Raw genomic sequence first — 125843 nt, 5'->3', positions numbered from 1 at the left:
CAAATCAGATGCTCTTCCTCCAGTTCCTCTCACCTCATTTCCCTCATCTGTTTTACTACCTTTGGTTATCATGATTTACATACCTACTCTGTTATGCCAGGCCCTTTAAAATGTACTTTACACCCATTATCTCATTTAATCTGACAGCAACTTTGACAACGTAAGCTCCCAGGGGAACAGCCTCTTCAGGACAGCAGGGATTTTCATGTTTTGTTTGCCTCGTGGACACTGTGGTGCAGAGCTTAGGGCCCCCTTTAAGAAAGGCTTGTCCTAGCTGTCAGAGCGCAGATGCCTTAGGCTGTCGGCCTCTCCAGGGAGAGGAAGGCTCTTCACTCAAGGTCACACTCCTTTCCTCAGAGGCCCCAGCCAAACAATGACTGATGCATGTGGGACTCCAAAGGGCCATTCCAGCTTCCAAGCTCTCCGTAGGGCCAGTGAGGTTAGGGTTAGGGTTTCCATGGCAGTTCACTTCTCCCCCTTCTCAGTCCTACTTCCCCTTCAGGTGTTAGTCCCAGAGGCATTCCTCAATAAACATCCTGCACGCTAAGCTGTCAGCGTCCTGGGGAAACCAACCTGCAGGACCAGGGTACATCAGTGCCCAGATAGCAGAGAGCACATAGTAGGCTCTCTATCAATACTGGTCTGGAAGAACTGGAGCAGACATTGCTGATCCCGACTCTACACAAATAGCAGTATAATAATAGCAGCTAATATTTACTCAGGTAAAACTATTTGACATATTTCCTATCTCAATCCTTAGAACCAGCTTCTGAGATGGACATTTCTATTCTCTCCATTTTCAATGAGGACTTGAAATATAGGGGAACCAAGGCTACCAGGTAGTAGGATTTGGACCCAGATAATTTGATACTCAAGCCCACCCTCTGATGGTCAGCATCCTCTGCCACTTTTCTGAAGGAAACTGAGGCTTGGAAAGGCAAAGGCACTTACTCTTTGCCAGCCAGGGAGTGGCCTCCGAACCCTGCAGTCCTCGCTGCTTCTCTTAAACTGAGTGCTGCTGCCTAAGTGCTTCTAGGGGAGCTTGGATGTAGAAATCACCAAGCCACCTAGAGATCCTGGGGACACACACTGTTTCCTAGATCTGTCCTTACCCTCCTGTGGCTCTTCTCACGAGGTCTACACAGTATCCAAAACCCAGCTTAAAAGTGACTCCTTTATGAAGCCTTCCTCAGGCTCTGCTCCCCTCTCCTCCTTCCCTACCAAGGTCCCCCAAGGGAAGGCTGGAGGTTCATATCTTAAGTCATCAGAGTATGGGTGTGCCAGACCAGAAGTGGCCGCACGGAGGGGAGGTGGCAGCAAGTTTGCAGGGTGAATGAATATAAACAAAAATGATGGCAAAGCACGAAATTAGCAGGCACCATTCCAGGGCTGGAGCTAAATATTTACTCTTGTCCACGGAGCAATCCTGAACAATCCTGGTTTTCTGAGTTCTATTTATGCTGACCTTTCTTCAGCGACTGACATAGTCAATCTGGTTTTGTTACAGTTTGAACAGATGTTTCCATATGTGGGCCTGGGTATACAAGGTGCTTGATCCTTGGCTTCCGCTGTTCCCAGCATCATGTGTCCTCATTAGAGAGTCTGCTTCCCAATCCTTGGGTCTGGTCTGGCAACAATATCCATGAGGCTACAGTTCAAACTGGGATCTCACTCTAGTTTAAGTCATGGGTTCATGTCCAGCCATGGGCTTGAGCCATATCAGGAACTGCTTGGAGCACAGGACAGACTTGCCTGGGTCTACCGCCTCAGGAGCCTCCTGGGAGACACCTTTCTTAAGGGAAAGAGGTCAGGTATGACATGCTAGGTCCAAGGGAAGCTTCAGAGTCACAGGGGAAGAGGGACTTGGAGTTCAGTGTGGTGTCTATCAGTCAGCCACTGGGATTCACAAGTGGGATCAGAGGGAAATGTAATGACATATAAAAATGGAAAGAACAATTTCACCAAAACACTAACACTCCTTTGGGAACACTCTAGTGGCGTATGAGGGACCAGTGAGCAATTCTGACCCTGGTGCCCAGTCTGTGAGGGGATGCCTGGGAGGCAGTGGTGCTGTTGCATGAGGGGTACCCAGAAAATTGGGTGGTCTTGCCCGCAGACACCACCTGGTAGCTGAAAGGACTCATTTAAAACACATCTGAGTGCGCGGCTGGGCGTGGCTCAGTGGTTGAGCATCGACCTAGGAGCCAGGAGATCGGGGTTCGATTCCCGGTCAGGGCACATGCCCGGGTTGCAGGCTAGGCAGCCGATCAATGACTCTCTCATCATTGATGTTTCTATCTCTCTCCCCCTCCTTTCCTCTCTCTGAAAGCAATAAAGATATGTTTTAAAATAAAGAAAATAAATAATAAAACACATCTGAGATACCCTCCAGAGGCTACCATCAATATGTGGAGGGAGATATGTAGTAAGATCAAATGCCCTGGCCAGTGTGGCTTAGTTGGTTGAGCATTGTCCAGTGCACCGAAACGTCACAGGTTCGATCCCCGGTTGGGTTATGCCCATGAGGCAACCAATCAATGTTTCTCTCTCTCCCTTCCCCTCTCTCTAAAATCAATAAGAACATATTTTTAGAAAGATCCAAGGAAAACTGCATCATCACAATGAGTGACCTTTACTGAGCCTGTGGCCAGACCAGCACAGCCAGCAGGAAGCTGACTCCACACTGCTATGTGGAATTTGGTGATAGTTTAAGTTCAGGAAGAGGGGAGAGGCTGGCCTGTGCTCCAAGATGAAGAAAGGGTTTCCTAGTAAACTATCAATGCAAACAGGATTACAGATGGAGTGTTCCATGCAAGTCTTTGCCAGGTATATTTCTCATGTCACCACCTCCGAAAGGGTGTTGCCTGGACAGTGCAGCAGGCCCTTGATTTCAGCGTTTCTTTTTAAATCAGTTATGGAGTTTAGATTTTCCTCCAAATGTATACTGGTTATGTCCCCAGAATCCAAATTAGACAACTTTTCTCTCCTCTCTATTTCCCTTGTTCGTTCTTTCTCTCTCTCTCTCTCTCTGACATATATCAGCTTTGGATTGAGGCCTAGCATTTCCATTATCATCAAAAGGGAGAGATGAGAAAACCAAAGCTGGTTTCATAAAGCCTGGGGGAAGACAATGGCTGCCTCTTTGGGTCTCAGCACAGCCAGGAATGAATGGAAGGTAACTGAGGAGTCTGCCTGTTGTGTGATGGGCCTCTCATGATGGCCGGATGGACATGTGGTATTTGGTTTAGAGCCCGGGTTTATGGGAGCAAACACCTGGGTATAAACAGTCAAACTCAATTGTTATCCCTCCCTTCCCAGGGAAGGCCAGGAAGGAAAAGGCCTCGGCTTAAGGGAGGAGGTATTGTCCTCAGTGGGTTAAACAACAGCAGGTAGCCCAGTCTGGCAGGGGGCCAGCAGGGAGCAAGGGAATCTCATGGCTGCTGTGACTAGTGGCGGCCTTCCCAAGAACAGCTCATTAAATCCTTTCCCATCCTACGTCTGGAACTACCATATCACAGTTAAATCCCTGATAAGATACTATTTTTAAAAAATGGAAGAGAGAAAAAAATGATACTATCAGACACTTCAAAGGCCAGTTTGGAGCTAGAGGTCTTGACCTGACCCAAAGCCCTTTCTGTCACCCTTCTTAGTCCCACCTCCCCACCTCTGTTCAGCTCCTAAGGTCCCTGGGCCACCAGAAGTGAAAAGAACAAACCTAGGATGTTAGGAGTCATGGCTTGGCTATTTGCTCCCAAGAGTTTTTCATCTTCCAAGGATGGCAAGGAGGCTGCTATCTGGACACTCACTTCCTCTCCTTAGTAGCAATATTTTGCATTTGTTATCAGTTATAAGTGTAATCAGTTGTAAAAGGATTTCACAATCACTTTTTCATTCAGTGCTTTTAACGATATAGAGTAGTCAGGGTCATCAGGACTCCCATTCCTTGTCAAAGACAGGTCACCGAGGCTCACAGTGATATGTGATAGACCATCTGGACAGGAGTTGCTAAGTTGTGGATTAAAGACTATAATTCAGGGGGACATGGAGCGGTAAAGCAGCAGCCAAATAAACCTTGGTTTGAATCCAACCTGTACCTGGTGTGATACTTTGGGCAAGAGACTGAATCTTACTGAGTCTGTTTCCACATCTATAAAAAGGGATGCTAATGCACTCTCATAGAGTTCAGGTGAGCACTACACAATCAATGAAAAATGCATAGTGTGGGTCTGGCAAATAGAGAAATCCATTCAATGTCTAAGTGCCCTCTCCAACTTTTCTTTCAGTTCCAAGCACAGGACCAACCCTTATTTCACATAGCAAGTACTGTGGATAAAAAAGGGGTGCTGTAATAAATCTGAAAGTAACCTCAGGGGGTGATCTGATCATAAATTCCTAACTGGGCAGGGTAGCCCACTCAAGAAACCACAGAATTTTAACTATCCTGTAATCCAGAGATTTTCAGCCGGTGTGCCGCAAGAATTTTTAAAACGTGCAACACCTGACTAGTCAGTGGCACTGGCCTCTTTCCCTGAGATTGTCAAATAAAATGACAACAGCCAACACAACAACAGCCATCCAGTGTGAATGAATCAAAATTATATTTTTTTTTGTCAGATCAGCAAAACTATTTATTTTTTTTTGGTGCTGCAGAATTTTAGTAACTAGTTTATGTGCCATGAGATGAAAAGGGTTGAAAGTTGCTGCTGTAACTCAATCCCTGCCTTGCTTTCTCCCACCTTCATGTAATCTTCCTTACATTCCCTCCTTAATTCCAAGTACATAAAAGAAATTGCAAACCTCCATTGTCTGAAGCATTTTTTTCAGTCTGTTGAGATCTTGCATCCTGGCACATCCTCTGTTCGGCTCAAATAAACTCTAACAAACTCATGAAACTTTTCTATAGGTTTGACTGCTCTTACGTGGACAGTGCTCGACAAACGTTTGATGTTAGTGATAAACTCTGCCTCTCCGTTTCCCGTATCTCCCAAAGTGAGAGGATGTTGATCATAGCTCCAAGCTCAAGGAAGCTCTGCAAACAAGGAGTGGCAGCAGTAACTTTCTCCCGCTGGCACAATGAAAGGCCACAGGTCCTGGGCTGGCTCCCAATAGATGCCCCGCCACAGGTGCTCCATGTATTACTTGTGGTCTCTGCAGGGAGGGAGGTTCACTGGCCTTCACGGTAGTTGGCTGGCTTTTCCTCCCCACCCAGATGTACTAAGCGTAGCACAATGGATTCAGAAAGGTTCACTCTGAGGCCACCATGACTTTCAGCAGACCAAACGAGAATCTCTCCTGTTGCTCAAACAATGTTTGGGAGCTCCTTCGGCACTCCAGCAGCAGTGCATGATCAACTTCCTGAATGCTTAGGAGGTCAAAGGGACTGTAGTGGACATTTGATCCAGAACTCTCACAAGTCTATCAAGCAGAACCCCACGCTCCACTCTCATTTCAACCTGAACAACTTCAACCTCGAATTGGTCCTTCAGATAAAATGTAGTTGGAAGAATGGATCCAGTCCCAATGTTGTTCCAAAATAAAAGCTGAGCCCTTTCTGGTTTGGCTCAGTGGTTAGATTGTCAGCCTGTGGACTGAAGGGCCCCAGGTTCGATTCCAGCCAAGGGCACATGCCTCGGTTACAGGCTCGATCCCAGGCCCTAGTTAGGGCATGTGTGGGAGACAGCCTGATGTGTGTCTCTCTCACATTGATGTTTCTCTTTCTCTCCCCTCCACCCTCCACTCTCTCTGAAAAGCAGTGGAAAAAATATCCTCGGGTAAGGATTAAAAAAATAATTTTAAAAATTAAATAAATAAAAGCTGACCTAATGCAACCCCTTCATTATACACAGAGGGACCTGAGGTGCACAGGAGACAAGTGACCTACTCAAGGTCATACAATTCTACAAGGAGTGGAGCAAACACTGCAGACTATTTCTAGCTCACTGCTTTGTAGTGTCATGACTGCCTCGAAACTGGGGCTATAGCAGCCTCTGGCAACCAAAGGCATCTCCTGATCCTTTCTGGGAGGCTCCCCGCTCATCCCCAATTTGGAAGTCCCCTTCTTCCTACCCAATCTATAATCCCAGTGAGCACTGGGATTTAGCCATGAACAGCAGAGGATCCTGCTGTGAACTGAAGAAGAGCACCCCCCTTCCCTGTGGCTCCCAAGGCCTTGGATACCTCCCCACCAGCCCACTCTCCTTTCTAGGCCCTCCTCTCCTGTTCTCTAGGCCACACTCACAATGACTGGACTCCTCTCCTCTCTGGCATGCTTGCTCCCTTTCCAAGACCCTTCTAGTTTTTCTCCCACCTCCTGCCCGATTCCTTTTTTGTTTTTCCTCCACTTACTTGATTTTGGAGCATGTTAAACCTGGTATCCATCTGTGTTCCTCTTGGGCTTGTGGTAAGGTCCAAAGGTCATTACCAAGAGAAATTTCAGCGAAAGTGGATTATGTGTATGAAAAAGACAAAGTTAAATTAAAATGGTCTTAAGTAGATTAGTGTGTACCTAAGTAAACCATGTGAAAATGTTTCACAACCATACCAAAATACTTGGCAATGTGGAGCACTTAGTATAACTGGTCTGACCTTCAAAAGCCTTCACAACATGATTCTTGCCTGTTATCTTCTACTATGCTCCGTGTGCAATCTTCAACACAGCTCAAACGAGCCTACACAGCCTCTGCAAGTTACCACCTCTGCTCTCTTGCCTGTCTAGACTGCTCTGCTTGCTTCTGACAAAATCCAGATCCTTCTCATGGTGCCACTCACATTCCTTCCCATTTAGTTTTCCCTAAGTACTTTGTAAACAGCCTACTGTCTAATGTCCTCAGTTAGCACTTCATCAGAGACAATTATGTCTACGGAGCTTTGGTTAATTACTACAACTGCTCCTTACATATGTGCATATGCTTATAATCTGTCCCTAATTAGAATGGAAGTAATGATTCATTCTCTGGAGCAGTGGTTTCCATAAATCCAAACTGGTTGCCAAAGATCTCCCCTGAGGAACTTATTAAAATGCTGATTCTTGGACTACATGGGAACGTGAGCTCATAAATTTGGGTGTAGATAGCCACAGAATGCAGATGTAACATAATGATGGGTGGGATCCTGGCATCAGCACATTTAACAAGCACATTTTATGATACTGATGAATTGCCAGGTTGGGAACTACTGCTCCCAGAGAATCTAGCACAATGCTCAGTGTCTATAACATGCTCATGTTAGCTGTATGCTTCTGGGCTGATAATGAACTTGATAATAACAGTATTGTTGTATTTTACCTGTGTTGTTTCCCTAAGTGCCGAAGAAATAGTATTGAGTACCTAATAGGTGTCAGGCTCTGTGGCTATTTACATACCTTTTCCGTATAACCTTTTGAAGTAAATTGGCATTCTCAAGGGCATGAGAAGTCTGAGTCTAAGGAACTTGTTTTAGGTACCAGCAGAGCTAGAATCTGACCTCTGACTTAATGGACTCAAAGTTCATGACCTTTCTACTTACCAGAGGGTATAAACTGGTGGCTTATATCTGACTTGCAGGTAGGTTTTATTTGGACAGAACAATGTTTAACCCTTTTAAAAAAAAGTAATTGTCAACATTTCTAAAATTGGGTATTTTGTATTAATATCTGGATTTCTGTCTTCTTTTAAGGGGACAAAAAAAGATTTGGTAACACTGGGATCCACATTCCTCTATGGCAACAACTGAGTGGAGCCTTTAGATGGATGTGGGCTAGAACTCACCATAGTCCCCTCTATTCCCCATTCTCAGCCATGGACCTGTTTCTCTTACCCTCTGTTCCCAACCCTGGCCCTATAGGCCTCTGAGTTTGTAGCGCCTGCACTCTTATTTACTATCTTGCTTTCTTTCCATTGTTCAGGAAGTTGGTAAACCTACAGCCTTCTTTTATCGTTCTGTCTTGTATGGGTATCTGATCACAGAGGTGTGTGTATTTTGGACTTCGTGATTTCAATAGTAAGGAACCTGCTGGTACGTCATCAAGGAAAACTGGGATCTTTGTTCCTTAAGCTACACATTCTGGCTCTGACCTAGTAAAATTCTGTATCTCATCGTTAAAATAGCTGGGGAAAATGTAGCAATTCATCTCCTTACTCCAATTCAATGAGATCTGCCCATTAAGGAACCCACAGTGAGCAATGCCACCAAGTGGTAGAGATTCCACATAGAACTGCCACCCTCAGCCAGAGATGCTAGGAGACGGAAGACCCCTCTCAATTTAGAGGGCCATTCAGAAACAAGAAACAATGCTTACCCATCCCCATAAGCTGGTCCTTTTCAAGGTTGCCTTAAAAAAGACAGGGCCACAGGCTGGCACTTTTGAAGCCGTACTTTTTGATGACTTTTTGGATTCTTTTTCTGTTTGCTTGTTTCCTTAAGCTACTGCTGCTGCTGATTCAACTTGTTTCATTCCATACATTTTTAATGTGTATTCCTGTTTTTGGAGACTGTGAGCAGAGAGTTATTAAATTCTTTTAGCATCAGTATAGCTAGGGAGTAAAAAAAACCTCTTTGCAAAACAGCATTGAATATCATGGGGATAGGATTTCACAGTCATTGAACACTTACCAAGAAACTGTGCCAGGCATTTATATACTCCATTTACTTAATATAAGCCTGAGAGGTAGGTATTCTAATTTTAAAGATAAACAAACAGGGGCCAAGGGTGAAGGACCCACAGCTCTAAATCTTAGACCCTTCTCAACGCTGTCAAATGCCTCTTTGGAGACCTCCCAGAGACACAACCAGCGACATCTCTGGTTTCTCAGACCCCTTAGAAATCCAGGATCATTTCAAGGCATTATACAAATGAGAGGTCTTACTCTTCACCTAATCTCCTAATCTTCATGAACGCTACTGTAAGACCTCCTTCATAAACTCTCAGTTCACTGCCTGCTCTCTACCTTTTCCCCCCACCCCCTTCAATGCCTTCCAAATAATCTCCTAACAGGGATGTGAGCCAAGTTTAAATCAATTTACCTGGTCAGTCAGTGCAGATATGTTGTTCTATCTCCAACACCGTTTCCATTCTTTTAGAGATGGAGTATCTGCTCTCTAAGTCAAGTAAGTATTATTTAAGTAGGGAAATTAAAACAGGGTTACAGAAAGGCTGAAAAACTGGATTTTCTTGGTGTTTACTTGTATAAAGGAAAAACAGCACATAGATGCATCCACAGTATTTAATTTGTTTGGATAATAGTTACAGATAAACAGGTACACTCCATATACAATTACCAATACTTTTTTATACAGTTCATATTTCAGTACATCAACACTATTTTATTTACACTCTATGTACATTAACATATTTCTAAAGTCAGTGCATTGTCAACAAGTTTTATACAGTAATTTACAAGGTGAATGTAGTTAATAGTTAATTTAATAAATTTTCTGGTAGTCATGAATTAAAAAAATTAATTACAACCAATATAACAAACATAGATCAAACAATATTAGTAGATTGTGCTACCTGTTTAAATAAAACATCTGTAAGGAAATTATTTAAAATCTTCCATTTTTTCATGGGACTTGTTCAGGTAGGAAAGGACAGATTTTATATACTGAAAATCATGAAACTATAAAGTCTGCATTTTTGTCTGACTTCATCACATTATACCATTTAGGCCACTCCTTCTTACTTGCCATTATAGTCTTCTGAATTCTGTTTCAACTTAGGAAGCCATTTAAGGCAACCTTTCCAAATGCTATGAGAAGAAGTGGATAGCAACTGGCCTCAGATATCAGAACACAAATGCTGAACTACCTTGGTACCTACTATCTATGCAGAAGGAAGGGAAATGGAATCTGACAATTAATGAGAACCAACTTCCAGGGTCCAGAGGAATACAAAAAGACTGAAGAAAAAAAAGTGAAATACTTACTTTGAATATATATTTTATAACACAAGAAAAAAAATGCTGCCTGAAATAAATAACATTTACATTTTTGTTCCAGTCTTGAATTATCAGAGGAAAAAATAAAGTGAGCAAAAACACATAACTTTTGATGACTACTACTGTGAAATTAAAACACCCAAAAAAAGAAAAGAAAAAAAACAAAAAAAAACAACCAAAAAACCGCACAAAAAACTGGACATGCAAACAAAACAAAACAGAAGTTTACATTTAAAACCACCAATTTCATTAAAAATACACACCATCAATGTTTGGGATGTGTTTTGTTTTTAAACTGAATATGATGGGGGGAAATACCCCATTCAAGTTAATTTATAGCCCTTATAGCCATCAAATAAGAACAAGTTTTGGAAAGTTCATTTGTATGTACTCTCTCCTTTTTTAAAGTGCAAAACAAAGAAACGAAGAAAAATAACCACTAATTGTGAAACGCCCTTTAGGGCTGATGCCATTTTCCTTCTCAGAAGCTCTCTGTGCAACACGTGCGAGTGAAGATGGAGCGAATGTTGGCAGCTACCCTCCCGAGCTCAGCAGTGGGGGTGGAACACATTTTTGAGGACACTTAAAGCATCCTCTGAGGTAAGACCCCTCCATCTGGAGGGCCTTTTCAACTGGATTTTCCAGGATGCTTTTTTTTTTCTGTATAGGGTCTCCCAACCAAGGCCCTGGGTAGAATCACACAGCCCTTAAGAGACTGTCCCTTCCAGATTGACTGACTACTCTATATGGCTCTGCCACCATGACTGGTTGTGTCTTAAACACAAACACAACAAAAACAAAAAGCAAGAAAGACATATAAAGAGTGGGAAAATCCTTCTAAAAATAAACTGAAAAATCTGTGTCCATGCCATAAGAATCCTTTGCACATCTTCATGATCTTGCTTTCTCCATCTTGTCGATATAATGGAATAAAACTTCAGGAAAAAGGAGGTAGCATATCATGTTGTCCCCAGACAACACTATAATTTTTTGTTTTATTTTAACTCCAAGGAAAGTCTTAGTATTTTGTTATGATTAATGGTAAACTCCCTACTCACTACATATTTGTTCACATCTGGACAAGCACAATTTAGTTCTTATTTGGTCCCAGGTGGCTGGTGCCAAACCCTTTTGTTTACAGGCTAATGGTGGACTCTGCCTGAAAGTTCTCTACCAGAGAACTTGTGTGAGACACTTCCAAACAAAATTATTACTACTGTTATGCTAACTGCTATTTTAATTAGGATTTTTATTTTGTGCTTCAGGGTCACAGAATAAAATAACTACATTTAGCTTGCCTTTCAGCGACGCTTTTGCCAAATGTTAGCTACAGGGAGTCGTCTCCCTTACCACCAACCTGTCTGGCAGCCAGAGTGGTAGCTTACTGTAACACACAGTACTTTTTGTAATCAGACTCAAAGTCTTCATCCATGCTGCTTGTGTCTGCCATCTTTTTGCCATCAATCTTTGGCAGAAATTGTGCATAGTCTATCCCCTGCTGCTCATAGAAAAGAATGTAGGCAGAGTCGGTGTCAATTTCATCAGGGTGAAGTTCCTGAAGGGACAAGAAAAGCCTTTAATAAGAAAGCCATCATTCTGCTGGCTCTTAATCCATGCCAGGAAAGTGGGGGGGAGGGACGGACTCTCTTCAATTACTAAACCTGTTTGCTTCCAATGAGCTTAATATTTTGGCTCTCTCATACTCGCTCCCAAAATAAGGCCCATTATTTTCAGTGTTTGTTTTAGGGAAAATATTCTGACTACAGACAAGTTAAAAATAATGACCAAAAAACACCCACCAAATTCTAATAGCTCAAAAGACAAGAGCTTTTTCTCATTAACCAAGACGTTTCCCCTTAGTACTCATGTTTCCATTCTCTCCTCTGCATATCACTTTTGTTCCTTTAATACTAAGAGCATCTATATACTGCTTCTATCAGAAATATCTATTCCTATTAGGAGAAAGTCCATTATTTCAACAAATAATCCCCAGAATTGTTGACATTTCTGTTTCTTTTTTCCAAAGATTGGGGATATCTACCTTACAGCTGCTGTCATTGTAACAGTACCACTTGCTGTTCGGGTTTTTGGCATAAGTGACGTAATGGCCCCCGCCCAGAATTCCTGAATGGCACTGTAAGAGAGAAGAAAGTGGAGGTGTGTTAGTACTTAACAGTACTCTAGCCAGGGGGCACTACTAGGATCTGATCAGGAAAACACTAATCACTTAGGTGGTTAAGAAGGAAAGTTTTGGAATCATCTAACCTTTCCCAAAAACAAAACAAAACGCAAAATTCAAAATTCAAAATCTCCAAATCTAAATATTTTGTAGTTGTAGTTATTTTTTAGAAAGCAAAAATTCCTTACGAACACACAGTTGTGAATAACTTGAACTTGTGACTGCAGTTATAATGATTACATGACTACCCCCCACATTACTCTGTGAGCACCTTGGATTTTATCCAGAAGGCCAAGATACCTACTGCTGACTTTATCACCAAGCTCAATGCCTAGGAAATAAGCCCTGAAAAAAGGATGAATTAATGAAGATGAATGAATAAACCACTGAAAAATGCAGATCATTCTGAAAACCTTACCACAAACCACTTACCGAAATTGCATATAGATTATAAATAGGCTTAACACGAGTATCTTCTCTTTGGTCATCGGTGTTGTCTTCTTCATTGTGGTTTTCAAGCTGACCACTGCTGTAGCCATTGCCACAGCCATTGCTACATGCCTCGTGTTCATAAAGAAATCCATTGGCCAAAGCTACTTCGTGGTCCTGAGGGGTGACCAGCTCTGATTGGCTGCCCCCCAGCATGTGCCCTCGGCTCAAGGCATCAGCCAGCTCACAAATTTGCCCAGCCCCATTCTCCTTGCTGGCATCCAAGTTCTCCTTACTACTTGACAGTTTATTTTTGCTGCCTATCTGGGGTAGCCGGAGCCTCCCTTTGCTCCTCCCTAAAGTCCGTGGGCTGCTGTTAGGGCTGCTATTTTTGCTGGAGGGACAGCTGGCTCCACTTTTTCTTGATGAAGAAGGTGAACCTGTCAAAGGGAGAAGAAAAGATTCATAAAACCCAAATGCCACAAGTTAAACCAGCCACCAGATGTTAACCTTGAAGCCACCTTCACAAGTGTACACATAAAGGTAAAGAGAAGGGAGTCCTGACTGGTTACTTTTTAGTTTCTGTTATGTAGCCAATAAGTTACAGTCTTGTCTTCCTCAATGCCAAGCCCTGAAAATATAGCAATGCCCTGAAAATGTAAATTACCATGTAGGAACTTAGAAAATAGTAGAAAGGTAATTTAGGTTAGATTCAGTTTAAAACATTATTATTAGACTAAGGCCCTAAGAAGTTTTACAAATATATTTTCTTCTCCTTTGTAAAATTAAACATTAGATAACTAATTATTAAGCACTTACTGTTGCTAGGCATGGTATTGTAAACTCTATTATCTTTACCTCTCACAACAATCCTGTAAGGCAGTGGGTCTTAAACTTTTTGGTCACAGCCCCATCCACTTCCATATATACCCTTAAAAGCTGTTGATGACCTCTAGAACTTTTGTTTTATGGGTTTTATCTATCAACATTTACCATATTAGAAATTAAAACTGAGGAACCTAAAAAATACAATATACAAGCACATATTTCACTAATGATACCATCACATCATGCTGGCTCTGACTTCACTACACACTTGTGAGAGATTGACAGTAAAAAGATGCATACTGTCTTAGTATTTCTATGAAAATAGTTCTAATCCTCCAGGCCCTCAGAAAGGTTCTCAGGGACTCTATAGAGGTTCCTGGACCATACTTTGAGAACCTTTGACATAAGAGAACAACGATGACAACTACCATTCATGTTCACCATATGTCAGGCATCATGTAAAGTGCTTCACTCCTGACATATGAAATCCTCACACTGTGAACTCAGTATTATCTCTATTTTACACATAAAAAAATAGATTCAGGGAGGCTGTATCTCTTGCTGAGAATCACATCGTTCAAATCTAGATAGGTCTGATTCTAGATAAGTTGGTTCCACCTCATGAGGCTGTTGCTCTAGAGTGGAGGAGGGAGGCAAACATGCAGTCTACAGGGTCCCCTCAGGGTGATGTCAGGGCTTCAGGAGGCCCCCCTAGGTTTCTTCACCTTTGGGGCTATTGACAACGTTCGCGCTGAGTGAGGACGGGCTCTTGCTCAGGAGAACATCCTCTTCGCCAGCTGAGCCCTGGGCATCCGCTTTCTTCGCCTCTCCTGCTGGAACCCTGGTCTCACAGAGGTCATCCCCCTGGGGTGTGAGTGGTTTCCGCTGGCAGAGAGCCGGGTCTCTTGGTACCAAAAAAGCACTAGGGTCAAAACTTTCACGAGGAAATTTAACAATTTTCTGTGACTTTATCCATCGGCCATTTACAAACTGAAAACGTTTAAGGTGAATAATCTGGAGAAGAAAAGGTAGAAAACCCTTGGGTTAAAGGGTTCTGGAGATACAAAATTTACATAAAAAACATGTGAATACTCAAGAATATATAACATTTTTCCAAAAAGAACATATTTTATTATGTATCACAGTTATCAGGAGGGCCAGTGCCCTTGAGATCTATGGCTAACATGGTAATCTCCCTAATTTCATACCCTGTACATACCCAAAACTTTCTTTACAAATTTCTTCAACATCCTTGGAGCCTATATTTGCTTGTATTCCTCTGCTTTCTGGGTTCATGACCCACACTGACCTCTACCTCTCTCCAATATCATAGAAGATTCATTCACAAATACACTCATAGGAGACTCTAGTAAATGTTTTGAAGAAAAATGGAGTTTTTAATATAGATGCAACTTACCCAATCTCTGATTAGATATCTCTCCTTTCTTATCATATCCTTTGATGACTATCAAGGACCCCGACGAGCATAAGAATCTCCCTACTCTTTGGTCTGGTCTCCTTTTCAAGAGCAATGAATTCCCCCAGTTTCATACAGTGTTATTAAGCTCTCTGATGCGGACACAGATTTTTGATGGCTATCTCTACCCTAGATGCTTAACAGTTTACTGTTAATATAAGACAAGCCCTACCTAATGGGGCACGCTGGTGTGTGGATCTAACAGAAGCCCCCCAAGCTCTCAACAAAACATTGACTAATCATCTTTTTTTTTTTTGGTTTCTTTAGTCCTCACCTGAGGATATGTTTTTATTGATTTTTAGAGGGGGTGGGAGGAAGAGAAACATCGATTGGTTGCCTTCTGAACGCACCAAACCTGCAACCTTTTCGTATACGGGACAACGCTCAATCAACTGAGCCACCTGGCCAGGGCACTCATCATTATTTTTGAAAGACCTCAGAAACATAGTTTTTATAAATGTCTTTACTCCAAGATATGTCCAAGATATGTTTTATGTGATGGCTATATGAATATATATAATTGTCAAAACTCATCAAACTAGATATTTAAAACCTATGCAGTTAATTCTGTGTTAATTATAACTCAAGTTTAAAAAAAAACACACACAAAAAAAAAACAACTACCCCCCTTCCCACCTACCTGTCCCCAAGCCTGCCTTGTCCCTCTTCTCCCTTCCCTCAGCTTCCATCCCTGGAGCTAGCTAGCCAATGTTATTAATCACTTGTGCATTCTTCCCTGGGAAGTTGTCTAGATTTAAGAAAAAAACAAAAGCAAAAAACAACCTACATTCACAGTCCTACATAGTAGTAGGAAGACGGCATGAATAAAAAAATGCATATATGTATGATCTGGTTAAAATATACCACTGCCTTACAGTTACACTTGTTATGATACTTCCACCCTTAACGAAAAAAGCTTTTTCTTAAATGAATAGGAAGATCTGTCACTTCACACTCGCCTCACAAACAACAGGAGAGTCTCCTAATCCACGAAGGGAGAAGGTAGAAGTAAATAAAATTCAAAAGAACACATAAGCCCCATTACACCTGTGTGCTTGTGCATATATACTTAACTCAGCAGTGTGCTGCGGCCATGTGACCAAGCACACCAGAATTGCAGGCTCCAGGCTCCATTGCTCTTGTATAATTCACTAAGGATGAGCCTGAAGCTTCCTCTCTCCCTAGAGCCAGAGTGCTTTCTTTCACTTTCTCCTGAAGCTCAAATTCACCAGGATGTACCACTTGTGACCATTCTTATACATGGTGTTGAATGGCAGTTACTGGCCTATATGACTTTTCCCTCCTTTTAGGCGGCCTGCTCTTTAGGAGCAAGAACTAGCAAACACCTGTAGAATAATTAATCTCTGTGTGCGATATAGAAACCTTGCACAGCAAAAGTGTTTGAAGCACTGCCGCGGGGGGGATTTTATTCTCAAAAACAACAAAAACTATTTGTTCATGGCTTCTTTCCTTTTTGCCAGATTCCTGCTCTCTCAGAGGTAGGACTGTAACTTACTAGGACTGGGGGAAGCCTCCAGAGATCCAGCTTCTTGGTTGCCAAGCAGTGGGTCTTACACTTGGAGCAGTAGTACATCTCGTTTTCCCCTAGCTCCTCCTCACTGGTGAAGGCACGGAGACAGCTGTCCAAGTTGATGGGCTCAGCTTGTGCTCTCCGACTCTGTTCCACACTCTCATGCTCATCCATAACCTGTAAGTGGAAGGAATAGGAAGAATGGCAGGAGAGGGTGGGGGAGGGGGGGAGTTTAAAATGGTCACCTGGCTATGCATGGTCCTCTAGGTGATTCACCCTCATTTTATTCTACACAAAGAAAGAGAAAATACAGCCCAAACTAAAAGTCTTTGAGCAAATACAGCATCTGTATATTTATTCACAAACATCACATTAATTACATCCTGGATCAAATTTCTATTTATATGACCATAGGTCTTTTTTTTTTTAAGATTTTCTTTTAAAATATATCTTTATTGATTTCAGAGAGATGAAGAAACAGGGAGGGAGAGAGTTGAAACATCAATGATGAGAGAGTCGACATTGATCGGCTGCGAGCCCGCAACCCGGGCATGTGCCCTGACCGGGAATCGAACTGCAATCTCCTGGATCCTATGTTGATGCTTAACCACAGAGCCACGCCCAGCAGGGTGACCACAGCTCTTGAAAAATTTCAGAATGGTTCAAAATGACAAAAACAAAAACAAACAAAGAACTGCCTATTTATTTTACAATTTTGAAATCCTAAAATAGCTTACATGTGAGCTGACCCTCAAGCTCAGGGTGTTCGGATTAGATCTTATTTTTTAACTAGAAAGACAGAATATTATTAGTGTGTTGCAGGCTTTACAGAGGCTAGAAGAAATAATACCACTGAACACAGATGCTAGATCTGAATTAAATAAGAAAGGTACAGAAAAGCTCACCATGAGGATACAACACATCAAAGTGTTAAACTCCACAGGATACAACTTATTTGCATATCGACACCACATAACAGTTATCAGAATACCACATATGTCATTATCTATTTCCTGCCTCACAGGGCCTCTTTACCGGAGACTGCAATGAAAGGACAGTAGGCTCAAAAGAGCCAAATTTTGTTGAGAAAGCCCCTAATACCTGCCAAACCTCTGTGGTCCACTTAACCAACACACTAGGCTTTACAGCAAGAAGACGGTAAGTATAAGGATGGAGAGACAGCAAAGGGGTATAGGTGTGTAAGGATGTGTGTTGGAGGTGGTGTGGGATCCGTTGGGAGAGAAGCAGGGGCCTAGAATGCAACAAAAAAGGAAGACCTTTTTCCCTCTCCAATACTTGGCCGTCACTAAATAAGCAATCAGGAACGATGGTGGGTGAGGCATAGTTTGAAGACTACGAATACTACCGTGGGACTTCACACAGGGATCTTTTAAACCCAAGGTGGAGTCTGGAATACAAGTCCAACAATGAATGCCTCTCTTCTGGCAAAGGTCACACAAATCTATCACTCCAGTCATTACACCTCCCTTCCAAAGGTGAATTGGTTCTCTTTGCCTGAGGCAATTTCCATCATATTTCTCTTCCAGAACTCACAATGGGCTCCCTAAATTCACACTAGCACACCTCAGCACATGCAGTTTAGAACAGGTTTTCAGGGGTGACTTTTTCCCTACATGAGAGGATGGCTGTATTACAGGCTGCCAAATGCTTCTAAGAACTATCAAGATTGAGGTTGATCATGCAATTAAGGGGTTTAGCATTGTATCATCATCCATTTAGAAATAAATCATTTAAAAAGGGGAACTTCAGGAAAATCCTTTCTTTCAGAAACAGGAATATGGCTTGACCTTGGATCACTGATTTCTTTTATGATACTAGTAACTCTCATCATCTTTAGAGCTGGTCATCCAAGGGAAAAACTAACAGTCTTCAAAAAACAAATACACACACACCCACACCCACACAAACCCAAAACAAACAACCCCTCTCCCATAATGTATCATGGCTGTGGGAATCAGAGTAGGAAAAGAGGTGTATCAAATACAGTAGTCTTTTTTCTCATAACCAGTTAAACATTATCTCGATGAGCTCTATCAAGGATGCTTTATGACCAACCACAAATTACAGTAAGTTAGTAAAAAATGTTGAATTTTATCGACTATTTTCTATGGAACACACAGGCTACAGAGCTAGATGGAGAAAGGGAGCAAGGCTGATTAAAAAAAACATATTTGTGGACTGACAATAATTTTTATTTATCAACAAAATTTCCCTAAATCAAAAGATTCCCTTTACTTCTTGGGATCCATTGCTATATTCTCTACTATTATTCAAATAGTCTAAATTTCTACTGGCACCCTCTTCCTTTTTTTCTAAATTGCTTGAAAGCTCATCCTTAAAACAAAACCTAAGGAATAAAGTAACACTTTCATACATTCTAAGGCTATTAGAAAAAGAGGGAGTTCTAGGAAGTTACATAGTTTAATTTTCTATTGAGTAATGTGAGGTCCAAACGGGGGGGAAAAAAAAAATAAGAGCAATTGCTTCTCTTTTTTTTTTCTGCTTAACAAATGAAACATTCATGTAGAAATTTTGGAAAGCAGGAAAAAAATGTAAAAAGGCAAGGAACCTTTTATATTTTTAATACAAAGGCAAACACTGTCAAAATATTGGGAGATTTTCTTTTGTCCTTTTCCTAAATAGTATTTTTTTTATATTGAAGAGATTTTTCATTATATGCAACTTTCTACTTTGCTTTTTTTAAAAAATATATGATATCATAAGTATCTTCCCATATATGTCAGCAAAAACTACTGGTAATCATAATTTTCAATAACTGTATAATATTTTATCCAATTACTATAACATGCTATGATGAAGATTTGTCAGAACATTACAGAGTATTTTCCTAGGATAAATTCCTAGAAGGGAAATCATTGGAATAAAAAGTATAAAATGTATGAGACCCTGGCCAGGTAGCTCAGTTGGTTAGAGCATCGTCTTGATAGGCCAAGGTTGTGGGTTCAATCCCCTGTCAAGACACATAAAATGAATGCATAAATAAATGGAACAACAAATCAATGTTTTTCTCTCTCTCTCAAATCAATCAATAAATTAAAAACTTTTTTTAAAAGTATAAAACATATGGGCAATAATCTCAATTTTAAACCAAGGTATCTTCCTTTGTCTACGTGACTCTCTAAGCACATGTAGAAACCACATGTAGGAAGATCGATTACGTAGGAAAAAAATGAGTCATGGGGCCCCACTCCCAGCAATGCAAAATATCTCAGTTGTAACTTGGTTTCCATGGTGTCCTAAGAGCATCACTGAAAGTGGAAATGACATCAGGTTGAACAGGTCATGTAGGCCTTTCTCCCTATAAGCAGGATGCCCTCCAGAGCTTTCCAGATTGACACTCAGCTTGTTAAAAAAGGAAAGAGATTTATAGAGCCAAATAATTTTTCATCTTTGACAGGAGTGTCTTGTCACAATAATGTCCTGTGAGATTTTGTGCTGACAAAGATTCAGGAATCTTTATCAGCTGCTAAAATTTTCCATCTTCAAATGAAGCATGGCTGAGGTTATTGAATTACCTTGCTACAGTGAGCATAATCTACTAGATCAACTTCTCTCTTCAACTTCCTTTAGTAAATGATCTTTCATTTGGGAAGTATCAGCAAATTACATTCCTCCCCGGCTAGTGAGAGCCGCTAGTTGCTGCTAGTGGGGACATATTGAGGGATCCAAATAGGGCAAGAGGTCTGGGACTGGTAATTTCCCCACTCTTCAACAGCACAAAAAGATGGAGAAGTCAATTATCATTACTAACCTATCTAAAAGGAACATTCCCTCTAACAGTAAAGAAGTTGTTAGTATTCTTTATTCTTTAAAATATTTTATTTATTTATTTATTTATTTTAGTATTCTTTTTTGAAGTAACATTTTCAAAATTTAAAATTTGCCCCGGCCAGACTGGCAGTAGAGGAATGCCAAGTGTGAACAGCCATTGAGATGTACTCTTAATTGTTCAGTCCTGAAACTTTCAATCCTTTCTCTAATTTTTCTATTCACTATACACATTAAAGGTAGCAGCTATAGCCCTGGAATGCATGTGAGCTAAGTAACTGTGGTTACCAAATGCTGCAGTTTCAATAATAATTAATAAACAGGCAGTGAGATATTTACTGATTGTTATGTCATAGCCAGAGAATATAACTTAATTACGCCTAGAGTTTTATTATAAGATTTATTTATTAGTAGTATTTTTGAACTTTAATGACCCAATATAGCCCTGGCCAGTGTGGCTCAGTTGGTTGGAGCATCATCTTGTACACCAAAAGGTGGTGGGTTCGATTCCCAGTCAGGGCACATACCCAGGTTGCAAGTTTGATTCCTGGTTGGGGCGCCTGCGGGAGGCAACGGATCCATGTTTCTCTCACATCAATGTTTCTGTCTCTTTCTTTCTCTCTCTCTCTTTCTCCCTTCCTCTCTGAAATCAATAAAGAAAAGAAAAATTTTTTTAATAAAGCCCCAATACAATTATATGTAGAAGTGGGAAAACAGAAACATCCATGTAATCAAGTCAATATATTAAGTGCCACAGAGAATGTCAATGAACGTTTTTTTCTGGTTGTAAATTGCCTACAACAGAGATGGCATATATAGTTAAACTGGGAAAAATTTTACATATAAAAGCCACCATCTTATGGAGGCCCTGGGTACTTACCCTTTCCTGTGATGTCTGATAGCGGAGGTGAAGGGCCGTGGGATCCCAATCTACAGCAATATAGGCATTTCCAATGAAAGCTCTGTCTTCCCCACAATCAATTTTACAGCCTCTACAAAATCTAAAAGGAGAAAAAAGATACACTGAGGAAGAAATAATTATGAAAGAATCAAATTTTTCTTTATCAGAAATATCTCCCTTTCTACTTCTCTACATTCCTTCTTGGGCTTCACAATTTGTCATGGGCTTCTTACTTCAGACTAATAAACGAACAAATATGTATTAATAATTACTATTCCAGGGAATCATGCTTATCACTTCTCAAGTCTTTGGTTTTTCAAAGCACTTGATCACCATTTGTTAATTCATATAAATATATGAACTTTGTGTCAAAGAAATAATATGGGAATTGTATACTTAAGATAACATACCTCTAAAGACATTCTAAATTCAGTTACTTAATGCTCTGAGAATAATTTATCTGGTATAAAACGCCCATTTTCTTGTTTGTAAAATGGGACATTAAATAAGTAAGTATACATAAAAATTTAGGGGGTTGGGGAGGGACCATGACAAAGCCATGGTTCCAATGCCTATTTTAAACTTGGTTTTCTAAGTCTATTACAGCCTTCTGAAGGCTGACTTCAGTACTTAAGCATTTTCCAACCTGGACTAATACTGACCAATCAGTCTTCATAACTCTTCTAAAAACCAAAACAGACTTCCAGCAAGGTCTAGTATGTAGACCATGTTCTACTGGATTCAGAATTACTAAATTAACTTATAATTAGGAGCAGAAGGCATAGAATAATAAATGTTGATCATAAACTATGATTTTGATGAGATTGTAGAATTTATATAACCAGATACATCTCAAGAATACAACTTATACAGACCTCACAGGGAAGAGATGAACAATTCCCAAGTTTATTTCAACTTCTCATTATTCATTATTATATCTAAAACCTGGAAATCTTATGAAAAAGGTATATCTGGAACTATAATTCTATTAAAATTTTTCTTTTGCAGAAGATCACTTTACCTATACCATGGGCACCAAGCACAGGAATTCCCATCTTTCTGCACAACTCGTAGAGTGAATGGATATTGATAGCCCATACTGTCATCACTGAAACAGAACATAAACCAAAAGAGTATAAGAACATTTCTAATTTGAGTTCTCAACTCTTTTTTATCTTCCCATCAAGTAATCCTAGGAAGGGGCATCTGTCATAGCAGTATGCTCATACTTACAGCTCTATGCTGCTTATCCTAACGTATTAGCTACACCCTGTACCAACTCAGGACTCCCATGCTCTATTCCTGCTTACAGAAATATAGACATACTAAACTGTCAGATGTGTCAGAGAGAGTCCAGGTAGAAGGATAAGCTAATCAAACACCAATTATCCTTCAGCCCTAATCCTATCAGAGGATTTAATTCACATTAAACTAAAATAATTAGACCTTTCCATGACAAGAATATTGACACACCACAGAAGGCTGAAAAGTCATAATGGTTTTTAGAGAAGTCGGCTAACAGTATAGTTAGAAGCTTTCTTTAATTAGAACCCCTGATGTGGTACATGCTAGGTATCCCTTGCCTTAACTACTCAAAGCTATAAGCTACATAACATTGATTTTAGAGTAATGTCTTTTAACTGCAAGATAGCCTTGTGAGCTCTCCAACTTTAAAAAAAATTATTCATCCTGGCGCCAATAAGCAGCAATGCAAAGACTATAACATAAGAGCAGTATACTTTATGCTCAGTTGGCAATTGGCAGTGGCACTACATGGCTGCTGAAGTTAATGAAGCCATGGTGAGGACTCATTCACTGTAAAGGCAAAAGTATCATGTCTGTCACAAGAGTTCCCATCTTTCTGCATAACTCATCAAGTGAATGATTACTGACAACCCATGCCGTCCAGTATTATGTCCAAATTAGGTCAGTGGTCAATGAGGAATCAAAAGAAAGATAAAGGGACAAAATGACCAGGTAGCACTCTGGCAGAGAACTGTGCAGCACCTGTCTTCTGAACATCTTCTTTACCTTTTTGCTCTACCTGAAGCCTGGCTTTCCTGAGGACTCTGCAGCCTATTAAGTGCTGTTTCTTCTCATGCATCCCAGAACCTGTGATGTGGGTCTCCTCCTGACTCCTCTTTACCATTTCTAAATGATTTCTTCTTCCTTCTCTTTCTAAAAAAATTCTGGTTTCTCTGTATCACGTACTATTAAATTATACCTACTGATATTCCTCTTTGGTAGGTGCATCGCTTCATAATTTACTAAGGATTTTAGCACCCAGTTTACTGTTTTTCCTCTTTATTACTTCTGTTATTATTCTTGGGGATAATTATTACTTCAATATCAATGTAATTTATCCAACACCACTTAGGCCTTCTCTCTGTCAACAATAATTTCCTCCATCATATATGGATCTACTCCTCCAATAATCACATTTTAGACTTTGTTATTGGGTAGAGGCTATTACATGGCTGCTGAAGGTAATAAAAAGGTAATAAAACCATGATAAAGACTTTAACCACCTCCAAAAATCTCAATTTCAAATACCCTACACTTTGCCCAACCATTTCCTATCTTTTTGGATGAATTACTTATTCAAATATCACAACTCTAACAATTCTTTGAAGCAATAGAAACCTTTGATCACTGCCCTCAAAATCTCATTTTTTTCCTTACTCACTGTCCTCAGAATAATCATCTTTGGTATGGATCCTCAATTCCAGGAATTTGTCTATTTAATCTAATTTTCAAATTTACTGATACAAACACAAATGAAGAGAATTGTACAATGAACCTCCATATATTCATCACCCAATTATAATAATTGTCAACTTTTGGCCACTCTTATTTCATCTATACCTTTACCTTGTCACACTAGATTCTTTTATTCCATTTTTGTGGTAAAATATACATAAAATTTACCATGTAACCATTTTACGTGTACAGTTCAGTGGCATTAAGTTGTATAACCATTACCACCGTCTATCTCCAGAACTTTTTCACCTTCCCAAATAGCAACTCTTACCCATTAAGCAATAATACCCCTGTCCTACTCAGATCCTAATTACCTGCAATCAACTTTCCATCTATGAATTTGCCTATTCAAAATATCTCATAAAAGTGGAATCATACAATATTTGTCCTTTTGTGTCTGGCATATTTCACTTAGCATAACGTTTTGAAGGTTTATCCATGTTAAGTATGTATCAGAAGTTCATTCCATTTTATGGCTAAATAATACTCCATTGTATGTATATCTTACATTTTGTTTATCTATTCATCTATTCATGGACATGTGGATTGGTTCCACTTCTTGACTGTTATGACCCACTAGTTTTTTTTGAAGGAAACCAGAGGCATTTTATCATTTTTATCCATAAATATTTCAGTGTGTTAGCTCTAAAAGATAAGCTCTTATTATCTTTTTAATATCTGTACGACCATTTTCTTTTTAACCTCCTCCCACCTCCATGCCTTCATCTACATCACACTCCATTAAAAGAAGCTTTTGCAAAGGTAACCAAAGACTGCCATTTTATCAAGTCCAGTGGTGAATTCCCAGGCCTCCTCTTACTCAATCTCTCTGTAGCATTTGAAACTGATCAGTCCTTCCCTCACACTCTTCCTTCACTTAACTTCTAGGACACTACTCACTCCTGATTTTCTTCTTATACCACTCGCTGGTCCTTCTCAATCTCCTTTGTTGCCTCTTCCTCCTCTCTTCAACCTCTAAATGTTAGAATGCATCGGCAACTAGATCTTGGGCATCTACTCTATTTAACTTTTACTGTCTAAATAGTATCATCTGGTCTCAGTGCTTTATTTTTTTATTTTAAATCCTCACCCAAGGATATTTTTTCCATTGCTTTTCAGAGAGAGTGGAAGGGGAGAGAGAGAAACATTGATGTGAGAGAGAAACACATCAATTGGTTGTCTCCTGAATGCACCCTGACTGGGGAGGGGATAGAGTCTGCAACCAAGGTACATGCCCTTGACCAGAATCGAACCCGGGACCCTTCAGTCCTCAGGCAGATGCTCTAACCACTGAGAAATACCCACTAGGGCTCTCAGGGTTTTAAATACCAACTCTTTGTTGATAACACCTACATTTATATTTCCAGCAAAGGGCACTTAAGGCTATTTCGCACTTGAAAATATCATACACATCTTGAATTCAATTTGAGCCCTGTTATCTCTTGCCAAAACCTGCTCCTTCTCCAGTCTTCCTCATTTCATTAAATGGTACCGCCATTCACAAACAATTGCTCCGGATGAAAACCTAACTTGGACTCCTTTTTTCCTCATATTCCATATCCAATTCATTAGAAAGCTCTGAAAGATCAGAGTTCCACTGCAAATTTAATCTTGCCCTATTGTCGTTTTTACTAAACACAACAGTCATCAACTAAATTGCTTATCTATTATTTAAAGTTTTGCTTTAAGATTTATTTACCTTGAGCCTCATCTAATCATTAAAAGACCCAATGCCATAACAAATATCTTATTAGACAATATAACTTCTTTATTTAGTTCCCACAGAAGCTGAACTCTCACTTGTACCATGATAGCAAGAAAATGATCTGCAATTCAGCTGAGATAAATAAGGCATCACAATCTCAATGATTATTAGAAGTAAATACATTTAGTAAACCAACAGAACAGTAGGAGGAGGAATGGGAAAAAAACAGAAGATGTTTATTCTTTAACTAGACTTATGAAATTACCCCTTATTAAAATGAGATGGTATGGAAACAATCCAATTGAATTATCTGTTATCACATGAGACTTTTCAGAGTTCACGTATAGATATGCACACTACTGCTCCCACTCTGAATTTCAGAGGGTTGAGATGATACAAATTTGCTCGTGAATTCATACTCTACTTTTGCCGTAACCAAAGTCAAGAATACTACCTGAAGCATTTAAAGCAGCAGGAAGGATTAGCCAGTAGGATTATTGTATACTAGAATGTCTAGGTGATAAAAGGAAGCTGTATAGTCTCTCCTACTCAAAAGATCAAACCAAATGGTTCAATTATATGCTCCCTGGATAGTTCTTCAAAGGGTAATTAAACTTACATAAAATGGGTCCTATAAATCACAAAGAATTCATATAAATTCTTCTGGAGTTTGGAAACCACAGGTCTAGGCTGATCCCCCGAACTCACCAATCCTGAGCATGGTTACTAGCTTCCTGGGGTGGGAGTGGGCTGGCTAATCGAGATACTTGAATCCAAACCGCATCATACAGGTCTTTCTTCCGGGTATGCACAGTACATGGAACAATCAGTGGCATTCCAAAGAGGCTGGGGCGATTCTTCTGAGATGACAGAAAATACAGTTCTGTCCTCATCTATATGTATAAACAAGAGAAGAGAGAACTGAGAAGAGAAGCCTCTGATTTCTCCCTTTTGTTCTTCTACAACTGCCGATAACACTCATCACTACCATTTTCAAATTAGTCACTACCACTCTACTAATATGAAGATAAATTATTACAGTGGAATCACTGGAAGGTTGAGGTACTACCAATTACAGAGTGGCTGTCTATCAAACTTGGATTTTCAGCATTTAATATTTTCAAACTAGTTTTCTCTGATAAACATTTCACACACAAACACTGAATCACATGTAAAAACTAGTAAGTTTGTAGTTCAAGGCTTTTAAGCAATTAAAACTATTTCTCTAGAAAGTATGGCAATAAACCAAAACTCCCTCAAAATATAATTTTCAAAAAATAAGCTGTTGACAACTGCTGTTACAGCAATTCCCAAACTTTTGGAGACCTATGAAAACTAGTCATTTAATTTTGTAACAACTTATCCACCTTTCTAAAAATAACCGAGTAATTTTAGTCTTTTTTATATTTTAAATATATGATAAAGGTAAGGAAAATTTTTAAAATACTTGCTTTGAGTATGTTAAGTATGAAATTCCTTAATAAATATACTGCACAGAATTAGTTTGGAAACGGTTGCTTAATAAAACAAAAATTTAGTATAATAGGTTGCTGGGAGTTTAGGATTATTCAAAAAAGCTGCTAACCACGTAAGACATTTAATTTTTTTTAAATCCTCACCTGAGAATATTTTTTCCATTGCTTTTCAGAGAAAGTGGAAGAGAAGAAAGAAAGAGAAACATCGATGTGAGAGAGACACATCGACTAGTTGCCTTCTGCATGAGCCCCGGCCAGGGCTGGGGATTGAGCCTGCAACCGAGGTTCGTGCCCTTGGCCGAAAGCGAACCTGGGACCCTTCAGTCCTTGGGCTGATGCTCTAACCACTGAGCCAAACCAGCCAAGGTTATTAAAATTTTCTACTAAATTTAAACAAAAATCTCTTTCCTTTACTCTTCCCAGTGTACCTATTTCCTCCCTTCCTCTTTTTTGAAACTGATTTGTCCTTTATTTGTGTCAATACACTGTTTTTCTATTTCTCCCTTTATTCTCTGAATATTCTTGCCTATGTTGTGCCTTGCCTAATTCCTCCTTTTTCTACCTTGCAGAAGGGAGGAGAAGAAAAATAAACTACTTTCAAGGTAGTTCAACCATGAGATCAAAAGTGTCTAAAAGAAGAAGATGGCATATTATAATAATTCTGTATGATGCCAGATGAGTAATAGACTTACTAGGTGATCACTTTATAAGTTATATAAATATCTAATCACTATGTTGTAAACCTGAAACTAATGTAATACTGTATTGTCAACTGCAAATGAAAAATTTAAAAAAATATTTAAAAAAAGAAAAACGAGAGAGAAAAAAGGTGACAATGAAAATGAAAAAATGGTAAATTTAAGCAGTGTTTTGAAAGAAGGAATTAAAGGGCATAATGATATACTGAATATAGCATTTTAGAAGAGGGGAAAATCTAAGAACACTTCCAGCCTTTAGCCTTTAGCATGAAAGAACGGTGTTGCCTTTCACAAAAGTAATGGGGAAAAGGAGCTGACTTGGGACAGACAGATGGTAAAATCAACTTCAGGTAGTCCCAAAATCAGCTGACTAGATCATAAAGGAAACTGGAAATTGGGGACTGGTTAAAAGATGAAAACTTAAAGCTGACAATACGGCTTTATGGTCCAATAATTATAAAGACCTGTACATAATGCTTTAGGAATCACCATGCACTTTATATAACATATACATGATAACTGAGAGTTGTTTTCTAAAAAATATTTTTAAAAGTACATCAGAGATCTTAATATATGATCTGATAATACTTGGTAAAAAAAAAAGATGTGGGGAAATGCATGAATCACCTGATTATTTTAGCTGATGGGATTAGTAGGAGCTGTGCTTAAAGACAAATCCAAGTTACAAATGTATCCTGTAATTCTCTAGGCTGTCCACTCATACAATCTAAAACATGGTCCACAAAACATCATCCACATGGTGAGAAACTCACTTTAGTCAAGAGTTACTTATTCAAAGGGGTAGGGGAGTACATTTCAAAGAATTAACATGAAGCAAATAGCCATGTAATCAGCAGTCAGGTCAATAAACAGAATACAGGTAGCACTCCAAAAGCTTCCCTCTTGCTTCCTCCCCATCACGAATTCTTCCTTGCTCCTCAAGGAAGTTGGAAAAGGCAAGGAAGGATTACCTCCTAAAGCATTTGAAAGGAGCATAGCTTTGTTGAAGGCTTATGGACTTCCGGCCTCCAGAACTGTGCAAGAATAAATCTCTTGTTTTAAGCTACGACGTTTGCTGTAATAAAAAACTTGTCTTGCCCAAGAATGTTTTTTATGTCCATCGCCCCCCCACCCCACAACAAATAATCAAAACTTTCTCCAAAGGCATCCATACTTATATAGCAGAGAAGATGTATATGCCTATATGAACATATAAGAGACACAAACTTTTTAAAGAAAATAGTGTTCGTATCGCGATCCTGTGCTGCTTAAAAATGAGTGAGAAATGTCATTTCATACACAGGTTATGATCACTTATAATAGCATACATAACACATTGAAAGTGCACACAATGGAAATGTTACAAAGACAGAAAATGGCTGTTTCACAAATGACACTGGCAAGACCACAGTAACTTGCCTAACATTAAACTAACCATTTTTCTGTGGACTGCAATGATGTAACCTGTAAAGGGATTGTCAGGAAGAGATGGCATATGACCATTCACCATTCCATTTGTGAAGCTCTTCTCAGTTCCACATGGCACAACAGTGTTTGGCATTCCATTGGGGATGAATATTGGTCGGGGCAGGTCGCCATTGGTGGTTAGGGTTAACATTCCATTTGTAGGTGGGGAAGAGGAGAGATCTACAAATTGAAAGATACATACAGCATCATAAGTTTGTGGTAGTTCCATCTTTGCTTTTTTCTCAAATATTGTGAGGATCCAAACCACTGACAGTATCGTCTCTTTCAACAAAGGACAAGGAGAAATTATAGTTCAAATAATAATTCTAGATTGATCAGAAGGTTTTAGTTTCAGGTTTTACTTCTATAACTCACACTTAAGACTAAATGACAACGCAAGAATAACTGCTGGAAAGTGTAAGTAGAATTTTTGCAGAAACCTTTATCAGCACCATGTTGTGGAAGGCGAACAGTTCTCCCACTCATTTTCTTTTTTCCTCTCCTCTAAAAATTCGTTTCTCTATTCCTCTAAAAATGTTCTGTCCATTACAGCAGTCTCTAGCCAGATGCTGCTTTTCCTTTTTGACTATTTCATTAAAAAAAATAGACTTCCTTTTTTAGAGCAGTTTTAGATTCACAGCAAAATAAAGAAGGTACAGAAATTTCCCACATACCGAATATACCCTTTGCCCCCCACACATGCATAGCCTCCCCCATTAACAACAGCTCCCACCAGAGTGGTACATTTGTTACAACTAATGAAAGATGTTGCTTTTAAAATTAAAATGAAATACATTTCCTCAGTCTCATTAGCCACATTTCAAGTGCTCAACAGTCCATGTGACTAGTGGATACTAAATCGGAGGGTCAAGATTAGAGAAGATTTCCCTGGAGAGAGTTCTATTGGTCAGTGAAGATCTAAACAAAAAAGGAATATTAAATCATCCACCAACCCCATCAGTCCTTCTATTAAGTGCCAATCAGAGAAGCCTCATTATCTCTGAAGCGCTTTATCATTGGGGAATGAACCTAATCATCAGCGAGTATAAAAAAGAGTAAACGAACCACATCAATGGCCAAAAGACTCATTAGATGATATATCAAATCATATGTGATATCAGATAAATTCCTTTTAGTCATATTTACTGTCATGTTTTCTGATGGTATATTCTTCTCACACCGTCTGTTGCATTGTTAGTATTAGATAAAAGAGTAAAGAGACCTGAATTCCAGTGGTAGATTACCTCATAACTATCTATTTAACTTCGTTACTTACGTTCTCTGAATTTTAGGTTCTCCATCTATAAAATGAATTTGAGCCAAATCATCACAAAGGTTTCCTTCAGCCTCCAAATTTCTTTTGCTCTAGTATCCTCAGCACAAACAAATACAAAAAGGATGATAACCCTTAGCCCTGTATTTAGAGCTGAACTCATGAAAAGAACCTCTAGTTCTAGCATACCTGTCTGTACTGGACTAGAAGCTGAAACTGGAGATCCAGGGATGGGAATTTCAAATGCACATAAAAATCCACTCACTGAGAGTCGTACTTTTTGGTTGTCCTGAGGGAAATTCTACAGAAAAAGGCAAGATGAGAAGGGGGAGATGCTTGATAAAATGAAAAATGAACTCTGTGATATATTTGAAGCCAATGTCTTAGATGCTTTTACCACTAAACAAACAAGATCTATGAATAGTATTTCTCAAATAACTAAAAGATGGAAGCTTAAACTAACCTCACTGACAAAACCATTGTCTCTTTCCATAGAAGGGTAGTATGTTGCGTATAACTGATTTCTTCAGTTTTGTCCTTCGCTTCAGGCATCTAAACCCAACACCCTCCAAGAGATCTCACCTTTGCATTACATATAAACAAAATGTCAATAAGGTAGGAAAGTATGTTCAGAAACCCCAAAGGTGAATATAAATAATACCAATGGTAGGAGCTCAATTTAGGACTGGCAATATATTTACTAAATTGCTTCTAGCTCCAGCTGGCATGCAGGAAAAAGTGATTTGTGTCAATTTGTCTTTACTCTCTAAATTCCTAGTGTGTTAAAGACCAGGTATATATATTCATAAATAAATACTAAAAATACAAGTTCATAAATACATAAGGTATTTTAACCTAGGAAGATGTCTAGTGACAGCGGTAATACAGCTGCAAAACATAGCAGCAGCAGCCACTGGAGGAAATCTATAGTGTAGACACAGCTAGGTCACTCCATATAGGGGGCCATGGGCTTACATAATTCCCTTCTTTTAGAAATACCACCATCGTTATTTCTCCTTTATTCTGGCAGACAACCCTTTTACATTTCTGGGATGGGAAATTTTTTGTGTGTGGAATTTTTATGAGTTTATTCAAGACAAACTGACAAAATATGCCAAGGAGCAAGATCTCAAATGCTCCAGAGAATGGGATGGAAGACTTGACATTTTTTTTGTTCAGTTGTTGCATTTTAGTATCTCCCTCTGTCATTTAACATTATAATTAATTGAGAAAACTGATTTTTGAAGGATGGAATCAAGAGTTTCGTAGAAAGAATAGTTACTATTACCTTTATATTGGAACCATGTACTTCTGCAAGAAGGATCTGTTCTGATTTAAGTCCACAGAGATCACTCAGCTGTTTTTTTAAACCAGTGTACTTTTCATCCATATTCAGTCTTAGTCCGTAACGTACAGGGGTAGTACCATCCAACTTAATAACTAGTAATCAGAAAAGATCTAGTATCAGTAATATGCAGACTTCCCTGAAAGCTTTCCACTCTATGTATGTGTGTGTCTGTGACTTGGAAATGGCAAACATTTCAACCTCGAATTTTTATTTTATATGCAAATGCTACAACAGATGGTACTTAGGTGTCATATTGAGTAAAATAATTTTTTTCTAAATGTTCATCTGATACAGAAGTGTGAGTGGCTTTGCAAGATTTTAAAGAGAGTTTCCGGGAGGTCTGAAACTAACAGAGGAATCAATAGGAACAAAAATGGACCCACGTTCCAAGTCTTTCAAACGTCAAATCATGCCTGAAATTAGAATGCTAGATTATAACAGGGTGACTATCAATTTTTAGGATGATGCATTATAAACAAATGACACTACTTACAAATTCAGGCTGCCTGAATAAGGTAGAATACAATGGAGTTAGTTTTCAGAACTTTGAGACCTACCTGTTATTTCTAAATGCATGTAACTGTCCATTGGTAGCGGCAAAGACAAAAAATTGAATGGGTCAAATCGGACACTTATATGACCACATGTCTTGCATTTGACTTGGGACCGTAACTGCCCATGAAACAAATCTACAACAATTGATTTGTTCCTTCTCAGGTGGTTGTCCCAGGCCTATCGAGGAAAAAGATTAGAGAAAACATTCTTTTTTTGAAAAGTCAAAAGAACAGTATTTTTATACAAATTCAAAGAAACTGGTTAAATAAATGAGATTTAAATGTCAAGAATACAATCTTTAACAGTCATTAAAAATATAAAAGCTTTCTGCCAATTTTACAATTCAGATATAAAACTGAAAATGTGATTCTTTCTGCTCAACCTATAAAATATTAAATTCAGATGGAAAATCCTATTTTTTTCTTTGCTCTTACCATGGTAACAATGATGATGATTAGAGTTGTCTATTAAAAAGCAAATAAAATGTGCCTATTGGTCACTATACACATTACTTTAGCAATTATGCGGATTCTTGAGGTTACTGAATAATTAATTATTCCTACCTCTCCCAAAATATACAATATATAAAGGTAACAATTTTCTATTTTCATTTAAGGATGCTTTGTTTTGGCATTACAGCCCAAAAAATTAAGCAGAGAAATGCAAATTTCTTCACTTTCAAAGTAAAATTCTGATCACAGAATTTAAGTTGTGCAACACACATTTGCAGCCAGAACGTTTTATCTATTGCTTATATTAGAAACTCAAAACTGACAAACCTCTGCAGCTACCTCCCAGTCTGGTCGGCCATTACTGTCCTTCAGTTCCACATATGGCTTCTCATGGACTCGGTTGAGATCTTCATGAAGACCATCCAAGAGAAAAGCCAGAAGTTCTTGGGAGTCTTGTTGCTGGAATCCATTAAACCTGGGAGCATATTTTGCTATGGTCCACTATAAATAAAAGAGTTGGAAACAAACTCATTATTTGCTACCCCAAAATATTTAGAATGAACATGCCTCATAATTCAACCAAAGGCATTATAAGAAGGTAACCAGTATGGTATTTAGTCTGTCTCTGTTTCAGGAAATATATTTTAGATAATCATGAAAGCTTTCTAACCTTAATCTCAAGTGACAAAAAAAAAAGGATTTTGGCCAATACTATATCCCAGTTCAGTATCATAAAAGCAGACAGTTCTTTGGGTATTCAGATGCTATTTAAGACAGGTAAGACAGGAATATTAAAATAGCATTTGCTCATATTAAAAGAGTTCCTATTATAATGTGGGTTTTTGCAGTTAACTTTTCTGGTCTTACTGCACCCTATCTCTTATTATTAGAGGCAGAAGAGCCACATGTTTAACTGTGTAAGGACTAACTAGCTTGCAAGCTTGGGCAAGCTATTTAGCTGCTCTGAGCCTTAGTTCCTCAGCCATAGAATGGGGATAATAACATTGCTCTATATTGTAGGGCCATATAGAAGATTAAATGAGTTAACACCCAAAGTAATGAGAACAGTGCCTGGTAAGTGGTAGTCAAATTTTTAGCTGTTATAATTATTAATTTTTAACCTAAAAAGATTTTGCCTTGTTTTAAAATAAAGATAAAAATAATCCTAATTTCACTACAAGTGACACCAATATAAAATTTTATCCACTAATTATATTCTTACTTTCTGCTACTTTAAAAAATTCTACAGATAGAACTTATATCATAATAACATTAAAAATGTATTGAGTATTATTAATTAGACCGAGGGGTCTATCTTGCAGTTAGAATATTACTAATAGTGATGGACTAACAAAGAAAGGTTTACTATATATAGAAGTAAGATATTTGACAAATTTTTCCTAAAATATATCTTTATTGATTTCAGAGAGAGGAAAGGAGAGGGAGAGAGAGAGATAGAAACATCAATGATCAGAGAGTCATTGATCAGCTGCCTCCCGCAGGCCCCCGAATGGGGATCGAGCCCACAACTTGGGCATGTGCCTTGACTGGGAATTGAATCCCAATTGCCTGGATCCTAGGTCGATGCTCAACCGCTGAGCCACGCCCAGCCAGATGGTATTTGACAAATTAGTCAATAAATGACATAACAAATTTAGATTGTCCCTTTGATCTTTCCCTACCCACTCACTACATCTATAGCTGTATTTTGCACATATTTAAACAAGTAAAAGTATCTGACATCAGTTTATGCCTAGTGAAGCATCCAAAACACAAGTTAAACTAAAACTAAAAAGCTAAACATACAAGATATGTACAGAAAAAGAATTCCTTAAACAACTTCTTAGGAGTTAAAAACATTATTTTAACTGCTTACCCGAAGCTTTAATGGGGCAACATTCTTCTGAGTTCCACTCCAAAGTTCCTGTACTAAATCCCCATAGCATTTAGCCATATGCCCCTTCATACCAATGGGATTTGTCCTAGAAGTTTTCAGAGGAAAATGTGTTACCAAAGATTCTCATAAATAACAATCATGTGGTCATAAAAATGCCTAGCATCCGTTTTCTCACATCAAAACATCTTTTTAAAACAAGAGGAGTATCCCTGGTCCTTATTTAATACTAAATAGAGAAAATAGGGTAAGACTCTTCTTTCCCATGGTAAAGAAAGAGGAAACTTAGGTGATAGTGAGTTCATCTCGAAGTTATAAAAAGTTAAGCGGCCAATGACAAGAAACATTACCTGTTCAGTTCATAAAGATGTCTCCCTGAGATAAAATACTGTGTCAGTGGCTGTGTGTTACTAACACATTGGATGCTTGAGTTCATGAAGCATGTGTTTCCCAGGTTACTCAGACCTGTGGCTCCCTTTTCTGTGGGAACTGGAACAAACAACATGAGAACCGAAGTCTAGCTGTAGTAAAATGTCATAGACCAAACAGTTACTTATACTCAATGCAACATTTTTATAACTTTTCTAATCAGCTAAATGGAGCTAATATTTCTCTATTTGGTCTTGCAATGCTAAAGGAGAGTTTTCATGGAGTGTCAATGGCAATCATGATAAACCATGCTCATTTGTAATCCAGAAGCAGCAATGATTCTCTTTAATTGCTATGATAGTTTTGTTTGTTTGTTTGATTTTTACTGGTTTTAGAGAGGGGGGAAGGGAAAGGGATGTAGAGATAGGAAACATCGATGAGAGAGAGACAATGATTGGCTGCCTCCCACATGGCCCCTACCGGGGATCAAGTTGCAACCTGGGAATTGAACCAGTGACCTCTTGGTTCATGGGCCAATGCTCAACCACTGAGCCATACCTGCTGGATGCTATGATAGTTTTTTGTTTTTTTTAAAATTCAAACAATTCTCTCCTAATATTATATCTTTATTTTTTAAAATTTATCTTTATTGTTGAAAGTATTACAGATGTCTCCTCCCCCCCACTAGTCCCCTTCACCTCCTAGTATTATATCTTTAAAATACATATAAATTAGGACTTTCTTAGGCTATCTGTGAGAATGAACTGTTGGATCTATGAGGGCTGTATCCTTTGCTTTACACTTTTTATGGAAGCATTTTGCTTCCTTAGTTAGGCCATATAAGGCTTATTGGTTGAGTTGCTACAAATCCTACCATTACTGGCAAGACAGTAGATGTCTTGAATTGAAAAAACTTTTGGGTTGGAAAATTTTGGAGAGTTCTCATATTGGCATAATAACTAGCCATTAAGATACCCTTAATAAGATGGAAAGGCAGAAGGAAAAGTTAGAGTTCCCAACAAGGTGGAAATTTTTAAAAGTTACTTAAATACAAAAGGAAACTTGTCTTAGAGCAATTTGGTAAATTATACTTTTGCAAGCAGTATTAAGACATTTATATTTTTCTCCCTGCATGAAGAATTTGGAAACTCTTAATGCCCACCTGCACCATGATGAAGAAGGCCCTCATCTTCTTTACCCAGTTCGTCCTGGCTGTGACTTTCCCTGCATTATTCCCAAACAACATCAAAGACCTAGACATTAACACTGACCAAGAGTCAACCACTTCCCTGGACTCAACTTCTGACCTAGACTGGAAAGCAATGAGTTCATTTCAGTGCTTGTTTAAAAGGAAACAAATGGCCCTAGCTGGTTTTGCTCAGTGGTTAGAGCATTGGAACCTCGGACTAAAGGGTCCCAGAATCTAACTCAGGCTCGATCCCCAGAGGCAACCAATAGGTATGTCTCTTACACCAATGTTTTTCTCTCTCTCTTTCTCTCTCTCCCTCTCCCCCTCCCTCCCTCTCTCTCTCCCTTCAATGAAAAAGCAGTGGCAAAAATATCCTCAGGTGAGGATTTAAAAACATAAAAAATAAAATAAATAAATAAATAAATAAATAAATAAATAAATAAATAAATAAATAAATAAAAGGAAACAAATGTTTGACTAGCAGCGCCCACTACCACGCTACCCAGTACTTTCAAAACTAGTGAAAGATAGCATGACCTCAGCCTACTAGAAACAACAAGGCATTGATCCTGGGCTGAGTGGAGAAAATTTGACACAATTTGGGAGAGGGGCATTTCTTAACCATTTCTTGCTTAATATGAGTTCAATAAATGTTCATTTGTATTGAAAATTTTATGTAAATTATATATATAAATTAAGTAACTGCAAAGTTAGAAAGAAATTTGATGCATCAGGAAAAAGAATAATAAGAGGGCACCCTAGTTACTTTGAACTAGAAAGCTAAAAGTTAACACCTGAATAGTTGAGAGAGGGAGAAAAAAGAATAATTTTAAGATAATCTATTTAAAAATAACATACCGGAGACTTACCCTTGTGTCTGTCTATTTTACTACTATTTGCTATAAAGGACATTTCCTCAGGCCAACTCATATCTTTGTTTCGAACTAAAAAGACAGAGATAGGAATGTGTTAATTTCTTATCCATTGAAATCACACCCACTCAATTACTTCTCTTAAAAACAACAAGTTATTTCTAAATCGGAAACTATAAAGAAAAAAATCAAGTTATTTTTCGTAATTGTCTCTGAAACCATTCTGACTCTTTACATTGAGGATTTTATAGTCACTTGATTAGAATTAATTAGTAAGCTATTTTCTCAATTACCTACCTGAAGTAAAATTATACTCACCCATCTATAGGAGTGATTAAAGCTCTTAAAGTTAATACATTTGAACCATTACAATTCTTTCTTAAATTGTAACAAATGTGGGAGTAACCTATTCATTTTAATACAAAGGCAGCTAGCAATGTTTCCATTATCTTGATGGGAAAAGACTCACTTTTAAGTGTTCAATGATGTGTATAAATCTATGTGTGAACATACAAAGAAGTTCTGTTGATGAGTGACCAGTGTGGATGACTAATGAAAGCCTGTGCCACTAACTATGCAAGAAAATTAGTCTCCTTATTCAAACTCAAAGAGGCACCTTGAAAATTTTAAGAAACTTTGTAAACTTGTAAGTGAATTCACTTGTTTCTACCCACCATTTCCAATCCTCACCAGATAATGAACATAAACATATTTTTCTTTTAAAATAATCTAATAGTATGTAGGATTACATAAGGGTTTAATGGGTTTTCTTTACCATAAAGAATGATCAAATAAAAATTGGGAAAATTATAAAATGAATTACTAGTGAGGAAATCTTTAAATTATTCCCCTAAAAATCTAATATAGATGAATGCTTCCTTCTTATACCTTCAATTACCAGGTGCTGCTCATCTTGAATTTTCAAATATTCCAATCTATGATCTTCATCATCCAGAAGAGTAAGGTAATTCTGTGTATGGAGGAGAAAATGTTTCTGTTAATTTGATTAATAAACTTGAAACAAATATAAAAATAAAAATGAGTAACAATTCAAAATGCCCCTGTAGTTACATAGCCCATGTGACAGATATTAAGCATACTATAGTTTGTCAGAAATACTTGTAATGTAGGTGATAAAATGAGGGAAAACTAACATATACTTCATAATATGTACTTTATATCTCTAAAACAAAGTTATACAGAATTTTAGGGAGACCTAGTATGAAATTCAGTAAATGTGCCTGTGATCAAGATGGAACTTGATCACTTACTAGGAACTAAAAATGTGAAACCAATTTCAGGTAATAGAATTATACATTTTTGTTTATGCTCACCCTGTCTCAAATGCTCACACAATTAATTCATTTAATTCTTACAACTTCCCTAAGGGAGATACTATTATTTTCCCCATTTACTCGTAAGAAAACTGAGATACAGTTAAGTGACTTTCCCTTGGTTATATAACTAGCAAGTGGCAGAGCCAGGATTTAATCCCTGGCAGTTTGGCTCCAGGAGCCATGCTCTTAAACTACTATACCATACTGCCTCTCAATGGTGACCAAAGGAGGCTGTGAAAAAGGAGGAACTAGGGAATAGAGAATTGGTTAAAACTACTTATAATCCAATTTCAGATTATAATCTGAAAACACAATGCATATTATGCAATTAACAGTACTGCCTCGGAGGAGAATGAAAGATAAGGGTCAGAAAATGGTCAGGGAGAATGCCAACTATATACTTTTGTATTGTTTGAATTTTTTAACATAGGCATGTTACTTCAAAACAAATAGAAAATAAACTCTATTTAGTTGAAAAGAGATATTTTCTGTTACTTTATAACAATAATCCTTATTAAGATGGTACTGTCCAATGATGATCAAGTAGTATTATGGATTTCAGGTGACAAATATCTACATGTATACATATAGTAATTTAAAAGATCAAGTTTTCGCTGAGATCCTTGGAATGGTTTGCAGCATAACTACTGTAGACAACAATCCCATACTCATGAAATATGGATTTAAAACTTGATCTCTGTGTGGAGATGCCTTCATGACTCTAAGATGCCTCTTACCTCACTATTGTATAGCCACAAGCGCATATCTTCCTCTTTGATGCGCAGCCTCTGAGATAGATATTCATGAATTTCCTTGATGGTCTGCATTCTACTAAAACAGCCTGTGTAGGCTAAGACCCGCTTTAATGGTGCATTTGGAGAAGGTACATTTCCTATAGTCGTAGTAATCACAATGACGAAAAGACAGATGTTAAAAAAAAAAAAAAAAAAGCACCCCTTAGCAATGGGGACCACACTATTTTAGGAAATAATGATAAAAAATGAGATTTAGAGGTTAAATAATTTTATAAATTAAGAAGCTTTAAAATGAAGACAGGAAACCCAAGTATCTTAGAATGAGTCCAAAGCCTGAACTTTGAAAGGAAGCAACAAAATCATAGAAACCCAAATAATTAGCAGTACTCAGATCCCAAGAGTGGCAAATATAAACAAACAACAGGCATTAGTATCGTGGCTGCCCTCAGTTCGGTCACACTCAAAATTCAGCATACAAATAAAGAAAATGGGACTGGGCTTGATTTTCACAGATACATAACTGGATCCACCTGATCCACTTTCTTCAAATAAACTGTCTTTGAATTATTAATCTCATTACTCTCAGTCATTAAGTGGCCCAAGTACCTGGCACACTGGTACAATTACACAATTATACTTAAAATTCTAAGGAGGCATAGACTCTATATGGCCAAACACAGCATTAAAGTGAAGCGAAGAAGCTTCCTAGGACCAAAAAAAAAGCAAAAAAAAAAAAAGCCCCACTGAAAGGTAGAAGGGGGTAAAAATCATATGGCCTGCCTGCCCAATAAGATAGCAGCAGATATGAACTTGAACTCCTGAAAGATTTAAGGTGTAAACAAAAAGAGTGGCAATAAGGGGAAAGAATGAAGAGTAAAGGAAGAATGTTGCAAGTCTAACCACGTACTTTCAGGAGAAGGGGGATAAAATGACAAGAGGTTATGGAAATCAAAGACAGGCTGCTAAACAACGTGCTAACCCCTGCTTCAACTATTCACACAAAAATCGAGATAAAGTTATAACTTAAAATGGTCATCTTGCCCTGCTGGGCGTGGCTCAGCGGTTGAGCGTCAACCTAGGATCCAGGCAATCAGGGTTCGATTCCCAGTCAGGGCACATGCCCGGGTTAAGGGCTCGATCCCCAGTGGGGGGCGTGCAGGAGGCAGCCGATCAATGACTCTCTCATCGCTGATGTTTCTCTCTCTCCCTCCCTTCCTCGCTCTGAAATCAATAAAGACGTATTTTTTTTAAAAAAGAAAAAGGTCATCTCTTGTCTATGGGAGGTTATAGTTTACTGAGAAACCCAAAACTAAAATAAACTTAGCATATGGATATAATCCATCTAGGATACAATTATACATTCCAGGTAGTTTTCCACACATTCAGTGGTGGCTTAGTTTCATTCTTCTTATTAAATGCACTTTGAGTCTTTACCTACTAAATAAAGCAGACAAAAGTATAGGCACCATCCGCTTTTTTAGAGCTTCCAAAAAGAATTCACTCACCTAAAAATAGGCTGAAAAATCATCTAAGAAACAATGACTTCTGTAGCTTTGTCTGTCAAAAAGGCTACATTTAAGTCATTATAACTGTGGCAAGGTTTGTGTACTTGTCACTACAAAAGGAATGAAAGAGCCTAGTAAACAGCTGTAACAAACTGAGTAACAAGAAGGATGAACACTACGCTGTGGCAGAACAAAACCCAACCGCGGTCAATTTTAAACACACAGCAAAGCAAACCTCTTACTATCAGCAAGCAAAGGAGAATCACTAAAAGAAAACAAAAGAGCAAATTTCTGTAATTATACATCAGAGGATTAGTTATAAGATTACAGCAAGAAAGCGTATTTTTATAAACTTCAAAATGATTAATGATTGATTTCACAACTAATTAGTAAAGAATAAAATTTCAAATTAAGAACAAATTTGGAGCATTAACTACCCAGTTCTAGGATTCAGAAGCATTTGCAAATGTAGTGTCCAAGTCAACTTCTATTGTCCTAAGCCACATAAGAAATTTATTTGAATTCTAGACAGTTTTTATAGCAAAGCTCATTAAGCAGGCAGCCACTTATTATACAAAATGTGCTTTTGAATAGCATGAACAAATCTGGTGGAATTTACAGAGCAGCAAAAATCTAGGATCAGCACAAGAGTTGCAAAGAATACTTACTAAAAGCGCAATAACACATCTCACCTCTCATGTTATCTTTCAAGGAGAATCGAAAAAGATATGTGCTATGGATGCCATGGAAGCAAGGCAAATACTTTATTCAATAGAAAATTAAATCAAGAAAGTTTCATAGAGATTCTACTTCACTGTTCCTTGGTTTTGATGTTTTCCCCAAAGACCAAGTTTGGTTAGGCAGAGGCCACTGCTTTGCTTTAATTCTTGCCAAACAGTATGTGTAAGAATCTCCATATATTATCTGAATATAACCTTTAAGGAAGACATTAATCTAACCCTATTTGATTTCAAAGGAGGGATGGTAAGTTAGGGTTGGTTTGGGTTCATAGGCAGTTCTTGCATACTAAGTTATATTAATTATAATAATATTGTGGAATTGTTAACACGTCTGAGACTCCGTAAATGGATGAATTCATTATTTCTGCTAAAGAACAATTTCAAATATTTGCAAAGCAGAAACATAGAGCAAGTCCTGCCCATCAATAAAACTTAAGTTCATAGAGAAATCAAGGGGGAACTATTTACATATAATACATTAAAATGGGAACTTTTTTGTCATTTTGATAAGCTTCATTTATTTTCAAAAATATATTCTTTACTTTGTATTATCTGTGTCTCATAAGAGACAGGCTCCTCGGACTGAGCATGAAAAATGTATCATGTTTTGTCAAAAAACAAACAAAAAACCACAAAAAAACCATGATACTGCCAAAGAAATCACTTCTAAAAATTTGAGTGGAGTAGAAAAGTCATTGATTGGTTGACTCTAACTTAGGTCAAGCAAATAATTTACAATGGCTTGTTCTCAAAGAAACAAAGTATGTAAAATCTGTTTCTATTTATTATGGTTGTATTTTTACAAATCAGGAAAGGAAACGACCCTTCCCAGTTTCCTGCTGAGATTTTCCCTATACCCCTGTCTAGTCTTGCGCATGACCATAGATCTAAGCCCCACAAGGGATTTACTGGTACAGTGGCACCAGACTTTGAGCAACTTGCTTTTATTTTTTTAAGAAAATGCACGATATTCTTGCTGCATTCTTAAGTTACCTCTTGGTAAATGCTGAGGAAACATTCTCAGGCTCATCATACCCATATTCACCCAGATGTTAGACTGCTGTGTCCGTGTAGCAGGCTGCTGTCTCAGGAATAGAAGATATCGAGGAAATAATTCCAGCTCTGGGATTTCTGTCTTGCTATTCTTGATCACCTGTTGTTTTAAAAGATACAAAGTGATCACTGTAAAAGAACAAGCAAAACTTGCAATTTTTATCTAACTTCCGAGATTTAGTTTTAAACTAAAATGTTTAATAGGCTCACTATTTATATTTCAGATTACAGAAATTCACAGATTTAAATTACATGCGTTTAAATACACCCCAAGTTTCTGCTCCTAAATCCATCTTCTAAGATTAGAATTCCTGGTAGATATTTTCCCCCTTTCATTTAAAAGCAGTAATACTGCCGCACCGGGAGTGGCTCAGCAGTTGAGCATCCATCTAGGATCCAGGAGATCAAGGTTCAATTCCCAGTCAGGGCACATGCCTGGGTTGTGGGCTCAATCCCCAGTGGGGGGTGTGCAGGAGGCAGCCGATCAATGACTCTCTCTCATCATTGATGTTTCTGTCTCCCTCTCCCTCTTCCTTCCTCTCTCTGAAATCAATAAAGATATACATTTTTAAAAATAAAAAATAAAAGCAGTAATATCAAAATTAAATTTTTTAAAATGTAAATATTATCTATAATTTTACTATCCTCACACTGTAACTCTTTTCACTTTTACATATTTCATGTATACAAATGATGGTCTTCTAAAGGGCAAATTGTGTCCTTGAGTTGTGCATATATGCATATAAATTCTTTGGTTACTCTCTTCCCCTACACCCACCCGCCCTCCTCTATCCTTCTGACATTTGTCAGTCTGATCTATGCTTCCATGTCATTGAATCTATTCTGTCATTAGGAACCTTTTGGAGTAAACAAACACAAATCTTTAATTCCTGACTCCACTTAAACATAATTTTTAATAAACATAATTATTAATAACTCAAAGTCATCATCAAAATTACAGACTAAGGCTTTACAGCAGAGTTTTACTCTTTTTGGAAGTGATCTAACTTATTATATCTTACCTATGCAAAAGCAGCCTGGTATAAGAAAGTTCTAGGTTGGACATTATATAAGGGACAGTGTTTCTTTGATAGACCAAAGAATCTTCTTATAAAGTATTCTATAGCATCGACAATGTAATGAGTATTCAGGGCAATCAGTCCTGCTGTTTACTGTGTAAGTGCAACAAATGACACAGCATAGTTAACTCACTAAAATTTGGTATTATAGTCTTTAAGTCCTTTAATTACTTCAGAGGAATTTACTTATGCTCTAAATGACTCATTCTAGTAATGGCAAAAATCAGAATTCATTTACTAGCTTTGAATTCCTATTATCATGTAATATGATATTTCTTATGTCTCTCCTTCAAAAAGACTAACCACAAAAATCCACCAACAGCTAGAAGATGAGCCTGATTCCTCACTGGATGCCTGTGTGGTTAATGGAAAAAAGTTTCAGAAGTAAACTATACACCACTTCCCCTACATTCACTAAACTTTTTGGCACTGGCTCTCAGACTTCTGCTTCAGCCTAAGTCATACATTATGTTAATGTCTGCATTTATGTGGATGACTTATTTAATAGCATAGCTAATGACATCCTGACTTTATTTAGTCCAGTGATTATTCCCTCGCTCCATAAAAGTCACCCACTCCCACAGGTACACCATTGTATGGTTGGTACCTAATACATCACTCAATAAATGTACAAAAAAGTGAATTACTGAATGAGAAGAAACCTAAAGTTTGTTTAACTGATTTGAACAGGTATTGAGTACTCTACTACCATAAGAAAGAACTAATTTGTGGATAGTGAGGTTCATATATAAATGTAATATGTCCGGCCGGCATGGCTCAGCAGTTGAACATAAACCTATGATCTAGGAGATCGCAGTTGGATTCGAGGTCAGGACACATGCCCAGGTTTTGAGCTTGGTCCCCAGTGGGGAGCATACAGGAGGCAGCCAGTCAATGACTCTCTCATCACTGATGTTTCTCTTTCTCTACCTCTCCTTTCCTCCCTCTGAAATAAAAAAAACCATATATTTTTAAAAAAATAGAAACAGAAGACCCCACCTATGATTGCTCCTTATATAAGGTACTATTTGCTATACTTACAGGTCTAGGAAGGGCCAGGTTTGCTCCATACCAATGATAAAGTGCTCTCCATACAGGTTCTGGGACCATTTCATAATCTCTTCCATGGATCAGCTGTGGAGTTCGTTTTAATCGACCGCCTTCTAGTGTTAATGATGTAGCCTTGAAGAATAAAATGTAAATGTTGATTTTTAATATTACAGTCTCTTGTGCTTTAACAAAATATATACACAGAAGAATAAACACACATGTCACTACTCAGTTTCATGTTCTAAAAGAGATTTTTATTTTTAACTTTCAAAACAAACTATTTAAGAAAGGGAACTCTAAAAGCAAATCATTTGAAAAAAATCATCCGAGCATTTGGAAATAGTAAGACTGGTTTTCACAGATTCCTCTCAGACAATATAAAATGTTATTTTGAGGGGGGAAATTCCATATACATGTGAAACTACATTTTCATAGTAGCTGCTCTGAATAAGAATAAGAATATTTCCTAGGATCACCACACTGCTTCTATGCAAGTACTAAATCATAAAATATTCTCACAGAAATATACCAAGCAAAGAGATTTCCATCCACAACAGGTTATATGAACCACTAACGTTTTGCTATGTGCTAAAACCTCTATAATAAAACTTATTAGCCACCTGAAAGAGAATAATTTTAAATAGATATCAAATTATTTACCTTTACTGGTTCTTGAGTTACTAGTGGCTGGTTATCAATAGCCCCTGGTTTCTGAGGATTGAGATGCAACAAAATATTCCCATTGGCTCCTAGCAAACACTGGTTGTTATTGTCAGAAGTGTTATGTTGTCGAGCAAAGCACATATCTGGCCCTGGTGTGGCAGAATACAAAAAGCCTGTAAGGAAATAGAGGATGGAATCTCTGTATTTTTAGTTATTATACACAAATATGCTTGAAAATATGAATTCAATATCCATGTATTAGGTTAATGCTATTATCCTGTTGGCATAAGTACAGTAGATTCTGATAAATCTACAGAAGATAGGAAATACAGATGTATTCCTTTCTGGACAATACCCAGCACAACACTAGGTAGAATAAAAACTTAAAAAATTGTTACCAAATGAACATTTGGCCAACTTCCTAGAATATCTGATAATTCACAACAAGAATTATATGTCTTCTGAAAGGAAAGGAGGAAGTACAGCCACGTAGCTGGGATCTCATACAGTCTCCCATAATCCTTCTGTTTTACCTATAAGCACATCCCAAATATTTCTGGTAGATGATGGTAAAAAGAAGTCTAAACCAAAGGGAAGGAGCTAAAATAATAACTTCAACAGAAGGATGCTGGGGGAAAGAAACTGTTCACTGAAGGAAGGCATTAACATTACAATAGAAATATACACAATTAATGACAAGTTAAGATTTGTGAACTTCAATATATTTTAAGAAATTTCAACTCTCAACTGCAAGTTAATCTCTGGTAAACATTCTAGCCATCAGTCACTTTGAACCTTCTAAGTGTAGGACCGTTCAGCCTATAGATAACACAGGGTATAGAGTCAGCAAATATGAAAAGGAAGGTTAAGAAATAATCTTGGTGTGAAAGCCAATCAGAGAGAGCACTCCTAGCACTGCTAAGGGATCTTTGTAATGCCAGATGGGGAAAGAGAAGCAGTAAATTCTAGTTTCCTAGAGAAAATGCTAGCCTGTCCAATTTGCCTACTCCCTCCACAGAAAAGGAAAAAGATCTCAAGGATGCAATCAAAACAGAGTGAGACTAGAGTCCCGCCCTCATAGAAGCAGAATAATGGGGATCAACTGGATTCAGTGGGGCCATAAAACCGCCAAAGCACTCTCATCTCCCCAACCCAGAGTGGGAGCACTAAGTTTCAGGCATCAAGGACTGAAGGAAATTATGGGAACCATTATTAATTGTTTTTCAACATTCAAACAAAACAATCCCCGAGGGCTGGCCTGACATGTCTGCAGAATTTGACATGAAGGTGCATTTAATCCAATGAAGGTATGCTTATAGTTAGAGAATCCTTAAGATAGGAATTTAGATTTTTAATTCCAAAATTTAAACTTGTTGATAAAATAATTTACTAGCAATATGGAGAAGTGTGGCCTAATCAATGAAAACAGTGAAAATATTTTCAAGAATCTTATAAATAACCATTTCATTCAAAACTTATTTCTGTGAATGGAAGCCTGATGCCCAATATCCTACCAAGCACACTCTGACTCCTTTAAGAACTGACCCTGACTAAACCTCACAGGAAACAAGTCATACTTACCACTGCCAATAGTCTCTGAGGCTTCAGATGCAGTAGAAATATTGTCTGAAAATTTCTCTTCTGTGGTGTTCACAGAACTGAGGCTGCCTCCTCCGATTCGGTCTTCACTCTGCTCTATAGAATGCACTGCTGTTCCAAAAGAGTACTTTCCTCCATTCAGAACAGATGATGGCTCAATCACAACAGGGTTGGCATCCTAAAAATCATGAAGTCATACATTAAGAGGTAAAACTTAATAATCTGACAAGTATGCAGCCTTCAAAAATGAATTCCAAAATTATTTATTGTTTGTAATCCTTCTGTGGTTGGCTGCAGTCACTTAAAAACATTTTAATGTATAACTAAGTTTAAAATTCTTCAAAGGGGAAGAGTATGTAGACTGGGAACAGACTGCAAAGACTATGTGCTGTATAAAGTAATTTAGACTTTGTTGTTACGTGCTGTTGAGTGGGCTCTGACTAAGGCAACCCTATGAATAAGTGATATTCACAATCTGTGAACATCAGTACTGCTCAGCTCCTACAGACTCATGACTATGGCTTCTTTTATGGAGTCAATCCATCTCATATTTCCTCTTTTCCTGATTCCAGACTTAATTCCATTAAATATTGGAAATCATGGAAGGCTTTTTGTGATATTAAAAAAATAAGTAATATTTATTCTTTTTATTATGAAATATTACATTGTCATTGTACAAAACATAGATAAATATGAAGACTATATCACAAGTACTCAGATTCCAGCATTTAGCATTAACTATACTTGGCATTTTGATGTTTGTTTATGTCTTGTGACTGAAAATATTTACATAAGTATAAAAAATAAGTAGCATGGAAGATATGGTTAGAATTAAGGGCAGGGCTCTGACTTACCAGCTATGAGACCTTCAACAATTGGTAAACGTCTAAGCTTATTTCTTCATGGGTAAAATTAGGATAATATTAGTATCTACCTCAGACCTACTGTGAAGATTACATGAGTGATGCATGTAAAGTGCCTGGCATTTAGGAAATGTGAACTATCCTTCTGGTTGCTGTTAAGTAGATACCACATTTTAAACACAGCATGTTGTTTCTTTTTCTCTCACTTAACATTACATTGACAAGATTTTTCCATGAAAGGATTTTAAACAGCACAATAGCATAATCCAATTTTTTATTTAAAAATTACTCGTGTGTAGAAAGGACTGGAGGCAGAAACTGAAAATTGATGCACAGTTAGAAGACTCCTATAATAATTCAGGCAAGAGATGATGAGGTACTAAACCACAGAGCTAGGTTCAGAAATGAGGACATGGAGAGAAAGGTGACATAATGAAGGATAATATAAACAATGGGGTTGAGATGCCAATGGATTTAAAGTCAGTCTTTACAGCTGACCCCAGGACTTCCACTCTGAGCAAGAAATTCGGGTTACCTTTAGTCCCAGCCTCAGGTTCCTCACAGGTAAAATGGATACACCACCACCTTCCTCTCAGATTGTGAGGATTAAATGTGATATGTAAGGTGCATATACATGCACTCACATGCCCAATATTACCTTCCTCACAGAGTTGTTGCAGGAGGAAACTTGTAAGCAGCCTGGTACATAGCAATTGTCATATGGGTAATTCTTTCTTTCCCCTTCAAAACTTTAAGTTGGAGCACTTTATTACTAGCCTGTAGCCACTCGAAGTCTGTAGACCTGAAAATCTTATGAAAAATGTAGATAAACAGACATCCTACTCACATATTTTACATAGTCCTTCCATTGCTGCCACCACTGCATGGAGATGATAAACCAATTGTGTCCTGGTTGCAGACCATACCTGCTCTCCCGTTCTAACCATCCTCTGTACATACAAAAAAAATTCCATACATCAAATTATATTATTTAGACGTGTTGGAAAGGAGGGAACGGGAACAGGCCAAGGTGAAATTACTACAGATTACCATTATTCTGACCAAGGCTTAGTTGTTTTCCTTGAATAAATGTTTCTCAATTTGTTGAACAGCTTTCATCAGTTTCCAGAGTTCTGAATGGTTGGTTGACAATTTTGTCCAGTTTTACGTTTGTCAAGTTGCTTTTAGGGGAGAGGATTTGCTGAGAACTTTACTCAGCCACTGCAAAAATCATTATACTGATTTTTAAACAAAGTACTGATTCTTTAAGTTAGAGACAACTATTCCTTTCACCTCATTGCATATGTACCAACCTGACACATTCTTTAAAAATCATCAAAGTCAAATGAATTTTAGAAGTAAAAATGGAGGAAAAATGAAACAAAAAATTCAAAGAACTCAAATGGGATGAAACAATTTGGAATCTCAGATTTGAAATGAAAATGTATTGAAAAGTAAGGAATACAGAAAGCAGTAGATTATTTGTTTTTAATGAAAAAAGTCCTAAACTTGACTCTGACACTTCAGTGTAATTATAGGTAAATTCCTCAACATTTGCAAACTTCCGCTTTTTCTTTTACAAAATGAGATGATGACACTAATGTCATGCAGTTATTCTGAGAACTAGATGAAATAATACAAGTGGAAATATTTTGCAATGAACAAAGTTCTACAAAAACATGGTCATATCAATATTATATTTTTAAATAGAGATGCTATGAGCATTTGCAAAATAATTAAGCCAAAAATATATATAGTTTACAGAGCATTCTTAATATCTATGCTGTCATATTAACTTCAGAAAATTAGTATAACATAAAATTAGATTGCAATAATGTAAGAAAAAAAAGCTACTGCAGCTATAGAAAAGGCTTAAATATTTCTTTATTATCTCATTTGTACATTTCAATGTATTTTTAAATTTTGATAGCTAAAAATTAGATAAAATTAAGACAACATTGTCAATCCCTAAAAACTATAAACAAGAATGAGTCCTTTGAGTATGAAAATTAAAAAGACTACATGAGACTAGAGATTATATAAAAACATTTTTTTAAATGGATTTTGCTTAACCTTCTTTAAGAAATAACCATTTTTGCCCTGGCCGGTGTGACTCGGTTGGTTGCAGCACCTTCCTGCACACCAAAAGGTGGCAGTATTCCCAGTCAGGGCACATACTCAGGTTGTGGGTTTAGTCCCTGGTTGGGGTGTGTATGGCAAGCAACCGATCAATATTTCTCTCTCACACTGACGTTTCTCTCTCTATCCCTTCCTTTCTCTAAAATCAATTTTTTAAAAAGAAATAACCAGTTTTAAAAACCCATTTTAAAAAGTTAGAAAAAATACTTGCTGCTTCACCTAATCTGAGTCTCAGTTGGCACTGCCTGTTTAAATGCTGACTACACCATCCTATTCTCAGGTACTCCAAACAACTCTATTTAAGTAAACTCTTTTAGCAAGTAGTCCAAAGCCAGAAGAAACTACTGAAAAATTTGTGTACATACTGCTTTCAAGGAAAAAAAAAAATGATGCCCGGCTGGGCGTGGCTCAGTGGTTGAGCGTCGACCTAGGATCCAGGCGATCGGGGTTCGATTCCCGGCCAGGGCACATGCCTGGGTTGTGGGCTCGATCAATGATTCTCTCATCATTGATGTTTCTATCTCTCTTTCTCCCTCTCCTTTCCTCTCTCTGAAATCAATAAAGATATATTTTTAAAAAAAGAAGAAGAAGAAAAAAAAAAAGAGTGATAGGCTATATGTTAACTATATTCTAAAAGCAAAGTTTAGTTGAGATTTCAGTCCTGTTTCTGAAAATTTCTACACATTAAAATTATATAATGGTAGCCCTCAAGTAATGAAAGATATTCAAGGTATTAAAAATTGAGTTATAAATATAAAAAATGTGCAGACCTATCAATTCAGGTATTTTGCCTCAAAGAATTTTGCCTAAGTAAATCCCTAACCAAAGGCATACAGACTTTAATACTAAACTCGCCCTTATATTAAAGAAATATAGAGAAACAAACAGGCAATGAACAGGGTCTATTAGCTAATCATTTAAATTATAAGAGACTTTTATTAATATATAAAAGTATCAGTGATATAATCTGCTTTGAAAATGGAAGCAGAAAATAAAACAGTATTTCAAAATATTCTCGGTTTTTTTGTATAAAGATTTACAAATTCCATCAGAGGCATACACATATGTGGGAACGTGAATGTAAAAAGTTTCAATAATGCAACCATCAACAAAATGAAAAGGCAAACTATTGAATGGGAGAAAATACTGCGAACCACATATCTGATACGGGTTTAATATCCAAAATATATAAGGAACTCATGTAACTCAATAGCAAAACAAACAAAAAACAACCAAATTAAAAAATAAGCAAAGGAAATTTTTACAAAAAAGACATACAAATGGCGAACAGGAACGTGCAAAGATGCTCAACATCACTAATCATCAGGGAAATGCAAAATAAAACAATGACTTATCACCTGCCACCAGTTAGGAGAGGGATAACACATTCTGGCAAGGGCGTGGAGAAAAGGGAACCCTTGTATACTCTTGATGGGAATATAAGCTAGTCCAGCCACAATGAAAACAGTATTGAGATTTCTCAAGAAATTAAAAATTGAACTACTATATGATCCAGCAGTCCCACTTCTGGATATATATCCAAATAAAACAAAATCGTGTTGTTGAAAAGATAGCTGTACTCCCATGTTCACTGCAGCATTATTTATAATAGCCAAGGTATGGAAACAACCTAAGTGTCCAACAACAAGTTAATGGATAAAGAAAATGTCACACACACACACACACACACACACACACACACACACACACACTGGAATATTATTCAGCGTTAAAAAAGGAAATCCTGTCACTTACAACAACATGGATGAAGCTGGAAGGCATTATGCTAAGTGAAATAAGCCACACAGAAAAGGATAAATAGTGCACAGTATCACCTTATGTGTGGAATCTTTAAAAAAAAAAAGTCGAACTCAGAATCGGAGTAGAAAAGTGGTTGCTGGGGCTGGGGGAAATAAAAAGAGGTTGATAAAAGGGTATAAACTTTTCAATGTAAGATGAAAAAGGTCTGTAGATCTAATGCATAATATGGTAACTATAGTAGATAACACATGTATAAGTGAAATTTGCTAAGAGAGTATAACTTAAATGCCCTCACTTCAAAAAAAAAAAAAAAAAGGGTGAAGACAGTAATGGAGGGGGAATCCTTTCATAATGCATACATTTATGAAATCACCACACTGTACACTTTGAATATCTTATAGTTTTAGTTGTCAATTATATCTCAGTAAGTAAAAAATGTCAACAGCAATTATCTAAATACAGAGATGATGGGCATTTTTGCTTCTTTCTGCTTAGGTCCACTTTCTACTCTTTCTACAATAAATGTGAACTATTTAAAGTAAGAAAAAATTGCTGCCTTTTATTTTATAAAATATCTTCTTTATTTAGAACAATTAAATTTAGTACTCAGTACAATTTTAATGTGAAATAGAATTTCACTTCTAAATTAATCCAATCCCTTGGTTAGAAAGTTACTTAAAAATATTTCAATATGTAACTGTTTTGGAGAAACAAGGTGTTACTATAATGATTACATTAAAATGGAACCTGCTGTTACTTAGTAACAATATATTTCAGGTGTTAGCAATTTCAATTATATAATGAAAAATATACAGACTGAAACTACAAACTTACCTAATAATTTGTCCTTCCTCTTCTGGAGTAGCTGGTCTTAACCCCAGAACTATGTGACATACCTAAAGAAAAAAGTGGTAAATTAAACTTCACTGACTGGTGCTAATGACTAGATTGCATTTTTCACATTCACTGCAGAACTTTCAACTAATGAATTATCAATGAGTAACTTGAGCAAATGTGAACTTTACATTTTAGCTATTCTTTTTTTAAAAAATTGATTAAAGAAAGAGGAAGGGAGAGGGAGAGAGAGAAACATCAATGTGAAAGTGATCAGCTGCTTCCTACACACCCCTCTACCAGGGATCAAAGGCCTGCAACCCGGACATGTTCCCTGACTCAAAATCGAACCCACAACCCTTACATGCACGTCACAATGCCAAATCAACTGAGCCACATTGGCCAGGGCACCATAAATTTGTAAAAATTGGAGCAAGAGAACTAGTTTAGGAAAATAGTTAAAATCTAGCAAGCTCTATGACTTTTTCTCCTGGCAGCTTTTCTTCCCTCCTTCTCCCTCAGTGTTTCTTGGACCTTATAAAGAATAAAAATATAAATTTTAAAAAAATTAAGAGATAGCTTTGAAGCTAAGATAATCAGTTCCAGGGGTGTGGAACACCTGGCACGCGGGGCCGTATATGGCCCATGAGATCATTTGGTCTGCCTCAAAAAGCAGCAGTTCCAGCCATCACATTAGGGGTGAGTTAATTAAATGTTTGACCAAATATAGCAGGCTAATTTTTAGGTTGATAATTCTGTATGGCCCATGAACGATGTTATAAATATACAAATGGCCCTTGACAGAAAAAAGATTCCCCACCCATTAACTAGAGACTGTATACTTTGAAAAATTTATAACTGCCTACTTATGATCCATCTCTCTGTTCACACTGCCTCACTTGTTAGGGCCTTCAAAAAAGACAACAGTGCAGAAAAAGCAAATTATGATGGCTTTTATGATTCTCTACAAGTCTACATGCTTTTCTATCATGAGTTATGATAAGATAAATAAACAAACATAATCACCTATATTCTGCTTTCCTATCTCCCACATCATGAGTTTGTGAAGGTTCAATAAGCACTCATGCTCTATCTTACCATCTTTCAGGTAGTGTACAGGATAGTGCAGTTCTATTTATCATTTATGGTTTTGCAGCCCAGTAGCACTACTACATAATGGAAAAGATATAGAATTACTGCTACTACTACTCTCTGAACTTGTCATTTACGTTAAACATACCTGGAAAAGGAGATTCAAAAATTCATTGGCAAGAACATTTTTCACACTCCAGATCTGATAGTCTTCTAGAGTAAGGTGGCCCATCTGAAAGAGAAACAATATTAAAAAAAAGATCTCATGCTAATCATTTTTTATAGCATTTGAATAAAATCAGGTTTATTAAACTTATATTGGTCATTTGTCTGAAAACAAACCAATAATTTAAAGTAGATTCTAATGTGTTCATCTGACAAGTAGGCCAGCTACAATAAGTTTAAAAGTAATAAAACTCTGTTGAAGCAGTCAATGGTAACGAGGACAATTTATCGTCAACAATCTTTTTCCTTCAATAAGACCTGGAAAATAAAAGTATTTTCTGCTTCAAGGGTTACCTGTGGAAAACCACAAAAAGCCCTAGAAAGGGAAAAATGGAATATTCACTTTTTTTTTTTTTTTTAATGTGATGGGTTTATTTTATTCTACTCTGATACAAAACCCAAGATTCCACTACAGCACAGAGACCAATATATTAAAAGGTCATGAAAAAGTGGTGTGGGAAATGCAGGATGTGACGTACAAAATGGAGGATCAGGTTATTTCCTTTATAACATGACAGTACATTGTTGTTGAGGAACACATTTAAAATAATACTGCAGAACTGAACTGAAATGTGGCATAAACATGACAACTTCCAGGCATGACTTCAAGCACCTCCCTTAGGACCTGCAATCTCTAGACTTCAGTGTGGGGAGGATTACAATTCTTTGAAAGAATAAAAAGTTCACACTCGCCAAAACACAGTGGGCTCATTTCTCTTCACCTCCAGGGAGAAATCTGATGCTTTATTCAAATCCACATTAAGCTTCTAGTTCAAATCCCAATCCAACCTTGTGACTTCCAGCACTGAAGTTCTTTCCATGAATTAAAGCTGACAGGGTCAGATTGACTCCTGGTCAAAGAGTCTGTGTATAACCCAGTCCAATCAGGCTGGCATTATTTACTTTAGCAGATAAGTTCTACAATCCAACTTTTATTTAGCAGCGATGCCAAAACAGGTGTTGTTACTGCCAGCTGTCCAAGCAAGGTTTATTGACGTTTTAGTCTTCTTGCTAACCTGGTAGACAGACCCTCCAAATTCAGTGCCATTATTCACATGACTGTGCAGCAAGAAGTCTGCGGCCTTGTAACCCAGGCAAAATTATTCCGTGACAGTTTGGATTTGGCTATGTCAGAACTCATCTGACTCATCTGACAGCCAGCAAGCCAACCTTCAAAGGCTAACACAGCCCAGCCATAGATGGTCGGGCCAAAAACTCTTTATCAACATTACTACCAAGACTGAAACAATCCCGTTTAGAGGAGGCCTTCAATTTCCCACTCTTCTTTCCTGTGTTAGGTAGAAATGTGGTATCAAGAGTCAGTTTCAACCCTTCAGCCTACTTATTCTCCAAAGAGATTTCTGTAAGAGTACTGTCTTCCATTTTTGGGTGAAAGTAAATTCAGTTACAGACGTTTTATTTGGTCTTTAGTTTGCCTGACGCTTTCCCTTCATCAGTATAAGCATGACCAGAAGTAGAAAATTCCACTCCACTATATAACTTGGTTTTCAGATCTATTTTGACCATGCCAAACCCATGTCCTTTGTTGAAAACACCCTTGGCAGCCTTTCCTAGGTCACATGAATTGGTGTGTTATACATATCTCCACCCAGAGGGCAGGTCTCTGCTCTGCGAGGGCAACGCTGAAGTTCTTCTTCAACCAACACCATCCATACCTGTGTGGCCTCACTCCCCCTGGCGTCACCTGAACAACCTACTCCCCCCACTCCCATATGGGGCACTGCGTCAGGGGCCATGCACCACGGAGCTGCTCACAAAGGGGCAAAGCAACTGTCTGGCTGTGTGTGGCCGGCAGGGTACAGCGCACAGAGGGCCAGAGCAGAGGTTGTTGGACATGAGGCCTACTCACTAATTTTGAAAGCAAAAACAGACCCTCCAGATTATGCCCTTTCATCCTAACAATATTCTAAGACCTTCTTAGAAACATGTAGCAATATTATCAGACTTCTTAGGGATTTAATATCTACGTTACATTTCTCCAAAATACAGTTTTTAACATTAAGTTTTTATAAGTTGAATAAAGCAACATTTTTGTGTTGCCAAAGAGCTCCAAAAATTACATATACCATAGAGAAGACAATATATACTTTTTCTTGTCAGGCAAAAATATAACCAAATACTTCTTACTTCATGTATATAACAATTACCTAATAATAATCCTAGATGAATAATGTTTTTAGCTTTTATTATTAGTATTATGTTTGTTAGTTTGTTTTTAATCCTCACCCTAGGACATTTTTTCCATTGCTTTTCAGAGAGAGGGGGGAATAAGAGGGAGGGACATCAATGTGAGAGAGATCCATAGACTAGCTGCCTCCTGCAACGCCCAACCAGGGCCTGGGATGGAGCCTGCAACTAAGGTATGTGCCCTCAGCCAGAATCAAATCCGGGACCCTTCAGTTCGTGGGCCAACGCTCTAACCACTGAGGAAACTGGCCAGGGCTTTTTGTTATTCTTTGAGAGCACGTGGTATTGTAAGAAAAGGATAAATTAGTCCTGGCTAGACCTACCTTTGTAGTGTCATGTGCACTCAATATGCCTTCTACAATGTCAGACAGATCCGTATGTAATTCCTTTAAAAACAGAAATTCAAAGGAGTAATTAAAAAACAGTTGATATTATTTTTATTATTCAGTTGCCAAAGTATAATTATATATATATAATATATATATATTTATTTTAATCCTCACTCAAGGATATTTCTTCATTGCTTTTCAGAGGGAGTGGAAGGGAGAGAGAGAGAGAGAGGAACATCAGTGTAAGAGAGACCCATCAATTGGCTGCCTCCTGCACACGTCCCGACCAGGGCCTGGGATGGAGGCTGCAACTGACATATGTGCCCTTGGCTGGAATTGAACCCAGGAACTTTCAGTCCGCGGGACAACACTCTAACTACTGAGTCAAACCAGCTAGGGCCAAGGTATATTATATTTGGATCTAGTATTTTTTAATTACCATAAATACTTATATTTGCTTTAAAAAAAATAAGACAATTACCCTATAGTTTCATTCTTACTTTATACAATAAGTCTAGTTTATTAAATTTTCTAAGGCAAATTCTCTACCCAATTTTGCATTTTCAGCAATGAATATTCTGAGTAGCATAATATAGCAACTAGCAGTAGTAAGAAATCCTTTTCACTGTTAAAAAATTCTCCACTCTATTTTCCTACTGGAAGTTTACATGCAACAAGATGTTTAAAATCAGAACTTACTGGAATATCATCAGTGCGGTTGTCCTTCCAAACCTCTAAAAGTGCAACCACCATGTTTCTCAGTTCAACCCTAGAGAGAACTCCATCACGGTCAACATCAAATACCTTGAAGCAAACTAAAAAAAAAAGAAACTCTTACGGAGAGAAATCAGTTTTATATTCTGAAGTACAATACATTTTACTAGAAGCTGCCCTAATAAAATTACTCAATTTCTCAAGCAAGCATATTCTAGATTAAGTTCTTATCTGGAGAGACATAGAAGTATATCATTAAAGTCCTCTGAACATGTAAGACTAACTGCACACTTTATAAATCTGTCTCTCTCAAACTTGAAAACAAAAACAAAACAAAAAAGGAGGCCAATAAATATTACAATACCTCACAGGTTTTGAGGTAATTCAAGCCCTTAAATTAATTTCTAATATTTAAAACTGATCACTGAAGAGTTGATTCTTCTAATACTGAAAATATTCCATCTCCATTAAGAATCAATAACAACAAGCTGGTATTAAGACAGTCTACTTCCATTTTGCCTCTCCAAACAAATGCACACTCAATGTTTTACCAAAGAACAATTTCAACTCTTTGATGAAGTTTATATACAACATGCTAAGAATTAGAAATATAAGCACTTTACTAATTAACTACAAATGAATCACTCTAGTTTGATAACTTTCATTAGTCCACCAGCAAAAAAGAATTAAAAAAAAATTTTAAGTCCATAATTAAGATCAAGTGAGAAACAAAAATTTCAGCCTCCTTATTTTATATTGGAACTTTAATGGGAACAAATAACCTATCATAAATCCAGGCTGAGCTAATGGTATATCATCATAGGGGGAAAAAGAAATCTGAATTTTTGAGATTAAATAATAATCTATTTCATACACCCCCAAAATGACTATGCTGTTAAAGTGAGTGTATCATAGTATAATATTACTCAAGGTCAAAATATTCAAATAGCACACTCACAACAGACAACATTTATGAGCTGCATTTTAGAAGGACACATATTAGAATTAGGTACCAAGTAAATGTAAACTGCTGCATTTTCTGAAATATGGTTAAGATTTAATAATGTAATATATACTTATGCTTATAAATTATGCTGTAACATTTCAGCTGGATTTATAAGACCATTTTAGTATTTAATAAAAGTGTGTTTTGATCATAAATTTCACTTTGCTAATAAAGTATTAATATATACAAGTCACAGAAAATGAGTTGTACCTCCAATTACACAAGGCACGGAATTCTCTATATAGGCTACCAGAAAATATTTTCTAAATGCTTAACATTTTCAAATATATTATGGCTAAAATAGTTTATCATAATTGGTAAATTCATCAGGAAAATCAGCCCTATTATTAATAACAAAGACACCAAACTACTCCATGGTGAAAAAGAATAGGTGATTGAATCCTTAGACTGGCTTCAGTAAAACCTCAACATGAGGCTGCTATAGGCCAACCTGACAAAGTGATGAAAATTCAAGACTTAATCCATAGATGATTTTACATGGATGAATCCTAATTTTTTCACTGTATACTTTGCAAATTTTGTGACAATGTTTAACAAACTTACATTTTTGTCTTTCAGCCAGGGGTCCCCTGCAACAGGCTGACAATCCACAGGATATCTCTTTAAAATCTATGTGATTGTCACGATTTTCATCAAAAGCATTAAACAAGCCTGTAAAATAGGAAAAGACACCATAAACCACAGTGACCAAACTTCCTAATGTTATAATAACATGTTTATAAAAGGAGGCCTGACTCCCATAAACTGGCCATTGGCCAATCAATAGTTCCCATTTTCTCAGAAAATATTTTTTTTCTTGTGGTGTAATTATAACTAAAACTTAAGATCCTAGCAGAAAATACATTACTATCACTTAGCGTTTGGTTATGATTGCCTTTGCCCATCTCTACCTTATATCAATTTTAACAGCTAAAAATGACTATAGTATGCAAAAAAATCAATTAAAAAATTAAAAATCCACCCAAATCAGAAATTATTTAAAAAGATTAAGAAGAAAAAGAAAAAAAGGAAAAAAGTTTAACTATATGCTCCAAGATATAACATGCTGTTATTAATAAGCTCCTATAAAGCTCTTCTATGAAGCAAAGAAAAATAACACACTATAAGAGAAAGAAATTCTGTACTACAGTCTTCTTTGTACTACTTAATCTTTTATAAATGTATATTATAAATTTCAGAAAGAAAGGGGATTTATAATCCAATCCTGTGGTTTTCAAACATTCTTTAAAAAACAGAAATAAAGCCCTGACCCATTTGGCTCAGTGGTTGGAGCACTGGCCCAAGGACTGAAGGATCCTGGGTTTGATTCTGGCCAAGGGCACATATCTTGGTTGCAGATTACCTGCTCCAGTCCCAGTGTGTGTGGGAGGCAACCAATCGATGTATCTCTCTCACATTGATGTTTCTTTCTGTCTGTCTCTCCCTTCCACTCTCTCTAAAAAGCAATGGAAACTATATCCTCAGATGAGGATAAAAAAAATTTTTTTAAAAAGAAATAATTTTGTTTTAAAAATAAAATGATTTACCAATTTCCAATTTGAAAAAGGTAAAAACCCAGCTGCACTGTTGAAATAGATGAAAGCCCAGGACGTTATCTGTTCTGGCTCCCCTAACAAGTACTTCTGAAGTACCCTAGGAATCTGAAGAATCTAATTCCATGCCCTCAGTTTAAAGATTAGAAAACGAAAACTCAGAAGGGGGTTGCCAAAAGGAAGAAAAGTTTAAAAAGGTGAGAACAAGAAGCAGAACCCAAATATTAAGATTCCAAATATGATTTTTTTGTGATATCACCCACAATTACTTTGTATTCCTAATTTTTTAAAAGTCATAGCAACAAAAAGTTTAGAGCTAGTGGGGAGCTCAGAGATGGCCCAATCCAGTGGTTTCTTAATTTTGGGGGTGGGGAGGGGAGGATACAGCAGTAGAAACTTCTTATGTGAAAGAAAAAGAGTAGAGGCACTCAAACTGAGGAAGAGACGGGGTTCGGTGTAAATACCTGGAGCTCTGCCCACTCAGCAACTACCACCGTAATCCCTGCACCAGCTGCTGAGGAACCTCATTGGAGTACAGCTTCACAACCATTGACTTGGTCAAACTTATTTTATATATGAAGATATTTAGGTGAAGAAAGCTAAACTAATTTATGCAAGGTCACGTAGGTTGAACAGGATGTTCAAAACTATAATTTAAATTCTCATTTAAGTTTTTTTCCACTGAACTCGCAAACCTGTAATATTATGGCCTTTTAGAGTTAAGATGTATTGGTTAGAAACAAGAGATGGGTTCAGGTCTGTTTACCAAAAAACACTTGTAGAAAATAGAATGATTCCTACCTTCACTTAGAGATGGACGAATAGGTGGTGAAATCAATGGGCCAAATGTCTCTAAATCAAATCGTCCAGTCCGGGATTGAGCCTTCAGCGACCAATAACGTTTCTCCAGATCAATGATGTCTGATTCCTCCACTGAGAGTCATATCAAACAAGATTATAAAACCTCTCAGCCTTCTCCTCTGGGCAGTTAGTTTAACCTAATAATATAACTTCCAAAGAAATATTTTAACTTCCCAATTTAATTGCTAAAAATAAACATTATCTAAAACAAAATTCTGAAACACAAATACATTATATCTAAAATGGCATGAAAAGTAAATTCAAATTAACATAAAAGAGGCTTTAAAATAAAAAATTATTTTTGCAATTTCCATTAAGTAGACTGCTTAAATCCAACATGTAGAATAAACACTGAGACATTTCTTTTTGGCTTCTCATACCACTTTTATCTGTAGTTATTTTTTATAATTTTCAATTTCTATCTGGGGTTTAAAGATTCCACATACATATTCTCTCCTGGCTGCACTGTAAGCATCTAAGGGCAGAATCCATGTCCAATTCATCCTGTCAATATGGTTACTACTTACCAATTCAATACTTAAGTAAATGAAAAAGAATACAATAAAATATATTGTAAGTAGCAAACTCAATAAATGATAAAGGAGTTAGAGTAGGATTTACGATGTGACAGGTAATAGGGGCATCATGAAAATGTGAACATCTTTCTTTCCTCATTCATCAGAAGGTATAATTTTTAAAAATCACTGACAAGTTCTAATCATGCTTATATTTTATGTGCTTTCTCCCCTTCAAGGTATTAAAGCATTTCTGATTAACTGATGTTTACATAATACATTAAATTAGAACACAGAAAAATCATACAACTGCGTCCAAAATTTTTTACCTTTGAAGATTAAGTTTATTAAGTAATTTCCTTAAAAAACAATTTCTTTACTGAAGTAGAAATGTGGGAAGACAAGTAGAACATAGAGGGGAAAATGATCAGATTGGTCATTGTTACCAATTAAAACCATGCTTTAGAGGTCATGTGAACTGTTCATTTTGGGGTTACAGACTGCAATTCATTAATCAAATATTTGCCAAAAACAGGCTACGATAAGTTATATGTATTATATTATTACTCCAACATTTTGAATGAATTGACAGCTGAACTTCTAAGAGGGAAGGCAGCTAACCTTATTTTCACTTAAAGACGAAACAGGTAATAATTACAGTAGTTGCTCTATTTGCAATTCATAAACCAATACCTAAAACTTATGCTTCATAAGCTAAATAGGAATGAATTTATTACCCACCTATAGGTATAATTTTTTCTGGTTCACGATAGCAGCATATAATATTCCTAACATTCTAAATAGTTCTTGGCCTGCACTTTGGGCCATTCTAATCAAGACCCACCTTACCAGAGGCTCCAGCTGCAGAAAGCGCTCTTTAGTGCCAGAATTTGATTCTCATTTTTAAAAAAGCCAGACAAAATATCCAAGTGTTTTCAAACAGTCACACAGTTCTTCAACATTTTTGAGGATGAAGCCTTCTCAAAAGCTATGACCTTCTGAGATACACTTAAAATGGCTGTAAGCCTTACATAATTTACCACTAGACAGAGGATAAGGAAGAAGGGACATGCTGATCTACTAGAGGCTTATGATCTAGGAATCACTAAAGCACTTTTTTTTTTATTCAAAGGTTTTAACATTGCAAACTAAAATGTGGCAAGGGAATACAATAATATACATATTTTTAGTTGAGATAAGAAGTGCTAAAATAGAGACAATATAAATTTGAATTAGATATGGAAAGGAAAATAATTAAAATGAGTTCTATGGCCCTAAAAATACTACACTAATTACCTCAGAATCCAGATTCTAGTACTAAAAGGAATCACTGAGGTAGCAGGCTTATTCACTCTGATGATACATTTTAGGAAAACTCCAAAAACTCTTTCTTAGTATATAGCTAAATTCTATGAAAAATAAGGTCAAAATTAAGGAAAATTAACTCTCAGTTCTTAAAATATAGTTCTTAAAAATCATAGTTATTCTATTATCTGTTTCATTGTAGGTAAATCGGTAATCATCAATGATCTTGCCTGGATCAAATAAAATTAATTATTGAAGAGAAATTAAAAAATAATCACCTGTGAGTATCCCAAGGGAAAAAGAATTAAATTGGAAAAGTGAATCTGTATGATTCTCTGCAGTCTGAAGATGGCAGCTTACCACCACCACAACTGCCACATGACCAACTCCTTTTATCTGCAATTACAAACTACTCATAAAAGATTAAGGAATAAAATGACTGTGTGTCAATAAACTGTCTTTAAGTCCTAAAATTATAATAAGCATGCACTCTGGGGTTCAAACATGCCAACTTTGGCACTTGATCTTGAGAAAGTCATTTGATCTTGAGAAAGTTTCTTTTAAACTTCTCATAGTCTTGGTTGCCCCATTTTTAGAATGGAGATGAAATGAACCTCAGAGATGGTACAAGAATTAAATGAGATAATGTACACAGAGTATAGTGCCCCCTCTAGAAAGTATTCAATCTGCATGTGGTAAATTGGAACCTTCCACAGAGCAAAGTATTTTTTTCTTGGGGGGGAGTATAGGAGCTATAATCAAAGATCATTTAATATTCTGCAAATATATAATAAAAGCATATTAATATTATGTGCCTGAAAAAAACTATAGATATGATTGTGAACAAAACAACTATGTTTAGATTCTAGTAAAAGTGAAAACTGGTCATTTTAACCTAACATGGAAAATATTAGGGAACAGACACAGGGTTTTCAGGGAGCACATAAGCAGCTAGGTCCTTGGAGGTCTTACAGAGGCGAAAGAGCATATATAAAAAGCCTAGACAAGTAGTAATAGGACAGAAAAAGAAAACCAAAAAACAATTGCTGGGCTCTGTTATAATTCAAAAACAAGAATAACTTATACAAGGACCTGTACTATGGACCCAAAAGAAGAGACAAAAACAAGAAAGGACAAGAGCGTTAAAGATGATGGGCAGTTCAATCTAGAGCTAGTAGGCAGCTGAGACATTTCAAAGGTTATGAAACTCAAGTAGAGAGCTGCCAAACTATATTTGGCTAGGACTATGCACGTTCAATAGTAGGGGATGGATACACTGATCTAAGTATGTAAAACAATTACATTTTGAGTTTATAGTCTGTGTCTCCTAACTCCAACACTATGTGGAGCTAAATAACCTTGAAAAAAATGGATGGGGAAAGGGTATTTCAACAAAAATCCAAAAGATTAGGGTTTGGTCTTAAGACTATTCTCTCAGATATCAAAAAAAGAAAGTGTAGTAACACCTGCACTAACCTATTTCAAACATTTAATTATACAGAACATGTTTATGCTCTCTGTGTTCTCTGACTCTGAACATCACTGTCAAGATGTTCAGCATCATTGCAAACACTGTCTGTCTCTCTCCACTACAAATGGCTTTAAAAATTAACTTGTCATTAAGAACATTGTTTATACTTGATCAAAAAATTTTTCAGAAACCTAATCTTAGGTATTTAAATAGCAAATTATGATAGACAAATATAAAAATCTTGATAAAAATTTGGTTAAGCATAAAAACTTGAACTTTGGGCTGAAGCTCTAATTCAATTTCTTAAATTTAAATAAAAGATAACAATAGTTTGAAATTTGCAGTTCTGAAAATGTACTTGCCATGACAAAATCTAAGATCTTGTGTAAGTCAAATCAGTTAATTATTCTAACTGTACTGAATACAAATAGCTCCCCAGTCTCATTTGTGATTTACATAAAAGAAATAAAATTTGATTAAATATGGCAAAATGTTCAACTTACTGTGACTTCAAATTTCATTTTATAATTGTATGTGAAAAAGCAATTAAAGTGAAAAAATTATAATTCCTTTATGTTTCCTTGATTCCTCGGCTCATTATATAAAGAGTCACTGATGCTTTAAAATAAACATTTTCTGTCTACTTATAAATCAGTTAATAACATTCTCTATTTTTATCACAAGATTTTACTTTCCTGACATATTATTTGAAAAGTATAATGCAGCAAATATGCTTTGAGTAGAAGAGCCTACAAAGATGCCAGTAGTGAATTGCTTAGACAGAAGCTGAGAACTTATAAATGATAAATCAGTCATCAGAATGTAAACCTGCCTATGTCAGAATTGCTATAAGACAATTAGCAGTGATTCTGATTTTGTGATAATGCTCTCATAGTAAGACCCACTAAGAAAGTAGCCATTTGCTGAAGCCAGTAGCAAACTGAGTTTTTATTGTACTGGTTTATTTTGGTTCTTTATTTTTATTTTTTTTATACATCTTTATTGATTTTAGAGAGAGGAAAGGAGAGGGAGAGACAGATAGAGACATCAATGATGAGAGAGTCATTGATCGAGCCCGCAACCCGGGCATGTGCCCTGACCGGGAATTGAACCCCGATCGCCTGGATCCCAGGTCGACACTCAACCGCTGAGCCACGCCCGGCCAGGAGGTTCTTTATTTTTATAAATTATAAAAGAAAACAAACTGGTAAAAAAACAAAAACAAAACTCTTTCCACAGATGTGGAAGAGTTCATTTTTGTGCTGGTCTACAGCCCTTTGTTAGAAAATTGTCTGCTCCCAAAACAATTACTCTCTGGCAACAGTGGGTGAAGCTCGCTGACATTCACAAGCCAAGTCCGTTTTCACTAATACAAGAGGATGCATACTCATTGTAAAGCACCTATTCTATACCAAGCACAGAGCTGAGTCCTTTAAAAGCAAAAAGTATCACCTCATGTACTCCTAAAGGGTAGCACAATGTGCAATCCCAAATATGCCACTTTGGCATAAGAATTATTCTGAATTGAGGGCAAGGGAGAAGCAGCAAATACAAGAAAAGCTCTCTGCCCTCCATTTGCCTAACTTGTAAAGGTGTCTCCCCCATCCCTCTACCAGGAAGAAAATAATTTAATCACCAGAGATAACTCTAGATCCTAATCATCAGAGGAATTAATCCACATAACAAACTTATTACCAGTCCTATCTGACATTAGTTTTTCCATATATTTGCCTCCCCACAATTTGCCATCCATAGAAGTTCAAGGCCCTTCCTCTTTGTCTCACCACCTCTCTACACAATTACTGGGTGTTTGCTAGGATGATATATAAGCTCAAGTTCTAACCACTCCTTTGAGTTATGCATCAATGAATGCTCCCACGCAGGACACTAAACTTCCATTTTCCTCATATCTGTCTTTTATCAGTCTAATTTAAAGGTCCATGAATCCCAGATGGATAGAGGAAAAAGATTTTCCTCCTCTACACTCCTTATAACACACCTATGAGGTAAGTTGTATCATTAGCCCTGTTCTTCAGAGAAGGAAAGAAGTTCAGAGAGATTAAATAAATTTCCAGCAGCTACATGAACAATAAGTGTACAGGACAACACTCCAACCAACTGAGCCACACTGGCCAGAGTTAGAATGCATTCTTAAATGAAGGAATATTAGAAGCAATGGGGTAGCTATAAAAGTTCATGGTATAGTCATGAAACATTGACCAGTGCTCTGCAACTGAAGCAGAGAACATATGTGAAGAGAAATGGGTATGGAAACTTAAGAATAGGAAACTAAGAGATTTAGAGCCAACAAAGCTAAGGAGTTTAAACTTTGTTCTGCAGAAAATGAAGAATCTTCAAAGGTTTCTGAGAAAGGAAATAGTGATTTTTTTTAAAAAATAAACTTTTTGTTTTTTAAATATGTCTTTATTAATTTCAGAGAGAAGAAGGAAGAGGGGGAGAGAGAAAAAACATCAATAATGAGAGTCATTGATTGGCTGCCTCCTGCACCCACCCCTCTCACTGGGGATGGAGCCTGAAACCTGGGCATGTGCTCTGACCAGGAATCGAACTAAAATCTCCTAGATCATAGGTTGATGTTCAACTGCTGAGCCATGCCAAGAGAGCAATATTTGGCCCTGTAATTTCCCGAGTGATAAGAGTTTCTGACACAAAGCTCTTAAATTCCTTGCAATTTCTTGAGTAATAGGAGTGTTTTGTTCTAATGCATGAGGTGACTCTTAGTGGGCTCCTGCATAAGGGTTGATTACCAGAAAGACCAAGCCATAATTAGAGACTAAAACTTTCAGCCCCACTCCCCAAACTCTGGAGAAAGGAGCTAGAAATTGAGTAAATAATTCATCATGCCTACATGATGAAGCCTCCATAAAAATCCATAAGAATGGGGTCCAGATAGCTTCAAGACTGACAAACATATCCACGTGCCAGCAGGACTGTGCATCCCAGATACACAGGGACAAAAACTCCCTTCCAAATCTTGCCCTATGTATCTCTTCATCTGGTTGTTCATCTGTATCACTTTAACATCCTGTATTATATAACAAATCAGTAAACATAACTATTTCCCTGAGTTCTTTGAGCTGTTCTAGCAAATGATCAAACCCAAGGAGGGACTCAATAGGAACCTCTAATTTACAGCTGGTTGGTCAGAAGCACGGTGACAACCTGGACTTTTGATTGGTATCTGAAGTGGGGGACAGAGGGGCAGTCTTGTGGGACTGAGCCCTAAACCTGTGGCATCTATGCTAACCCTAGGTAGATAGTATCAGAATTGAAATGAATTGTAGGACACCCAGTTGGTGCCTGCAGAGCACTGGAGAATTGCTTGGTGTGGGGGAAAATACCACACACTTGGAGTACAAAGTACTTAGTGAGTAGACAAAAGAGTGTTTTCCTTTTCAGCCAAATATTTCATTTTATTACACTTTAGAAGAAAAAACTACTGACAAACTTCTTCTTTATAAGCATATTCTCATATTACCAGGCAATTGTATTAAAAAGTGAACAGAAAACAATGAAATGCCATTACTTACAATGTGTGACTCCAGCCAGAGTTTGGTAGAAAGTGGGAGTATCACTATCATCAGTGAGGGTCACATATACACCTCCAGACAGTAGCCAACGAGAGAAGGTAAAAGCATCTTTGTTCAGAAGAAGCCAATTTCTAAACTTTTCATAGTTTACCTTTTCACCCTATAATTAAAACAAGAAAGCATAGTTTAGTCAATATCTAAGGTATCTTACTTGGAACAAGCACAACTTGAAATGTGCAATTAGTTGACATTTGCCTACAAAGGAGAATTATCTAAATAATACCATAGGCTGTAATCTTGGAAATCAAGCTGTTTTAAAAAATAATTGTACTTTAGACGTTCCATTTGCTCAAAATCTATATGCAAATTGCAACTTATTTCACCAATTCGTTAAAGCAGTGTACTGCTACTACTAAGCCACATTTTATTTGCTAACGTATATCCTGAAATCGGTAAATTGCATTTCTTTTAATATTTAATAAATCTAATTTTCACTTGCCTTATTCCGCTTCTTTAGCACCTCAATCTGTCAGAATTAGCATATTTTAATTAAATATGTATGAAATTTAAGTGCTCTTTAAGATTTTGTTTGTTTTTAAAATATTTCTTTATTGATTTCAGAGAGAGGAAGGGAGAGGGAGAGAAAGAGATAGAAACATCAATGATGAGAGAGTCATTGACCGGCTGCCTCCTGCACACCCCGCACTGGGGATCGAGCCCACAATCCGGGCATGTGCCCTGACTGGGAATTGATCCTCAATCTCCTGGATCATAGGTCGATGCTCAACCGCTGAGCCACACCCAGCTGGGCTTTTAGTACTCTTTTAAATTTCATTGGCAAATTAAAAACAACTATCCCAGAGTCCTCAACCAAAAGTATCAATGAAAACATGTATTCACAAGTCAACTAGAATACAAAAAGAAACAAGTAGATTTCTATTTCTTTGGTTTCTTTCCTTGCTAAATCTTTCTTTGCCTTGCTAAATCTCTGGAGAAAAATAGTACCAGGTTGAGAAAGAACATCACATGGCTATGCAAATCATTCTCTTTGGAAGACAACAAGACCTAGGCTGAGTGAGGGCCAGATGTTGCTATGAAAAAAAGGGAGACGTAACTCACACAGAAATACAATCAGAAATGACAGGAGCCTAGTAGGTCTAATCTTGACAGAGATATTAAGGGATACAGATCATTTATAACCTAAAAGAGATATGGTGGAAAAAATTTCTACATTGTTTAATGATATCCTAAGTACAGCAATATGGTTAGTCTAGTCGTTTCCAAACATTTAACAATGCAATCCAAACATTTACAACAACAATGACAGTCTTGTTTTTCTGAAGGGAAGAATATGATATTCACACTTGCTACACATGAGGACATTGCCAAAATGCTTAGAAATTGGGGATTATAACCATATCTTTTCTCTACTCCACATTTAGTCTAGAAAGAGTGTTAGCAGAATAAACTCCATAAGCTGATGCTCATTTTTACACATGTTAACATCACTAAATTAGAATAAGTCTTACCATCAATAGTATCCTTCAATTATAACTGGCAGCTAAGATACTGTTATAAGATCCACCTTATGTACCCTAAGAAAGAAGCTGCCAATTATAATAGCTACTTCTACCACCTTTACATATAGTTAATATTTACTGAGTATTTACAATACCCTGAGCACCATTCTAAACATTTTGATATTAACTTAATCTTTAAAGCAACTCTCTATAGGAAATACTATTATCATCCCCATTTTACACATGAGAAAACAGAGACACCAAAAAGTTAAGAAATCTGAGCAAGGTTATACAGTGGCACACATAGGATTGAACCCAGGTAGTCCAGGCTCCAAAGTTTCTGTGCCTAAGCTATATACCATACTGCCCGTCCAACTTAGGAAATATAAAGTAATCTCTGAAATCCACCATTTCAACTGATCACTCTAAAATCCTATCTGTCAAACCTGACTTATTATGTTTTTGAGTCATAGATCTGTTCTAAAAAGGAAGCAAAAGGAAAGTCTCCTTTTATAAACTGTTGTAATAGTAGTCTAGAAAAAATTTCCAATACTGTAAAAGGCAATTAAAAATAAATGGAACCTGAACTGAGACATCTTTAAAGAGCAATATAAAACATGAATTTCCACTTTAAAAACCAACTACCAAAAAACAAATTCAGTAAGAAAAAAAGAATACAACTCCTATGTGAATTTCCTTTATAACATCATCAGTCAAGGCTAATAAAGCCAAGACAGAAAATGCAAAGACCCATTCCATATCACTGAAATTTAGGTGCTAGATCCCTATCCTTTAACTAAAGTGCTTCTTTTTATAGTTTTGGGGTTTTTTTAAGAGTGCAAAAACATACAAAACATTGCTATAGAAGGTCCAAATAAGCCTATTCTAAGTAAACTGATATTAAAACATGGCAATTTGAAAAGCCAGGGTCTTGGATACAATCATCAGACACATTACTCAGAAATTACAGCAGGTAAATACAACAAATAGTTGAATCAGATACAATGAAAATAGAAAAATTTTGAAAAGAGAAAAAAATGACAAAATTTTTAAACCCGAATATTTCACAATGCACATCAACTAAGTAATAAAATAAATAATAAAATAGGTCTTAATGGGTCATATAGGTACCAGAATGGCTCAAGGCAAATGAGTGATAGACCTATACGTCCATGATAAAAAGCAATGGCACTACAATGTGAGCAACACTCAGGTTCCTGCAGGATCACATGTGTGAGCATGTGTGTGTTGGTGTGAGAGTATGGGAGTGTGTGTTTTATTATACCGTAAACACAGACAGCTGCCTTTACAGTAGAACTGGGTTTCAGATTCACAAATACAGCAGTAGTAAGTGCCATGGACCCTTGAGCATAAAACATGGTTGAAAAATCAACTATTAAATACAAAAATGAAAAGAATAAACAATTATTCATCATAGCTAAACTCATACAACTAAGAGTTAATACTTTGTCAGCAGGTAGGGATAAAATGTAAATCTTTAAATATACCTCTGAGAAACACTTCCTGAGTGTATCTGGGACTTTACCATCCACCACATGGAGCATTCTTTCCATTTCTTCCCGTGTAACATAGCTTCCGGATTCACTTGCAAAAAGACTAAAAATGTCTAGGAGAAAGGAAAAATAAATTAATCTTATCACAGATCAAATATACTCTGGTAGAAGTAGGGAGGAAAGAGAAAGGCAATAATAATTGAGTGATTACTAGTGCCAAGCACTTTTAAACACTTAAGTTTATTTTTCCTCAAAAAAACCCCAGCAATGCAAATTAAACCAGCAATGTGTTATCTTTTCAAACATACCAAATTTGCAAAAATGCTTAGGTGTGACAATACAGAGTTTAACAATAATATGGAAGAAACAGAGACTCTTATACACTGGAAATTAGAGTATGAATTCCTGCAACCACTTTATAGAACGACTTGTCAAAATCGAGTAAAGATGAAGGTGTATGCTAGACATTAATAGTCTAGGCAACTCCACTTCTACCCTTGAGAAATTCTCATACATATGCATGTCCATAAACAACGTTAACTGGAGTATTGACTGTAATAGCAAAATTTAGGGAAAAAAGATAAATGTCTATCAACAAGCAAATAGGTAAAGTGAGATACAAATGAACTCACATACAATGAAATACTATATAACAAAATAAAGGAACTAAGTGCTTCAAGATGGATAAATATAAAAAATATTCAGGGAAGCCCTGGCCAATGTGGCTCAGTTGTTTGAGTGTCATCCCATGCATCAAAAGGTCACCAGTTCAATTCCCAGTCAGGGCACATGCGCAGGTTGTGGGTTCAACAGGAGGCAATGGGTTAATGTATCTCTCTCGCAGCAATGTTTCTCTCTCTCTCCCCTCTCTCTCTCAAATCAATAAAACATATTTTAAAAAAATATTAAGGGAAAAAGCAAACTGCAAAATAATCTGTGTAGTGTACCATTTATTTAAAAAGTTTAAAATCTGCAAAAACAGTTTAAGACATGTTTAAGGATATATAAGAAAGGCATAAGCATATAAAAACCTGTATGAGAAATGAAACATCACCACGTCATAAGAATGATAACCTCTGTAAAGGGAAGAATGGGAATGTGACCATGGAGTGATACAAACAGAGAACCTCACCTTGGATATAATATTTTATTTCTTTAAAAACTAGATCTGGGATAAATATAATATTAAGAAATAATAAAGCTGGGTGGAGGTATGTAATGTGTGTGTGTGTGTGTGTGTGTGTGTGTATGTGTATTTATATATATATGCTTGAAATATTGCTGATATGGATTGAACTACATCCCCAAATAAGGTATGTTGATATCCTAACCTCTGGGTACCTATGAATGTGACCGTATTTGGAAAGAGGGATCATAGAAAGACAGAAGAGACATTCCATCCTTCTGAAGGCCCAGGCCCAGTGGGTTCCACAGTCTGCCCTCCCACACCCCATGGCTGATTCCCTTAGGGCAGTGATTTTCAACCCTTTTCATCTCATGCAACACATAAACTAATTACTAAAATTCTGTGGCACACCAAAAAATATATTATATATTTTGCCAATCTGACAAAAAAAATAGGTATAATTTTGATTCATTCACACTGGATGGCTATTGTGTTGGCTGCTGTCATTTTTTTATTTGACAATCTAAGGGAAAAGAGGGCAGTGACCTTGACTAAATTGTCAGATAGTGCATGTTTTAAAAATTCTTGCAGCACACCAGTTGAAAATCACTCCTTAGAGGAAATATATTATTACTGGAGGGCTCTAACCATCTGTTATGGGTTGAATTGTGGCCCCCCAGAGATGATGAAGTCCTAACTCCAATACCTGTGAATGTGACCTTATTTGGAACAGGGTCTTTGTGGAGGTAATCAACTCAAGATGAGGTCATTAAAATAGGCTCTAATGCAACATGACAGATTATAAAATGAGAAGACAGACATTGTTGGAAGAAAGCCATGTGATGAGATAGGCAGACTCCAGTAATGCAGCTGTAAGCCAAGGAATGCCAAGGATTGATGGCTGCCCCCAGAAGTTGGGAAGAAGAAAGGATTCTTCCCTATAGTTTTTAGAGGGAGCAAGGCCCTGCTAACACCTTTTTTTTAAAAAAATATATTTTTATTGATTTCAGAGAGGAAAAGGGAGAGGGAGAGAGAGAAACATCAATGATGAGAGAGTCACTGATCAGCTGCCTCCTGCACACCCCCTACTGGGGATCGGGCTCACAACCCAGGCATGCACCCTGACCAGCAATCAAACCATGACCTCCTGGTTCATAGGTCAGCGCTCAACCATTAAGCCACGCCAGCTGGGCTAACATCTTAATTTTGGACTTCTAGACTCCAGAAGTGTGAGATAATAAATTTTTGTTGTTTAAAGCCACCTAGTTCATAAAACTAATGAAATTGTATATTAAAAAGGAAAAAAATTTTTCAAGTAAAATATTTGTGTTTATTACTCAAAAAATTGTTATTTTTAATTATTGGCTGCCTGAAGCCAGAGTATATGTTTGTTGGTAGAGGGATGCTACTGAAAAAACTAGGATCATAGTTAAATTCCAATATATAAAATTGGGTTTATGGATATGTCCTTTACCTTGATTATGATAATGTGGGTATAAATATATGTCTCAACATATATCAAAATGTACACTTTATACATGTACATTTTATTCCATGCCAATTAAACCTCAATGAAACTGTAAAAAAGGAAATAAATGCATATCCTAGGAAATACAGATTGACAATGATCAACTAAGGTTATCTTCTCTTTCATGTTTAGGGGATAAATGATGCCTTCTCCCTATATCTGCCTGCTGAGTAGGATTTAAAGGTCATGGATGAAATCTCATCTCTTTCCAGGCTTAGATAATTCACTTAATAAAATTAATTTCTGAAATTAAAGTAAAACTATTAAAAAGAATTAAATCTTTTACCAAGAATCTGTATAAAACATTATCAAGTAAATGAATATCTGTTTCTATTTGTGAAGTAAAGCAAGAATCTATGCCATCAAAATTTTTAAAATAACCTTCTGAGATATAATGTACATTCCTTAAAATTCACCCTTTGAAAGTATACAATTCAGTGTAATCTTCATCGCTATTTCATTCCAGAACATTTTTATCACAAAAAGAAGCCCCATGCTCATTAGCAGTCACTCTCCATTTCCTTCTCCTGCAGCCTCTACAACCACTAGTCTACCTTCTGTCTCTTCGGATTTGTCTAATGTAGACATTTTATATAAATGGAATCATATAATATGTGGCCTAATTTGACTGGCATGTATCACTTAGTATATTTTCAGGTTCATCCATGTTGTAGCATGTATCAGTACTTTATTCCTTTTTATTGATTAGTAATATTCTATTTCTTGGAAATAGCACATTTTTGTTGAATGCAGTAGTTGATAGACATTAGGGTTGTTTCTACTTGTGACTACTATGAACATTGCTGCTATGAACATTCATGTACTTTTTTTTTTTTTTTAATGACTACAGTTGACCCTTGAACCACAGAGATTTGAACCACGGGGGTCCACTTATACACAGATTTTTTTTCTCAATAAATACCTGTACTGTTTTTTAATCCACAGTTGGGAGTCCCTTGCATACAGGGGACTGACTATATGCACTGATCTATGCCACATTATACAGGCAGACTTGAGCATCTGCAGGTTTTGGTATCTGCAGAGGGTCCTAAAACAAATCCCTCCCAGATACCAAGGGCAGCTAAGTTTTGAATGGGTCAAAAGTTGTATATGAATTTTCAACTATACAGGGGTTAGTGCCCCTAATCCCTGCATTGTTCTAGGGTTAACTATCTGTTTTCAATTTTCTTGGGTATATAACTAGGAATGGAATTGCTGGATCATATGATAACTCAAATTTTTTTTTCTTTCTTTTTTAGTGACTTAAGAGAGAGGAAGAGAGAGAGAGAGACATCAATGTGAGAGTGAAATATCCATCAAGCCCGCAACCTGGACATGTGGCCTGACTGCGAATCCAACCAGAAACCTTTTGGTGCACAGGATGACACCCAACCGAGCCCCACTGGTCAGGGCGAGAACTTGATTTTTAACAAAAGTCTGAGGAACTGACAGTTTTCTCAAGGGGCTGTACTATTTTACACTTCCAACAGCAATGTATGAGAATTGCAACTTTCCCACATCCTCACCAACGCTAATTATTACGTTTCTTTTTTATTTTAGTCACCCTAGTGGGGGTGAATTGGTATCTCATTGTAATTTTAATTTACATTTCCCTAAAAACTAATTATGTTGAGCATGTTTTCAAGTGCTCATTGGACATTTGTTTATCTTCTTTGGAGAAATGTCCATTCAAATCCTTTGCCTGTCATCAGAAATTTGAGATAAAATAATTCTGTACACACATCTATATTATCATTTTGAGATAATAAAAGTACTTACATTTTGCTTTCTCTTCATCTCTGCCTCTTGTAAGAAGAACAAGTCCAACTATTAAATTATTGAAGTGAAGTCCCTTTGATGTTCCACCAAAAGAACAGTAAATCACCTAGAGAAAATGATAAAGCCAATTTTAGATGTTTCAATTGTTGAGGAATTTGAGGCTGGTAACACATTAAACAAATCTTGTCTCCATCTCCAAACAAGGCCCTCATAAACTTTAGTGAAATGATGTTAAGTTCTCCCCCTTCTTCCTCTTTAACATCTCGTTATTGCACTGAGCCAAGAATATATTGTATCTTTTCTCAAGTACATGTATCACTGGCTCACACACTGAATATTTATTCTTTCTCTTTGGAGTTCTTAGCAAGGTCCAGGAAGATAAAGGTCCTTTCCTTCAACAGTCCCAATAATGTGTTAAGGATTCTGTACGATTATAGAACTTCCTTAAACTTCTGTAAAAAGTATCCACATCATTTTGATTTGAAAGACTGATATTCTCTAACTGAATGTGTAACCACACAGAAACTCCATTTCTTTAATATGATCTTTTCTCCTTTCTTTCATTTTGATTCAAACTGGCTTCAGTCAGCACCCTGACTCACCTGCCGCCTATATAACCAACCCATCCCCTAGAAGCCATCAGGGAGCCAGGTCTTTGAGCCTTTAGCTCATCTGGGACTCTAGCTGTGGGCCACCTCCTGAACTAATAAATCCTTACTTTCTTTGCTACAAACTCCTGTTTGTGTCTTACTGGGCATTGATGGGCACAGGCAAACAGACCCCTTTAGTCTGGTAACAAATGTCCAGAAACTCAATGGCAATCATATTGCAAAATATAAATGTATCATATTAACATGTTTTTACACCTTAAATTTAGTTATATATCAATATATTCAATTAAAGAGGTAAGAAAAGCCCTGGCTGGTGTGGCTCAGTTGGTTGGGCATCATCCCATGCACCAAAGGCTGCCCATTCAATTCCTGGTCAGGGCACGTGCCCAGGCTGTAGGCTCAATCCCCAGTAGGAGGCGTGCAAAAGGGAGCTGATCGATGTTTCACTCTCAATGATGTTTCTATTTCTCTCTCCCTCTCCCTTCCTCTCTCTAAAAAAAAAAAATCAATAGAAACATATTTTTTTTTAAATCTGATGTAGTATGTCAATAAAATGCATAATTAAATAATTCAAGAAATAAAATTTAGACGATTAATATAAAAAAATGAAAAAATACATTCATTAAATGATCTTTATAGCCTGGCCAGGCATGGCTCAGCGGTTGAGCATCAACCTAGGATCCAGGAGATTGCGGTTCGATTCCCGGTAAGGGCACATGCCCGGGCTGCGGGCTCAATCCCCAATCAGGGGTGTGCAGGAGGTGGCCGATCAATGACTCTCTCTCATCATTGATGTTTTTCTCTCTCTCTCTCCCTCCCTCTCCCTTCCTCTCTCTGAAATCAATAAAGATATATTTAGAAAAACAATATAGATTTATTTATTTTATAAATATATTTAATAATACTCTGGCACCCCATGCCAAAAATTGTATATTTCTAGTGCCACTGACAGTAAAACCTAGCAAAAACTAGCCTAGGGAGATGGCTCCAGATAAGAACATAAAAGCCATAAGAAGAATATAAACACTTTGTGGAATAAATATTATTAGTTGGGTTCCTGCATAAACTGGAGGAAGGTAACAGGAAAAACCCCTCTAATCCTAGGGGAGGGGCAGAATCACTGAGAAAGTCTCTCCAAGATCCAGAGACACAAGGTCTGCCTAAAAACTGAGACAGAAATAGAACAGAGAATGTCCCCTACCTTAGCAACCCTCACCCATCTGAACCATTGTGTTAGCAAACCATGAGGAAAAAGTAACAGCTGTCTACTGCGCGGGGGAGAGGCTAGAGTGTGGAGGGGACTCTCTCTGAGGTACAGTAACAGAGAAATGAAAACCAAAAGTTAAAGGTAGAGCAGACATTAGAAAAATTCTGTGGCAAATGACAACCCATCCCTAAAAAGATAACCACAGACTGGAATTCAAAGTGTACAGTGCACTGTGGGTAACTATTAGCGACACAAAATACACCTCAACTACAGATTAGACTGACTCACCTACTCATGCTAGAGACCTAGCCAGAAAAAAACACTATTTAGCTCAATCTCTACTGTCCTATACAAAACTTCCATCTTTCAACCACAAAGTTAAATGTTTATACAAATAAACAAACAAAGCTGGGTTGGGGAACCACCCAGCTTTCGTTTTTACAGATATTCAGCATGCAAGGGCTGGCTTGTAGCACTGGAGAACCTCGATCGCGTCTTCGATGTTGAATCACCCACTTCCTTCCCATGATAACCTAATCTTCCCAATCCTCCAGAATCTGTGACAGTACATACATGTATATTTTGTGCTTTCAATCTTGGTTCTGTTTAAAAAATACCCAGGAGTCTGCCTAACTTCCTCTTGACTCCCTTCTCCTTCATACACCTCAGGCTGCCACACTGCCTGGCTCTTCCTTGGGTTCCATACCCCCACTCCACACAATCCAATGGCCAAGGTACAGGCTGCTACTTACAAATAGCACCGCGTCCTAAGCATTTTTTAATCAATGATCTGGATTATGATATAGAAGGCAATTGTATAAATTTTGTAAATGATAAAGCTGGGAGGAATGGCTAATAAAAGAGGTAACAGAATATAGGATCAAACTCATCTCAGGATAGACACTTGGCTAAAGGTAAAAAGATTAAATGTAATATATTTAAATTAGAGTTTCTTAAAAATTTAGTATATATAAGGATAGAAGAACAGAATCAAGCTTGGAAATTTTAGGCAACAAAGCTATAACCTTTTTGCATAAGTTAATACAATTTTATGCTCCATGGTAGTGATTAAAGAATAAAGTATTCTCCTACTGTTCGCTAATCTAATTCCATCTAAAGAACAGCATGGGATTAACCAGTATGCATACTAACTATGGTCAGCTTCTAGCTCCACCCCCATCTCTAAACCCAGAAAATGAGGCTGGGACTAAGTCAGGTGAATATACAGAACTATTTCCATGGCTCCAAATTTAAATGGGGTGGAACAAAAAAACAAAAATTTCACTGAATTCATGATATCCTACATCTTTGAATTGATTTGCCATGTCAATTTACAATATCCAACACTTAGCAAGAACAATATCCAATTTACAATATCCAACATTTAACAAAAACGCTAACAATGTAAGAGAAATGTTTAACAGAGAATGATATTTGAGTGAAAAACTGACCGATTTTAACAGTTATTAGTTATAATGGGGTATTATTCAGCATAAAAAGAAATGAAGTTCTAACACATGCTACAACATGGATGAATCCTGAAAACATTATGCTAAGTGAAATAAGCCAGACACAAAAAAGGCAAATATTGTATGATTCCACTTACATGAAATATACAGAACAGGCAAATTCACTGAGACAGAAAATGGATTAGGGAGGGGAAACGGTGGTGTTATTATTGCTTAATGGGTGGAGTTTCTATTTGGGGTGATAAAAACATTTTAGAAAAAGAGTGTGGTGATGGTTCCATAATACTGTGAATGTAACTAATGCCACTGAAATGTACACTTCAAATGGTTAAAATATCAAATTTTGCTATATATATTTGACCACAAACACTCTCTAATCTCTGTCAGTAGGATACATCAAAGGAAGAGACTCGCTTGAGGCCTGACCTATCTCACTCATCCAGTCCAAGTCTGTGGTGTCATGAAATTATCTAGAAAATTCAAGGGCTGACTAACAAAGTCAAACAAAACCTAACCCAAAGGTAATTCTTAAAATAACTCACAAGTAGTTCTCGTTATTAAGTAACAAGGAAATCATTCTCAATTTACAAACTATACATTTACAGTTTGTGAAAAATGAGTGGTTTTTTTTTTTTTTATTTAAATATCTTTTTAAACTTTTATTGAATTTATTGGGGTGACATTGGTTAATAAAATTATATCAGTTTCAAGTGTACAATTCTATACACTTTTCATTTTTCAATTACAGTTGACATTTAATATCAGTTTCAGATGTACAAAAAAACGGCTGTTCAGAATACAGAATGCATTTTCCCTCATAATGATAAAATTTTCCTGGCTAGCCCCCAGAATTCTACCTAAATCATAATGTGGTTAAAATAATGAGGAACTAAACAATAATTATAAGGACTTTAAAAGCATCCTACTGCAAATGTATGTATTTCATCTCTATTATGAACTAAGTAACTTGAGGGCTAATATAAAAATAAAGACATCATTTACAAATATTGTTTCCAAGGGGAAACGTCTGTACTATCTGATGAAAAGATAATAAAAAGACAACATGAATATGTCCCTGCCTATCTCTCCTCCATTTCCTCGTCTTTGCCTCTCCCCACTGCTGAAATTATTAGGCAGATGAAAGTAAGCTAAAGAAACAACAGTGAGCAACATGAGTAGGGGCAGGGAACATTATCAGGTCCTTACATCCCAGAAATGTCCCTGACAATGCATCTACCTAAAATCACATTCCCAGAACTTGGATCACCTTCCTCTAAGGATGAATCAACCAAGAAGGTAGAAATGTGTTTGGCTATCCTTTGTTGTTTCCTTCTTTTCCAAGAATCCAGTTCAGGTCAAGAAGCAATGAGGCAATTGAGCATAGAGCACACTTTCTGCATATATATACATTGGCTACTGGCAACAATAAACCTGAAGGGAATGTCAATGAGGTACTGGTCAAATGCAGGTGCTGCGTTAGGGCTACCTTTAAAAACATGTAGGCTCTAAAATGCTATTTTGAAGAATGATAATAACTATGTGTCAAGGCATTCTTCTCTTACTTGTTCTGTCAGTAACCAAAGATATACATTTAACAAATAAATAGCACTCTGGTATATCTTATAATCAGGTAAATTTGAGAAACACTGCACTAACCCAAACACACATTCATTCTAGACAACAAAAGAAAAAATAAACAAGTGGGACTACATCAAACTAAAAAGCTTCTGCACAACAAAGGAAACCAACAATAGAATAAAAAAGAAACCCATAAAAATGGGAGAAAATATTTGCAAATCATATCTACAATAAGGAGTTAATATCCAAAATATGTAAAGAACTCATACAACTCAAAGGCAAATAATAAATTAATTAAAATTTTTATTTTAAAAAGGTAGAGAACCAAATAGACATTTTCCCAAAGACATACAAATAACCAACAGGTATATGAAAAAGTAGGTACTCAACATTACTAATCATCAGGGAAGTGCAAACCAAAACCACAATAAGATACCACTTCACACAAGTTAGAATGGCTATAATTAAAAAATCAAGAGACAGCCTGGCCGGTGTGGCTCTGTGGTTGGGCATCGACCCATGCCCCAGGAGGTCACGGGTTTGATTCCCAGTCAGGGCATGTGCCCAGGTTTTGGGCTCGATCCCCAGTGGGGGGACATTCAGGAGGCAGCAGATGATGACTCACTCTCATTACTGATGCTTCTATCTCGCTCTTCCTCTCTGAAATCAATAAAAGCATATTTGTTTTAAAAAAGAAACAAAAAAAAATGAAGAGACAGCCCTCGCCAGAGGTTCTCAGTGGTTAGAGCACACCCAAGGGTCGAGGGTTCAATTCCAGTGAAGGGCATGTACCTGGGTTACAAGTTCCCCACCCTGGTTGGTGGTGTGTGTAGAAGGCAACCAAATGATGGGGCTCTCTCACGTCACACCTCTCTCTCTCTCTCTCTCTCTCCCCCTCTCTAAAAAATAAATGCAAAAAATACCCTCCAGTGAGGATTAACAACAAAAAACAAGAGACAATGCTGTATGGTATATAGGAAAGTTAAGAGAGTAAAATCTGCCTGGCCAGCATAGCTCAGCAGTTGAGCATCAACCTATGATCCAGGAGATCACAGTTTGATTCCCGGTAAGGGCACATGACAGGGTTGTGGGCTCAATTCCCAGTAGAGGGCGAGCAGGAGGCAGCCAATCAATGACTCTCTCATCATTGATGTTTCTATCTCTCCCCCTCCCTTCCTCTCTCTGAAATAATAAAGACAAAGAATTTTTTTTTAAAGGATAAAATCTAAGAGTTCTCATCCCAAGGAGAAAAAAAATATATATATATATATATTTGTATCTATATGAGATGATGAATGTTAACTAAACTCATTGTGGTAACATTTCATGAAATATGTTAAGTCAAATCATTATGCTGCACAGCTTAAATTTATACAGTGCTATATGTCAATTATATTTTAATAGAGCTGAAAAAAAAAGACAAGAGAAGTGTTGGTGAGAATGTGGAGAAAAGAGAACTCTTATGCACTGTTAGTGGGACTGTAAATTGCTGCAGCCACTATGGGAAACAGTATGGAGATTCCTCAAGAAATTAAAAATAGCACTACCATATGATCCAGCAATCCCACCCCTGGGCATATATCCAAAGGAAATGAAAACAGGATATCAAAGAGATACCTGCACTCCCATATGCATTGCAGCATTGTTCACAATAACCTAGATATGAAAACAACCTAAGTGTCCATCAACAGATGAAAGGATAAAGAAGATGTAATATATATATATACACAATGGAATATTACTCAAACAAAAGAAAAAAGGAAATCCTGCCATTTGTGACAGCATGGATAAAACTTGAGGGTATTATGCTATGTAAAATTAGCCAGACAGAGAAAGACAAGTACTGCATGGTATCACTTACATGTGGAATCTTTTTTTTTAAATACACACACAAAAAAACAAGTCTAACTTAGAAACAAAGGGTAGAAAAGTGGCTGCCAGGGGCTGGCAGGTGGGAGAAATAGGAAAGGTTCATAAAAGGGTATAAAATTTCAGCTGTAAGATGAAAAAGGTCTGAGGATCTAAAGTAAAAATATAGTGACTACAGTTGATAACACTGTGCTATATATTTCAAATTTGTTAAGAGAGTAGAACTTAGATGTTCTTGCAGAAGAAAAGGAAAGAAAAAAGGAAAGAAAAGAGAAAAGAAAAGAATCCCCAAAAGTTAGATACTATAAACTCCAGGTAAGAAAAGTATTTTAGAAACCTAAGGAAACTGCTACAATGGCAATTTTTAAAAAGAAGAGTAAATATTACAATTCATACTTATAAGATACATCGTAACTGATAGGATATATAAAAAACTGGTAACATCCTTCCTTCAGGGAAGGGAAACTAGGTGGCTAGGGGACGAGGTAGAAAGGAAACTTTTCACTGTCCTTTGTACTTTTTAAAAATTTGAACCATGAGAATGTAACATGTTAAAAAGTATAAAAAAGGAAAAAGATATGCATTTCCCAATTGTCCTCATAAGCTATACCACATTAACAGAGACCAAACTAAGGCAAAAATGAAGTCACATCAGTACTTGCATCATGACAAATGTCATATTACTTAAATGAGTTGTCAGATAAAAATTTGTGAATTTGCCCGGCGGGTGTTGCTCAGTGGTTGCAGACTCGATCCCCAGTAGGAGGGATGTAGGGACCCGCCGATCGATGCTTGTCTCTCATCAGTGTTTCTATCTATCCCTCTCCCTTCCTCTCTCTGAAATAAAAAAATTTTTAAAAATTGTGCCCGGCAGGGCGTGGCTCAGCGGTTGAGCGTCAACCTAGGATCCAGGCGATCGGGGTTCGATTCCCGGTCAGGGCACATGCCCAGGTTGTGGGCTTGATTGATGACTCTCTCATCATTGATGTTTCTATCTCTCTCTCTCCCTCTCCCATCCTCTCTCTGAAATCAATAAAGATATATTTTTAAAAAAAAATTGTGAATTCACTAGGTAAATACAATCTTAACTAAGTGTTCAAAGTTAACATCCCCATTAATAGGATAAACCAGCTACATGTGGTTGTTCAAAGTATTAAGTGACATAGTTGCAAAGTAGCTAATAAAGTAACTAGCATATAATATTAAACAACAACCAAAGTCTCTCACCGTGATACAGCAACTCTGAGGGAAAGGTCTGGTTTCAAATAAACAAATTGCTTTTATTTGTACCTCTTGTAACATCTGCAAACTATGTTATATTATATATAACTATGTTATTGCCAGTTTTGGGTTCAGCTGAAATTATCCAAGAGTGGCAAGACTAGTATTTTCAACAAATGGTCCTAGGAGACCACTGGAGATCTATTTGCAAAAAATGAAGTTAGACTCCTCACAGTATACACAAAAATTAACAGAAGATGGATGAGATGTAAGTATAAGAGCTAAAACTCTTAGAGGAAAACAGAAAAGTAAATCTTTATGAATTGGATTACCCAATGGTTTCTTAGATACAACACCAAACACACAAGTGATAAAAGGAAAACAGGTAAATTGAACTTCATCAAACTTTTAAAGTTTTGTGTTTCAAAGGGCATCACCAAGAAACTAAAAAGACAACCCACAGAATGGGAGAATATATTAGCAAACTATGTATCTTATAAGGAACTTGTATCTAGAATATATAAACAAAACAACCCAACTAAAAAAATGGACCAAGACCTGAATGGTTATCATTTTATAGGTGTATAGATGTACACACGTAAACCTTCAGATATGACCCATAGGTATGAGTTAGATATTCTCATGTAAGTTTTTTCCAGGACCATGAATTACACTGAATCTGACAGTTTTAACTTAAAAAGGCTGAAGTCAGTGTATACAGGTATCCCACCTGCACCTCCCTTAGAAAGTTTGCTTTATAACACTTCACTTTTACAGAAGACCTACATTAGTAGCTATTTTCACTAACTGAAAGAAATCTGAAGAGAATTTTATATTTTTTAAAAAGGCAAAAGCAAAAATAGCAACCAGTGTTTGTTTTACAGTAAGTCATTATAGAGGCAGCAAGCACCCCAAGTAGTGAGAGTGGCACTGCCAAACTCCTTCATCAGAAACCACACTCAGCATCTCAGCATCGAGCCACCATAGCTCCAAACTGTATCTGTAAGCATTTGTACTTTACCTTGATTTGCTTTGTGTATCTATTAACAAGACGTATCCTAAGACAAGTGCTTCTTCACTTTATGCCATTCTGGCTTACAAAAGGTTTCTTACTAGGAACACTCTACTTTCAGATGGGGGGAGGTTGAATTTGGAAGCGTCTTATATTAATTACTATGGACTTGGTTTAAATTCCTTCCTGTAACTGGCAACTTACATTATCTCATTAAATTGCCAGTTATATCCTAAAATGAAAAATTCTAAATTCCAAATTTTTATATTATACAAGCATTTAAGACAAAAAGATTATGGACACCCCAGACTACAAGATGGCTTCAGTTACACCACCAGTGAAGAATAGACTCAGGGATGTCAAAATAGGAGAGCTGCCAAACTGGATACTGATGCAGGATTTCACCCCTAAAGGTACTGCTACAGTGTTTCAGATGTAACTGCTGGTATTACAACAAGTATGTGAAGAAATGGAAAGTCACTGGGGTTTCTATGGTGCTGGCAGCTTACCTGCTTTTCAACTACTGCCTTACTTATAAGGAACTTAAACATGAGCGGTGATCCAACCACCACTGCAGAGGACCCAGTGTGGACTCCACATTCCTGACCATGACCTTTGCCTTCATATTCTAATTAACACCTTATAAAAGGTGACTGGTAGCCCTGGCAGGGTAGCTCAATTGGTTAGAGCACTGTCCTATCTTCCCGATACGCCAAGGCTTCCGGTTTGATCCCCAGTCAGGGCAGGTACAAGAAGCAATCAATGAATTCATAAACAAGAGGAAAAACAAATCAATGTTTCCCTCTCTCTCTCTCTCAAATCAATAAATAAAAATAGAAAGATGAATTCATACTGAAACAGAGAACCCAGTGAGTTTTAGCAGGAAAAGAGTTAACCCTGTCATAAAACTGAAATAATGACAGAACAAGAAAGTACATAATTTTATACCAGAATACATGTAAAAGAATTAATGCAATATATATCCCCACCAAAGAAGATTAAAACACATACACACACAAAAATGTAATCTCTATAGCATGTAAGTGACAAGATTCAAAAACACAAAACACAGGTTAGAATAGAAATTGTCACTAATTAGGAATGATGAATTAAGGTTCTATGTAATATACCAAGCTTAAAATTCCTATTATAATTTTCCATTTTATTAATTTTATTCTCATTTCACATTTAGAATGACATAATGCATATCTCTGAACATACCTATAAAATAGTAGACTTATTATTTTTAGAAAGAGAGTATTTATATCAACTTAGCACATTTAAAAAAAATTTTTTTAAACATATGTTTATTGATTTCAGAGAGAGGAAAGGAGAGGGAGAGAGAGAGATAGAAACATCAATGATGAGAGAGTCATTGATCAGCTGCCTCCTGCACACCCCCAACTGGGGATCGAGCCCGCAACCCAGGCATGTGCCCTGACTGGGAATCGAACCCCAACTGCCTGGATCCCAGGTCAATGCTCAACTGCTGAGCCACACCCAGCTGGGCTCAACTTAGCACATTTTAGCTGTACCTAAAAACTTTAGTAAAATTTAAATAAGCCTTTACAAGTTCCAGTAAGCTAGTGTTTCATTTATAACATTTAATTTTATAGAATTTAATTAGCTTTTGTTATATGGAAAGGTTTTCTTTAATACAAAATTTATAAAATATAATCCCAACATAAAAATGTCAGAGTGATGAAGTTTATAAGAAGCCAGTCCTGGCCGGTGTGGCTTAGCTGGTTAGGCATCGTGCACCAGGGGGTTGCTGGTTCGATTCCCAGTCAAGGGCACATGCCCAGGTAGCAGGCTGGATCCCTGGTAGGACGCATGTACAGCAGGCAGCCAATAGATGTTGAACTATCACATCGATGTTTCTCTCTCTCTCTCCTTCCCTCCCTCCCTCCCTCTCCCTCTTCCTTCCACTCTCTCTCAAAATCAATAAACTAAAAAATAGAATAAATTTTAAAAAAGAATAAGAAGCCAGTCATACAAATGGTTTCGTGATTATAATCATGGCTATTAAAGCTCAGAAGTACAAAGGAAGCAGAACTGCAGCTCTGCAGTATTTTCATTTGGCCTCTACAAACACACGCATATTGACATCTAAAATAAGACCTACTTACTTACTCAGCAAGAAAAATAAAGAGGGAAGGGTGTTTAAATTTGTTAAGACCAAGAGGCCCCTCAAAAATTCAGGCTGGTGAATAACTATCTCAAAGGAAAACCTAAAACACAGAGATTACCTCAGCAACTTTTGGAGGCACTCCATCCCCAAGCACTTCCCTGATGAAGCAGTGCTGGCCCATGTAATATGAGAGTCCACAGGTCCTCTTGAAGGCATCTTTCAGTCGTTTCAGCTCTATATCTGTAACTGCAATTCAGAAATAGAAGATGGATAAGAAACCAGAAGAGAAATCTCTCAAAATCTTCATTTAAAAAAAAAAAAAAAAATCTTCATTTTTTTTTCCAACCCAGTTGCTAATAAAATTTGGCAAATATTACTTCTCTTCCCAGATAACTAAAACAAACCCAAAGATACTTAGTTATAATTCTAATATTTTCAAATCTAATCTAGAAAATAAATATGAAAATTCTTAACCCACTATCTTCAAACAACAGAACATCATACATACAAATTTCAAGCAGGGGCAGGGGAGAGGCAACAAGTATTTCAAATTAGCAGGTAAGTTAAACGGCATTAGATTCTGGCATTAATATGCTTTCAACAGCAATGCACTCCTTTCCTTTAAGATAAAATTTATACTATTTGTACTCCTTAAGCACACACCTATCCATGTGGAGAGTAGCCCCAAGTTTAGCTTAGATTTTTGTCATCATTTACAGAGAAAGTAACCTATAAATAGGTGATTCTAACAACCTAAAATTTTTAGATATTCACTATCAAAAAATGATTACTGAGCCATTGCTTCCGTTTAGGCACAGAAGATTTTTTTCATCGAATAGAACAATCTCTGTCTACAAAGAAAAAAAATGAACAGTTTAATGCTATTCAGTCAGTATAATGATCACAATGGAGACACAGAAATGATACCTTTAGCCCATGCTGGGAGAAAAGAAAGACTTCTGGACAGAGAAGATGATTACATAAAAGGCTAATCCAAGCAAACGGGACAAGGGCATGCCAAGCAGAGATAAGTTTGTTTCCAAGTAAAATGGTGTATAGAGCTTATGAAGAACTGTATATTACTGTAACAAAATAAACAAGACAGGGAGTAATAAATGATAAGGCTAGAGAGGCAGTCATTGACCGAGTGATAGAGATTCTGTTCTGTCATAATAAGGAAGGGATGCAGTAAGAGACAATTCAGATACAAACTCCAGGACAGGAAACAGGACACAGATAAAATTCATTAGTTCACTCAACCAATAGTGTAGAAAACTGAACAAACCTGGAAGCAAAAAGTAGACTGCTACTTCAAGAAGAAAAGGAGAAGCTAAATCTGGAAAATATCTAGAAGGAAAAGTCAGTAGAACTTGGACCTTGATTGAAAGTAAAAGCAATCTAGAATAATACTCAGGATTTATTCTTGAGAAATTTGAAAGATGGCATTATCGTGTAGAAAGGGGATGTAAGAAAACGAGTATATGATAAAGATGAAAAATTCTGGTAAGGACACATCAAATATGAGGAAGCTTGGGGAGCTCCGTTGGGTTTTTACAATTATAAGTGTAAAGCTTAGAAAATTAGGAAAGGTTTAATGGGAGTCATCAGCATATAGGTGGCAATTACCACCATGACTAAGAAACACAATGAGACAGAGACAAAACTGGAAGAAATCAATTCCTATAGTGTGTGCAGAGGGGGGAAAAATACTTCAAGAAGGTTGATAGGAATAGTTAGAACAGGAAAAACAAGACTGTGGTCTCCAAAGAAGAGGAAGAAGGCACTAGTCTACAGTGTCAAGTACGGCAGAAAGGACCAGCAAGATAAAGACTAAAGAGTGCCTGGCACATAGATTATCTGTCATTCATTAAGTGTCTGTGGTAGGAAGGGAAAGTTCATGGGTTCAACAACATGTTGAGCAATGATAATACAGTAAGAGTTAATGCTTTACTAAGTAGCCAAAGTGTGAAACTAGATGCTTAATTCATTAAAAAGTGGACTCATATTAACATTCCCTACAACACTAATATTTTTTCCTTGTTAGGAACACAAAAGTGAAAAACAATAAAACTCATCTCATAAATTATGATAATAGAGAAGAAACTACTTCAGCTACTGGGTTACCTATTTCTTCAAGATGCCTAATTTTCATTAATGGCTTTAAACAAATTAGGATGCTCACAGTGTAGTGGAGGAGACAAGTAAATCAATCACTGGGGTATAAACTAATAATCACATACACTGTTGGTTACAAATTATTTGAAAAACTGCTTTGTAATATGTTTAAAAAACAGCTATTTATTCATTTATAACAAGAAAATGTACAATAAGCTTTTTAAAGCATTTATAAGATGCACTGCCCATCAACTGAGGACAAATTTAATAAGTTATTGTATATGCTCAAAATAGAGAACCAGACATTAAAATATTACCACAATCCATATTTACTGAAAATAAACAGTATTTTTTATTTATTCAAAATAAACAGACTAACACTTGGTGAATATGTAGACAAGGAGTACATAAAGGTGTTCACTGTACAAGTGAAACTTTGAAAACCTTAAAAAATAAAAATTTAGGCAAGATGAAAAATAGAATAGAATCAAGCCTGGTAAAAATTAGCCTTGGCCGGATAGCTCAGTTGGTTAGTGTTGTCCCAATACTCCAAGGTTATGAGTTCAATCTCCAGTCAGGGAACATATAAGAATCAACCAATGATGCATAAATAAGTAGAACAAATCCATGTTTCTCTTTCTCCCTCCCACCCCGTCTCTTCTTCTTCTCCTCTCTAAAATCAATTTTAAAAATTTAAAAAGACAGAAAAGCTTAGATGACCATGGAATTGCCATATCACCTCTGGATCTCCTATCTCTAGATTTGTGTGTAAGGAAAGTAAAACCCTGTATCTTATTTATTTTCTGTTCAGTATACATTGAAACTTAATCCTAACTGATAGAAGTATCAGGTAAAAGTATATGGAAAGAGACTACACTATTACTGAGTTTTTAGAAGTAACAATCAGGTTTATGCTTACATTGGTGTTAATGTGTTGAAAAGAGTCAGGTGGCAGAAAGACTGCTTGAGAGGCTACTGCATTAGTTCAGACAAGAGATGAAGGCCTAAACTAAAAGGGAGGTCAAGTAAGGCAGATTTAAGAGATATTAAAGTTGACTGAACAGGTTTCGATGAATAATTAGCTGTGAGACAACAAAAAAGAAAAAAGGATCTGTGATGATTTCTAGATGTCTGCTTAGTTCTAAGGTGTAACTGTGTCATTGATGAAGATAAAGTCTGTAGGAGAATTTGAATATTTAACATTTACGTGTCTGTTATGGACTAAATGTGTCATTCCCCAAACTCATATGTTGAAGCCCTAATGGCCAGTGTGGCTGCATTTGAAGTTATGAAAAATGAGGTTACACAGGCAGGGCTGATAGTCTTGTGTCCATATAAGAAACATCAGAGAGCTTGCACTGTACCCCACCCTCCACCTCCCCACATGCACACATAAGAAAGGCCATGTAAAAATCCAGAGAAAAAGCAACCATCTCCAAGCCAAGACGACAGTTCTCACCAGAAACCAAACCCTGATAGAATCTTGATCTTGGACTTCCCAGCCTCCAGAACTGCAAGAAAACTTGTTGTTTAAGCCACCCAGACTTTGGTATTTTGTGTGGCAGCTCAAGCTAATACCAAGTTTGGTATTGAGAAATGGGTGCTATAACAAATACCTAAAAATGTGGATGCAGCTTTGGAACTGGGTAATGGGTATAGACTAGAGGAGTTTTGAGGTACATGCCAGAAAAGGCCTACACTGCTGTAAAGAGACTACTGGTAGAAATACGGACATCAAAGGCCATTCTGGGGAGATCTCACAGAAATGAGGAACATGTTATTGGAAACTGGAAGAGAGGAGATCCTTATTAAAAAGTGGCTAAGAACTGGGCTGAACCTTTGCGTGATGAAACTGAATATTTAGCTGCGGATATTTCTAAACAAAGTGTCGAAGAATTGTTTTCTCCTTATTACTTTTAGTAAAATGAGAAAAAGACCTAGAACTTGAAGATTTGGAAATTTCTCAGCGTATTCATACTGCAAAAAATGACAGTTTATTCTGAAGAGAACACTAAAGGTGTGGCTGAAAAACTATTTGATAAGATTAGTATGGGTGTGAACCATCAATTTAATCAATCACCTCAACAGAAGCCAGGAATAAAGACTGTATTATACCAGCAGAAACACTGCCGGCTGGAACTAAAGGAAACAGAAAAAAAGGGGGGGGGGGCAGAATGAAAAAAAGACTATCAAGACTTCTGGGATCCTACAGGATGGGACAACAGAGTTACCTATGCACAAACAAGCGATATCCTTCAAGGAGAGGGAAGCTTGACTGCAAAGGTGATTAAGAGATGGCAGGAATGCCACTCCCACCACTGGCCCAGAAGGCAGGGCTGGTTTTAAAAGGTAGAGTCTCCTTGGTTTAGGGATGGAGAACCAGGATGCCACCCAGTGCCTCAAGAACAAGGCCATATCCCAGTGCCTGGGGGCATGGCTGTCCCAAAGAGCCATGAAGATACACTGCCTCCCCAGTGGGCCTGGAGGGCAGTGCACTGAACCAAAGAGGATTATTCTTGAGACCTAACATCTAAGGGAATTTGATTTGCTAAGATTTGGGCTTGCTTGGGACTTGTCACCTCTTTCTTCTTTCCAATTTATCCCTTTTGGAATGAGAATGACTATTCTATTCTGCCTCACCATTATATTTGAAACTTGGTTTCACAGGTTCACAGCTAGAGAGGAATTTTGCCTCAGGATGAATGAATGTATCTCCTGTCTCACCCAAATCTGGATTCAGATGATAGACTATGGACTTCACACTTAAGAGTTGATACTGGAATGAATTAAGACTTTGGGGGCTGTTAGGATAGAATGCATATATTTCTGATGCAAGGAGAACATTTTAGGGGGCCACAGGTAGAATGTTATAGACTAAATGTACCTGTCTCCCAAAATTCATATGTTGAAACCCTAACCCCCAGTGGGACTGTACTTAAGAGTTGGGAAGTAATTAAGGTTAAATGAGATCATAAGGGTGAAGTCATGATTGGATAAGATTAGCATCCTTTAAGTAGAGACACCAGAGAGCTTAAAAGCTTACTCTCTTGCTCCTCCTTTGGGCACACAGAGGAAAGGCCACTTGAAGGCACAGAGATAAGGTGGCCACCTGCAAGCCAGGAAGAGAACCATCACCAAATCCTGCCAGAACATTGACCCTGGACTTTTCAGCTTCCAGAACTGTGAGAATTAATTTCTGTTTTTAAAGCAATTAGTCTTTGGTATTTTGTTATAGCAGCCTGAGCAAATTAATACAATTTCTATAGTACAGATAATAAACAGGCCAACCACTCCTTTCTAATGTAGATAGAGAAGCTCATTTAAATGGCTTTTGCAGCCTGGCCGGCATGGCTCAATGGTTGAATATTGACCTACACTCTAGGAGATTGAGGTTCTACTCCTCGGCTCGATCCCCAATAGGGAGCGCACAGGAGGCAGCCAATCAATGACTCTCTCACCCCATCCCTTCCTCTCTCTGTAATCAATAAAGATTTTTTTTTTTTAAATAAAAAATAAATGGCTTTTGCAGAGCCCTATGAAGACATTAGAACTTATAGTCCTTGAAAGGAGAATAAAAGTACACTATCTTTGGGAAATAAACTCTAAGGCGCGCAGTGAATGACTAAAACCATGGATAGTACAGAACCCATATATACTGCTTTTTCCCATACACACATACCTATGGATAAAATTCAAATTATAAATTAGTACAGTAAGAGACTTAACAACAATAAAAAAATAAGAACAATTATTAAAATATACTGTAATAAAAGCTAAATGAATGGAGTCCCCCCTCAAAAACTATCTTATTGTGACTGCATATACAGCACGTATAAGTTGAACAAAAGTAGACCTTTTTATAGACATGGAGCATGACTATCCACCATCATCTGCCCAGCTAGGAATGTATGATGAAATTAGCCTGTGAGGGTACTTTCAGTCAGATTTATTGCAGAGCCCCTTTTTCATCCACTTTCTCATAGAGCCAAGGCAGTATCGTACATTCAGATTTTTGCTAAAAGAAAGGAGTTGCTGTTTAAACAGTTTGGTTCCAAAGGCATGGATAAAAATTTAACAACATCTGAATCAGAGGATAACCACTGAGGTAAACACTGGGAGACATGCTTTTCACTGCCAAAGTAGGGCAAGAATTTCCAAACACAGAAGGAAAGCACCAAATGTAGCAAAGACATCACAAACAGTATTAATTTATAAATGTGCTTGGTACAGATGATCTAAAGTGAATTTACCTACAAAAAGTCTCTCTGGCAGGGCACCTATAGCAAAAACTACTGCAAAGCCACTTCGGGTAGGTAATAAAGAACATCCTAGATGGGAACATCTCAGACAAGAGGCAGCCTACAACCACCAAGTTTTTTTTTGCCACTAGTGACCTTGAGAACACAACTCCATCAGAGTTTCAGAATATATGCATTTAGTGCTAAATGGTATCATAAGAGTTTTTTCTCTAAGACGGGACAAAGCAAAGTGGACGGGTTAAACTCTCACACATATTTGTAATCTTTCATCAAGTGGCACAAAATTGGAAATTCTGAAGCTGGCCTAGTATCTGTTCTATAAACTAGAATCTCTAATCTTCCTTTAAAGCATGTTTTAGAAACACAGAGCCCATTGTAAGATGGAAAAAAGACTTAAATGAGGATTTTATAAGAGAAAACATTAGAAAATGTGTTCAATTTCATTAGTTATCAAGGAAATGTAAACTAAAACCTTGATGAGATACTACTACAACTATTAAAGTGGCTAAAATTAAAAAGGCTGAGAACACCAAGTGTTGACAAGGATATAGAGAAACTGAAACTTCTATTCATTGCAAGTGGGAATGCAAAATAGTATATGTGCTTTGGGAAAAGGTTTAGCAGTTTCTTATTAAGTTAAACAAATATATATTCTATAACCTAGCAATTTCACTCTTAAGGTATTTATCTAAGATAAATGAAATATATGATCCCAAAACACTTTTTCAAAATGTTCACAGTAACTTCATTGATAATAGCCAAAAACTAGAAATGACCCAAATGTCCATGCACAAGTGAACAAAAATATTAAGATACATTAATATTACGGAACATTATTCAGCAATAAAGAGGAAAAAGCTACTGATACACATAGCAACATGGGTGAAACTTGAATATTATACTGAGCAAAAGAAGGCTGATTTAAGAGTAGATTCTACGACATGAAAAACTAATAAATCTATGCCTGATACGTAGGAACAGTCCAAAATAGTACAAATATCTGACTTACTGACAACTCATCAGCTCATTACAAATGGACAAAAATTCCCTAAGGATACTCTTATCCCTCTATGTGTCTAATAGTAGTTGATAAACACTGTGAGGCTGCATCTGAAAAGGGTGACTGGCCTAGCAGGGGTGTTCCGTACCTATAAACATTAGCGTTTATATACATTTTTAAACGGCTTTTTCAATTTTATTGTTATTGTGCTTCATCTGGTATTCCCACAGTATTGTCCCTACTACTTTTTTATTGTAAATGCACAGTATTTCAGCTAACCAACGGCTTAAATTTCTGTAAGCCAGTTCCCTATAAATCTAGTCATCATTTACAACATTGTTTCTACAGAGAAATAAATCTATAGAGTACTTTAAAACTAGACTTATTCTTAGATTTACAAAACCGTAATCCAATGTTTCTCTAACCCCATTAAATCACTCAATAGTACAAATCTGATCTTTGACAGTGAACAAATCTACCAAAATGACATTTTCACATATCTTTATACATTCACAATATTTTGTTTTGTCTCTAAACTAAAACATAGAAATATCACTTTTGAAGATAATGCCAAAAATAATCATTCCTCCAAAGTTTCTGAAATATCTATTAGAGAGAAAGAAAAGGGTAAAATATAAACAGTTAACTGAACATAAAAAGAGAATACAAAAGAAATCCCATGACAGAAACAAAGAAAAATCTACAAATATGACACAGACAGGAAAATGGCAAAAAACAGACAAGTGATGATTACATTATAGTTGGCATGAGTAGAATACAAAGTTAAGTTCTAAATACATTAATAGACGATATCTCTCTGAACGAGATCTGGATATCTATAGAGAGTACTATAAAAAAGGCAATTTGACTACTTGAAATATATAGAAATGTTTAGAAGGCAATCAGAAAAAGTTATAGGTCAGAACCTCACAACTTAGAAACAGTACTAGATCTAGTCATCCCTTCTACTATGTCCATACAGAGTTGTTCTTGGCTTTACCACAACACACATGGTTAGTGCAGGCTGCAGGATAGATTGTGGCTCCCTATCTTCATTTCACATATTGCTAATGTCTGTAATCAAAACGAACCTTCCTAACTTTGCAGAGCATCAGGTTGGACCATCTGCCACTACTTCGGTTCCCCAGGATCCCGGAGCTTTGCTGCACTGCGTAAAAAATTAGTCTAATAGAAAATTCTGCTTCCTCCTTCCTATTAGTTTTTCATTAACAAGCATAAAAATGTGAAGAAAAAATAATATGAATGGAATCTGTGTGCTGGACAACAAAGCTACTTTGTTAATGAATAAACCAGTAACAACTTATAAACTCAAGAGCACAAATGGAGTAAAATGGAAGTTGTACGAGTTTTCTTCTACTAAGAGTAACAGCTCATTCTGAAGCATGCCAAATATAGTTAATAACTTCAAATACTTTCTAGAAAGAATGTGTCTTTGAAAACTGCCCATAAGAACATAAATCAAAAGGAGACTTCACTTAGTTTATGGCCATAGGAATCTATTGTATAGTATACTTAAACACTACAGGAGAGTCTTAAAAATGTCATGGAAAGAATGCCTTTAAGTATTCATTAGCTTTTTTTTTTAATTCTCCATAATATAACGAAATGACTATTTAACATATGTTGGTGAAAAATTTTCTGGTTCATTCACTTGTTTCCAGCAAACACACAAATTAGTCATTCTCCTGGTTCATAAACTTCTGAGCTATCAGCAACATGGCACTCATCAGTTCAACTACATTAACTATATGCTTCCAAGTACTCTCCTGGGGGGTGAGAGGTGTCAGTCAAAGACATTTAGTAGCCCAAATACCTTTGCAAATCTAACCAAAATGTAATGATAGGTTATCATCACTGCCTTTAACCTTAAACAAAATAAGATTAAATGTTGTAGCTAACCTAGCATTTTACTTTTTAAAAAGCAATTTCACAGACACTATCTCACAAGATTCTTACAATAGTCTTATGAGATGAGAATAACACATCTGTGGTTTGGGAGAGGTGGGACAGAGGAAGGGAGAAAAAGCAAGGAGGGAAAGGAATGAGGGGACAGGGAAGGGAGGGAGGCTGAGAGGCAAGGCGGGCAGGGGGAAAGGCTGCCTCATAGACAAGTACTTAAGCTTTCAGGTTCCCTAAAGGAAACAGTGAAATTTCTCTTTTACCACCATTGCCCAAAACATGCTAAGCCAATCACACTTAAAATTTTTCGTAAGTTTGAAACCATTTCTTACCTCCACTCTATTTTGCTTTAAAAGCAGTCTTTTACAACACAATATATCCCAAACCTCACTTTTCCAGAAACTTTATTATTCACTAATATGTTTGCAAATAAAAAGAGTCCAGTCCTTCAATGAGATTCAGCTTCCATGTAAAAGTCAAATTTTGTATTTTAGGCTTCAATTTGTAAAGAAAGCCACAAATAACTACACAGATTTGTATATTCATCAAATGATTACAGAATTAAAAGTCAGATCACCTACATTTTACTACTAGTACTAGCTAAACCCATAATTCAAGTTGAAAGTTATTTTCTTGTCTTTTAATTAAGAAATCATGAAATTTTTCCTATAGTTGTATGAGAATTCACCTATTCTTATGTGTCACTAAGATCCTTGCTGAAAGGCATTACAAAAAAATCACCTTAGAACAAATTAATGAAATTTGGAAACAAAAAAAGGTATTAGTCAAATGAAAACATATTAATGAAATTTGGAATAGATCTGTTCTCCATACAGGGAGAAATAATTGAAATGTTTAAACATCCTTCTTAGAAAACTGGTGGGAAAACCACATATAGTGTCTCTATTTTCAACACTGCTGTCATTTGGGAAGAAATACTTTGGAAACAAACTGATGTACTGGCAACCGCTACAAACACCTAACAGATGACAGGAAAAATGTCGTTTTCAGCACTATTAATGGTAACAACATGTAATATCTGACAAACCTGCACGTTACTCCTTCTCATACCAAAAGCAATTCTGAAAAAATCAGGATATAAGAGTCAGGTGTGGACAATTCTGACTTCTTCAAAGAAATTCACACGTTTACCAACTGAGTTGTTTGTTTTTAATAAGTTTATTTGAGCCAAATTGACCACATATGCTGGGAGCAAAATTTCAAATGCTCCCCAAACCAAGTTCTTGTTTTATATTTTCTCAAGAGTGTTTACCAATACTTTATGATTAGAAGGTGCACACCAACCTGATAACGATAAATGTTTTAATCTGAAATTTTTAAATTACAATTATAATAAAATCTAAGAGCTTCAAATTCTTGTAGAGAAGATTTATGTACCAAAAATACTTAATTTTCATGAGTATTTTAGATATTGTTCCTTATTAGCTCTCTGAGCTCAAATTTTCTAATACCAATGACATATATTCTTCTCATTCTAAACTCTTAATCACAACTTTCAGATAGGTACCTAACTGTAAACTATGGCATAAATGGCAACAGTTCACCCACAAGCATAGGGGGGAAAGTCATTACTGTTTATTAAACACTCAGGTAAACAGACAACAGCATTACCAGCTTATGGTTTGAAGAAAAAAGAAAGTTATTTCAACATGTGAAAGTTAATTTTTTTTTAAATCCTCCCCGAGGATATTTTTTCCATTGCCTTTCAGAGAGAATAGAAGGGGCGGGGGGGGGGGGGGAGGAAAAAAAACACTGACTGGTTGCCTCCCACACACACCCTGACTAAAAGCTGGGAGTGAACCGAAATCCAGGTATGTGCCCTTGACCGGAATCGAACCTGCAACCCATCAGTGTGCAGGCTGGTGCTCTAACCACTGAGCAACACAGGCCAGGACTAAGTGAACGGTAATTTTGTTTAAATAAAATGTTCATTGTTTTTCCAGTTTACCTTATCAACCAAGCTCTAATTAATTCAGTTACTCTAGTTTCTTCATGAGTTTGTCTTTTAAAATGACCACATTTTAAAGCTGAATTTAACTTTTAAGACAACTAATCTGTAACTAAAGAATTACCTTCCTGTAATCATTCACTCAATATTTCCCCAAGGAATTCTTGTCCTAGTTATACAGAAAAATTTTATTACTTTTTCATTATTCTACACTGTGACTTCATGGTAATGGTTATAAAGTCATCAGGAAACAAATCACTAAAAGGATTCATTCAGAGAAGACATTTTTATAAATATAATTTTATATGTAATTTTATTAAAATACAAATAAGTACATGAGAAAAACTAGAACAAAACTATCAAAAATAGTTTGGCCTTGAATTCAAACTTATGTAAAGGGTAGATTTCAAAATGACATGAAAAATTAATTCATGTTTTTAATAGTAATAGTTCTAGTACTCTGACATTTGAAACTGAAGAATTCCACTGCACTTGTAGAAAAAATAGATATTTAGTTAGATTTGGTAAGAGTCTGCTTTTGAGTCTTAATTTCTATAATTTAAAAAATATTCTAATTTAAATCTATGGTTGAAAATTGTGGTGCTGCTTTTCCTCCAGAAACAGAAACACACTGCTATCATTAAAGTGGATAAAAAAAATCTTAAGGCCACTTTTTTTTTTTTAATATATCTTTATTGATTTCAAAGAAAGGAAAGGAGAAGGAGAGAGAGAAACATCGATGAGAGTCATTGATTGGCTGCCTCCTGCACATCCCCCCCACTGGGGATCAAGCCTGCAACCCGGGCATGTGCCCTGACCAGGGATCCAACTGCGATCTCCAGGATCATAGGTCAATGTTCAATGGCTGAGCCACACCAGCCAAGCTTAAGCATACTTTTTAAAGGAAACCCATATACCTCAAAAAAACATATAAACTAACAGGCAAGAAACAAACAAATAAAAAGAAACTGCAGCCCTAGCTGGTTTGCTCAGTGGTTAGAGCACTGGCTGGGAGACTGCAGGGTCCTGGGTTCAATTCCAGCCAAGGGCACGTACCTCAGTTGCAGGCTCGATCAGGGGGCTGGGTCAAGGGGTGTGCAGGAGGCAACCAATCAATGTGTCTTTCTCACATCAATGTGTTCTCTCTCTCTCTCTCTCTCTCTCTCCCTCTCTCTCTCTGAAAAGCAATGGAAAAAAATACCCTTTGTTGAGAATTAAAAAAACAAAAAGAAAGAAACTGCAAGGGTTGACACTAAGTAAAAATTCCACCTAACCAAATTTACTGTTTCAGAAAACATAATTCCATCCTTCCTGCTGCAAGAGGAATACCATAGAGATAATAAAGCACTCACGCTGTACTACAGTACTGAAGTGTACCACTTGCTGCTTATTTATTTTAATGTAGATTTTTAAAACTATAGTTAATATAAAGATTAAAATGTTTTATTGGAAGGTGTAATTTTTTTACTTTACAGAAATCAAGAAGGAGGGGAGTTCTATTGCTTATAGTTAATAAGAAATCCTGACAGGAAGATTTAAAGGAGCTTCTCTACTAGAGAAAAATCTTTTCACCAAAAGACTGTGGTTCAAAAGAAATAAGGCTACTAGCTATAGGGCCATTTTAAGATTTAAAAAAAAAAAAGCTGAAGGGAAAGTATATTTTAAACTGAGGTCCTAAATAAAAAACAAAAACAAAACAGTTAAAACCAAGAACTGAATCTGGCTATCAAAAAAGTAAACATAAGAGAAGTCTAAGAGTTCATTTTCCTTATTGTACATAATTAACACAGCAATTCCTGATAACCATATATAGTTTTATAAACAACCTCAAAATGGCAACATTCTAAAGTTTTATTACATAAAAGCAAAAGTGTACAAACATTTCCCAAACAACCAAAGCAGAACAAAATAATTTAAAATAAGGAAGTCTAGACTTCACATAATACAAAGCAAGTTTCTCTGAGAAATGCACAAGTTTCTGATGTAAGACTACATGGAAGAATAATTAGAACAGAATGCATGAGGCAAAATAGGAGTTATTACACATACTCAATTTTTTAAAGATTTTTTATAGGAATAGAAATGATTCCCTGGCTCATATTAGATTAGTTGCTTAAAAGCAAAAAGAATAACAACAACAACAAAAAACCATGACATTTAGATATTAACTTTTACCGTACTCCAAAATAAATTTCAGGCGAATAACAAAAAGTTAAATACTAAAAATATGCCGTCATAGATTATTAAAACCGATTATTTTTAAGATATATGTTTAGAGTAAAAATGTGAAATTTCAGAAGTAATACAAAACACAACAAATGACAGATTTAACTATATACAAATTTTAAGCTTATGCACATTAAAAACAATAGCAAAAAATAGCAATAACATGGTAAGCCAATAGGAGAAAATATTTGTAGCAAATCTGTCAGACAGTTAACATTCAAGGCATGTATTATAAGAATTGTTGATAAACGGAAACAAAGGTAAAAAAGACAAATAATGAGGAAATGCAACTACCAATATTGTGGAGAAAGAAAACTAACCCAAAAAATAAACTAAAACAAGCTATCATTTTATCAATTAACAAAGAATTTTTTTGCAAATTTTAATATCAATTTCTGATGTTTTTTAAAATCAACATTCATATATCACTTTCAGAAAATGATATGAGTCAAAATTGAGTGTCATTTCTACAGCATGGATAGACCTAGAAGGTATTATAATCAGTGAAGTCAGCCATAGAAAGACAAATACCATATGATTTCACTTATATGTGGAATCTAAACAATAAAATAAACGAACAAACAAAATTGAAACAGACTCAGATACAGAGAACAGACTGGTGGTTGCCAGAGGGGAGGAAGATTGGAGGACTGGGTGAATTCTAACTCAAAAAAACTTTCAATGAAGTATAAAGACAGATTTAAGCTATTTTCAGACTTACAAATCTCAAATAATTTGCCTCACATAAACTTTTTCTCAAAAAATTCTTGGAGGAAATCATCCACCAAAACAAGAGAAAATTCAGAAAGCAGAAGGCATGGGATAGAGGTTACAAAAGATCTAGTGCAGGAGAATCCCTGAGATAAGGGTGGAGGAAATTCCCAGGTTCATAATTATGGACAAGGTTCAAAGAGGAACCAGTCCAGTTTGAAGCCGGTCCAAAGGCTGCATGAAAACATTAGAAGAAACTGACATCTGATCATCTCGAGAGGAGACTTGGGCAAGTGACACCACAACGCTGAATTAGTGCTAAATACTTCAAATACTAAACAAACACAAATAAAACCACAATTATTAGCTCTAGGCCAAACAAAAAATTGTGTAGAAAAGTAATCATAGCTTACTACATAACTTCAGCTATGAATCACATGTACATGATAATAAGGTAAACAATGAATATTTATCTAAGCATAATTAGCATATAACCACTACTACTGTGGTAGAATGAATAGGGAGAGGGAGGGGAAAGGGAAGTGGCTAAGGGGAAAGGAGAGGGAAGGCGGCTAAAATCTCATGCTCAGAAGTGAGAAGTCAACAGACAATGCCTAAAACTGAAAAAGCTTTGCCAAATACCAAAATCGACTAAAAGAATATTAAGTGGTCTCTTTGGGGGAAAGAGAAAATGTCAAGAAAGATTAGCTAACTTTCTGATTCAACAAATAGCATACAAACTAACACTTTAAACTATATGCATGCAGACATCTCAGGGGAAAAAACAAGATACAAAATCGCATGTATGTTATGATTAAAACAATATAAAACATTTATTTGAGAATAGAGTAAAAGCAAATAATTGTCTCTTAGATGATGGGATCATTAGTGGAATTTTCTCCCCTTTCCAACCTCTCAGTAGTGTTGTTATAGTGTTTTTATAATTTTAAACAAATTTTGCAAAAGTGCTATTGGATTTTAGTTGACATTCCTGTTTGCCTTTGCTTACAATGTTCCCTCCTTCTCTACGTATACCACCCTAATTCTTGCATTACCAACTGAACACCTAATCCTCTTTTAAAATACCATCTCTTTGCCCAGCCAGGCATGGCTCAGCGCTGAATATCAACCTAGGATCCAGGAGAACGCTGTTGGATTCCCAGTGAGGGCACAGGCGCAGGTTTCAGGGGCCTGCAGGAAGCAGCCGATCCTCTCTCTCTCCCCCCCACTCCCTCCTTCTCTCACTAAAATCAATTAAAACATTAAAAAAAAAAATCATTCAGCCTGGCCGGGCATGGCTCAGCGGTTGAGCATCGACCTACGATCCAGGTGATCAGGGTTCGATTCCCGGTCAGGGCACATGCCTGGGTTGCGGGTTCAATCCTCAGTTGGGGGCGTGCAGGAGGCAGCCAATCAATGACTCTCTCATCACTGATGTTTCTATCTCTCTCTCCTTCTCCCTTCCTCTCTGTGAAATCAATAAAAACATTTAAAAAAAATTTTTTTAAATCACACACATTTTACAATGGGACTTTAATCCCATTGGAATAACAAAAGAAATGAAACTTATTACATGGAAATGGGAAAGAAACATTAGTGATTCATAAAGAGGACTAAAAGATGATGATGATGATGCTTTTTTTTCTGTAATGAGAAAAATAGTTTTAAAAATACAATTTAAAAAATGTTTCTGAGACAGACATAAGGAGATAATAAAAATAACCTACAACTTCAAAACACAGAGATAACCTGTTAATGTTTTGCAATATAGTCTTCAAGTTTGCTTTCCTTTACATGTATATCACTTTTACAAAAATCTGATCACAAATTATATTATTTCACTTTTTTAAAAAAATCCTCACCCAAGATTATTTTTTCCATTGCTTTAGGGAGGGAAGAAGAAACATTGATTGGTTGCCTCCTGCACGTGCCCCAACCAGGGCCGGGAATCGAGCCTGCAACCGAGGTACGTGCCCTTGACCGAAATCAAACCCAGGACCATTTGGTCCCAGGGCCAGTGCTCTAACCACTAAGACAAACTGGCTACGGCCTAAATATTCTTGAACAGTATCAGTTTTAATAGGTATGATATTCATTGTATGGATATAACAATTTATTTTACCAATCTCCTACTGATAGACACTCAGGCTGTTCACAATTTTTTTTAACTATGAATGATCTAAAATAAATAGCCAAGTAATTAAATCTTTCTGGTGAAAAAAGAATATCTTCGTTAATCAATTGCACAAGGTGAGTAAGAAATTAAAAACATCTAATCCTAAAAATCTTCCCATAGAAAATAAGAGCATCATATACCGTCTATATTAAAGGCAGTAAGCTCAAATAATTTTGTAAGTGTAAGAAAACAACTGAAGTTATGAAGGTAAGTCCCGCATCCTTTCCTCTACAAACCACCCGCACATTCTCTCCTTCCTGAGAAACTGAATCCTCACCAAAATGTGTATTTCACAAACAATTAGAGAAACTAAGGTTGATTCTTTTTAAGATAGTAGTTCTTGCTTTGCATGGTTACTATATGCATGAATTTCAGTTACTACAGTTTAGTTAACAAGTCCCCCCACAAACACTTCGAATTTCAGTCACCACATTATATTAACTATAAAAAATTGCATAAAGTGCAAACTTCATTGCTAGCTCTTCAGTCCACAAATCCCTATGGAAATAAAAGATGCACATCATGATCAGTGACCAACCATTATCACTTCTTTCAACATCCGTAACTGGTCACTGAGCATCAGTTATCACAACTACTACAACTTTTTCTCTATGTATGAGGGGAAAGGTGAATGGAGTTATTAAATAATGAATACAGATTTTCTTTGTGGGAAGATGAACAAATTCTGGAATGAATATTGGTGATGGTTGCAAAACATAAACCTGCAAATTGGGAGTTTGAGATATGAGCTGCATATTATTTAAACATTGAGAAGAAGATATGGAAATTAAAATTAAAAAGTATATCTTAAAACTAAATAAGATAAAACTATTGGTTTTAAAAAGCAACATATAACAATCATAAAAAGACAGTAATGACTATAACCATCTGGTTCTCTTGATCAGGCATATGCTGAACACCTATCTGTGCTGCAAACAGTACAAAGTGGTTTTTAAATAAACAATTTTTGTCCTTCCATAATCAGCTGGAAAGAGGTAGCCTCAAGTTAGCATCTCTGACAAAGAATAACTTCTGATCTATAAAACTCCACACACTGAAAGATTTCATTTATGGAGGCTTGCATAAACTAAATCTCTAAACCAAATGTATTAATCTAACAACTCTTACAAACCTACCACACCTTCCCAACACAGCTGCTCACTAACAGATTCCAAAACCAACTTTAAAGCAAAGCCCAACCTGGCCGGCGTGGCTCAGCAGTTGAGCATCGACCTATGATCCAGGAGATGGAAGTTCGATTCCCAGTCAGGGCACATGCTCAGTGTTGGGGGCTCAATCCCCAGCAGAGGGCATGCAGGAGGCAGACAATCAATGACTCTCTCATCATTGATGTTTCTATCTCTCCCTTCTCCTTCCTCTCTCTGGAGTCAATAAAAATTGGAAATAAATAAAAATAAAGCAGAACCCAAAATGAAATAATGATGTTTAATACAATTAACCATTTTTTAAAAGCAAACGATGTATTTAGAAATACAAAAATATGAGTTTTAAGCCACAGGGCATGCATACATGAGCACACACACATCCTGAACCAAGTTTCCTCTAAAAGTTCAATCTAGGTTTTAGAAAAGATTACTTTGATATATAATTCACTCATTAAACAAATATATATTGGGTAGCTAATATATGGCCAGTACTGTACAAGTGCTAGGGATATAGCAGTAATCAGAAAGACATGTCCACACCCATATGGAATTTTCTAGTCTAGTGGTAAATGATCATGAAAACTGCAATGTCTTCCTCCTACCCCAGTCTCTAACTGATCAATGCAATGAGCCTGCCCTGAGGCTTAAATTAAGACTCCTATGACCAGCGATCAAGTATATGGATTATTAAAAAGTAATTTCAGAATAACTGGTAAAAACAGAAAGCCTCTTGGAAACTAAAGAGTAGATAGTAGAGATGTAAGAATTTTTGTTGTTAATTGTTAATCCTCACCCAAGAATATTTTTAGAGAGTGGAAAGGAGGGAGGGATGGGGGGAAGAAGGGGAGAGAGAGAAACACCAATGTGAGAAAGACACATCAATTGGTTGCCTCCGGAATGCGTCCTGATCTCAGCCAGGATGAAACCTGCAATCCAGCTACATGCCCCTGACCAGAAATCGAACCCGATACCCTTTGGTGTGGGGGCCAACACTCTAACCCTGAGCCACACTGGACAGGGCTAAATCCTCATCTTTTATAGTAAGAAGCCAATAAATACCCTTAAATGGGGAAAAAAGTAGCATATTATAAGCGTATTATTTTGAGATATAAAGGTAAAGACCAAATTAATAAATTTGAAGTGCTAAAAGTGTTGGTCAATGAGTAGAGAAATACTGGTGAGGGAGAATGAATAACAGTAGTACTATTATTTTCAGAACAAGTCCCATGTAACCATTTGATTATAAATTATGTCCACATATCACTGTAATAAAAATTAAAACTAAAAGACTGATAAGGGAAGGGGAAACATTAGCCATGGAGTGTAAGAGAAAAAGAATCTTAGAACAAAAAAAACTAAAGATATTCATAAAATTTAGTTTAAATTCACCTGAGTTATTTAGAACCAATAAGACAGCATTTTGAATGTGTGAATTTTATTCTTAGCTTCCAAAGTAACTCTATATAACACTTTAAGCATATAAATTTGCAACTCTAACCTCACATATGGCAGCAGAATGATACTTATCATCATGGATGAAATGTACATAAAGATCATTGTATAAAAATAAATCATTTCATGTGCAAAGTTAATTAAATGTTATATATTACCAAAAGGCATTCTCAAGTGTTCATAAGCACAATACTTACTGTCATACTAGTTTCTCATGACTACTCAGGAATTTATATTATTAGGTATCAACTTTAAATTGAACTAAACAGACAAAAATCACATATTACATTTAAGGCTCTTACATTTTTAACTACCATTCAAAACCTTTAATAGAAATTTTGAGATGAATACATTGCTTAGTATACTTAATCCCTGTCAGCGGTCCATTCTTTACCCCCCAATCTTACAAACATTATGCAAATTATCTAAATCTTCTCTCCACCATTTATACATTTATACATTCATACATTCACCCAGCCACCCAGTATTTACTGAGCACTCTAAATAAACCAAGCTCTGCACCTATCCTGGCAATGGGGATTCAGCATCATGCCTGACAATAAATATCAACTGCATGTGATAAAGGCTATAAATAAACTATACAGAGTAGTGCAATAGTGACAGAAGACAACGTCATATAAGGTGATAAAAGAAGGCCTCACTGAGGCCATCGGAACTGAGACTTCAAGTCTAAAGAATGGGCCAGACATGTGAATATTTGTAAATAGCTTCTCCTTGCTGAGAAAAAAACATGCTGAGAGAAAAGGAATGACAGGATCTGATTTGGAGTTTAAGACTGCACTGGCTACTGTGTGAAAATAGGAAATCACTGCACTCTATCTTAGCAAGAGATGATGGCAGCTGGAACCAGAGTAGTGGCAGTGAAGATGAGAAGAAGTTAACAGTTTGAAATGGATACCAAACAGGACTAGGTAACAGGCTCAAACTGGAGATAAAAGGATAGGTCAGACAATGAAAGAAGTGAGGATATCTCTATATTTTTGGCTTTAGCGATTGGGTTGGAATAATGGTGCCATTTACTGTCATGGGACAGACTAGGGGAGACCTACCTTGATAAAAGGGTCCTTTCATAATGGAATCTCTCTAGACTCTCACAAGTCACTAGGAAAGGGCAAGAAACCATAGCAAACCTTGTAAGGGGTAAGATGCTGAGACAATATAACTTCTTTATAGAAACAAAAGAGAAGCTGGAAAACTTCCTCTGTAAAACCTCATTTTAGCATAGCTTTTCCTTTTTGAAAATTTTTATTTATTTATTTTTTAGAGAAAGAGGGAGACAGAGAAACATCGATTTGTTGTTCCACTTACTGATGCATTCATTGACTGATTCTTGTATGTGCCCTGACCGGGGATCCAACCCACAACCTTGGCATATCAGGACAATGCTATATAACAAACTGAGCTACTCGACCAGGGCTTCTTTTGCTTTTAATGTAGTCCAATATCAAGGACTCCAAGAACCATGTTATAGCAAGGTTTCATAATATCAATTTTCTTGGACTTTGTTCATAAGATAGTGATAAACTTAGGACTTCCCTAAAATAAAGAGAGCTTTATGTTAATTAATATTAAAACTCTAATAAAGAAGGATGTAAAAATGAAGGCCTTCATCTCTGGTTAGGTCTTCTAATAGGTGTCTCTGACTACAACAGTAAATACCAAAAAGTTAATTTTTCAGGTTTTTATGTCAGTAGTTAACTATCCACCTCTGACCTCCAAGAGCACTTTATTATTAGATGAAAGAACTTATTGGCATGCAGAATGAGGTAGAGGGTCTCAATTTAAACACAAATATCATGAAGCCCAAAAGGTAGAAGCAGAAATATAAACAAGCCCTGAAAAGTCATGCTTACAGGATACAGTATGAAAGCACTGTCAGTTCCATCTCAGTCTTCTCAGTACCACTATCAAACCACCAACTCTGAATTCATAAATAAAATCCTACCATTCCTGCAGCTGTTTAACATTAAAGCTTCTAATCCAAACTCTCAGCATTAATCTCTCATGCTCCAAAACCAGATTTTCTATAGTGACAGCAATAATAATAACAACTACCCTGATTTTTCCTGTGACCTATCATATAACCAAGTGCCAAAAATCTTCCCTTTCTCCTGAGAAAACACCTGGCTACTGGACGGTCACCACATTCCCAACTCTAGGTTACTCACATATCTTTCTGGAAGGTAACCCTGAATGTTTTCACTGTGAAGTCTTACTAACCAAGCACAAAGACAAACAAGAAACAAGAAAAAAAAACAACAGTTGTCCAGTTTGGTAAATGGGGAGGCCATTAACCATCAAGTGATATCACCTCATTCTGCTCATCCCCCAAACCCAGGGTTCATTGATATATTTATCTCCTCTTTACCACTGACACTCATTATGGAGTGTCAAACTGGACATTATGAAGACCAGCACCTTTGTAACTACTTAAGTGACTACTTATAAGCAGACTAATTCAAAACTATCCACCTCTGACCTGTTTTTCTCCTTTACATTTAATAACCGCTGCCTAGGTATACTTACAAAGGCTGAACCAAAACTTACAATTCCATACTAAAGATAGAAAGTTCACTGGTAAATTTAATAAATTCAGATGAAGGCAAATAAGTGCTCTAATAAGAGAGAATAGTGGATCCCAGAAGGTACCAACTGTGAATTCAACTTTGATTCGTACAATGATATATTATGCTAAACCAGCTAATATCACATCATAGGTGATATAATACTAGTGGAATTTTAATATTAATTCTATGAAACTTGGGGAATAAAATCTTGTTTGAGAGTCAATGTTTTAGATCATATTAGGGTTGGTGGATAGACAAAATGAAAAGTACCAGAATCTTCAACTATTATATGTTTAATTATTCCACTAGCAAACACAACAAACTTTAAGTGACTAGGAAAAGTAAATTCTTTAACACAATTTTTGAACACATACTATGAAATGTGTAGTGTTAGGACAGTTGCAGGCCACCAAATACACCCCCCCACACACTGCATTCCACTAGCATTTACTTCCACAGTACTGTCGAACTTAATATACTAAATGTTAATCATTTATAAATGATACACATATATTCCACTTTTAAAAAGCATTCTGTAGGCAGGTCCGAGCATGGCGCAGAGGCAGTGCAAGTTCCAGGCACAGGGAGCGGACCGCTAAGAGCAAGACGGCGGTGGTGGTAACGGTGGCGGTGCCCTAGGAGCAGAACCAGGCTGGAGAAACCGAGGTCCTGTTATCGCCCCCAAGAAGGTACGCATTGTGCAACAGCAAAAGCTCAAGAAGGACCTGAAGGTCGGGATCTGGAAGAAGGCTGAACGTGCTGTGGTGATGAAAGCCAGCACCAGCCTACCCAAGAAGCTGGCACTGCTGAAAGCCCTGCCATGAAGAAGTAGGCAGCCTCTTCCTCCTCCTCCACCATGACACCTTCCTAAGGACAAAGCCCCTGCCTTCATGCTCAGACCTCTACAGGTGACTGACTCCATGGGCAGCACCCTGGATAGAAGGAGCCCTGCTCCCCAGATCCCTGGGTTGCAGCTCAAACTTTGGGGGGCTGGCCTGTGAGCAGGTGACAAACACGTGTAGTGCACGGGTCAGCTTCCCAGAGTGCCAAGAACTCAGCAGTGGCCCTGAGGAAATGTTCACCAATTTTCTGTACCCACCTAACCCCACCCCCACCAATTTCTTTGTCCACTGGTTTAACCCAGGGCAATAAACTGGCTTTGTCATTCAAAAAAAATTATGTACATTATCAAACATACACAAAATAGAACTTTAAAAAGAAGTTCTAAAATTTTTTTCCCATCTCCTGACCCCCCATGGATAGTCTTGAATACATCTTGAGGTATATACACTTCAGTGAGAGGGGGTCTGAATAATCTTTGTTCCTTCAGTGCCTAAATCATAGGCAGTGCTCAGTAAAAATTTGAGTAATTAATGAGCAAAGGGACACTCAAAAACGTGTATCCACAACATAACTTTTTGACATGTTATAGTTCATCACCCAGCGACTTAATCCAATATAAGTGCCAAATTCTACTTAAGGAAAGAGATTAGAAGAAATTTTATCCACTGTATTTCATTATCACAATTTAAAAGCTAAGAATAATTTTTTTTTAATGTTTTTAGTGATTTCAGAGAGAGCAAGAGTGAGGGAGAGAGAGAAACATCAATGATGAGAGGGAGTCATTGATTGGCTGCCTCCTGCACACCTCTGGGGGTCAAGCCCACAACCCAGGCATGTGCCCTGACCGGGAATCAAACCATGACCCTCTGATTCATAGGTCCACCCTCAACCACTGGGCCATGCTGGCCAGGCAAAAGCTAAGAATAATTTTAATTCAACAATTCTTGGAAGAAGAAAAAAGTGTTATAATTCTGTTTCCAGAATGATAAAAGGAGAGAGGAAAGGGGGAAAAGAATTAAAGAATTGGAGAAGATTTTAAGCTTTCCTGGAGTTACGAAATACTTTGAAACTGCAATTCATCTTCCATTGTTTTTTAATGCTATATTCTAAGCATTTAGAATAATTTTTAGGAATACACAAACCACACACTTAGATACAAACTTAGAAATAAAGAATACAGCTGTTAAATTCTCAGTACCCATTAATTGCAGTAGGTATAGTTTAGAAAATACATGCAATCTAAAACAAGTCAAGCCTTCAAGGGAAGCTTTTTGTTCTATCCAAGATATTCAAGAAAACCAGATACAAGTCAACAATAAAAGCCACCACTAAGACATCTCCCTTAAAAAAAATGTTGAGGTATACTTTCAGAAAACTATTAATGTTTATATAACTGACATACAGTCTAGCCAAAATAGTAGGCAAAAACCATCTTCCTAATTTCTAGAGCTTCTGAAATGTAAATAAGAAGTGACTAGACTGCCATTTCACTCAGGTCCAGTAAGTGTTATCTGTCATTAACATAACACTCCATTTCCAGGGCCCCATTCTGCAAGATAAACTGCCTGCACGTCCAATTTGCATGAGGTAATATATACTTGACTATTATTTTAATACTACCTAATTATGGCTAAGCATTATTTTAGTGCTCAATAATTTCAAGTAAAGCGAAGGGGATAGGTATTTCAGTAGTTTATCAAGCTTGCTTTTTACTTATACAATGATTCATATAACACACATTGTGTGTCCAATCCACCTTTCTCATCTCCCTCCATTCACCATGTACAATATAAACAAGCAGATAAGACTAATGGATGGAGGTTTTAGTACCTATTTAGATTACTCAAGTGCCCCTCAAAAGTTCACAAACCATTTTTTAGCTCTATCAACAGCTTCATAAATTTTTTCTATACCTTACTAAAAGAAATTCCAATTAAAGCCTGACATTTGCTAGAGTAAACAGTATCACATTCAAAAGAATCACCCACTTAAAAAACAGCTCCTGGTTTACATTTAGAAATGTTATTTTATCAACTTGCTTCTCTCTTTTTGCTTTAAGTTTCCTCTGCAGCAAAACTGATAAAATATAAATTCAAATAGTTAAATAAGGTCTGAACAAATATTTTATTATTTCAAACACGTTTTAAAATTCAACAGGCATACACTTCGTAACAAATTTAAGTCAAATCAGTTTAAAATGCACCAACTATTAATTTCATTCATATACAAAGGTACAATCTTAGTTTGATATGAGAGTAATCAGGCTAGAGTAGATAAAAGTTTAATTTTAGAATTCCTAAATGCCAGCTACATCACCTTCAAACTTAAGAAACTAAACACTTCTGAAACCCTGAAGCTATAAATCAGTCTGATTGATGTCGTCTTTCATGCCATGTAAGCCATTGCCTAATTGAGGCCAGACCTGTCAGGCTCAACAGCATCCCAGAAATGACTAGCCTATTAGAGCTGGAACCACATCAAGAATTTGGAATATTTCTCATATTGAGGCAAGGAAAAAAGTTCAAGTGAGATTGTCCATACAACAATCATTATACTGTTTCACAGGAAAAGACATAAAAAGGGTATTTTTGTAATTCTGGTCAGTCCACAATACCTCTAAACTCTTATGTTCAGGTGATGACCCACTGAACTTACCCCTTTTCTTCCTACATATTAACAAGAGTTCACTACTAAATTCTCGTTTTGAATGACTTTAAATCTAATTTCCACTTTATGTCCTTAACTATTAAAACCCTCACCTGGACCATGGATGGTTGAGTTGGAAACCAGTTAAAAATAATGCCTAACACTAACCTGCTTAATGTTTGTCACTTCTTACCAAGAAAATCCATTAAATGTCACAAAGAATTAGAAGCACATAGACTGATACACACACACAAACACACACACAAATCCCAGTCATGAAAAACTGAGTCACCTTCCTGCCATAAAGTGTGCAATAGACACTTCCAGTTAGCGTGTGCTTTAGCGATCATGGACGGACAGCGGTATCAGAGTAAGTGGTAGGGGGCTGGGGCTGTTAACATACTGTGCATCAGAGCCAATAAGCAGCAGGCTGGAGCTGGCAGCAAGGCCAGTCTCTACAGGGAGCTATAACACAATATCAGAATGCTGGATTTCCGAATGCCATTTTACAGGGAGAGGGGGTGAGCACCATGGATCAAGTGCAATAAAAGGCTCTGGCCAACATCTGAGGAGATGAAACCTAAGACAAGGTCTTGTGGCTACACCAGCTGTCCAGTCTCATCTCACCTCAAACACAACTTAATTTCAGGTCGTTCTTAGCAAAGTCAGCCGCTCAAAGGGTGTGGATGGTGATAGCCCCCAAGAGACCGGCAAAGGCCCTCGGAAAAGGGAGAGACTCCACAATTGGAAGGAGCTTCTACCGGCAAAGAGAAGAGGGCTTCGCAGCCGCCTCCTCTCTCCCTTCCAGGCAAGGCTATTAGGTACGAGATTAGGATGTTGTTGGAAATTTCTATGAAGGAGTGATGAGAAAAATGGCAGTAAGAGATGAGGGGGTTGCAAGAGCTGGTGCCACTCAAGAAAAGGGGGAGAGGAGGACTTCCCTGGACCCATCCAGGATAACGACGACACCGGAAAGCATGGGCACTGCCCTGCAAGCGCCAGATACCTCTCCCTCCGGGAAACCTTCGCCCCCTTCCATACAGTCCCAATTCCCCAACACTGCTCCCACCCGACCCTTCTCCCCATAATATTCCCCATCGCTGGCCTCCTTACCCTTCCGCCTCAGGCGCCCCACGCCCTCAACCTCCCCTCCCCTGGCCCGGTCACCCACCCTCTGGGCAGCCCGTCGCTGGCCTTCCCGGCAGCAAGCCCAGACCCCTCCCCCCCTCACCTCTCCTCAGCGCCTCCTCGTAGCTGAGGAATCCGATCCGTGACTCCTTGGCGCCCATGCTCCCCTCATCCCCTCGGCCGGGGGTCGGAGCCTGATCTCGCCCCCACCCCCCCTCCCCGCCTTCTCCTCGGCGTCCCTGGGTGACGGTGTCAGCGTCCCCCGGACCCCTCCTCCCCCCACACTAACAAGTGCGGCTTCTGCCCCGGCGGCTCCTCCCGGCTGCCGCCACCGCCTCCATGCCGGATCACGTGACCCGCTCGCACCCCGCCCCTTCCCCTCCCTCCTACTCCGCCCTTCTCGTCTCTCCTCCCCTCCCTTCCCTTCCCTCCTCACGCCCACTTCCCTCCCCCCCAACCCCCTCCCGCCAGCCCCACCGAGGCCGGGGATTGTTCCGGGTAATGGCCGCCAAGGGCCAGACACTCCTTCCCGCCCCACGCTAACCGCTCGCAGGGGCGCAGGGGCGCAGGGGCGGGGCCGGACCCCGTGCGTAACGCAACATCCCCACCTTCCGGCCAATCCGAAGCCGAGAGGCCGGGACCTCCGCCTGCCCGGGGGTGGTGACTTCCGGGGCGCTCGAAGCCGACCCTCCAGCCCACGGGTCCGGGCGCCGGACGGGCGGGGCCTGAGGGAACAGCGGTTGGTGTCGCCTGGTCCGAGACCCATCTTGGAAAAGATGTGGAGTCTTAGGAAGCCGGGGCCTGAGGAGGGCGGTTCCTGAGAGAGGGGAGCGGGCAGGCTAGGAACTCACGTCAGAGAAATTTTCACTGGGAGGGAGTTGTGAACGGAAAGGAGACTCAGAGGTTTCCTGTGACGAAAGACTCCTTTCTCCTAGTGGGGAGAGCCCTGAAGAAAGTGAACCTTGTGACAGAGTTTACAGTACGTGCCTTTGCCGCGTAGCCCCGACCCCACCTCAGTGGACCTGTGCCCTTCGCCCCCGTCCCGCTCCGAACCTGCCAAAGGCGCAGCTCGCTTGTCCTCAAGAGTTGCTGCCCACCAGAAACGGGAGGGTTACCACAGATAACAGAGTTCCCCTTTTAAAGTGAGTTTTTATTTGTAAAATATACAGGGTGGGGCAAAGTAGGTTTACACTTGTAAGTACAGGAAAACAGTTTATTCTTGTATTATTATTTTCCATACAAACAACTGCAAACCTGCTTTTCCCCCACCCTGGACATAGCAGAATTCCCATTTTAACCATTTTTAAGTACCTCATGAGGGGAATCATAGTTTGTTCTTTTGCGGCTCTAGTTTATTTCTTCTTTTGTGGCTAGCTTATTTCACTTAAAATAATGTCCTCAAGGTTCCTCCACGTTTGTACCATGTGTCAGAATTTCCCAGATTTACCATGTGATCCAGAAAATCCACTTGAGCGTATAACCAAAAGAATTGAAAGCAGGGAGACAGACACCCATGTTTATAGACCGTTTATTCACAATAGTCAAAAGGTGGAAGCAACCCAAGGGCCAGCAGACAGAGCAGTAAATAAAATGGGGTATACGCATGCAATGGGATACTGTTCCCTGTCCCGTTCCTCGCTCTGGAACTTTCAGTTTGCTTTCTTTGTCGTCACCCTGAAAGTCACAGTATAAAGCTTCTGGATAAGGAACCAACTCTGAAAAAGAACCGTTTGGATTCGATTAGGCTCAAGGTACCAGATAGGTCATTCAAAGCCAGCAAAAAGTTGTTTAGTTCCTAAAGCAGAGGGAATAGAATATGCCCTGCTGGAGAAAGGGGGTAACACTGTTTCTCGACTTACCTTTCCTGGCAGACCAGCTCAGCAGCCTGGCATGAGTCAGGGCGCTGCCCTTTCCAGTTCACTGGGAGGCAGTTGGTGTTAAGACCTCAGGTTAATTGCGTTACTATAAGGCCATGAATAAGGGGGTTGGGAATGTACTTCAAAGCCTTTAATTTCCAGGTCGTTAGTTTGGTGTAGACAGAAGTCTCCAGACAAAACAACTCAGTCATCTTCAGCCTGCTGTTACATTATGGTAATTAATGGGAAGTGAATCTTAAGGGCTCGGCTGTGGGAAAAGGACTCTCAGGAGTTCAAGGCGTACGTCGGCATAACTACCGTCCTAAACAAGCAGTGCCTAAAGGTGGCCTTTCTGTACAAAGACTAGAGCTGGGTACAAAGGATAGATCTTGCCCCTTGATTTACAGCAGATTTGGGAGCAAATTGTTTTCTCTCTTTGTAGTTCTTGCCCCACGTGAAAGGTGGGACTAGAGTTGAAGTTAATCTGTCTCGTGAAATAGTTATTACAAAATACTCAGGAAAGAATAAAGTAGAAACTTTATAATGAAAATTTAGAGCAGTATTAACACTCACTCAGGAACTTTTAAAGTTGTCCTCCTTGGTTTCAGGCCTGGTTTTCCCTAGGGCCATACAAATTTTCATAGAGTTCACCATGGATTAAACACTTTTCAAAACTGTGGGCTGAGACAGAAAACTAAGAAATACTATTTCTCCTTTGAGTTAAAGTAAGCCTATTACTGAAGGCAGTGAAGCAGATAGTTATCTCTGATGGGAATTTTAAATGGTAAACCGGGATTAAAACCTGCCTGTTGGTTTATATTACACAGTATCTGGCAAGTCAAATATTAAACATCCCTCTGTAACTTAAAATTGATGCAGTACTTAAATTTGATGATGTACAAAATATTAAATCTAATTTGTCCTGCTGAAATGACTTCTAGTAATCATTTAGTTTGTTTAGTTTCATTATTTTCACCTAATCCACTTAAGAGTTGGCCAGCCACCTGACTTTAAGCATTAGGTTGTACTTGGGGAACCACTGCTTTAACTATAATTACATGCCTGTGAAAGAGTTGCCCATACAAAGATCTAAAGCATGATAGGTTGGTATGTAATTTCTACTTCCAGTTGGGCAACCAAAAAGACTATTTGTACTCCCAGAGAAATGACACAGGAATAGGACAGAGTCGTTTTACTACTTGCCAAAGAAGCTTAGGTCATAGACAGAGAGGTCAATACAATAAAGAAGGGGTGGAATAACACCTGATTTATGTATAACTTGATTGCCACAAAGTGAGGCCAACAGTGTATGAAGTGTGACTATAGGATAAGAGAATTTATTTTCCAGCATTATGGACTGGTTACCTTACAGTGACATAATATGAGAATGTGATCACTTGTAACATATTTTTATTTACTCTAAAGCTCTTTAAGCTATTTTTAATTAAAATAATATAGTCATTGTAAAAAGAAACTTTCCATCAGTACAAATATGTATATAAAGTAAAAGATGACCCTTTCTGCTTTACCCAGTCCCATTCCCTACAGGTATATATCCTTTCAGTTTTCTTTGATGACACCAGTCGTATTTTCCATGCATATAAAATGTGCATCTATATTCCCTTTCTTTCCACACACATTTTTCATAGTGTACATACTAATGATGCAGTTTCTTTTTCCCCTCAATATTATATTTCAGGTTCCTTTTCATGTCAACATGTAGATCTACCTTATTCTTTTTAATACACATATAGTATGCAAACTTTGTGTATTTAATGTATCATTAACCAATCACTTATTGATGAACACTAGATTATTTCAAGCATTTCAATATTATGATGTTGCAGTAAACATCCTAGTATATATATCCTTTTTTACATATGTAAGTGGATCTGTAGGTGGAATTTCCAGAAGTAATATTGCAGTGTGTATACCTTTTAATAGATATTGCCAATTTGCCAGACTAAAAAGTTGGATCAATTTACACTAATCAAAAAGCCAGTTTCTCCTCACCCTTGCTAACAATATTAATTTAAGTTGATTTTTGTCATTACCCCTTGCCCTATTACAAATCCTACCAATAAAGAATTGAATCCCTGCTTTTCTAGACATAAAATTCATTTTAAATCTGAACAAAATATTTGAAAAAAATGACTAAAAAGATGTCATTCTCTAATCTGCAATTAAAGATGTTTCTCCTGTTTATCATTCTTGAAAAGGTGCCTAAAACTGGCAAAATTTCTACAGGGCCCATCCCCTAAAAGCTTCCAACTTACTAGATACCTAAGTTAAAACTAATGATGGGAAAGAAGTAAAACATTCAGAGCGAGAGCCTTGAATTTACACCTACCTTAAAAGTTCTTTTTTTCTCTTTCCATAATCCATGCTTGGTAAACAAAACTTACACTACCCACTGAACCCGTAAATATTTTCTCTATAATATTTCTATATTGCCTTCTCCAACCCCAACTGCAATGAAGTTATATTTATGTCCCTTTCAGATTAAGGGTTCACAGAGGTTAGGGAATAGGTTTTATGGACTATACCACTAGCAGCTTCTTTGTCTTGTTAGTTCTCTAATCTCCACACTCCTTCTAATGTGGCAACTGTGTTGTGCTCTTAAGCCAGTCTTTTCCAGAAAAAGAAACTACAATTTTGAGGATAAGTACATTAATTGAATTCTAATTGGTAATTAAAACACAGAATACAAAATCCAGTTCTGAACACATAGGCTACAGTTTACTTCAGTTGTTAGGTTCTAAATCTCTTTGTCAAGTAATCTAAAGTCTGCTTATCATTCCAATATGCTTTCTTAGATATTTGAGAAATGCTGTTAGAGAGATGTGAGCAGAGCAAGGACAATGGGACAGGTACAGGAACTCACCAGGGCAGAAAGCCCCGGATGCCGAGCAAGGGGCAAAACTGGGAAAACAAGAACCTTGTCCCCAGGGGAACCTATCCTCCCCCAGCATATCGGTGGTCATGAGGTTTAGATCCCACCTGTGTGTTTCCTCCATAAAGATAACATCTGGGCCTCCGTTGTATTTCAGCTCCAGGCCCAGAAAAGCAGCAAAACCAGAAAAGTGGTGTCTTGGTTGCCTTAGGAACAGCTATATTGCCTAATGACCCCCTGCCCTGGCACCCACCAATCAGTGGAGACCACAACCCTGAAAGAGCACACCTGGAAAGCTGATGAATATTCTATTGAGACCCTCCCCTGAGGCCTCTCCTAAGATTTCCACCTGCAAAAAAGAGGTGAATAAGCTCAGGACAAAGGACCCCCAGTGCGTGCTCCCCAGCGCCATCTCCTTCCCCCTTCTTCCCTCGGAGAGGACCCCATGAGACTTGCAACTAAGAGAGCAATGGGCAGCAGCACCCCATCCCAGGCTAACCCCCTGAACCTGTCTCCAAGGCCCCCCTTCTCTCTGACTAATCAGTGAGCCCAAGCAGCCCCGCCTAGGCTCTCCTGTTCCTCCTTCTATGCACCTTCCTTGTTTCACTGCCCTAAGTATATTTTTGCTGCCATCGTGGACCCAATACCCTTTGACTCAGTGCTGTGTAGCCCTTCCCTTTGGATGTCCCCGGCCCCCAGCCCCTTTTCCTTAAATAAATTCAAGGGTTTTTTATTCACCATCTAAGATAGCTATTTAGTCTGCCCACACACCACCCACCTTAACCTTTCACTAACTTTAGCTGTGTACTTTTGACTTTGATTTTTTTCATCTAGTAGATGACAGGTTCAAATTCAATCAGGCTGTTTCCAGTTCTTAAATTCTATTATTATCTCTTGAAATGTACTTTCTCTTACCAGATCAAACCTGTTTTTATTTTTAGCTCAGACTGCATTTTTTCTCACCTGGCTATTAATGCAATGGTTCTATTTCCCACCTTTTACTGAACTACCAGTCTGCTGTTTGTCTAATTGTGCTCCCTCTCTTGACTCTGGACTTTCTTTTGATCAATAACTATTATTTTAATGGGGAGACTATGTATGTGTGAGGACAAGGGGTATACGGGAAATCTCTGTACCTTCTGCTCAATTTTGCTGTAAACCTAAAACTGCTCTAAAAAAATAAAGTGTGAGAATCCAAAAATCCTGATACAGAGATGTGCGTGCCTACATATAGGTATTTAATTGTGGTATAGTGAAAAGTGATCAGGATATATAGGGGGGTATGAGGATGGGGTAAATCATTAGAATCTTAAAAGGAGTTAGGGGGTTGAAGCTGGATGTAAAGTATGTGATTGTGATTCTAGGTTTAGGTAAAACTTTTTGCTTGGTGGTGCTGATCCAGCACATCTTTTAAAACCCCTATATTTTCTTTCAAAGAGATTTTAAAGCTATAAAATAGCATTTGGTGAAAAGTTATTTGGCAATTATATTCAATTACTGATCCTCCGGGGAGTGGGGGTGGGGTGGAAGCAAATCTGGGTTTCTTTGAAAGAGGAAGGAAATTCATAAAAACAAAACAAAAGAGGAAGTGGAGAAGTCCCTCAGACCCATTTAGTATCCTCTCACTGCCCCAACATTTGGTATAAAGGCTGAAATAGTTCATGTTAACATTTGTTAAGCATTATCTGTGTGTAAGGGACTGTGCTACACCCCAGGGAACACAACAATGAAAATTTTTTAAAGCCTCTGGAAAGTACTATAATCAAAACAAATATAGCCGGTTATGGGAACCATGGGTAGTGGGTAGTTAGTCCAAACCGAAGGGGTGGGGGAGAGGGGAAACCCTGGGGGATGGAAACCTTGAGAGATGAATAAGAAATCAGCCACCCATTCACTCCAACAAAGCCAGCGTGCCTACCATCCTAGGCAGTGAAGATGCAGAATTGAACAAAGGAAAATTCTAGTTCTCATGAAATTTACATTTTAGTAGGAAAAGAAAGAGTAAACTAAATATAATAATGGTAAGTCAGTAATAAGTGCTAATGCAGAAAAGTTTCAGAGAAGGGAGACAGGAAGTGCTGAGATGAAAGTTGCACTTTAAAATACGATGATCACCCCCGCCACGGTTGAGCGTCGACCTAGGATCCAGGAGATCACGGTTGGACTCCAACCGGGTTGTGGGCTCAATTCCCAGTGAGGAGCACGGCGGGGGAAGCCAGTCAATGACTCTTTATCATTGATGTTTATCTCTCTCTCCCTCTCCCTTCCTCTCTCTGAAATCAATAAAGATATATTTAAAATAAAAATAAAAAAGATGATCAGAGAAGAGCAAAAGGGATATTTAAGACAAAATCTGAAGGAGATGACAGAGCAAAACTTGTGGATATCCAAGGGAAAATTGCCCTAGGCACTGAGGCAACAAGGTCAGCTCCTTGTGCACAAGCTCTTTTCAATAAACTCTATCTACTTGATCTTGTACTGAGTTCAGTGCTTATTTCTATGACATTGAGACTCAAGAACCTGGCATTCAAGGTCCAAAAACAGTGTGACTGCAACAATGAGGGAAGTAGATAGAGGCAAATCTTCCCGAAAGACTTTGGCTCTTAGTCTTTGCAAATGGTATGCTATTGCAGGTTTTGTTTTGTCTTTAATTTATTGATTTTAGAGAGAGAGGGGAAAAGGGGGGGCATCACCTTGTTCCTCTTATTTCTACATCCATTGGTTGCTTCTTGCATGTGCCCTGACCAGAGATCTATCCCTCAACCATGGTGTGTCTGGACAATGCTCTAACCAAGCTACCCGGCCAGCACTCTATTGCAAGCTTTTGAATGGAGAAGAGACTTGTCATGCATTTTAAGAGGATCTCTTTGCTGTGTCACTGGGGTGAGAGAAGAAATAAAAGGGTAAGCACAGGGAGACCAGTTGGGAGGCCACTGCAGTTCCAGGCAGTAAGAGTAAAGGGATGAGAGGTTGGGTCCAAGATAATATTTTGAAGGAAGAGCCAAAAAGTATTTATTGATTGATTGGATTGAGGTGTCTGAGAATATTCAAGGGTGAATCCAAAGTTGGTAGCTGAAGTAACTAGAAGGACAGAATTGCTATTCCCTGAGATGAGGAAGACAATAGGAAGATGTCTGTGGGGCAAGATCAGGAGCTCAGCTTTGGACCTATCATGTTTGAGATGCCTATTAGAAATTCAAGAGGAGATGCTGAAGAGAATTAAACATTTGTCTAAAGTTAGAAAGGTCTGCTTTCAGCAGCTGTGAAGCTGGGGGAGATCCGGGCTGGGGTGAGGACATCGGATCTCGTTGTCCTCCTAGAGAGTTGACCCTCCCCTGAAGGCCCTCAATAAAATGGCTTGATCCTAAAAAAAAAAAAAGAAAAAGAAAGGTCTATGCTGAATATATAAATTGAGGAGTCATTAGAGATTTATCGTATTTAAAGTATCCTGTATCCTGAGGATATTTTTCCCATTGCTTTTCAGAGTGGTAGGGAGAGAGAAAGAGAGAGAGAAACATCAGTGTGAGAGAAACACATTGGTTGCCTCCACATGCACCCCAACCAGGGCCGAGGATCGAGCCTGCAACTGAGGTACATGCCCTTGGCTGGAATCAAACCCAGGACCCTTCAGTCTGCAAGCCAATGCTTTAACCACTGAGACAAACCAGCTAGGGCACCACAACAATTTTTAAAACATGCAACACCTGACTATTTCGTCAGGGCACTGACCTCTTTTACCTGAGATTGTCAAATTAAAAAATGACAACAGCGAACACAATAGCCATCTGGTGTGAACGAATCAAAATTATACCTTTTTTTTTTTTTTGTCAGATTGGAAAAAAAGTAATATATTTTTGGTGTGCCACAGGATTTTAGTAATTAGTTTATGTGTGCCATGAGATGAAAAAGGTTGAAAATCACTTTCCTAGGACATCACTCACTCCCAAGGTGACTGGGGCTTCCAACATTAAAAGTTCAGAATCAGGGAACTAGCAAGAAAACTGAGAAGGTAAAGCCAGTAGGGAGGAAAGTGAAGAAGGGGAGAGGACATGCCAAGAAAAAAGAAAAGTGTGAATAAAGGCACAGAGATATGAAGTAGAACTCAACAGATAAGAAGCTTTGCCTCATCAGAAATGCCTTTTGTACCAACAAAATCAAAGCTAGCTACTAAACAACTGAAAAAAATCAAAATCCATTAACTAGCAAGGTTATAGTTCTCATTTTTAATACTTGATAAAAATTATAAGCATTCGACAAATGCTTTCAGGTAGATTTTAAGAATTTAGTTGGTTTTATCAGATTTTATTTTGCTATGATCTCTTTGAGCTATCAGTGAGCAATACTTGACAGGAGGTTCTGGGGACAGTATGTACCCTTAAAATTTGATCTAATGCAATAAATTAAGTCAAAGCATGATAATTAATGGTTGAAAGTAGATCTCTCCCTATGCATGAACTTCAGCCTGAATGTCAACCAGAAGAGATTGTTGAGGCCTATACTTTTGTGTAAATTAGTAAGTAATAATGACATCCAAATTAATTCATGCAAAAATCTAAAGGAGTAGCCAATAGACAGAAAGATTGTCACCAGAAAATTCATAGGAAAAGAGTTCAAATTCTCCCGACTCAAACTCTTAATTAGTAGCTTAGACCGTGTACTAGACTCATAGGCAACCCTTACAAAAAAGGGTGCTGAATTAACCCAAATCTTCTTGTTTCTGTGGTTATAGAACAAAAACAAAGGTGAACTGAGCTAAATTCTAGTTAATAGGTCACTGTGTGCAATTACTAACTGCACCCAATCTTGCATTCCACAAACACTAATATATGGGTTTTCTCCAGCCTCTAAATTCCATCCCTCATTGATCTTAAACTTACTTTATTATCCTTCTGAAGTGCTAGAACAGGAATTGGAATTACACTCTAGAACATATATTTTTCTCAACAAGTGAGTGTACCTGTGCTACCATAGTGATTCTGGTTATTATTACTGCACAAGAAATTACCCCAAAAGACTAGTAAGCATAAAACAATCACATTTATTTTTCACATGAATCTGCAGTTTGGGCAAGGTTCAGTGGGGATAGCTAACCTCTACTCCATTTAGTATGAGCTGCAACCACTTGGGAGCTAGGAATCCTCTGAAGGCTGCTCATCCACATTTCTGACAGTTGATGCTGGTTGTTGGCTGAGACCTCAGCTGGAACTGTCAGCTGGAACAACTGCACATGTAATGTACTTCCTTCTTCCTTATAACATGTGGCCAGGTTCCAAAGGTGAGGAGAAGAGAGAGAGAGAGATTGAGAGAGGGCGAGAAGGAGAGGTCAATCAAGATATATCGCTTTTTATGACCTAGCCTTAGATGTAACACAATGTCACTGCTACATTCTAAACCTTGAAGCAGTCAAAAGGTTCTTCCCAGTTCAAGGGAAGGGAAAATAATCTCTAGAAATATTGCTGTGCCACAATCTGCCCTCTGCTCACAATAATTTACTTTCCTCCCATAGGTAATATACAGGCATACCTTGGAGACATTGCAGGTTCCGTTCCAGATCATCACAGTAAAATGAGGATCACAATTAAGCAAGTTATAATCTTTTCACTGGTAGAGGGTTTTGTTTTCAATTTGTAAAAAAAAAATGCAACATCTGTGAAACTCAATAAAGTGAAATGCAACAAAATGAGGTACACTTGTACATTCACCCCTTTCTCTAAAATCCCCACTGACATCAGGTTCAAGCTTGGAGTCTAGGATCTCATCATCAAGATCAGGTGTAGTAGGTGTGATTAGGTTTCTTGGGTGTGTTTTCTCCAATGAAGTATCTCTTGACTTGAGCACCTATTCTTAATAAATACACACTGGAGCTATTCAGGGGTAAGGGACCTTGATGTATAAAACGTACTTTTAAGTGGTTCAGGAAAAAAACAAAGTATTTACACTCTCTCTCTCTCTCCCTTCTGGAAACTGTCTCCCCTCTCGTTGAACCTGGGCAGAGTTTGTGACGGTTTCAATGAACAGAATGCAGCAGAAATGGCACTGTGTTATATCTGAGGCTAGGAGATATACATATATGTCATATATCCATATATATGTATTGTGTACATATATGTGATATATATATACATAGAGAGAGAGAGAGAGAGAGAGAGAAGCAGGGAATGCAAATAATAAAGCAAATAGAGTAAAATGTTAACAATAGATGAATCTGAGTGAAGAGAATGCAAGTATTCTTTGTATTACTCTTATTTTTGCAAGCTTGAAATTATTTTCAAATAAAAAGTTTTTCAAAATGTGATGCATACAGAATAGGTCCTGAGCGATATTTTTAATTCCAGGGACAAGTCCTAATCACCTTTCTCTTAACTTTTGGAGGTTACTGGAAACCCTTTAGTTCTCCCTTTGCCCAGATGTCTACAAAAAGACACCATCGCCTCCCACACTTTAGCCCACATTTCTCTATATCTCATTTCCCTAAAGAGCAAGCCTGAAAAAGATCCTTCTTTGAGAGGGGAGATTTGGCTGTGCTGAACCTCAGCTTTTCAATGGTCTTGTGTTACCTGCCATACTAAAGGCATCTGTAAGTGTGGCTTGGCTTGTAAAGAAATTGTAAGAAAAGGATGCACATCAGCCTCCTTGTAACAAAAGAGACTGGGATTAGCTCCCTTGAAGCACCACCTTTGTGCTCCCGGAACACAAACTCTAAAAATAGTGGCTGCCAAGAAACAACCTTCTCAGGTTTCCAATTTGAAAAGAACACTTAAATAGAAGGTGGGTCTTTTTAGCCATAGTGTCACAGTCCCCAAACAAAAAATAGTCATTAGCAAAAGTCCCAGTTTAGGAACTGTTAGTACCTCTAAAAGGTACATGCTGGCCATTTAATAAATTTATTCATGGCCATCATGTATACAGTATTACTCATTCAAAACTGATTATTCTGAAACCCTTATTGCCTAAAAAATAAGTATTAGCCATACCAAAGATGCATAAAGAGATCACTTATGAGATAATCAAGGAAAAACCTCTTAAACAATTTAATAATAATTGCTAGCACTAATTGAGCTCTTATACGTGTCAAACAGACCTCACAGGAGTCCAACATTGCTAATAGGTCTAGCCTAGCCCTAGAGTAAAATATACTACAGAACTGCTTTAACAAACCTTAATAACGACCTTCAAAAACATCAAACTAATCTGAAAGTAACTGTCTGCTAAAACAAGGGCCTAGATTCTTTAAGGGAAGACTAAAAAATTTAGGCACTCAACAATATAACATCCTAGTATCCAATAAAAAAATTACCATATATTCTAAGAAGCAGGAAGAAAAAATAACCAAGAGAAAAATTAGTCAACAGAAACAACAGAGAGAATGGAATTAGCAGATAAGAATGATAAAACAGCTATTATAACTATATTTGGGTATTTAAAGGGAAATACTAACATAATGAGGAAAGAAATGGAAGCTATAAGAACCAAAGAAAACTTGTAGAGGTGAAAAATACAGTATCTGAAATTAAAAATTCAACCTGTTAGCTGGTTCCCCCAGGGAAAGCGATCAGAGGAAATTTTTTTAAAAAGAGCAAGGAAAAGGGCATATACCTTTATGACCTAGTGCATTTGCTTCCTATGGCAGTAATAAATTGCCACAGTTAGTGCCTTAAAACAACACAAATTTATCTCACAGTTCTGTAGGCTAGACATCTGACATGTCACGTTGTGAGAAGACTCAAGAAGTCTTATGGAGAAGTCAGGTAGTGAGAAACTGAAGCCTCCTGGCAACAATCAGCACTAAGCTGCCAGGCGTGCCAGCGAGCCACTCGGAAGTGGATCCTCCAGCCCCAGGCAAATCTCCAGATGACTACAGTCCCAGCTGACATCTTGACTGCGACTTCATCAGAAGCATTAAATCAGTTACCACGCTAAGCCACTGCTGGATTCTTGACCCACAGAAATTGTGTGAGACCCTAAGCATTTATTGACTTAAGCCATTGAAATTTAAAACAATTTGCTTCCCAGCGGTGAATAATTGATGCAAGAGTCTCTTCAACACAGTGTTGGAACAACTCTACAGCCATGTGTAAAAAACAAAAACTCCAACAAAACCGGTATATTCATACACCAGAATACAACTCAAATAAAAAGGAACGAACTATTGATGCAACAACATGGGTGAATCTCAAAAAAGTTCTGCTGAGAAAAGTCTGCAGGGGAAAGTATATCCTGTATGATTCATTCACATGAAACTGTAGAAAAGACACCTGAGGATGATGAAAAGCAGCCTAAATGGTTCCTGAGGCTGGGGGGGGGGGCTGACGACTGGCTGGGAAAGGACACAGGGAGCTGTGGGATGTGATGGGAATATTCTGTATCTTCATTGCAGCTATTCGGGTTACACGGGTGTGTTTGTTAAAACTCACTGAACTCTACACTTAAAATGGGTTCATTTTATATAAATTATACAAAATTTATCTCAACAAAGTTGCATTTTTAAACTGAAAAAATAGATGGTTATTGCCTTATATAGGAGAAATTTCTTCCAGGATGTATGATAATCTTGGTCCCTAGTAAGGATTTCCTCCTTCCAGCATCAGAAAACCTGGGAAACTAAATTAAATCTGAAGCCCTGGCTGGTACGGTTCAGTGGTTAGAGTGTCAGTCAGCCTTTTGCACAACCTGGTCAAGGGCACATACCTGGGTTGCAGGTTCGATCAAGTGTGAGAGGCAACTCATCAATGTTTCGCTCTCACATTGATGTTTCTGTTTCTCTCTTTCTCCCCCTTCCTCTCTCTCTCAAATCAGTTTTAAAAAGGTGTCCTCAGTGAGAATTTAAAAAAACAGATACGGCTCTCCTTTTTTATCTGACTATATAAAGCATATTCATTATTTTTTTTAATGAAGTGAAAAATCACATTAGATATTTTTCAGTGCATCTTTCATCTGTGCATATATAAACACATACTTTAAAAATGGGATCATATTATACATATTGTTTTAGGTTC

The 125843-nt window shown here is 37.4% G+C and overlaps 1 protein-coding gene and 1 pseudogene across 5 annotated transcripts; both read right to left on the bottom strand.

The window, feature by feature from the left end:
- Positions 1-9182: 9182 nt before the first annotated feature.
- USP32 (ubiquitin specific peptidase 32) lies at positions 9183-112470 on the bottom strand. Of its 4 annotated transcripts, none has more exons than XM_081162140.1 (34): positions 112202-112470; positions 86018-86145; positions 74802-74907; positions 70363-70481; positions 67335-67494; positions 60433-60564; positions 58643-58750; positions 57058-57173; positions 56353-56415; positions 53745-53828; positions 52505-52566; positions 48618-48720; positions 46890-47085; positions 45306-45457; positions 44637-44777; positions 42457-42616; positions 39201-39355; positions 38015-38096; positions 37124-37198; positions 35047-35185; positions 34679-34784; positions 33130-33303; positions 32353-32527; positions 31736-31887; positions 30637-30748; positions 29143-29354; positions 26243-26427; positions 22091-22177; positions 21049-21169; positions 16344-16535; positions 14076-14364; positions 12526-12962; positions 11956-12048; positions 9183-11469 (listed from the first exon to the last, which is right to left on the bottom strand). In XM_081162140.1, the coding sequence occupies exons 1-34, from the start codon at positions 112257-112259 to the stop codon at positions 11296-11298; spliced, it is 4848 nt and encodes a 1615-aa protein (XP_081018266.1). In that variant the 5' UTR covers positions 112260-112470; the 3' UTR covers positions 9183-11295. The 4 variants fall into 4 exon arrangements, with proteins under 4 accessions (XP_081018266.1, XP_081018265.1, XP_081018267.1 ...); XM_081162139.1 differs by having other exon boundaries at positions 45306-45481; positions 112202-112467; XM_081162141.1 differs by having other exon boundaries at positions 42499-42616; positions 45306-45481; positions 112202-112456.
- Positions 54754-55422, bottom strand: LOC308568897 (non-selective voltage-gated ion channel VDAC3 pseudogene; annotated as a pseudogene). The gene has a single exon. The product of its transcript is annotated as a non-selective voltage-gated ion channel VDAC3 pseudogene (transcript).
- Positions 112471-125843: the final 13373 nt, after the last annotated feature.

This window comes from Miniopterus schreibersii (genome assembly GCF_964146895.1).
Source record: "Miniopterus schreibersii genome assembly, chromosome: 16".
Taxonomy (NCBI): domain Eukaryota; kingdom Metazoa; phylum Chordata; class Mammalia; order Chiroptera; family Miniopteridae; genus Miniopterus; species Miniopterus schreibersii.
This window is presented reverse-complemented; position numbering and strand designations above follow the sequence as displayed.

Bases quoted from the DNA above. Each gene is read 5' to 3' on its own strand.
- USP32 (XM_081162139.1), bottom strand. From the start codon at position 112,259: ATGGGCGCCAAGGAGTCACGGATCGGATTCCTCAGCTACGAGGAGGCG. The intron at 35,186-37,123 runs GTAAGTCTCCGG...TGTTTGTTCCAG, and splicing joins TAAAATAGACAGACACAAGG to TTCCCACAGAAAAGGGAGCC. The intron at 12,963-14,075 runs GTGAAGAAACCT...TCCCTTTGACAG, and splicing joins CGTTGTCAATAGCCCCAAAG to GTTCACCTTCTTCATCAAGA.